Here is a 144179-nt window from a genome sequence, read left to right as displayed (position 1 = left end):
GGTCTCACACTGTTCAAGGCTATCCTCTGATCACATTCCATTACCTCTCGTATTCATTATCCTTGTTGTCATCACAGTGTCTGTTGGATTTTATGTTCTAATAAGGCAGTCTTGATGTGATAACAGATGGTGTTTCATTTCGCCAGGCCCCCACAGCACAAACGCCATGAGTTGTGTGTGTTTGATTTGATTAGAGATTTGATTTAACACATACATGCTACATTACTGCAACAGCACCCCCATTTCTCATCTGCAGGAGAAAATGAAACTGTGATGAAATGTAATATAGTCCACCTCAGGCGAAACTAGAGGGACTGGGAATTGCAGCACAATAAATTGAATGGATATTACTGCACTCAGCCAGCCCTCTGTGTGTGTGTGTGTGTGTGTGTGTGTGTGTGTGTGTGTGTGTGTGTGTGTGTGTGTGTGTGTGTGTGTGTGTGTGTGTGTGTGTGTGTGTGTGTGTGTGTTACATATGCTACACAACCATGAGTGTGTGGATGTGCAAACAAACACACACTCAGTACTCTGGTGAACACACAAAGAGATATTCATGCACGCACACCATTGTTTGTCTGTCATGGACAAATGTACATGTGGTTGAATAACCTTCCCCTGCTTCCATGAAATTCACTTAAATTCACCATCAGATCCATTTTACATCCTCCTAATGGACGTCAATAACCAGCTCTGAACTTCAAAGCTAATGAAGTAGATGCTCTCTCTGCCAATGAACGCATTCTAAAAAGCATGACAATTTTAGAACAGAGGATAAGATATATTGTTCATTATCAAGGCCATGTAAAATAAATGGCTTTTCTCCAGTCAAGGTTGACAGAGAGATAATGTTGAAGGAGGACATTGTGGAGAAGAACAGACAGTATTATACCATAACGGCAGTTCTAACTAGCTTTAGGAGGGAGCAGGTTTTGACAGAATGTAATAAGCATGGCAACAGTGATGCCTGGACGGGGATGGGGAAGGACAGCTTCTCTTCGTCAGAGTGAGAGTTAAAGGAAGAAGACAGGGATAAGGTCTTTCCTACACAGATCTGACAGAGCTGAAGGTTGGTTAGGTTACTGTAGTAGCTGGAAAGGAAGATATTTCGGTCCTGATTAAACTTTGGAAACAAATGATGATTTTTGAAAAAAATTGAAAATATCAACAATTTTGTCTTCTTTAAACTACTGTGGTTACAAAACTATCCTTTGAAGATATTAAGTAAGAGATGAATAATTGGATGAAAACAACCAATGGGTGAAATGTGTTTGGTCCTTCAGGGATATTTCCCCCTGTTGAGAGTCAAAGGTCATGGCAGTAGCTCTTGTAATTGCTTATATTCTCATCTCATGAATATGAATATCTCAAAAGGTAGAGTCTGTTATGTGTGTTCTGAATATGAACATCTCTGAAGATAGAGTTCACTCTCTGTTGAGTTGTCTGAACAGATGGCAGAACACCTATGCTGCATCAGTCTATTGCTCTTTTGTGCTCTCAAATATTCATAGCACCACAATGCTTGCACAATCCCTGCTGCCTTCTACAGAGAAAACATGTCCTTTACCATCAGGTTAATTGTTAACTTCCACCAAGACCCACATTTTAAAAACCAAGAAATGCTTCTGGCCATGCTTCTACCTTACAGTTTAGGAAAGAAAGGCAGAGCAGGAATCTAATGATTTAGAATGTAATGATAAAGGGAAAAGATATCGACTAGCTACAGTTGAGTGGTTGGTTGATTCATGTATTGGTCAGTGGACTGGTCAGAGTGAATCACCATTCATTTTCTGACCCATGTTTTCCCTATTCAGTTAAGTCCAGTGTGATGATCTAACCACTGCTATTTTGTGCCTGGGAGGTACAGAGCTCTTGTCATCCCTTCACCTTTGCCCTTGTCAAGATGCTTGTGCACAATCCACCATGGGAAGTGGCATTACCAGGCGTCCCAAACACCTGGTGATTAGACAGACACACACAGTGGTGTGGGGAACTTGGCCTTAATGTATTTGCCAAATTGAGTTTGCGTCAAGTGCTTCTATTGTGTAAGGTTGGAGGAAGATGGTGGAAGGAGAAAAAAAACACTGAGACCCAATTGAAGTAAATGGATACATCTCAATTACTGTGTTCTTCATGAAAGTGGAAGTGAGTCGCAGAGGGATTATTAAAGTGGATAGGAGGATCAATGTCTGGCTGTCCTCTGCTGGACGCACTCAGAACAGAACAGAAAACCCAAACGCACCATGAACATTATACAGTAGCTGTGTATGCTGGTATCATTATAAGCCTCTATGAGCTAAAGCTGAGTGCAATTAATGACATTAGTAATCATTACAAACACAGCTGCAGCTCTCTTAATGGAAAAATATCATAAAGATTTTGTAATTTACTGTCTTTCTGCACCACACAAAAGCATCAGCACTGCCTTGTTTAGCTGCCGCTTGTCACCATGACAACACCATTTGACAGAACCTTGTCAAACAAGTGTTCAATACCTCTCTGTTGAAGAGTCTCAAGCTTTGATCAATGCAACACAAGGTCAATAGATGTTTCAAATGAGACCAAGAGACAATGTTTAGACTATAAAAATCTCAGAGAAATCTATGGCCACAAACAATAGTGTCTGACCAGAGGTTGTGGCTACTCTTTCCTCTTCCTCCACCTCTTTCCCTTGTGTTAGGTCTTCATTAGATCTCTGATAATGAGCTTGCTGGAGATGCTTTTAACTGTGCTCATTTGCATTTAACAAAAGATCAAGTCTAAAGAGCTGAAACCTGTGTGTCCAATAACCTTGATGCAGAGCCACAATGGATCTTCCACAATGTATACTTTGTCACATGAAGAAGAACATCTAAACATATCCCTATGATGACTATAGGCATTTCATCCTAGAACCCATATTTTATTACATATCATAATCAGTGAAATCATTTGATTATTGATCTGTTTTATGAATGTGCATTAGAGGAGAATTCAATTAACTGGCTGCCCAATCAATCACCTTTCCAGCAGTTAACTTTAAAGGAATTTTCAATCACAGGCTAATGCCATTCGGTGGCTTGATGAGGCAATGTCTAAGAGGCAATGTAGATCAATACAGCACAACCAGATCTAACCCCAGTATGATGTGTCAGTGAGTTAACCATCCCCCAGACACACAGACACACTCATGCATGCACACAAACACACACTAACAAGCGTACAATGCTGCACGCAGCTTGATTCTTTGATTGTTCCGTACGTTTCTAATTTACACCATAATTTCACATCAACTATTGGTTGAGAATGATTTAGATTCTCTCAACCAGTGAATCCCATCTGTGTGGTATTAGAACTACGTTGTGAGTCCTAAATGTCACCCTATTCTCTACATAGTGTACTACCTTTGACCAGAGTCTTATGGGACCTGGGTTCAAATACTATTTTAAATATTTCAAATATTGTAAGCCTTTGCTCTTTCCTGCCTATAGTGTCAGGTGGGTGGGGTTTATGCTTTTGGGACTTTTTTGTGGTTCCATCGCAACAGGCAAACTCAATCAAGCACAGCTAAAGTATTTGAAATTAATTCAAATAGTATTTGAACCCAGGTCTGGACAGAGGGTGAGGAGGGGAGTTCGAGGGTGTTGTCACCATAAAAACGCCTAAGTAGGGCCTGGGAAAAGCAAATCAAGGCCCTAAATCTGAGGAGAGAGTGGACACACCTCTGAACATTGAACACTCAGATGGCTAGGTCTAGGGGCCATCTGTGGTCTCATCGATGTGAGACAAATAACATCAAATAACATCATAGCACAGGGTGAGGTGGACAACATCATAGCACAGGGTGAGGTGGACAACATCATAGCACAGGGTGAGGTGGACAACCTATGCAGCACACCTGTGTCCGCCATCGGACATGTCACACTACAAGTAGCCAGTGAAGTTAGCTAACAATGTGACACATGAAAACATCTGTTCTGAAAAACAAAGTTGTTGAATAAATGCACACCTTACTTGGTTATTATTGTTATCTACTTCAATTACAGCAACAGCTTTCCTCCGTGTTTATAGTAAGTAAAATGGAAAATATGAAAACATCTGTCACTACTCTTCTCAATAAAAAAAAACAAGGCTTTAAATGTTTCGTCTAAACACTCAGGTGGTTTTGTATTCGGTAAACTCTCATTGTAGTCAGTTAGCATTGTTATGTGCTTTCATATTCTTTCATTTCACCCTGCAGCATGCAGACAATAGAGACAAAATGTTGGGTTTTGATAGCTGTGTGTAGCTCAAGAGGTCAGCCAAACGCTGATATAATTGCAGAAATATCAAAAGCGATTTCCGTTTGAATACAAAACGAACAAAAAGCCAATCAGCCTTTCACAGAGGGCTCTGTGATTGTGGGGTAGAGTTGGACACCTGAAATACATTTGGATGGAGAGGCTGGCCAAATGGTTGATTTCTTAACAGTCATATGGACAGGGAAAAGTAGCTACAGACATCCAGGTGTCATCCTCATCACTTTTGAATGGGGGATTGATGATAGAAAACATCTCTTAACTGATTGAAACAGGACTTAGTTTGGAGCAGATCCATTAAATACAATGTTTTGTGGAACAAATGCCAAGAAGTGTTTGAAACTATAGTAGAAACAATACATTACTGCCTGTTACAGGAGCCTCATCTGGATGGATCATACTGTTACGACTCTCTCCTTGTTCGGGCGCTGTTTGGCGGTCGACGTCACCGGTCTTCTAGCCATCGCAGATCCATTTTTCATTTTCCATTTGTTTTGTCTTGTTTTCCCACACACCTGGTTTTCATTCCCTCATTACGTGTTGTGTATTTAACCCTCTGTTCCACCATGTCTTTGTGTGGAATTATTTGTTGTAAGTGCTTGTGCACATTGTTGTCTGGTGCGCGACGGGTATTATTCTGGATGCCGGTGGTTTTGTATATTAAACTGCTCCGGTTATTACCCAGTTCTGTTCTCCTGCGTCTGACTTCTCTGCCACCAGTTACGCACCCCTTACAGAATTCCGCAACGACTCTATGGAGTCAGCAGAAGCAGGTACCCCTGGTATGGGGGTCGAGGGGCACATCCAGGAACACACAGTGATGCTCCACCATCTCGGCGCCGCCATGAACCGCGTCATCCAAGCTATGGACCACTGGGAGAGAAGGGGAATTCCTCTGGCACTTCCACCAGCACAACAGGGGCCTCCACCACTCGCTCCCCCTGCACCCGGTTCCAGTGGGATTCGCCTCGCCCTCCCCGGGAGTACGATGGGATGGCTGCTCGCTGTCAGTTGGAATTATACATGGCCACCGTCCACCCGGCTCCTGTGGGCCGTGAAAGGGTGTCCACCCTCGTCTCATGCCTCTCGGGGAAAGCCCTGGAGTGGGCCAACGCCGTGTGGGTGGAAGGAGATGCGGTGCTGGACCACTTTGAGGAGTTCACCGTCGTTTCTGGGCAGTCTTCGACCACCCGCCCGAGGGAAGAGCGGTGGGTGAACGTCTTTTTCACCTGCGGCAGGGGACGAGGAGCGCACAGGAGTTCGCTTTGGACTTTCGGACCCTACAGGGCCCTGATCAACCACTATTGTTGCAGTTTGTGCAAGGACGTCCGTCGAGAGTTGGCCTGCAGGGACACCACCCTCACCTTCGACCAGCTGGTGGACCTGTCCATTTGGCTGGATAACCTGCTGGCTACCCGCGGACGTCCAGAGCGGGGTCTGTCAGTTCCATCCCCCAGCACCACCTCTCCGATGCCCATGGATTTGAAAGGTGCTGAGCTCAGGGAGACCGGAGGAGGTTCCGTCTCGTGCACCATCTGTGGCCGCAGAGGTCACAGTGCCGGTCGATGCCGGGTTGGTTCCTCTGGGGGTCTAGGCAGCAGGCAGGGCACTCTGGCATCACCCCAGGTGAGAAGGCACCATTCTCACCCTGAGCCCTCTGTTGCACACATGTTTTTGTTTGTTACTTTTCCTGAGTTTTCCCCGCATTCCCAGCATAAGGCGCTCGTCGATTCAGGCGCGGCTGGGAATTTTATAGACAGAAAATGTGCACATAGTTTAGGGATCCGAATCGTTCCTGTGGCTATGCCCTTCCCAGTTCACGCTTTAGACAGTCAACCATTAGGGTCAGGGTTAATTAGGGAGGCCACTGCTCCTCTGGGCATGGTGACGCAGGGGGGTCACACGGAGACCCCCCTGCGTCTCTTTCTCATTAACTCTCCTGCGTTTCCCGTGGTGCTAGGCCAACCCTGGTTAGCTTGTCATGACCCCACTGTTTCATGGCAACGGAGGGCTCTCACGGGGTGGTGGATTTTCTGACTGATCTTCCACTCTCACAGGGTAACACCACGATCCTGGTCATTGTGGATCGTTTCTCTAAGTCCTGTTGTCTCCTCCCTCTGCCCAGTCTCCATACGGCTCTACAGACTGCGGAGGCCTTGTTTACACACGTCTTCCGGCACTACGGGGTGCCTGAGGATATAGTGTCTGATCGGGGTTCCCAGTTCACGTCTAGGGTCTGGAAGGCGTTCATGGAACGTCTGGGGGTCTCGATCAGCCTTACTTCAGGGTTTCACCCCGAGAGTAATGGGCAGGTGGAGAGAGTGAACCAGGATGTGGGTAGGTTTCTGCGATCCTATTGCCAGGACCAGCCGGGGGAGTGGGCGGCGTTCGTGCCCTGGGCCGAGATGGCACAGATCTCACTCCGCCACTCCACTAACCTCTCTCCCTTCCAGTGCGTACTGGGGTACCAGCCGGTTCTGGCGCCTTGGCATCAGAGTCAGACCGAGGTTCCTGCGGTGGACGACTGGTTCAGGCGTGCGAAGGAGACATGGGAAGCCGTCCGTGTCCACCTTCAGCAGGCTGTGACGCGCCAAAAGGAGAACGCAGATCGCCACCACAGTGAGACCCCGGTGTTCGGGCGGCGATCGGCGGTCGATGTCACCGACATTCTAACCATTGCTGATACACTTTTCATTTTCCATTGGTTTTGTCTTGTCTTCCATCACACCTGGTTCCAATTCCATCAATTACATGTTGTGTATTTAACCCTCTGTTCCCCCCATGTCCTTGTCCGTAATTGTTTGTTGTAGTGCTTGTGCACGGTATGCTGGCATTTACGGTATGCTGGCATTTTCTGGTTTTGTTTGACCCATTTATTGTATTATTCTGTTGACGGTGGTTTATGTTTATTAAACACAACCGTTGTAAATCAGTTTCCGCTCTCCTGCGCCTGACTTCTCTGCCGCCAGTAGCATCGCATTACAAAACTGCTCCAGTTATTACCCAGTTCTTCTCTCCTGCGTCTGACTTCTCTGCCACCAGTTACGCACCCCTTACACACACTGAGTACGTGTGAGCATGCTCACAAGACTAGTTCCAGAACTCACAGGGGTTTGACGTGACGGGCGGATTACAATAATAAAAAAAGGAAAATCTACGAACAAAGGCTTTTCAATGAACCCCTTTCATATGTTTTCCATAGAATTTTGGTGAATATTCTGTCAGCGTGCTTTTGAAGGGTGTGCTGAAGGTGCAGTTCAGAGAAAACGGTCATTTACGCCACAGTCTTTGTTGTTGTCTTCATTGTGCATTGCTGACCCCAGGCTTCTCTAAAGAAAAACCTCCCACACCTCCGATTACTGGCTCATTAGGTCTGATACTAGCTGTGAGCAGGGGAGGTGCAGGGGTGGGCAGGGAGGCTGTCGTACGTCTCTTTAGCATTCACTCCCACGCCACACTTTAACCATTGAGACATTGTTAAGCAGTCTAAACCTGGGCACTGTTTAACCCCTCGTTTCTCACACTCTCACACTTCATATCAGGTCAGAGGGCATCTTCAGGAGTTTGTTTAGACGTTATCCCTCTACCTCTGACTTACTCTTTACGTCTTTTAACTATATTTTCCATAATAACGCTAAGTAAAATAAGCTGCTGACTATCAAGATTATGATTGTTTCTGTTGTTGTTAAGGATAGCTCTGAGGGTGAAACAGCAATATGATTCAGCACATTGCAGAATATAAACTACCATAACATGTACCTAACTTACTATAGGAAGACTATAGAAACCTTTTGGGGTTGTGAAACTGCGTTGTATTTTAAATTGTATCTGTATTCATTGAATATACTTCAAGGCTACTGCATTTTGAGAGGTTATAGTGAATACTGCTAGAAGTTCCTATGCAGCTACTGTATAGAGAGAAGAACATCATTCACTGTGCTTGTTAAACAACAATAGTATGCACGGTATTAATTACTACATGTTGTATAACAGATGTTGAATATAAAAGAGCATTTTTGATAGTTTCTCTCCCCCAGGCATTCAGCTGAGATGGAAATAAAAAAGAGAACAGTGAAAATGCAGCAGGCACATCAATGACCTTCCATTTCCATGGCTACGTGCCGTTGGTATATTATTATACAACTACTGTGCCACTCTGTTTAATTTTTAATATACTCAAAATAAAGTTCTCATTCATTCAGCTCTACAGCTCCTGTGTTGAGTTAATCATTTCACTGTTGTTGTTTGAATAACTCTAAGGGTGAGCCACAGTGGAGGAGAGTAAAATACTACTCTCTATTTGTATCGCTCTCTCTCTTTCTATTTCTCCTTCTCTTTCTCTCTTTCTCTCTCTCCTTCTCTCCCTTTCTCTTTCTCTCTCTCTCCCAGTTTCTTTCTCTCTCTCTCTCTCGCCACTTTCCCTCTCTCTCACACTCTCTTTCTCTCTCTCTCTCTCTCTCCTTCCATGTGATCCATCAGAATTCTTATTTGGAAGACATTATACGTTACTACAGTGCAATTCTCTGCAATGTTAGACAGACTGTGTGAAAGTTGTTCCTGTATCTGCTGAAATAAGCTGTACTGGCATCTGGAGTTGGGAACATTCTGGGTGAGCTGTAATAGATTTGCAATGGATTTGTGTATCAGGAAGGGAAGGACAACATGGGAATAACAGCAAGCATTATAGCGATTTGTAGATTAGATTGTGTAACAATAACAAACAGGAATCTTATAAAAGCATGGAGTTGTATTAATGTAGTATATGCACGATTACAAATCACTGTTCTATCCTACAGTCTTTTATTTTAGACTCAGTATAGTAGGTAATCAGTGTATTGTTGGATGTGCATGCTCATTTAATTAAGAGCTGCTGGAGGGTTAATCAAATGGAAATACAAAAACACAGATTTTTACACTGTTCAATATCATATATTATGCACACTGATGTCTATTGATCTGGTTGTTGTCAGATGATTGGGTGGGGGTAGTATGGCTGTGCTCCTCAGTGAAGGGCTGGTCTGAGGGATTGTTGTCTGAGTATGGTCCTCTGTTGTCTTCAGCTTCAGCTTCAATTCCACACATACACACGCACGTGCATGTGCACACTCACGCACAGGCATTGAGAGATTGCTGTTTGAGTATGATCCTCTGTCGTCTTCAGCTTCAGCTTTACTCAGGAGAACAATCTGTACTTCACAGGCACAGGGAGATTTTGTTTTTTCAGACAGTTGAATGAATGAATAATGTTGTGTTGGCTACAAGTGTTTTTTGCACTGCACTGTAATGTTGTCAGACCTATACCCTGTATGCTGTATATAAGTTTTTTGAGCATTGTCCCTCACTCTGATTTGTCTATCATAGCTAACAACTACCTTGAACAAAAACACTGTAAACGTCAATCAGTTGACCATGCTACCATAGCAGTACAATAATTTCTTCACAAGCATAACTATGAGTTCTTTAACATTACAATACTGACATCAATGCAGGGAGGAAATACTGGAGCATTGCCAGTCATCCAGTGGTAACACTAGACCATGTTAGCAGACATTACAGAAATCAAATGGCCTTCTCGTCCATTGTGATTGCTGAACTGATCTTGACAGCCAGTCGTGAGCTCTGCATTCACCGTACCGCCCACTAAATCTATCAAATAAAGCCGAAATATTTGAGGTGTTGATCTGAACGAGCAGGCACCCTGAATTTAATCTAATCCTCACTTTCTATTTAAAAAGAAGCAAAATAGCCCTGCCTCAGAGCTCTCTCTCTCTCTCTCGCTCTCTTCTCTTTTTCCATGGTGGTTATTTGTCGTGTGATTAGCGGTAAATACTATAGGCCTGGTCATTCACTTCTCACACCTGTCAATCTTCAGTGGGCTATAACATAGCACTACAGTCTATGGGCTATAACATAGCACTGCAGTCTATGGGCTATAACATAGCACTACAGTCTATGGGCTATAACAGCACTACAGTCTATGGGCTATAACATAGCACTACAGTCTATGGGCTATAACATAGCACTACAGTCTATGGGCTATAACATAGCACTACAGTCTATGGGCTATAACATAGCACTACAGTCTATGGGCTATAACATAGCACTGCAGTCTATGGGCTATAACATAGCACTACAGTCTATGGGCTATAACATAGCACTACAGTCTATGGGCTATAACATAGCACTACAGTCTATGGGCTATAACATAGCACTGCAGTCTATGGGCTATAACATAGCACTGCAGTCTATGGGCTATAACATAGCACTACAGTCTATGGGCTATAACATAGCACTACAGTCTATTCTATGGGCTATAACATAGCACTGCAGTCTATGGGCTATAACATAGCACTACAGTCTATGGGCTATAACATAGCACTACAGTCTATGGGCTATAACATAGCACTACAGTCTATGGGCTATAACATAGCACTGCAGTCTATGGGCTATAACATAGCACTACAGTCTATGGGCTATAACATAGCACTGCAGTCTGTGGGCTATAACATAGCACTGCAGTCTGTGGGCTATAATGCAGGTCATACTGCAGTCTGTGTGGCTATAATGCCGGTCATACAGCTCCGCAGCCCGTCTGGTGTTCAACCTTCCCAAGTTCTTTCACGTCACCCCGCTCCTCCGCTCTCTCCACTGGCTTCCTGTTGAAGCTCGCATCCGCTACAAGACCATGGTGCTTGCCTACGGAGCTGTGAGGGGAACGGCACCTCCATACCTTCAGGCTCTGATCAGGCCCTACACCCAGACAAGGGCACTGCGTTCATCCACCTCTGGCCTGCTGGCCTCCCTACCTCTGAGGAAGCACAGTTCCCGCTCAGCCCAGTCAAAACTGTTCGCTGCTCTGACACCCCAATGGTGGAACAAGCTCCCTCACGACGCCAGGACAGCGGAGTCAATCACCACCTTCCGGAGACACCTGAAACCCCACCTCTTTAAGGAATACCTGGGATAGGATAAAGTAATCCTTCTAACCCCCCCCCCTCCCCCCAAAAAGATATAGATGCACTATTGTAAAGTGGTTGTTCCACTGGATATCATAAGGTGAATGCACCAATTTGTAAGTCGCTCTGGATAAGAGCGTCTGCTAAATGACTTAAATGTAAATGTAAATGTAAATGGTAAAAAAAAACTAGCCAAACGTGAATTAAAGAGAGAAATAACACTGTGGTGAATGTCGGTCAGAGGGGGATGGGGGGGGGGGGGGGGGGGTCGAAGGGATGTCTGAATGTGTCTCAGTCCAAACCGTGCTGCAACAGAGGGGGACTCGTCAAGGCAGCAGCAGGCCCTCAGACAATGGAGCCCATCGCACACTGATGCAGTTTGACATGTGAATGACATGCTGAATGGTTGCCATGAGAACAAATGTGTTTGGATTTATGCATTAATATTCTGTGGTGATTTCTTTCTCTCATTTGTTTTCGTTCTTTATAGCTGGGGAGATTTGACTAATAATGTGGTGATTCTAAGCATTGTCCCTGAACAGAGAGCTGCATAGCGGGGAGGCTCTTCTTTCTCTCTACTAGATCTACTAGACATTATATTATAGCCCCAGCTTAATGCTAATGCATCAGAGAGTATTAGAGCACAGACAGTCAGCGCCATGGTCCATAGATTAAATGCAGAGCATGTGAACAGAGAAACAGTGCATTAGGTTCTGCAGGAGGGGGCCTTCCACTGCTAATGATCCAATGACACAGTCTAGTCCACTACTTTGTCAGGCCTCATCCCCCCATAGACCACCACATACTGGTATTAAAACCTCTCTGGGCTAGGCGGGACGAATTCGTCCCACCTACGTAACAGCCAGTTGAATCCTGTGGCGCGATTTTCAAAACCTTTGAAATGCTATTACTTCAATTTCTCAAACATATGACTATTTTACAGCTATTTAAAGACAAGACTCTCGTTAATCTAACCACACTGTCCGATTTCAAAAAGGCTTTACAACGAAAGCAAAACATTAGATTATGTCAGCAGAGTACCAAGCCAGAAATAATCAGACACCCATTTTTCAAGCTAGCATATAATGTCACAAAAACCCAGAAGACAGCTAAATGCAGCACTAACCTTTGATGATCTTCATCAGATGACACACCTAGGACATTATGTTATACAATACATGCATGTTTTGTTCAATCAAGTTCATATTTATATCAAAAAACTGCTTTTTACATTAGCATGTGACGTTCAGAACTAGCATACCCCCCGCAAACTTCCGGCGAATTCACTAACAATTTACTAAATTACTCACGATAAACGTTCACAAAAAGCATAACAATTATTTTAAGAATTATAGATACAGAACTCCTCTATGCACTCGATATGTCCGATTTTAAAATAGCTTTTTGGTGAAAGCACATTTTGCAATATTCTAAGTACATAGCCCAGGCATCACGGGCTAGCTATTTAGACACCCGGCAAGTTTAGCACTCACCAATATCAGATTTACTATTATAAAAGTTTGATTACCTTTTGTTGTCTTCATCAGAATGCACTCCCAGGACTGCTACTTCAATAACAAATGTTGGTTTGGTCCAAAATAATCCATCGTTATATCCGAATAGCGGCGTTTTGTTCGTGCGTCCCAGACACTATCTGAAATGGTAAATCAGGGTCGCGCGCATGGCGCAATTCGTGACATTTTTTGTTTTTAATATTCCATTACCGTACTTCGAAGCATGTCAACCGCTGTTTAAAATCCATTTTTATGCCCTTTTTCTCGTAAAAAAGCGATAATATTCCGACCGGGAATGTCCATTTAGCTAAACAGAGGAAAGTAAACAAAGCTTTCGGTCGACGCGGGCACGAGCCTGAGTCTCACAGTACTGTAACCAGCCACTACCCAAACGCGCTACTTTTTTTCAGCCAGAGCCTGCAAAGCCACGATTCAGCTTTTTACCGCCTTCTGAGACCCTATGGCAGCCGTAGGAAGTGTCACGGGACAGCTAAGATCCTCACTCTTCAATAAACAGAGACAAGAAGAACGACACCTTGTCAGACAGGCCACTTCCTGCATGAAACCTTCTCAGTTTTTTGCCTGCCAAATGAGTTCTGTTATACTCACAGACACCATTCAAACAGTTTTACAAACTTTAGGGTGTTTTCTATCCATATGTAATAAGTATATGCATATTCTAGTTACTGGGTAGGAGTGGTAACCAGATTAAATCGGTACGTTTTTCATCCGGCGGTGTAAATACTGCCCCCTAGCCCTAACAGGTTAAGTGTTCAGCCACCACTGAGGAAACAGGCAAATATGTGTGTTTTGTTTGCATTCACAAGCATTACTGTGTATGGGTGTAGCATAGCGTATACCAGTGGTTCCCAACATTTTTATTTTTTTATTTAACCTTTATTTAACTAGGCAAGTCAGTTAAGAACAAATTCTTATTCACAATGATGGCCTGATTCAATGATGGCCAAAACAAATATAAAATGGTGACAGGGGACACCCTTGTTTAACTCCTCTTGACAATTCAAAACTCTCTGAGAAGTAGCCACTATTTACTATTTTACACCTGGGGTTGATATAAATTACTTTTACCTGTTTTATAAGAGAATCACCAAAATTGAAAAAATCCACAAAAAATACCAGGCATGGCTTCTTAGATGTTTCATGTTGTTATATTATTTCTAGTAGTTGTCATACATTATCTCCAATGTATCGTCCATATAAAAAACCCTTTTTAATTCTGAGTGCTATGCATTTCGCTAGTATTTTTGCATTACAACATTGAAATGTAAGAGGCCTCCAGTTTTTTTAGATAGACTGGATATTTATATTTGCCATCTGGGTCTTGTTTTAATATAGTGAAATCAGACATTCCTACTGAGTACCTTCCAGGCTACCATTTCTATAGGAGTAGTTAAAACAAGCTAACAATGGAGCTTTGAGTATATCAAAAAAGGCTTGATATACCTCTACCTCTATTCAGTGTCTTTATCATTGGGTCAGTACCACTTTTGTTTGTTTTCAGATACAATAATTTCCTCCTCCAGGTTAGATGGACGTCATATTGCATTTGTGTCTCCCCTTTTTGTAGGCCGATTATGTGGATCAGACAATATAGTTTTTATTGGTCTATTTGTCAGTGTTAGCAGAGTCGGCTACCCTGTAATTTTTGTAGTAGGCCTATTTAAAAAAAATTGTGCGTGCACTTAGGTGTCCCTTACCGGTAAGAAATGTAATCTACTTTCACCCCTGGTTAAGCTGTAATCATGATATGCTCCAGTATAACCTGGTATCAGAGGATAGATAGGGATATATAGGATAGAGAGGTAGGATAACTCCCAGATGTAGTATGTCTTTTTAGCCTTTGAATCCTGATCATTTCTTGTTTCTGGTTGAAAGTCCATGTCACGTCCTGACCATGGTAAGATGTTATTTTCTATGGTAGACTGGTCATGGCGTGACACGGGGTGTTTTTCTATGTTTTGTATTTCTATGTTCAGGTTCTAGTTTTCTATTTCTATGTTGGGTTTGTTTAGGATGATCTCCAATTAGAGGCAGCTGGTCCTCATTGTCTCTAATTGGAGATCATACTTAAGTAGGGTTTTTTTCCACCTGGGTTTGTGGGATCTTGTTTTTGTACAGCTTAGTATAGCCTGCACTACGTGATGTTCGTTTTTCCGTGGTTTGTTTGTTTTGCTTTAGTGTTCTGAGTAAGAATAAATATTTATCATGAGCACTCAACACGCTGCACCTTGGTCTACTCATTACGACGATCGTCACAGTCCAGTACATACAGTATAGTTACTACATTGAGAGCTGATCTTCACACCATTATAGAGTTATTTGGTATTCAGAGAGGCAGTGATAGGCTACGCTGACTGTGAGTGTGTGCTACTGTTAACTGGTCCTCGGGGCAGATTAGGTGCTGGGTCGTCCTCCACCAAACCCTGCTGATGAGAAGGGAGAATCGGCACTATTTACAACAATACCACTGTCACACTCACTGATACATAATGAAATTGTGTGTGGCAAAATACCCCTGTAATGGATGTGATGGTGACATCTTAGACATGTATCATCATTTATCAGTCTTTGATAATAGAAGGGGATCTTACAACCAATGATTAAACCACCCAGAAGATCATTATGTCATGTAAGGTATAGAGACATTGTGTGTGTGGACAGGACTGATATATGAAATGTCAATCTTGTGGAGAGCACACCCTAACAAGCCAATACTGGTAAAGGATACATGACAATATATTCCATATCTCTCCAGTGAGGGGAATGCCCTGGGAATATTTTATTTCACTAACCGAAGATCTACATTTAAATTACACCAGAGAAGCAAGAAATCTCTACCAGTATCATAAGGTGAATGCACCAATTTGTACGTCGCTCTGGATAAGAGCGTCTGCTAAATGACGAAAAATGTAAATGTAAATGCAGTATGATGACAGATATAAGATACTGTATACATACTGTACACATGACCAGCACAATATGTATGTCCAGTATGTCCAGTATGTCCAGAATTTTCCCTTTACTTCATTGGCTAATTAACCTTAGAGACAGGCCAGCTCTGTTTGAAAAATGAATCAATGGATCATTACAATGCGTGGCGATGAAATCCAAGCAAATTAAATTTTTCATAGGTCAATTAGGTCCGTTGGTTCTTGTTGTACAAATGTAGCTTCTTTACTGGAAACCTGGCTGCCTCTCTTAGAGTAATATCAATATCAGTGGTCATAGATCATTTATAACGTGATACACTACAGCTGTGTGTTGGGTTTACACATATAGACTCACAAACAGAGAGAGAGAGAGAGAGAGAGAGAGGTAGAGAGAGAGAGCAAGAGAGAGAGAGATAGAGACAGAGAGAGAGAGAGAGAGAGAGAGAGAGAGAGAGAGGAGAGAGAGAGAGAGAGAGAGAGAAAGAAAGAGAGAGAGAGAGATGGGAAGGGGAGAGAGTGAGAGAGATGGGGGAGAGAGAGAGAGATGGGGTAAGGGGAGAGAGACAGAGAGAGAGAGAGAGAGAGAGAGAGAGAGAGATGGGGGAAGGGGAGAGAGAGAGAGAGAGAGAGAGAGAGGGAGAGAGAGAGAGAGAAAGAAAACGAGAGAGAGATGGGGGGGAAGGGGAGAGAACACACCATTGAATGTCCCAAGCCATTAGAACAAGGGATATTTCTGGTTGACTGAGCAGTTCATTCTCGACATGTCACATTGAATTTCTTCCATTATAAAACACTGCTGCCTTCTCCACTCTAAAGGCAGATTGCCTGCTCCTGTTTCACCCAGTAAAATATTGCCTCTCCCTCAAACAATCTTTTTTATCCTAGTTATGAGGAAATTCAGAACATTCATAATGTTCATAATGTAGACTGATTATTTGAAATAGTCTCACATTATTTTATTAGATGGATAAATATTGAAAACCCTAATGTTATCATGCCATCCTTATGAAATACATGTATACCATCCTTATGTAAAATTATCAATTGTAAGCCTTACATTTGTTCACATTTTAAAAGAAATAAGCAATCCAAATCCATTTACAGTAAAGCCAGTCTGCGTACTGTCATTTTATGACATGGTTTCTGGTGTTGTACATCACACGCCTGTCCATTTTCTCTGTTATTGATGTGTTATTGTACATTAAAAAGAGAATCCATCTGTTACTGTCACCATGTATGGGGCTTTAGTGCTAAAGTCTGTTTTTCACTGAACCTGCCCCATGACACATGGAGTAAAGAGTAGGATTGAGTCTCTTCTATCTGTCGACCAGTGGTATCATATCCTCTCATCCTCAGCAACATCTTGTGGTTAGCTGTTAGCTCCACCACTTCACAGCATCTCTCTTTTAGGAGCCAGGATTTATTCTGTGACTCAGACAGTTCTGACAGCCCTGCAATACAGATTGATGTTGCCCAGATCGAACCGAGAAGGAAAGAATGCCAATTATGTCCGCCTCAGAGAAACATGTGTCTGTGTGTGACGAAACAAAGCCCTCCTCACTACATTGTTATCATTCTCAATAACCCAAACAGTGTTTGGGAGTAAATTGACTGTCTGTAGACATCTTTCCCTCTATCGTCTTCTCCTCCTTTCTGTGTCTTCCACCTCTATTCTATAATGAATCTTTCTTTCTGTTGCTTTGGGTAACATGGAGTCTTTCTCTCTACAAGAAATTGAATCACAGATAAAAAAAAAACTCATAGTTGTTGGACACGAGTTTGAATACTATTGATACACACGCAAGACATAGTTTAACGAGTATTGGGTTTATATACAGTAAACAAACATGTATGCTTAAACCTGACCACAAAATGCTTGAATGGTCATCTTTATCTACAATAAGCCAATACATAAACTAAGACAAACAAGAGAAGTTGTTAGTTCTGGATAAGTACAAGCCCTTTCTCTGTGGGTATCTGACAGCATACTGTAGGGGGATTTATCATACATTATGTTCTAAACAGAGAATGATCTAAAAGCTATTATTATTCCAAAACCCTCATTCCATCACTTAAGAGCACATTTTGGATATTGTCCAAGTTGTAGTCTGAATATGCTCATCTCTGTTAGTCGTCATTAGAATAACAAAGGTCACATGACATAGATCTCCATGATATGGACACTATTCAAATGACTAGTCAGAAGCCTATAGCTGATTATTGAAAATATAATAAACCCTAAACATCAAATCCTGTACTTGTCCAAATAACACACTAACACACAATGGGAGGGGTGACTCTGAATGTATCTGACTGAGCCTCTGATCTCTCTGTGCTAATGGAAATGACAGTTGAGAGAGACAGACAGAGACAGTAGCAGTAGGATCCTGGCTAAGATCCAGATCCATCTACCCCTCTGTTTGCATCCCAAATAGCACCCTACCCGCTATATGATGCACTACTTTTGACCAGAGCCCTAAGGGTCCTGGTCAGAAGTAGTGCACTAAATAGAGAATAGGGTGCCATTTGGGACGCAACCTCTGTTTCTCCCCTGTCTAAACATGGCTGCCCTCCCTCTCTCCTGACTGAGCCAGTTCTCACAGAGCTTAATATGACACTCCACTGGTGTCATGGCAACCCTAACGCTAAATCAAATATCTATATTGGGAATCAGATTAGATTGGTTGTCATAGAAAAACAATACCAATTTGTTCTGACTTGTTAGTTATATTACCATACAAGTTACAACCTAATCTGTTTGTGCCATCAACAGTGTAGCTACTATTTACCTCAGCAGGTTGCTTCTGTTTAGGAGTGATGCACATAGAAATAGAATTACAGATGTAGGATCTTAATTTGATCACCCTGTTGCAGAATAACTTTCCTGCCATTTCAAACTTGATTATCCCTTATAAGGAATGTATCAACCCCTACAAAGATGTCCTTTAATTATAATCCACATAATAAATAACATTTCCAGTTGCTCCAGGATTATTTTGCTGCTGTAGCAAACTGGCTCAAATTAGTATCCTACATCTGTACATAATTTGAATAGAATGACATTAGTCAAATAGAATGACATTAGTCAAATAGATTGACATGAGTCCAGAGGACAGGATTCTATTCCATCAGTAGGAATGACAGGAAGTTGAGTTAAATGATAGCATACCCGATTAGGATTGAAATTAACTACTTGCTACAAATCAAATACGTGTCACTCAAACACGGACAAGTCTGGACTCATTTATGACCATAGAGATGAGGCTTACTTCTCTGGCAGACTCATCGATATCAGCAAATGACACAGTAATATTCAACGGAATATGAAGTCACATTTAGTTTTACACTCGTGTTGACATTTAATTCGAAAGACTACGGGCCAAGAGGCCAACTCGATTCTCAGGCTACTGTTTAATGTGTTTGAATGGCTATCGTAAAGACATGCCATGATATCATTGAGATAATGGGCAGAAAAGTGAATCCAGAATGTGTTTGTAGTTTAATGTATTATGTTGTAAGAAATGTAGTTCAAAGCCAACAGGAAAACAAATCAAGATCAGCCATTTATACACCAAGTAGGAAATGCTATTCTATTGCTCTTCTATCTATTGAAACAGTAAAATGTAAGGGTCCCTTTCCAAGACCAGTGTCCATACCACATCACATATAATTTCCATGTGATCATATTGTATTTCATCAATGCTTAGGGACCAACACTACAGTAATAGTCAAGGCCATGGTAGAAGCACAAAATAAATACACCATTCAACAGCTATCTCTACTGGACACCTATGGGTAAGATAAAGTCTTCATGTCTTGTTTTAAATGAGCTTCAGATTAAGCCAGCCTAGTGCCGCTAGACTCCTGTGAGCTTTTCTATCCAACGGGCTATATGTAATATTCAACGCTCAAGGCAGAACAGCTAACAGCAAACAGCCCTCAAGCTGTGCAATAGTGAGGGGTGAGCAGTGCTCAACTGCGGCGTTGCATAAATATTGATGAGATTCCTAGCTATAAACCTATGATATAAACATCAGAATATGACCAGTAACAGCCATTAGAGAGTGGTCACACTGAATCAAACGGAATAACCTGTCTTTGATGCCAGTTGTCAGCATTATCACTGCCATTAGTGGACACATATGAGCAGAAAATGATTTTCTAAATAGACTCTGACTCTGGCACTCTGGCCTTAGATTCATTCTTTTGCAGCACCTTTCATGTGTGCAATGGAGATGAGAGGGTTTAGCAGCCTGTGACCCTGGCAACTCTACACTCTTAGAAAAAAAAGTGTTATTCGGCTGTCCCCATAGGGTAACCCTTTTTGATTCAAGGTAGAACTCTTTTGGGCTACATGTGCCCTGCACAATACACACAAATATACACATTATACACAAAATATACATATACAGTACCAGTCAAAAGTTTGGACACACCTACTCATACAAGGGTTTTTCTTTATTTTTATTATTTTCTACATTGTAGAATGACAGTGAAGATAACAACATTATGAAATAACACATATGGAATCATGTAGTAACCAAAAAGTGTTAAACATAACATAATATATTTTATATTTGAGATTCAAGTAGCCACTGTTGGCATTCTCTCAACCAGCTTCATGAGTTAGTCACCTGGAATGCATTTCAATTAACAGGTGTGCCTTGTTAAAAATTAATTTGTGGAATTTATTTTCTTCTTAAAAATGTGCTTGAGCTTGAGTTGTGTTGTGACAAGGTAGGGGTGGTATACAGAAGATATCCCATATTATGGCAAGAACAGCTCAAATAAGCAAAGAGAAACGACAGTCCATCCTTACTTAAAGACATGAAGGTCAGTCAATAAGGAAAATGTCAAGTGCAGTTGCAAAAACCATCAAGTACTATGATTAAACTGGCTCTCATGAGGACCGCCACAGGAAAGGAAGACCCAGAGTTACCTCTGCTAAACAGGATAAGTTCATTAGAGTTACCAGCCTCAGAAAGACCAAATACATTTTTCACAGAGTTCAAGTAACAGACACATCTCAACATCAACTGTTCAGATGAGACTATGTGAATCAGGCCTTCATGTTCGATTGCTGCAAAGAAACCACTACTTAAGGACACCAATAAGAAGAAGAGACTTGCTTGGGCCAAGAAACACGAGCAATGGACATTAGACGGGTGGACATCTGTCCTTTGGTCTGATGAGTCTAAATGAGTCTACATTTTAGATTTTTGGTTCCAACTGCCGTGTCTTTGTGAGATGCAGAGTAGGTGAATGGATGATCTCTGCATGTGTGGTTCCCCCCATGAAGCATGGAGGAGGAGGTGTGATGGTGTGAGAGTGCTTTGCTGGTGACACTGTCAGTGATTTATTTAGAATTCAAGACATACTTAACCATCATGGCTACCACAGCATTCTGCAGCAATACGCCATCCCATCTGGTTTGCGTTTAGTGGGACTATCATTTGTTTTTCAATAGGACAATGACCCAACACACCTTCAGGCTGTGTAAGGACTATTTGACCCAGAAGGAGAGTGATGGAGTGCTGCATCAGGTGACCTGGCCTCCACAATCACCCGACCTCAACCCAATTGAGATGGTTTGGGATGAGTTGGACAGCAGAGTGAAGGAAAAGCAGCCAATAAGTGCTCAGCATACGTGGGAACTCCTTCAAAACTGTTGGAAAAGCATTCCAGGTGAAACTGGTTGAGAGATTGCAAAGAATGTGCAAAGCTGTCATCAAGGCAAAGGGTGGCTACTTTGAAGAATCTAAAATCTAAAATATATTTTGATTTGTTTAACACTTTTTTGGTTACTACATGATTCCATATGTGTTATTTCATAGTTTTGATGTCTTCACTATTAGAAAATAGTAAAAATAAAGAAAAACCCCTGAATGAGTAGGTGTGTCCAAACGTTTGACTGATACTGTATATATAAACATATGTACACATTAAAATGCAAAAACACAGTAATGGGAAGTAAAACGTCACAAATCACAGAGAAAATCAGTTACATTCCTCCACAAATAAGTCCCCAATCAATACTCTAAACTGCCCGAACTGCGCCAGAACATTAAGATTGAATGTATTTTTGAATTTTGTTCCAGCAATACGATGCATTAAAACTAAAAGCAGATTTACCTAGCTCGGTGGAGACCCTTGGAACCTCAAGAGTTAAGCAATCCTGTGAACGGGTTAGGAAACTCAGGTGTCTATACTTCAACAGGAAAGTTATATAACATGGAAATTTATGAAGTAGGTCCTAGGGCTGTGGTGGTCATGAGCCTGTGATTGTCAAGCAAATAACTGCCAGTCTCACCGTAATTTACCATATTTAACATAATCACATTTAACATCTCTTGGCATTCCACGCATAGCCTACAAGCCACTGATGCAGACCTTAGGAACATATACATTTAAAAAAGTATAATAAATCCATTTAATATAGTCTACACCATCACAATAAATCCATTATTTATTTTAGAAAGGTCTAAAGAAACATGATATGAAGAAAATGTAGTCTATTTCAGAATAGAATACTCTGACTTGTCCTTATGTCAGGCCCTGATCTGGCTATGCCATGTGGTTGTCGGCTACACTAATTCATTTAGCAGACAAGATTTGCTTAGAATTCCGTGGTATTATTTTATATTTTTTACAGTATGAAGAATATAATTGAACACAGCTGAATAAAAAAGAAAGTTTATTTTCTCCAAACGATTTGAGGGAGTGTGCACAAAGAAACTGGTCCTCCTACAGTATATGCCTAATTTAGAGTTATTTATGCAACTTTAGTTTTGATACAAACGTTTGGCTACATGTTTCGATTTTTAATAGATTCTAAGGCTGCATGATGCGACTCTAATGATGATTCGAAAAAAGTTGCATGAAAGACATGAGCTCTGCTTGTTTTTTGCGCAGGCTGAACACACTTCATCAGTCCCTCATTCACAATTTGACAAGCACTTGGTAATGCCTCGAATTTCACAGCGGCATCCCCCTTGTGTGGCCGTAATGCCCTTTAAACAAATCCATGCCTTTTGTGGCCAGTGGCCATTTTGCCCTTGGGCTGAATGTAATAATTATTATAATTCCCTTCTCCTGGCTGCGTGCTTCAAAGCACCTCCCACTCACATGGCTCTCTCAGATATCTAAATTCGTATTAGCCAATGCCCGTCACGTGATCGGGTCCTTCTCACAGGCTACAAGTGAAGACAGACACATCAGGGACGCAACTGCGTGCGTCCTTATTTAATTTCCGAGGCGCATATTGAAGATGTTGGAAGAACTGTCCACATTTACTTTTCGTCAGCCAACAAGATGAGTAGACCTAACGAACAGCAAAAGCACTAGCCTATGTCAATCTACTACCCCATGGTAAAAACTTTGACCTATTCTATTGGTTATTATCTTTGTTAAACTTGAAACTCACGCACCGCCAAAGTATGCCAGTTAGGCTCTAAACCAGTTATACAGTGGATTATTTGGCCACTTGTGTTGTGATACAAACCTTATCAAATAGGCTTATGGGCTAGGCTACATGAGGTGTGCGACTATGATTTGAAAAAGTCAGGTGAAAAAGGCATGCGCTGTTTGCACACAAGCTGGGCATCATTCACAAGTGATCCCATCATACTATTCTTGATTTAATCTTGTCTTTACATACACTAAATAATATATGTGTGAAATTTGTTTTGATTTAGAATAGACCATTATCATGCACCTGTCTCAAAACAGGGACAGGGGAAAAAAATACATGTAATCTATGCACTTAAATAGCGAATTGAGGACGCTTTTCCCGTGTTTCGTTTTCAAGCCAGCCAGGGAGGCCATACTCCTGCTGTAAAGAGAAGAAACGTGCATAATATTATGAAAGTTGAGAAATAAATATAGTAGGCCTAACCTATAGAAAACTGATGAGATCCTCCTCTTTTTATTAGATGCTATCTCACGCAATTTCATAGCCTATACCCTCAGGGGTACGTACACACAATGCCTTCGGGGGTACACCAAATAAAGACGTTTTTAAAATGTATTTTACATTTTTATTTCTTCACATTTTCAAACAGTACATTTATATTTTCCAACGTGGCTATACATTTTGGGCTATACACGAGTAGCCTCGTTTCACTGCCAAAAATAAAATTAAACCACCTAGTGTTCAGCTAAATAACAACAATTCATTAATTAATAATTAACATCCAATCACATTAACCGTTACTCTCTCGCGGGAAACCTTCACTCTTGCGCAGACATTTAGAAACGAAACATGACAATTTCAAAAATAAACTACTGGAGTATTTTGAGCGAGAATAAAGATGACCTTCGAGAAGTAAGAAGGGAATAAAAGCAACAAATACCATTAATAAGAAGGGGCTAGTATCGTCTGAGCTACCGAGTGGCTAGGACAGGCAAGCCTCATACTATTGTGGAGGACTTAATTCTTCCTGCTGCCGCGGATACGGGTGGGACAATGCTGGGGGAAAGGCCCCAAAAAACTATACAGACAATGACTTCATCAAACAACACTGTTTCACGACGCATCAGTGACATGGCAGGAGATGTTTTGAAACAATTACTGCTTCGCATACAAGCCAGTGAATTATATGCATTACAGCTGGATGAGTCAACATACATGGCGGGCCTGGCACAGGTCCTGGTATACGCATGTCTGTTACGTTTATGGGGGGTCAATTAAGGAAGACAGCCTCTTCTGCAAACCACTGGAAACCAGAACAACATGAGAGGATATTTTTTAAGTACTGAATAGCTTTGTGACATCAAATGGACTTTGGTGGTCAAGATGTGTTGGTATCTGTACTGATGGCGCAAAATCCATGACAGGGAGACATAGTGGAATGGTAACGTGCTTGCAAGAAGTTGCTCCCGATACCACTTGGGTACACTGCAGCATCCACGAGAGGCACTTGCTTGAAAGACATTTGGGACACTACAATGAAAATGGTTAACTTTGTTAAACCAAGGCCCCGGAACTCTCGTGTATTTACTGCATTATGCAATGATATGGGCAGCGACCATGTAACGCTTTTACAACATACGCTGGTTATAAAGAGGCAAAGTATTGACACGTTTTTTTGAATTGAGAGACGAGCTTAAAGTTTTCTTTATTGACCATCATTTTCACTTGACTGACGATTTGCATGATGACGAGTTTCTCACATGACTGGCCTATCTAGGTGAGGTTTTTTCTCGCCTGAATGATCTGAACCTAGGATTACAGGGACTCTCCGCAACTATATTCAATATGCAGGACAAAAGTGAGGCTATGATTAAGAAGCTGGAGCTCTTTTCTGTCTGCATTAACAAGGACAACACACAGGTCTTTCCATCATTGAATGATTTTTTGTGTGCATATGAACTCAAGCTTATTGTCACGACTTCTGCCGAAGTCGGATCCTCTCCTTGTTCGGGCGGTGTTCGGCGGTCGAAGTCACCGGTTTTCTAGCATTCGCCAATCCATTTTTTATTTTCCATTTGTTTTGTCTTGTTTTCCCACACACCTGGTTTTCATTCCCTCATTACGTGTTGTGCATTTAACCCTCTGTTCCCCCCATGTCTTTGTGCGGAATTGTTTGTTGTAAGTGCTTGTGCACATGGTTGTCTGGTGAGCAACGGGTTTTGTACCCATACATTGTTATTCTGGATGCCAGTGGTTTTGTATATTAAACTGCTCCGGTTATTACCCAGTTCTGCTCTCCTGCATCTGACTTCTCTGCCACCAGTTACGCACCCCTTACAGAATTCCGCACCGAACCTATGGAGTCAGCAGGAGCACGTGTCCCTGGTATGGGGTCGAGGAGCGCGTCCAGGAACACACAGTGATGCTCCACCATCTCGGCACCGCCATGGACTGCGTCGTCCAAGCTATGGACAACTGGGAGAGACGGGGAGTTCCTCCGGCACCTCAACCAGCACAACAGGGGCCTCCACTACTCACTCCTCTGCACCCGGTTCCAGTGGGATTCGCCTCGCCCTCCCCGCCTCGCTGCTAGGGTTTCCTGCTTCAGTTGGAATTATACCTGGCCACCGTCCACCCGGCTCCTTCGGGTCATGAAAAGGTGGCCGCCCTCGTCTCATGCCTCTCGGGGAAAGCCCTGGAGTTGCTGGACAAATTTGAGGAGTTCACCGTCGTTTCTGGGCAGTCTTCGACCACCCGCCCGAGGGTAGAGCGGCGGGTGAACGTCTCTTCCACCTGCGGCAGGGGACGAGGAGCGCACAGGAGTTTGCTTTGGACTTTCGGACCCTGGCCGCCAGAGCGGGATGGAACAACAGGGCCCTGATTGACCACTATCATTGCAGTTTGCGTGAGGACGTCCGTCGAGAGTTGGCCTGCAGGGACACCACCCTCACCTTCGACCAGCTGGTGGACCAGTCCATTCGGCTGGATAACCTGCTGGCTACCCGCGGACGTCCAGAGCGGGGTCTGTCGGTTCCATCCCCCAGCACCACCGCTCCGATGCCCATGGAGTTGGGAGGTGCTGCGCTCAGGGAGACCGGAGGAGGTTCCAGCTCGTGCACCATCTGTGGCCGCAGAGGTCACACTGCCGGTCGGTGCCGGGTTGGTTCCTCTGGGGGTCGAGGCAGCAGGCAGGGCACTCTGGCGTCACCCCAGGTGAGAAGGCACCGTTCTCACCCAGAGCCCTCTGTTGCACACATGTTTTTGTTTGTTACTTTTCCTGAGTTTTCCCCACATTCCCAGCATAAGGCGCTCGTCGATTCAGGCGCGGCTGGGAATATTATAGACAGATCATTTGCACATAGTTTAGGGATCCGAATCGTTCCTGTGGCTATGCCCTTCCCAGTTCACGCTTTAGACAGTCGACCATTACGGTCAGGGTTAATTAGGGAGGCCACCGCTCCTCTGGGCATGGTGACGCGGGGGGGTCACACGGAGACTCCCTTGCGTCTCTTTCTCATTAACTCTCCTGCGTTTCCCGTGGTGCTAGGCCAACCCTGGTTAGCTTGTCATGACCCCACTGTTTCATGGCAAAGAAGGGCTCTCGCGGGGGTCGCGAGAGTGCTCGGGAGGTGTTTAGGGGTTTCCGTAGGTGCTACTACGGTGGAAAGTCCAGACCAGGTCTCCACCGTGCGCATTCCCCCCGAATATACTGATTTGGCTCTCGCCTTCTCCAAAAAGAAGGCGACTCAATTACCACCCCATCGACGGGGGGATTGTGCGATAAATCTCCTGGTAGACGCTGTACTTCCCAGGAGTTTTGTGTATCCCCTGTCACAGGCAGAGACGGCGGCTATGGAAACATGTCTCCGAATCCCTGCATCAGGGGTACATTCGGTCCTCCACTTCATCCGCCTCCTTGAGTTTCTTTTTTGTGAAGAAGGAGGGAGGTCTGCGCCCGTGTATTGACTACCGAGGCCTAAATCAGATCACGGTGAGATACAGTTACCCGCTACCTCTTATCGCCACGGCGATTGAGTCAATGCACGGGGCGTTCTTCTTCACCAAACTAGATCTCAGGAGTGCTTACAACCTGGTGTGTATCCGGGAGGGAGACGAGTGGAAGACGGCCTTCAGTACGACCTCAAGGCATTATGAATACCTCGTCATGCGTACGGGTTGATGAATGCTCCGTAAGTCTTCCAAGCCTTTGTAGACGAGATTTTCAGGGACCTTCACGGGCAGGGTGTAGTGGTGTATATTGATGACATTCTGATATACTCCGCTGCACGCGCCGAGCATGTGTCCCTGGTGCGCAAGGTGCTTGGTCGACTGTTTGAGCATGACCTGTACGCCAAGGCTGAGAAATGCCTGTTCTTCCAACAGTCCGTCTCCTTCCTAAGGTACCGCATTTCCACCTTAGGGGTGGAGATGGAGAGTGACCGCATCTCAGCCGTGCGTAATTGGCCGACTCCCACGGTAAAGGAGGTGCAGCGGTTTCTAGGGTTTGCCAATTACTACCGGAGGTTTATCCGGGGTTTTGGTCAGGTAGCGGCTCCCATTACCTCACTGCTGAATGGGGGACCGGTACGTTTGCAGTGGTCGGCTGAGGCAGACAGGGCTTTTGGTCACCTGAGGGCTCTGTTTACCTCAGCTCCCGTGCTGGCCCATCCGGATCCCTCTTTGGCATTCATAGTGGAGGTGGACGCGTCCGAGACTGGGATAGGAGCCTTGCTCTCTCAGCACTCGGGTACGCCACCGAAGCTCCGCCCCGTGCCTTCTTCTTGAGGAAGCTCAGCCCGGCGGAGCGAAACTATGACCTGGGGGTTCGGGAGCTGTTGGCTGTCGTCAAGGCTTTGAAGTTGTGGAGACATTGGCTTGAGGGGGCTAAACACCCTTTTCTCATCTAGACTGACCGCCGCAATCTGGAGTACATCCGGGTGGCTCAGAGACTGAACCCTCGCCAGGCAAAGTGGGCCATGTTATTCATCCGTTTTGTTTTCACCCTTTCTTATAGACCAGGTTCTCAGAATGTGAAGGCAGACGCACTGTCCCGGCTGTATGACACAGAGGAGCGGCCCATGGATCCCACCCCCATACTTCCGGCCTCCTGCCTGGTGGCGCCGGTAGTGTGGGAGCTGGACGCGGACATTGGGCAGGCGCTGCGTGCAGAGCCCACTCCACTCCAGTGTCCCACTGGGCGTGTGTACGTTCCATCTGCTGTCCGTGACCGGCTGATCAATTGGGCCCACACGTCACCCTCCTCTGGTCATCCAGGTATTGGTCGGACGGTGCACTGTCTGAGTGGGAAGTACTGGTGGCCCACTTTGGCTAAGGACGTGAGGATTTATGTTTCCTCCTGCTCGGTCTGCACTCAGTGTAAGGCTCCTAGGCACCTGCCCAGAGGTAAGTTACACCCCTGACCCGTTCCACAACGGCCTTGGTCGCACCTGCCGGTGGACTTCCTTACCGATCAAATCAAAATCAAATCAAATCAAATGTATTTATATAGCCCTTCGTACATCAGCTGATATCTCAAAGTGCTGTACAGAAACCCAGCCTAAAACCCCAAACAGCAAGCAATGCATGTGAAAGAAGCACGGTGGCTAGGAAAAACTCCCTAGGAAAAACTCCCTAGAAAGGCCAAAAACCTAGGAAGAAACCTAGAGAGGAACCAGGCTATGAGGGGTGGCCAGTCCTCTTCTGGCTGTGCAGGGTGGATATTATAACAGAACATGGTCAAGATGTTAAAATGTTCATAAATGACCAGCATGGTCAAATAATAATAATCATAGTAGTTGTCGAGGGTGCAACAAGCACGTCCGGTGAACAGGTCAGGGTTCCATAGCCGCAGGCAGAACAGCTGAAACTGGAGCAGCAGCACGGCCAGGTGGACTGGGGACAGCAAGGAGTCATCATACCAGGTAGTCCTAAGGCATGGTCCTAGGGCTCAGGTCCTCCGAGAGAAAGACAGAAAGAGAGAAAGAGAGAATTAGAGAGAGCATATTTAAATTCACACAGGACACCGGATAAGACAAGAGAAATACTCCAGACCCTAGCCCCCCGACACATAAACTACTGCAGCATAAATACTGGAGGCTGAGACAGGAGGGATCAGAAGACACTGTGGCCCCATCCGATGATACCCCCGGACAGGGCCAAACAGGCAGGATATAACCCCACCCACTTTGCCAAAGCACAGCCCCCACACCACTACATTTTAGTCATTTAGCAGACACTCTTATCCAGAGTGACTTACAGTAGTGAACGCATACATTTCATACAATTTCATACATTTTTTCCTGTGCTGGCCCCCCGTGGGAATCGAACCCACAACCCTGGCGTTGCAAACACCATGCTCTACCAACTGAGCTACAGGGAAGGCAGAGGGACACCGCCCATGTTCACCTTCAGCGTGCCGTGCTGCGCCAGAAAGCCGGCGCAGACCGTCACCGCAGTGAGGCCCCGGTGTTCGCAACGGGGGACCGGGTCTGGCTCTCGACCCGAAACCTGCCCCTTCACCTGCCCTTCTGGAAGCTGGGTCTGTGGTTTGTGGGGCCATTTAAAGTCCTGAGGAGACTGGACGAGGTGAGTTACAGGTTACAGCTTCCCCCTGATTACCGTATTAACCCCTCGTTCCATGTGTCTCTCCTCAGGCCGGTGGTGGCTGGCCCACTCCAGGAGTCTGAGGTACGGGAGGTTCCTCTTCCCCCTCTGGACATCGAGGGGGCCCCGGCGTACTCCGTTCGCTCCATACTAGATTCGAGGTGTTGGGCGAGGGGCCTTCAGTACCTCGCGGACTGGGAGGGGTATGGTCCGGAGGAGAGATGCTGGGTTCCGGTGGAGGATGTGTTGGACCCTTCAATGCTGCGGGAGTTCCACCGTCTCCGTCCGGATTGCCCTGCACCTCGCCCTCCAGGTCATCCTCGAGACCGTTGTTGGTGCGCTGCTGGAGCCGCGCGTCAAGGGGGGTTACTATCACGACTTCTACCGAAGTCGGTTCCTCTCCTTGTTCGGGTGGTGTTCGGCGGTCGACGTAACCGGTCTTCTAGCCATCGCCGATCCATTTATCATTTCCCATTTGTTTTGCCTTGTTTTCCCACACACCTGGTTTTCATTCCCTCATTACGTGTTGTGTATTTAACCCTCTGTTCCCCCCATGTCTTTGTGCGGAATAGGTTTGTTGTAAGTGCTTGTGCACATGGTTGTCTGGTGTGCAACGGGTTTTGTACCCATATGTTGTTATTCTGGATGCCGGTGGTTTTGTATATTAAACTGCTCCGGTTATTACCCAGTTCTGCTCTCCTGAGTCTGACTTCTCTGCCACCAGTTACTCACTCCTTACACTTATGGACAATGTCAAATGCGAAGCACCTTTGTGAGCTGGGTGCGCAATTACGCAGGTCCTTTCCCGAAACGGAAGACACAAACAACTGGATTCATTATCCCTTTCATGCCCTGCCTCCAGTCCACTTACCGATATCTGAACAAGAGAGCCTCATCAAAATTGCAACAAGCGGTTCTGTGAAATTTGAATTTAATCAGAAGCCACTGCCAGATTTCTAGATAGGGCTGTGCTCAGAGTTTCTTGCCTTGGCAAATCATGCTGTTAAAACACTGATTCCCTTTGCAACCACGTACCTATGTGAGAGTGGATTCTCGGCCCTCACTAGCATGAAAACAAAATACAGGCACAGACTGTGTGTGGAAAATGATTTAAGACTGAGACTCTCTCCAATACAACCCAACATTTCAGAGTTATGTGGATCCTTTCAAGCACAACCTTCTCATTAACCTGTGGTGAGTTATGCACAATTTTTGATGAACAAATAAGGTTTTATATGTAAGATGGCTAAATAAAGAGCCAAATTATTGATTATTATTATATTATTATTTGTGCCCTGGTCCTATAAGAGCTCTTTGTCACTTCCCACGAGCCGGGTTGTGACAAAAACTCACACTCATTCTTATGTTTAATAAATGTAGCGTATAGTGTGTGTGTGGCAGGCTTACAATGATGGCAAAAAACAAACATTTTTGAGAGTGCGCTGACCCTGGTGCTAGAGGGGGTACACAGCTGGAGGTTGAATGTTTGAAGGGGTACAGGACTATAAAAAGTTTGGGAACCACTGGATTAGAGGGACAATAGAGTGCTGAGTCCAGGCAGTTAGCAAGTTTGGTGGGCTACTAATGGCTGACTCATGACCGCCGGTGTGGCGGTAATACGGTCACCGTAACAGCCCTAGCAGGGTCTTGTCATTCTTTTAGCACTGTTCTGGATGACTGTGTGATAACGCTCTCATTAGCTGTTGTGAGAAAGACCTTTAAACAGGTCAACATTCACAAAGCCGCGGGGCCAGATGGATTACCAGGACGTGTACTCGAAGCATGCGCGGACCAACTGGCAAGTGTCTTCACTGACATTTTCAACCTCTCCCTGACTGAGTCTGTAATACCTACATGTTTCAAGCAGACCACCATAGTCCCTGTGCCCAAGGAAGCGAAGGTAACCTGCCTAAATTATTACCGCCCCATAGCACTCACGTCGGTAGCCATGAAGTGCGTTGAAAGGCTGGTCATGGTTCACATTAACAGCATCCTTCCGGATACCCTTCACCCACTCCAATTCACATACCGCCCCAACAGATCCACAGATGACGCAATCTCAATCACACCCCACACAGCCCTTTCTCACCTGGACAAAAGGAACACCTATGTGAGAATGATGTTCATTGACTACAGCGCAGCGTTCAACACCATAGTGCCCACTAAGCTAAGGACCCTGGGACTAAACACCTCCCTCTGCAACTGGATCCTGGACTTCCTGACGGGCCACCCCCAGGTGGTAAGGGTAGGCAACAACACATCTGCCATGCTGATCCTCAACACTGGGGCCCCTCAGGGGTGTGTACTTAGTGCTCCCTGTTTATACACGACTGAGTGGCCAAACACGACTCCAACACCCACAACAGTGGTAGGCCTGATCACCGACAATGATGAGACAGCCTATAGGGAGGAGGTCAAAGAACTGGCAGTGTGGTGCCAGGACAACAACCTCTCCCTCAATGTGAGCAAGACAAAGGAGCTGATTGTGGACTACAGGAAAAGGCTGACCGAACAGGCTCCATTAACATCAACGGGGCTGTAGTGGAGCGGGTCGAGAGTTTCAGGTGTCCACATCACCAACGATCTATCATGTTCCAAACACACCAAGACAGTCGTGAAGAGGGCACGACAAAACCTTTCCCCCGTCAGGAGACTGAAAATATTTGGAATGGGTCCCCAGATCCTCATAAAGTTCTACAGCTGCACCATCGAGAGCATCCTGACCGGTTGCATCACTGCCTGGTATGGCAACTGCTCAGTATCTGAGGGTAGTGCGTACGGCCCAGTACATCACTGGGGCCAAGCTTCCTGCAATCCAGGACCTATATAATATGCTGTGTCAGAGGAAAGCCCATGAAATTCTCAGAGACTCCAGTCACCTAAGTCATAGACTGTTTTCTCTGCTACCGCACGGCAAGCGGTACCGGAGCGCCAAGTCTAGGACCAAAAGGCTTCTTAAAAGCTTCTACCCCCAAGCCATAAGACTGCTGAACAATTAATCAAATGGCCACCGGACCCCCATTTGTTTTGTACACTGCTGCTACTCGCTGTTTATTATCTATGCATAGTCACTTCACCCCTACCTACATGTACAAATTACCTCTAACCTGTATCCATGCACATTGACTCGGTACCGGTACCCTCTGTATAGAGCCTCGTTATTGTTATGTTATTATGTTACTTTTTATTATTTTTTACTTTAGTTTATTTGGTAAATATGTTCTTAACTCTTCTTGAACTGCACTGTTGGTTAAGGGCTTGTAAGTAAGCATTTCATGGGAAGGTCTACACTTGTCGTATTCGGCGCATGTGATAAATAATCTTTGATTTGATTTGTACAAACTGAACAGGAACATGTTGCCATGAAAGTCACTAGCAGAATTCATTGCTTACCATTATGGCAGAAAGAATGCGTTCACATGACATACTTGAATTTCAGACAACAATAGGATCAATGTAGATGGGTATTTATGCAGGAGGGTGACAGCAAGCCTGTAAACATGCTAATTTGCTTAGTTAAAGATGAGATGAAGAGAAACCATTCTCATTCAGAGCACTGATGGGGAACAGACTACACAAAGACGTGACAAAGCAAATTGTGGCAGAATAATTTATTTAATTTACCAAAATGGCAACCCCAAACTATCCATCAAAAGAGGATGTGGGTAGAAATGTCATTATGCTGTAGCATTTGGAAAATAAGCTCTTTGGGAGATAGCTATTTGTTATTTTACCTCAAGACAATCTTTAGATTCTTGTATCTGTCAATACTGTGGGTAGATCAGATTGTATACAAAGTGCAGGCATTACCCTTGTAGAAAAAATACCATGTAAAAAAGTCAGATAATAGGATTCTTTAACTTTAGTATCACGCTGACATTAATATGAAGCCCTTGTGGAGCGTTCTCACAATTATATGTTTTACACACAAATTTCTGAAAACCTTGTGAAATATGAAATTATTATAAAAACACTGAAGCATATAATGTAATTACTTCCCCGAGTTTTTACAGAATGTCAATCAGCATCATATCTCTGCATCATTTAATGGGATATTGAAATATCCTCTTCCAGCATGATGCACTGGAGGCTGCTCTACTAATTAGTATGAATGACGAGCGCTAAGATCACTAATGCTGCTGAGGACAGGTTTTAATTGAGAATAATATAATGAAGTATCCTGTTGATTTGTCAGAGTTCTCTAGATTACTTTTCATTGGTCTACTTGGAGGTTATGAGAGGGGTAGCTAGTGTTATTTAGGTCCTGTATACAGTAATAACTGTATAATAACATAGTATTAACAGTAACAGTGGTTACTGTGTAACATGTTACTTATTAACAATATTTTTGTCTTTGTTTTAAAGGGCAGGGGAATTCAATTTGTAGAGGTTCCAATTACAATCTTCTTAATGTACTGTATGTGTGACTCGAATAGGGGATGGCTTACTTTGAATGATTAAACTGTCTCTGAATATAAATACAATGCTGGCCACTTAGGAGGGAACTCAAGTCATGCATATTAATTAGGGTGCTAGTATGCACTGTATTTTGGGATGGGGTGGGGCTGAGTGGAATGGAGATTCAGCACCTAAGTATAGAACATCATTCAATGACAATTGAATAGGTTTCTGGTAGACATCATCATTGAAAAGCTACACATTCTGGAGACAGATTCATCTCCCATTTCATGTTCATGTTTGAGCATTTAAACAACAGTCAATGAAAATAACTGTTTCAGTAACAATATTCCCTAGAAACTGTGCTTTGAGGCGTTAATGGTATTACCAATGTTCAAATGCAAATGTAGGCTCAGCATTGAAAGAAATGTTACACAAACATGCCCTGTAACATTACCACATAGGCCTATCACCTTAGAGGAAGGGGATGGTTCAGTTTGGCTTTAATCTTCAATCTTCTCATCATTCCAGAGTAGTGTAATGTAATAGAGGCAATGGTCCCCAAGAGCATGGCATGAAACGCAAACACAGCACAGCACATCTAAATCTATCTCCTGCAGGATGAACGATGCTGGATGCTAGATACACTCAGGCTAAATGACACCCTATTCCCTATATTGTGCACTATTTTTGACCAGGGCCCATAGGGCTCTGGTCAAAAGTAGTGCACTATATAGAGGATGAGGTGCCATATGGGATGTCGTGTACCAGTCAGAACCAAGTCCTCCAGGTTGCATTTAAAACAGACAATCAGCTCAGGAGACGTTCAGGTTGGACTGGAAATATACCAGCCGTATGATAGGCAATGTGATCATGTCAGACTGCATCACGACCAATCTGATTTAAAAAAACACTGTAGTTTTTTTAGAACACCCAATTACCTGCAAAGCATATGATCTGATTGGTCAAATGACCGTAAATCATGGCACAGTATCTTCTTCTGTGGTGGAGGTATTCAAAAGGAGCTAGGGATTAGAAAGATGCTTAATGACTCTCCACAGCTCAGGAGGCTGTCTCTTTCTCTCTGTGGGGTTTGGGTCTGAATTATCCACTTCATGTTTACTCCTCAGTGGCTAGCTGCAGGCCACTATTTATCTCCTAGGAGTGTGTGTCAGGGAGGTGTATATGTGTGTGTGAACTGACTGAGTGATCACCAACAGTGCATTGTAATAGAAAACTGTAATTTATATGTTAATTTGGGGTATTATTAACAGTAAAATACAGTGAAACGTTTAACTGCAGCATTCTGTAAAGAATTGCTGTATTTCAAATGGTACTGTAATTCAAAGAAAGCTATGATCCCTAATTGATGTCACTTGTTAAATCCACTTCAAGCAGTGTAGATGAAGGGGAGGAGACAGGTTAAATAATATTTTTTAAGCCTTAAGAAAATTGAAACATGTATTTGTGTATGGGTGCCATTCCGAGGGTGACAAAAGATGTATGTGCCTTTGAAAGGGGTATGGTAAGTGCTAGTTTGTATCAAGAACTGCAACGCTGTTGGTCCACCACCCAAAGGACATCCAGCCAACTTGAAACAACTGTGGGAAGCATTGGAGTCAGCATTGGCCAGCATCCCTGTGGAACACTTTTGACACCTTGTAGAGTCCATATTATGAGGAAATCAGTCAATTGAAATAAATAAATTAGGCCCTAATTTTTAATCGATGAAATGCAATTGTGTTCGTTGTCAGTAGCTTATGCCTGCCCATACCATAACCCCCACCATGGGGAACTCTGTTCACAAACTTGACATCAGCAAACCGCTTGCCCACACAACGCCATACACGTGGTCTGCGGTTGTGAGGCTGGTTGGACATACTGCCAAATTCTCTATAATGACGTTGGAGACGGTTTATGGTAGACAAATGAACATTTAATTATCTGAAAACAGCTCTGGTGGACATTCCTTCATTCAGCATGCCAATTGCACGCTCCTTCAAAATTTGAGACATCTGTGGCATTTTGTGTGACAAACCTGCACATTTTAGAGTGGCCTTTATTGTCCCAGCACAAGGGGCACCTATGTAATGATCATGCTGTTTAATCAGCTTCTTGATATGCCACATCTTTCAGGTGGATGGATTAGCTTGGCAAATGAGAAATGCTCACTAACAGGGATGTAAACAAATTTGTGCACAACATTTTAGAGAAATAAGCTTTTTGTGCTTACGGTTAATTTCTGGGATTTTGTATTTCAGCTCAGGAAACATGGGACCAACACTTTACATGTTGCATTTCTATTTTTGTTCAGTATTCAAAGAGAAATCAAATTGATGAACGCTATGGTGCACATGCACAAAACAACTATTGGTTGGATAGATAGATAGAGGATTAATTAACCAATGGCCCGACAGAAGAAACACAAAGCACAGGAAGCTTCCAGACTTCCCATGTCAAGGTGAGGTTGTAGCCTTGGAAATAGTGTTACAGTAGGTTGTGGATTTAATAGAATAGTATGGAGATAATACATTTGTACATTGTCCTTGTGTACATGGTGCCCTTCAGTAAGGATAAAAGCTTCCGCAATGAAAGCTACATTTTGTTTTGCTGTACATGTACAGTATTATGTTATATGTTTTGATAAAATCATCTAGTCTCGTCTTAGCAAATGTAGCTTGATAATAAATGTTCTGCACATCACATTTGGTCAGGTGTTAGGGTTGCATATTTTATGTCAAACGCATGTCAGTAATTCACGTAAGTTCTCCACTTTCCTCGAATAGATTGACATTCTAACACGTATGCTGATGCAGCTGTATCCATCATGCACAATATGTTCTCAATGGGTGAATGAGATGGTAATCATAACAGATCTGGGTATGACATGTACCTGAGCTGTTTTTAATATGAGATGGGAAAAAGATGGGAAATAATGAGCATTTGATTTCACTGATGTAACACCGGATGAAAAACAAGCACGAGAATTCAGTTACAAATATCCAACAGCGGTTATTTGTTCAGGTTACCGCACAATGGAATCCCATACTTAATATGAGGAGGATCATAAATAAAGATTATTAGGTTAATTAATTATTTTGCATTTATTACTCTTTTGTACCTCCACATAATTACTCAGCACTGATTTAATTGAATTTGAACGAGAGCCAGCGGAAGATAATTTGTTTTCGGGTTACCAAATGGTTCTAATGTTGCCTGAGAGAGCTGGAGAGGGAGAAAATGACAAATGGTTGCATCCCAATTGGCACACTATTCCCATCCCTGATCAAAAGTAGAACACTATAACGGGAATAGGGTGCCATTTGGGACATATCCATGGTAGCAAGGCATAATTCATCAGGCTGGGACACTGACACCCAACCAACAATACGGAAATTAATTCAGCTCCGCAGCTGCATGGGCGAACAACATTAAACACAGAAATAAATAACAACACCAACCCAAAGACCTGCCGGAGCCAGAGCACAGCCATGCCGTGCTTTATTCAAAACCAAAACATATCTAATAACCATGAGCTATTGAATTAGAAATGTAGTGTGGCAGGCGGTGGCACTCTTATCTGATAAATTATGTGGGAGATTGTGTGGGTTTTTATTTGTGTGCGTGTGTGTGTGAGTGAGTGATAGTGAAAGAGATGTGATTGAGTGTATATTTGTGGGTGTATCTGTATGTGTGGGTGTATCTGTATGTGTACATAACACCACAGCTAGCTAGCCAACTTTACCAATTAGTAGTACTGTAGAAACTATATACATTACAACGGAACGATTTGACTAGTGTAATGTTAGCTAGCTACATAGTTGTCTTTGTATCAAGATAAAGGCGTAGTACAGAGTAACTATCGAGGTTAGCTAGCCAGTTACATTCTCTAACATAGTCTACAACGCGCCCACTGCTAGCTAGCTAACCCCACCAGCTAGCTGTATCATTTTTAGTCAATAAGATTTTTGCAACGTAAGCTTAACTTTCTGAACATTCGAGATGTGTAGTCCACTTGTGTAGCTAGCAGGACTGACTTTGTGTTAGCTAGCCAACGTTTAATAACATCTGCGCTATGAACTAGACACGGACACGAATGATCCATTGGTAGCTTGTTGTTACCAAGTATTGGTGCTAACCGTGTGTTATAGGATGCTCGCATGCTAGTTAGCTAGTTAGCTACGGCGTCATAGGACACGGTGCACTAGGTGGGTTTTCACAGAAGAATACTGTACCAAGTTATCTAGCGGAATAAACTAAGTTTGAGCCTATTCCTGAAACATTGAACCACTGTAGTTTACATACATTTGAATTTCTAGTGGTAGCTAGAAAAGTTATATTTTAGCGTTTCAGTGAATTATTAGTGAGGGAGGCCCTGCTGTCTCGCTACCCCAGTTGTTTAGTTAATTTTCATGCCAGTCTCCCTTGCATTAGCGTAGCCTCTCCTGTAGCCTATCAACTATGTGTCGGTCTATCCCTGTTCTCTCATCTCTGCACAGGCCATACAAATGCTTCACATCGCGTGGCCGCTGCCACTCTAACCTGGTGGTCCCAGCGCGCACGACCCACGTGGAGTTCCAGGTCTCAGGCAGCCTCTGGAACTGCCGGTCTGCGGCCAACAAGGCAGAGTTCATCTCAGCCTATGCTACCCTCCAGTCCCTCGACTTCTTGGCGCTGACGGAAACATGGATTACCACAGAAAACACTGCTACTCCTACTGCTCTCTCCTCGTCTGACCACGTGTTCTCGCACACCCCGAGAGCATCTGGTCAGCGGGGTGGTGGCACTGGAATCCACATCTCTCCCAAGTGGACATTCTCTCTTTCTCCCCTGACCAATCTGTCTATCTCCTCCTTTGAATTCCATGCTGTCACAGTCACTAGCCCATTCAAGCTTAACATCCTTACCATTTATCGCCCTCCAGGTTCCCTTGGAGAGTTCATCAATGAGCTTGACGCCTTGATAAGTTCCTTCCCTGAAGATGGCTCACCCCTCACAGTTCTGGGTGACTTTAACCTCCCTACGTCTACCTTTGACTCATTTCTCTCTGCCTCCTTCTTTCCACTCCTCTCCTCTTTTGACCTCACCCTCTCACCGTCCCCCCTACTCACAAGGCAGGCAATACGCTTGACCTCATCTTCACTAGATGCTGTTCTTCTACTAATCTCACTGCAACTCCCCTCCAAGTCTCCGATCACTACCTTGTATACTTTTCCCTCTTGCTCTCCTCCAACACTACTCACTCGGCCCCTACTCAGATGGTATCGTGCCGTCGCAACCTTCGCTCTCTCTCTCCTGCTACTCTCTCCTCTTCCATCCTATCATCTCTTCCCTCTGCTCAATCCTTCTCCAACCAATCTCCTGATTCTGCCTCCTCAACCCTCCTCTCCTCCCTTTCTGCATCCTTTGACTCTCTATGTCCCCTAACCTCCCGACCGGCTCGGTCCTCCCCTCCTGCTCCATGGCTTGACGACTCATTGCGAGCTCACAGAACAGGGCTCTGGGCAGCCAAGCGGAAATGGAGGAAAACTAGCCTCCCTGCAGACCTGGCATCTTTTCACTCCCTCCTCTTTACATTTTCCTCCTCTGTTTCTGCTGTTAAAGTCACTTTCTACCACTCTAACTTCCAAGCATCTGCCTCTAACCCTTGGAAGCTCTTTGCCACCTTCTCCTCCCTCCTGAATCCTCCTCCCCCTCCCCCCTCCTGAATCCTCCTCCCCCTCCCCCCTCCTCCTCCCTCTCTGCAGATGACTTCGTCAACCATTTTGAAAAGAAGGTTGACGACATCCGATCCTCGTTTGTTAAGTCAAACGACACCGCTGGTCCTGCTCACATTGCCCTACCCTATGCTTTGACCTCTTTCTCCCCTCTCTCTCCAGATGAAATCTTGCGTCTTGTGACGGCCGGTCGCCCAACAACCTGCCCGCTTGACCCTATCCCCTCCTCTCTTCTCCAGACCATTTCCGGAGACCTTCTCCCTTACCTCACCTCGCTCATCAATTCATCCTTGACCGCTGGCTACGTCCCTTCCGTCGTCAAGAGAGCGAGAGTTGCACCGCTTCTCAAAAAACCTACACTCGAGCCCTCCGATGTCAACAACTACAGACCAGTATCCCTTCTTTCTTTTCTCTCCAAAACTCTTGAACGTGCCGTCCTTGGCCAGCTCTCCTGCTATCTCTCTCAGAATGACCTTCTTGATCCAAATCAGTCAGGTTTCAAGGCTGGTCATTCAACTGAGACTGCTCTTCTCTGTGTCACGGAGGCTCTCCGCACTGCTAAAGCTAACTCTCTCTCCTCTGCTCTCATCCTTCTAGACCTATCTGCTGCCTTTGATACTGTGAACCACCAGATCCTCCTCTCCACCCTCTCCGAGTTGGGTATCTCCGGCGCGGCTCACTCTTGGATTGCGTCCTAACTGACAGGTTGCTCCTACCAGGTGGCGTGGCGAGAATCCGTCTCCGCACCACGTGCTCTCACCACTGGTGTCCCCCAGGGCTCAGTTCTAGGCCCTCTCCTATTCTCGCTATACACCAAGTCACTTGGCTCTGTCATATCCTCACATGGTCTCTCCTATCATTGCTACGCAGACGACACACAATTAATCTTCTCCTTTCCCCCTTCTGATAACCAGGTGGCGAATCGCATCTCTGCATGTCTGGCAGACATATCAGTGGGGATGACGGATCACCCCCTCAAGCTGAACCTCGGCAAGACGGAGCTGCTCTTCCTCCCGGGGAAGGACTGCCCTTTCCATGATCTCGCCATCATGGTGGACAACTCCATTGTGTCCTCCTCCCAGAGTGCTAAGAGCCTTGGCGTGACCCTGGACAACACCCTGTCGTTCTCCGCTAACATCAAGGCGGTGACCCGATCCTGTAGGTTCATGCTATACAACATTCGCAGAGTACGACCCTGCCTTACACAGGAAGCGGCGCAGGTCCTAATCCAGGCACCTGTCATCTCCCGTCTGGATTACTGCAACTCCCTGTTGGCGGGGCTCCCTGCCTGTGCCATTAAACCCCTACAACTCATCCAGAACGCCGCAGCCCGTCTGGTGTTCAACCTTCCCAAGTTCTCTCACGTCACCCCGCTCCTCCGCACACTCCACTGGCTTCCAATTGAAGCTCGCATCTGCTACAAGACCATGGTGCTTGCCTACGGAGCTGTGAGGGGAACGGCACCTCCATACCTTCAGGCTCTGATCAGGCCCTACACCCAAACAAGGGCACTGCGTTCATCCACCTCTGGCCTGCTGGCCCCCCTGCCTCTGCGGAAGCACAGTTCCCACTCAGCCCAGTCAAAACTGGTCGTGCTTTTTTACACGTTTGCAGTTTAATCATCCAGGAACATAACATAAAAACATCCATCTTGAGTCAACATATCCATAATTGCAAAGTATATTTTCTTGACGAAGTTACATGGATTTTTTACATTTTGTTAACCATCTCAAAGCAAGTGCTGGATCGTTGGACAGCACTCAAAACAATGATTATCTTCTAGCATGGGCATACAATGATGTACTGTATTTATTTGATTCAATAACACATGCTAAACACCTCCCACTTTCAGAATATCTTATACAATGAAAACATACACCAAACCTTCATCCACTTGGGACCACAAAGGAACCTTAGATCTGAGATGTTCAATAACGCAAGCTCTCCATTTCTCTAACACGTATGGCAGCACTCCATGTTTAGGAATATGTGTAGGTATGCAAGAAGAAGAATACTTTGTCAGTAGATGTTTATGTGTGTGAGTGAGTGAGTGAGTGAGTGAGTGAGTGAGTGAGTGAGTGAGTGAGTGAGTGAGTGAGTGAGTGAGTGAGTGAGTGAGTGAGTGAGTGAGTGAGTGACAGAAAGGTAATAGAAAGCCCTTTGTCCGGGGTCTCTTTGTGGTTGCTAATAAGTGATGCCCCTCATTTTCATCTCTCCACTGGTCAGTATGTATGCAGCAGGCCTACTATCCTGAAGAGATAGATGTGCAGGCAGGTGGTTGAAGTATCTAATAGGCCATGTCTCTATATTGGGCCATATATGTTTGACTCGGCCTGACAAGAAATCAGGTTATCATTACATACATAAGAGGCTGAGCACACATAAAGTACATCTCCTCCAATCCCTGTAATGGGAGATTCTGACTGTTAGTTCAATCTTTTCAGAAGAGAAAATAAACAAGCAGGGCTACACATCACTGAGACGTGATGATTATTGTAAATAGACTGTTTGTATTCATTCTAGTGTCCCATGTGGTCATATTAGGGAGGGGGCCAACAAGCTGCTTCAGGCTATAACTATCCCTAAGATTGGATTGGCTTTCAAAACTCATGTTTGTTTGTTTTGAAGAGATTTTCATTAAGAAAAATGTGTGATTTAGTAAAGCACATAGAAGCAATTATAGTAATAAGGTTCATTACCATCTTATTACCAGTTTATTACAAAAATAAACAAATTGTTTGTATCCCACTCAATTTGCAATTCAAGCAACTGCTGTAAAAAGATTTGTAAATTGCTGATTAAGTATTTTGATATCAAATATGTCAATCAAAGTATCCCCAGAGACTGAAAGCAGTGTAAAATGTAACTGTCCAGTGTTTTCATTAGGGCAAACGTTGGCTAAATGGGAGTGGCGTGCTGTGTTCAGGGAGTAGCCCGATTTGTTCACACATTGTTCATCAACAGAGCCAAAGACTGAACCAAGCATCTATCTAGTGTTGTACAGCAAATCTACTAATTCCACATTATTGGTTGACCGGACAAATGTATCAGATTTTGTCCCAAAACCCCACTCTCCACTGGTGGAACAATATAGCAGAATTCCAGGGAATACAATATCCTCATTGCTTTGTGCTACCTTCTCCAACTACTGTGCAAACTTGAGGAAAAACAACTTCTGAAAAAAACGAGAGGGTGGGGGGGAAACGAGCCGGACTTCTTATTATACACCTATTATAACGTTAGCTCTGTTTTCAATCTTGTTTCGCAAGCTGAACAGGAGAAGGACGGTTGTGCAGTCTGTCCCTGCCGGTCGCGTGGCTTCTTTGTGTACAGCAGCTGCTTCTAAATGCATGGGCAAACACCACGGCTTGGCGCAGATATCATAAACCTTGAGGACGAGCTTGGACATCGCTCAATCGTTATTTGGGTTTGAAAACTATGAACAGTTTCTTCAACGAGAAGAAGAGGAATAACAAAACTTCGCATTTTATCCCTTACCTCTTCTATCCCGCTTTCTATTTCTTTGATTTACGGTCCCGATAAAGCTTGCGCGTCTCGCCGCCTTTCTCTCACTCTGCGCGTGGATTGTAAAAAGGTAGAAACAAATTGAGCTCTGTTCACAGTACAGCTGCGCTGTTGCCTGGTACATCATGGATGTTCGGTTTTATCCGACTGCCGGAGGAAATCCTATTCCAGGAGACCCACCAAACCTGGATTTTCCCCACTGTTTGGGCTACTACAACTATAATAAGGTGAGCATTTATGTTCTACATTGTTTTGCGTACTTCTATCTTGTTTCTGCACACTGCATTCAAACCCCATTCTTCCTTAGTCCAGACCGACTGATATAATGGCAAATGGTGTTGTACACGATTGGGAATGTTTTCTTTGAGAATTAATTAGGCTACTTCATCATCTAATCCTATTCTGCATTGGCATTACAATGTTTTTATAAAATAGACAGAATAACACAATAAGACAAGAGGTCGTTTTACCAGTGCATTACACACTTTTATCAATTAGGCAAGTTACCATCTTCCTTTGGTGCTGGAGTTCTGCATGCCATAATGTTTACGCGTTGAAATGCTTTCTCATATAGCACATCTCTCTGTTGGACGAAGTTTTGGTATCCTGTCTCTTGCAGAGTAAGCTATGCATGCCAGGTGGCAGTGACACTGCTGCTTTACAATGAGTGATCAACTTGATTACATGTGTGACAGAGCCTTTAAAAAGTGACTTGATTCATAATCATTTAATCATGTAATGGGCAGTGTTTATAATTCCACCTGAAGCTTGTAGTCTATATCACCAATCAACATGCAGTTCATATGTTTTAGATTCACTGAAGGCACATGATAAAGTGATGTCACTACCTATAGAGCTGGTTATATTTGAGGCCAATTCATGAATTGTGAAAGATATGAATTATCCTTGAAGTGAGCAGGTTGTTTATATTGATATCTGATGTCTGATTCAACTGCTGTTGTTTCAGATCGTGATCGCTTCTTTTGCTCACAGATAATATGTCCCTGTTTACTGATGTGTTGCAGTGTTTTGAAAAAAATGTCATACTGTACCTAGTAGGGTTATCCTATGTGAGATATCCTTACACAAACAGTCCCAGACTGACAGGTGGTTTGGTACACAACCAGCAGCAGATATTTGGTATTTTTGTATCACAAGCACAAAGGAGTATTTGTTTTGAAAAGGATAATAGCTGTATTTGACAACATCTTCAGGATGTGGAAGCATGGTAAGCTGCCAAAAGAGAGAGACAGTCCATATCAAATGAGTTTCCAGACTTTTTCCCAGAACATCCTCTAAAACTGTTCTGAGAACCAATAGAAAACATACTGTAATCCTGTTCTGAGAACATTCTGAGACCAGAGCAGTGTTTGCGTCTGCTCTGCCAAATAGCCCAGGCTTGTTAAAGCTCCTAAGTGCAACCACATTTGTTTGACTGTCCTATAATAGACACAAAAGTGTGGTTTTGACACAAAAGTGTGGTTTTGTGTCTGCTTGAAAACTCCACGGGCCGAAGTTTAAGAAAGGAAATAGTCTTTCTGTCAGGAATAGGCCAAAATGCAATTGTAGTCTGAGAGGGAGAGGAAATGAAGCACTCCCTCTGCAACATGTCTCATCACAAACCACATATCACATGCCAATTCAGAAGCCCCTGCATGCTGAGTGGAAGGGAGATTTGCATGTGTTTGCATAATGCAAGACACACCATCCCCAAACTGATTCGACCAAACTCATTGAGAGGAAACATTAGTCATCCAGATGATGTGTCAGGTTTTCAAGTTGTATAGACTCAAATGAACTTGGGTTGATAACATAGTTATTTATTATAGCTTTCATGTCAAGTTCCCACTCCAAGAAGCTTTAACAGTGTCTTGGTCAATGTCAATGGGTACTCAATGTGATGTATAAACAGTAACACCCTCAAAATATTGTCTGAGGAAATAATTCAGTTTTAATCACAATGGGGCCCAGAGGCACTTTCAAACATCACAGATTCTTTTAAATCTACAGAAACATCCACATGAGTGGCACACACTTAATTAGGTACTACAGTCATCATGATTCATGACTAATGAATCCAGCCGTGATTTGGCAATGAGATGAAGGGAATATGTTAATATCATGTACTTTACAAGGGAACATGAACTGCTAGTAATCTAGTAGAATTGAACCTCGGACCCTTGATGATAAATGTAATTAAGAGCTGAATTAAAGCACACTTCATCTATGCTACCTATTATTCTATACCTTTTTAATATTTAATGGTGCGGATTGTGTTCAGGTGTATGACAGGGCAGTCTCAGCAGGGTGACGTTGGTAAAGTGCTTTGATTTAAGCTGGGACACAAAGCAACTATGTTTAGGGGTATATACCCACAGGGACTCTTTTTAGCCACTGATTGGTTGGTAGTTGGTACTTCAGAAATTGTGTGCAGTCTTACATTACATTCAATTTATCTGGGACAATGACTTAGCTTTTACTGGCTCTTTGGTTTATACTGAGCACATGTGGTCTTAGTCAGTGAAATTTACAAGAAGCCCGGCTTCACTTCTGAAACCTTATGAAAACATGCCTAGATTATTTTTGGTCATCAGGGTGTATTTTCTCTCCTTTTCTATCACAAAAGTTGAATCTTTTATATGTCCCCCTTGGTTTAAATGTGGGACAGTTTGTGGTCTACATAACTGGGAAAACTCTTCAGATTGGACACTACTAAAGGCTATGAGCTTTTTTGGTATTTTCTCAACTGTACTGGTTTACATTTAGCATGTCTCAAAGTCAGGTTTGATTTGACCGTTTGATTGACTGAAATGCCTTTGTTCATGAGCGTCCCCCCCCCCCCCCCCCCCCCCACCTCCCCTGTTACTGGCACATTTATAGTCCTGTGCTATACTCCCCTGAAGTTTAATAATGTTTTAGATGTAATATACATTCATTTCATTAGCTGCACTGGTAGAGGTAATTAGTTGGTTGTTACCAGATGTAACTGAGGAATGGGTTGCACCTGCAGCACTGCCACTACTACAGAGCTTTAGTTTGTGAAACTATTACTAATACTGCCAGTAAGTCATTATAAATTGTGGATGGCTATGTTCAGATCCAAAGATGATGTAATACGCATTAGCATTGTGTTAACTGTGATTGATAGAATTTTTCCGCTGTCTGTAGCCATACTTTTCTGTTGGTTTAAAAGGTGTCATTACGGAAGAGTGGGTGATTGTCTTCCAAGAATCCTTTCAATGACAACCGCTGTAAACAGGAAGTGTGTTTCACTGAGCAGGGTTGATAGTAACAGCTGATTGGCTCTGATGACTAATAGCCTCTGTGACTGTACCAAATGGATATGTTTCCTCTTATCCAAGGAAACGCTTATCAATTGATTATATTTCAACTTTGAGTTGTATCAACCACTCATCTGTCATACGTAATAGACTACATACACTGTAAGAACAACAAATGGTAAGTTATTCACAGCATAACACATGAGGATGGAAGGCTGCAGCTGCAGTCGGCATACTCTAGGACTTTATTGTGCCTTTAAATGAGTCATGTAGGTGAAACAAAAGCCTGATTGAGGATGAGTTGGATCCTATTGTCCCTTGCATATGTATAGGAAACAAAGCAAAAAGGACATAAATAGACTCAGAGATGCTACATTTACAGTCCCTTCACACCAGAAAACCCTTGGGGCAATATCTCCCCATTGTCCCCTACAGCCAGATTGGCTAGCCTCCCGTGGTCTTTGTTGTCCCGTCTGTGGAGTGGTAGTGAAGGGGTTAAGACGCTCTTCAAACACACAGTGGGCCGTGTGCATCTTGTCAGTGTACACAGCTGGTGCCATTTCACCACACACATTGTAAACATATCCAAACACTACTAGGACTCTAAATCGCTGGTACCCCGAGAAGCTGCTTACTTTTCTGTTTTCTGAAGTTAATGGATGTAACCGAAGTTATATGTTTAAAGGTTTAAATGTTGAGGAAGTGAAAAGCTGATGTGTTTCCTGGGCATTTTAATTGCAGCTTGTCAGAAGCCTAGTTCAACAGATTTATTAAAGACCCAGTTTTCCATTTGAGATTGGGGAAATTTATTTTTAGCTCGCTCACTTGAAGTACAGTACTTGGTACCCCTGAGCTAATGGATGCTCTGTCCGAAAGTGAGTTACTCTGCATTAATTAAACTGATGTGTGTATGTATATTAGAGGTGGCCTTGTGGTGGAAACATTAGTAGATCATACTCTCTGTTTTCTATGGCTGTGCCGTAGATGATCTAAGCTATTACATGCATCATTCCTTGAAATGTGTGTACACACACACACACACACACACACACACCCACACACACACACACACACACACCACCACACACACACACACACCCCCCCGAGTGTTGGCTGAGTGCAGTAATATCCATTCAAGTGTCCTCCTGTTTGTGTTTGTATCTCTCTGCGGTGTGCACTTTTGAATTTTACACTGACGTAAATCAACACTTAAGAGGCCTCGTCTATATGTCCATTGAACCTGTGTGCAACATTGGGACCGATTGACTGTCTTTACAAGGTGGATTTGGAGAGAGAGGCTGTGGTTGGTGTTGAATATGTAAATCTCATGCTGACACAGTCCATTACCCTGATCTGCTCTCGTGAAGACCATCTTTAATCCAACCACCACCCAGTGCTCATGAATCCATTCCATTCCATCTCCTCCTCTCACATCACCATCATCAGCCAGCAGGCTGCATGTAGATAGAGTTCACACAGTATTGCTACATTTGGATATCCACACTAGCATACTACTTAGAATGAAACGATGTAATGGGCATGCACAGCAAGCAGTACCGATGCACCAAGTCTGGAACTAACAGGGCCCTGAACAGCTTCTACCCCCAAGCCATAAGACTGATAAATAGTTAGTTAAATAGTTAACCAATAGCTACCCGGACTATTTGCATTGACCCTTTTTGCACCAACTCTTCTGACTCATCACATACACTGCTGCTACTGTTAATTATCTAACCTGTTGCCTAGTCACTTTATAGCTACCGATATGTACAAATCTAACTCAATTACCTCGTACCCCTGCACATCGACTCAGTACTGGTACTTCCTGTATATAGCCATGTTATTATCTCGTACCCCTGCACATCGACTCAGTACTGGTACTTCCTGTATATAGCCATGTTATTACCTCGTACCCCTGCACATCGACTCAGTACTGGTACTTCCTGTATATAGCCATGTTATTACCTCGTACCCCTGCACATCAACTCAGTACTGGTACTTCCTGTATATAGCCAAGTTACTCATTTTGTATCTACTTTTCTATTATCTCTCTATTTTCTTTCTCTCTGCATTGTTGAGAAGGGCCCATAAGTAAGCATTTCACTTGTTGTTTACCAAGCATGTGACAAATAAAATGTGATTTGATTTCGGAATGTCCACACTAGCCTACTACATAGAACACATGCCCGATACATTGCATCCTTTTAAGTAGTATGCTAGTATAGACATGGGAACAGAGACTGTCTCAGAAGGTTTTGTTTTCTCTCTGGACAAGCCAACAGCCGTGTCACTGTTACAGCTCCACAGCACTCAGATATAATAGACGGGTAGTAGCTCAGAGCTGAGGTGTCATGCTCGGTGTAGGGTTACGGTCATTTATCATGACACATCTGCAAGTGAATGAGAGAGAAAGGCCTCATTTAACCAGTATTGCTTAAACTGTCAAAGTTCTGAATAATTTAACAAAGGTACTGTACCCTGGAAACTTGAGCTGTAGCATGTCCCCTGTCTAAGGGTCCTAGATGGACCTTCTTTAGGCTTCAAAACCACAGCCAAGCATTTGCCTGGCTACTCATCCACATCGCTCTGGCCAACTGATGTTTCTTCTCCACATTGAGTCTGGAATTGCCTCTATCTCTAACGATTTCTAGAATGTAAACACATTCTGTCCGTTCTGATTGGTCCCAGAAACCAATGGATTGGTCCAGAGCCGGCCTACATGATGACATCATTAACTTTGGTACTCTGATTGTTTAGACTTGTTAGAGAAGTTCCAATCGCTAATTAATTTGTTCTGTACAACTCCCCTCATTTTGAAGTCACACAAACTACAGTTTCAGACTGAATGTATGGAGCAATTGATAGAGCAGAGGAATTACATTCAGGGTGAGTCGTTAGGCAAGCCTAACATGTCTCTTTATATCACACCAGGGTCTACTAACTCACCATGAGATCTTTTTTCACCACGATAAACCATTTCAATCTGTCTTTGTCTCACTACATCTCTGACAGCATCAACCTCACTGACTTATTAAAGATAGAATCGGTTCACCCCAGCGCCATTGTTATTGTTTTTGTTTTGTCGACTAAACGGAGGTGAGCAGCATCCAAATGGAAATGAGCAGCATGGTACAACAAATTGCAGTACATCAGTGGAGGCTGCTGAGGGGAGGACGGCTCATAGTAATATCTGGAATGGAGCAAATGGAATGGCATCAAACACATGGAAACCATGTGTTTGATGTATTTGATACCATTCCACTGATGCCGCTCCAGCCATTACCACTAGCACATCCTCCCCAATTAAGGTGCCAGCAAACTCCTGTGTAGTACATATTCTGCTGTTCTATCGAAGCGTGCAGTGGTGTTCGAGGCAAAACAACTATGTTTGTTGTTTGCTGTAACTTCTTCAGTGTTATAATATCCCAAACGGACATGACAGCTTCACCATTAAGGATTCCATCTTTAAAGAGAGAGAATAAATGATTATGTGCCACAGAAACTGCTTTTACTGTGAATTAAGCAGTGGGACCAGTCAATCAGTTCTGGCTGGGTGATTCAATAAACTGTGTCCTATAAATGATTAGCATTGCAGTTAAGACACTTACATTTATTTTTAAAGCACTGTTGCAGTGAGGCAGCCATCACATTTTTCACATACCTAATTTCTAATGCCCTGTAATGGGCTGACGGGGGACTGTATCAAAAACATTTAACTGATCTCCCCTGGATTTAACCTTTAATCCAACACAGATTTAATTAGTAGATAGATTAGAAATGTGACGTTTTACAAAATCAAATATGCATGACCCCCTTCACTCAACACGTGAATAGGAGGTCCTGTCAAGAAAACGAGACTTAAAAGTTCAATTGTTAGAATTTTTGCCTGTGCTATTTTTCAGACCATCCCTTACTGTTCAGAAAGGAAGTATTTTCCTTCTCATCAAGGTATTTCTGACTGTTATTATGACGTTCATTTGCAGGGCAATGCATTGTCGTGACTGTGAAATGTCACCTCATTAGTGAGCTATGTGCTGTAGGGACTGAGAGTGAGATATTAAGTACAAGGCAAAGGAGATTTATGTGAATCCAAAATGCCACCTAATTCCGTTTGCACTACTTTTGACCAGGGCCCTGGTAAAACGATGTGCACTATATAGGGAATAGGGTGCAATATCACACGCAGCCATACTGCTATCCTTTGTTCAGCTGCCCGTAGCACCACCACGACCATGCAACATTCCCATAATGCTCAGTGTGTGTCACCACCAGGTCGTCCTTTAGGGAGAAGACAATGGCAGCAGGTGGGCAAATATCCATTAGACCTGCTGAACAAATAACACAGAAAATGGAGTAATACAACAGCTATTTGAATGTTTAAATGGAAGACTGAAATGAACCACAGTAACAACGTACTGTTTTTCAATAGGTGATTTAATGTAACTTGGACCTATGCCTTGGTTACTGTAATACAGTAGTAACCAAATAATCTGTGTCACGTTTAGAACACATTGACTTTAACGGCTATGTTTATCTTCTTTTCCAAACTGTTTTCTTACATTTTCCCAACCAGTGCAGAGGTCCCCAAGCCAACAGCTGGAGTCAGTGTTATGGAAATAGGGGAGCCATGTTGGCCTCAGAAGGTCATAGTCATTGATCGTAGATTGCCCCTCCCCCAACGTTATATATGTGGTAACAGGGTAAATGTTAAAATCTCACTCTGCTAATCCAATTTTACTGCAGCGTTAATACTGTAGTATTTAAAGTCATCTTCACCTAATAAATAAACTTTAATAGTTTCCTCAAAGCTAATATAAATTGGAAAAGCGCCATCACACTCTGCCAGATTTTAATTGGATCTTTTATAGACGTGCATTAGAATGATAAGAATATTCTATTGCAGAAAAGTCCTTTGTTTTTCCTGGAAATGTAATTTGCCATAATTTATGTTAGAATTAAATGGTATCAGAGATCTACAGTACATAGACACTGCTGACATGGCCTTGTCTGTCTCTCTGCTCTGTGTAGGCCTAGCTCTGAGAGTTTTGGAAGAACTGTTCTTGGGAGAATGTCTCTGTTTCTTGTTGTTTATTTATGGGTTTAAATTGTTGATTGTGTCCATTGTTCTTTAACTGGATAGTAATGCCTATTCATATATTGATCATTTATCCTCTCTGTCAGAAAGCATTAATCTCATATATGGATACTTAGTATTAATTTATTTGTGTACAAGTACACAATTCTAGTTACAACTCCTGCCTGTAGTACATAGCTCCAAGGACACACGTTTCCAAAGCAATCAGTTCACAGTGATGCCTGGAATGTTTTTCTGAATAAAAGTGCTTGACTGTACAACCCAAAACTATTCATCATTATGCCAACATATGAAATAAGACACATGGTGAGTGAGCCCCAATATCAAAACAGGGAAAGAGAAAAAGCGAGAGAGAAAAACAGATATTTTACTAAAACATCAAACTCTCTCTAACATATTCAATAACCATTAAGTTGTTGTCAGATTGTATCAGCCTATGGGGTGCACCATTACTCTCAATAAAATAACACGTCTGGCAACCACACAAATCCCTTTCACATATCCGCTCTGAACCCATCTTTTGAGATGTAACATACTCCCCCCTGACTAGCATTTCCCTATCTGTTCTCAATGTACCACACATTTACTGTAAATCACTATTTAGTTGGAGTGCAGATTTATGAGTTCACTTTTATATACTGGAGAAAAGATAAAGACATGTAGCGTTTTGTAGAAAGCACTAGCCTATGGATAGATTTTTTTATCCACCAAGGAACATATGGTTTCTCTCATGCTCTGGCTCGGCTCTAATATTTATTTCATATGCATATTAAAACTGGAAAGTGGTCTCTTTTTAGATGGTTTCCAAAAATTGTACAGTGATTGCTTCATTGCTGATGTGATTTTTATTGGCCTCAGAAGTACTGTCCTAAACAAAAAGCGTGCATCCCCTTTCCCCTGCCATAATTCAATGTTGCATTTAGGATGTACCAATAAAGGCCCAATAAGGGGACACTTTGCTGCTGGCCTCCATCTGGATCTCTGAAAGCAGTATTGATGTGGAGGGAGAAGACTGAAAAGTCATCCTCTAGTTGGTTAAGTTCTCTTTTGTTTCTTGGCAACCATTCTTGTGGGGGTTAGAGGTCGCTGGTTGCAACCTCTGATTGTTTGCAAACTGATGAGTTGATGAGAGGGTTCCACAATGTATTTCTCTTATGAAGACTCCCCTAGTACATTTGGGAAAGGAGCTGATATTTTAGGCTTTTTGTTGGAGCTCATCTCTTCAACACTTCCTCACAGGTGGCTATGGTTTGGGATGGCAGTGGTAGGAACCAGACCAAGGAGAAAGAGGCCTCAGCATTGAGGAGTCCTTTAGTTTCCTCCTGAGACTACATGCTATTGACAAGTCTTTCATACTCCATTCCTTTCTAGGAAAACGATCTAGTTTCTCTGACAATGGGCAATAACCCTGAACCTTCCTCTCTCCTCTTCGGAAGCTCTTACTCACGTGTCTTTCCAGACACATGCAGATCCTGGAAAAGGAGCTTGCTCTCTTATTATTCTCTCTCTTTTTCTCTCTTTCTATAATGAGACACAGGTACTTTTTATAAATGATAAATGAGAAGTAGAAGCAGAATGATAACATTGTATCAGAGACATTACAGGCAGTTGATTAAAGCGTTAGTTGGGGAGTTAGCCAAGGTTAACAATCCATAATGAAACACTGTGAAAATAATGATACGCTGCATGGTTTTATGAAGGCTTGTGGCTGCTCAGCAGAGCTGCGTTGACCTTCAGCAGTTACACAAGCTAATCGTGGTGAACCTTTCGCACCCCTGTAGTTTCCAGCAGACTCAATTAGCTTGTAATATGCGTCTTCTAGGAGAGCAGCCTAGACCTTACAGAGTTTTGGCTTTGGGATTGGGATTGTTCTAGTGACAGTGAGATTACGGGCTATTCTAAGATAGCTCTGTTAGGTAGTATCATAAGTTGTTTGTCTGATGTACAGTGGCTTGCGAAAGTATTCACCCCCTTGGCATTTTTCCTATTTTGTTGTCTTACTACTTGGAATTAAAATAGATTTGGGGGGGGTTTGTTTCATTTGATTTACACAACATGCCTACCACTTTGAAGATGAAAAATGTTTTTTATTGTGAAACAAATAAGAAATAAGACAAAAAAAACAGAAAACTGGAGCGTGCATAACTGTCTCTATCATCTTGGCACATCTAGCCACTGGGATTTTTGCCCGTTCTTCAAGGCAAAACTGCTCCAGCTCCTTCAAGTTGGATGGGTTCCGCTGGTGTACAGCAATCTTTAAATCACACCACAGATTGTCAATTGGATTGAGGTCTGGGCTTTGACTAGGCCATTTCAAGACATTTAAATGTTTTCCCTTAATCTTGCATCTCGACGTTCCGCTAGCGGAACGCCTCGCCAAATATCCAATGGAAGAACGTGGCGCGAAATACAAATACCTCAAAAATGCAATAATTTAAATTTTTCAACCATACGACTATTTTACACCATTTGAAAGTTAAGATTCTCGTTAATCCAACCACATTGTCCGATTTCAAAAATGCTTTACAGCGAAAGCAAAACATAAGATTATGTTAGGAGAGTACACAGCCAAAAATAATCACACAGCCATTTTCAAAGCAAGCATATATGTCACAAAAACCCAAAACACAGCTAAATGCAGCACTAACCTTTGATGATCTTCATCAGATGACACTCCTAGGACATTATGTTATACAATACATGCATGTTTTGCTCAATCAATTTCATATTTATATCAAAAAACAGCTTTTTACATTAGCATGTGATGTTCAGAACTAGCATTCCCACCCAAAACTTCCGGTGAATTTACTAAATTACTCATCATAAACATTGACAAAATACATAACAATTATTTTAAGAATTATAGATACAGAACTCCTTTATGCAATCGCTATGTCAGATTTTAAAATAGCTTTTCGGCGAAAGCACATTTTGCAATATTCTGAGTACATAGCTCAGCCATCACAGGCAAGCTATTCAGAGACCCGCCAACTTCGGGGCTCACTAAACTCAGAATTACTATTAGAAAAATTGGATTACCTTTGCTGTTCTTCGTCAGAATGCACTCCCAGGACTGCTACTTCCACAACAAATGTTGTTTTTTTCCAAATAATCCATAGTTATGTCCAAATACCCCCGTTTTGTTCATGTGTTCAGGTCACTATCCAAAGGGTAACGCGCGAGCGCATTTCCAGACAAAAAAAATCAAAATGTTCCATTACCGTACTTAGAAGCCTGTCAAACGTTGTTTAAAATCAATTTTTATGCTATTTTTCTCGTAAAATAGCGATAATATTCCAACCGGACAATGCTGTATTCATTCAAAGAGGAAAAGAAAAAATGGCGTGATCTCGTGAACGCGCATCTCCAATCTCTTTGTCACCAGGCAGTCCACTGACAAACTGAGCTGCTATTATCTGCCCAGAGACAGGAGACGCCTCAATCCGGTTTCTGAAGGCTTTAGAGAGCCAATGGAAGCCTTAGAAAGTGTCACGTAACAGCTCAGATACTGTAGTTTCAATAGAGAAGCAACAGAAGGACTACAAATTTGCAGACAGGCCACTTCCTGCTTGGAATCTTCTCAGGTTTTTGCCTGCCATATGAGTTCTGTTATACTCACAGACACCATTCAAACAGTTTTAGAAACTTTAGAGTGTTTTCTATCCAAATCTACTAATAATATGCATATTCTCATTTCCGGGCAAGAGTAGTAACCAGTTTAAATCGGGTATGTTTTTTTCATCCGGCTGTGAAAATACTGCCCCCTCTCCCAAACAGGTTAAACCACTCAAGTGTTGCTTTAGCAGTATGCTTAGGGTCATTGTCCTGCTGGAAGGTGAACTTCCGTCCCAGTCTCAAATCTCTGGAAGACTGAAACAGGTTTTCCTCAAGAATTTCCCTGTATTTAGCGCCATCCATCATTCCATCAATTCTGACCAGTTTCCCAGTCCCTGACGATGAAAAACAGCCCCACAGCATGATGCTGCCAACACCATGCTTCACTGTAGGGATTGGGTTCTCGGGGTGATGAGAGGTGTTGGGTTTGCGCCAGACATAGCGTTTTCCTTGATGGCCAAAAAGCTCAATTTTAGTCTCCTCTGACCAGAGTACCTTCTTCCATATGTTTCTGATGTTTTTTTATAACCCAGCTCTGATCTGTACTTCTCCACAACTTTGTCCCTGACCTGTTTGGAGAGCTACTTGGTCTTCATGGTGCCGCTTGCTTGGTGGTGCCCTTTGCTTAGTGGTGTTGCAGACTCTGGGGCATTTCAGAACAGGTTTATTTATACTGAGATCATGTGACAGATCATGTGACACTTAGATTGCACACAGGTGGACTTTATTTAACTAATTATGTGACTTCTGAAGGTAATTGTGTCACGACTTCCGCCGAAGTCGGCCCCTCTCCTTGTTCGGGCGGCGTTCGGCGGGCGTTCGGCGGTCGACGTCACCGGCTTACTAGTCACCACTGATCTATGTTTCCCTGTTTATTTTGTTTTGTCTTAATTATACACACCTGTTTATGATTCCCTGATTATGTTCATTATTTAACCCTCTGGCTTCCCTGTTTGTTTTGTCCGTGAATGTTCATGTTTTGTCGTTGTTGGAGGTGTTTCTCCCAACCCTGTTATTTTGCTGTGGGAGAAGTTTTATTGTGGTTTTTGAATAAACACGTTTTGTTTGCACTCATCCCTGTGTCCTGCGCCTGACTCCACTACTTCTCCAAACGAAAGCGTTACAAATTGGTTGCACCAGATCTTATTTAGGGGCTTCATAGCAAAGGGGGTGAATACATATGCACCCACCACTTTTCCGTTTTGTATAATAAAATATAAAAAATTTAAACAAGTTATTTTTTTTCATTTCACTTCAGCGATTTGGACTATTTTGTGTATATCCATTACATGAAATCCAAATAAAAATCCATTTAAATTACAGGTTGTAATGCAACAAAATAGGAAAATCGCAAAGGGGGATGAATACTTTTGCAAGGCACTGTACACCAATACTTAGGGGTTTACCCTTGATACACCACACTTCCTTTTACATGGGTGTGGCTGGCTTGAATGACAACAGTCATTTAAAGGAGTCAAGTATTTCATTGTTGTCATGGTTTGTTTTCAGTGAAGTCTATTAGAGCGCCATTGATTCTCCTGGAGAGAGCCAGAGATTAGTCACTGTCCAATGTCAGATCCTTTGTGTATGTTGAAAGCAGTTGTCTGGTGTTACAAAGGTCTCAACTTGTGATGTTGTTGAAACAGCAGCATATCTGTATGCTTTCTATATTAGCTTGGATCATGTTCCTACTGCTTTATCCAGACCATTTGCTACTCAACAGGCCATGGTGCTAGCGGCCTAGCACCATTAGCTTTGATCACTGACTAATAAAGCGTTCTACTATCTAGGGATCCTGTTGCCACAAAACATTGAGGATGTCACGTGATGTCATATTTTGATTGGCCTGTAAGGCTAAGACGTTTGTTCCTATTGGCTAATGACAACATTAGCCTGTTGCTGACATCATAGATTACACCTACTTCTCCTCCACAAACTATCCTCCAGATGCTAATAAGATATTTAAGCAATACTTAGCCTATATAGCGATTAACTATTGCTTGAAAAGATAATACATTTTCTCGGCCCAAATGTGTGAAATCACAGAAAAAAAGCATTGTTTACTGAGGCATGTTCCAAGCGAAGCTTCGTTCATGTTTACCACCATCTGTGAGTGGTGAGTATTGTAATAAACTGTGGATAAAAGGGAATTAAGATGGTTGTTAATGAGGCGATATGCTGAAGTTAGATGGAGGAGCGTGAGTTACGTCTATCTTTATGTAATTACCTCAGTGATTGTCCACTGCTTTGACTCTTATCAGACATAAACTTGAAGCACATTCATCTGTGTAATTGTGCTCGCCATTATTACTGCAATTACTGTAAGTTATTACTCATATTGTTCTCTGTTGGACTGGTAGTTTGCTAGTTGCCAAATATGGACTCTAGGGTTGGGCAGTATCCAGACTTTCATACCTTCATACCATTTCTGTAACCCCCAAAAACATGTATTCCATTTTTTTGTTTTGTTTTGACACACAAAACAATTTAGGCAACAGGGATCGTCATCCGGGGGGAATTGAATGTCTCTGCTGTAACCAAGACGCTTGATCTTGACATCTAGTGACTAACCAAATGCATATCTGGAGCCATGAGCTGGATATAATTTATTTGACACATCTTAGATTTCTTATAGTTATACTGAATTTATAGTTATAAGCAGAGGTGTAGCATGCACCCCCACAGCCACCACGAGGCAGGGGTGCCCCCACATTTCCACAATAACAGCACTTACAGTTGACCGGGGAAGCTCTAGCAGGGCAGAAATTTTACGACATAATTTTTTGGAAAGGTGGCATCCTATGATAGTGCCACGTTGACAGTCACTTAGCTCTTCAGTAATCCCATTCTACTGCCAATGGTTGTCAATGGAGATTACATGGATGTGTGCTCGATTTTATACACCTGTCAGCAACAGGTGTGGCTGAAATAGCCGAATACACTAGTTTGAAGGGGTGTCCACATACTTTTGTATACATACAGTGCATTCGGAAAGTATTCAGACTTTTTTTTGTTACGTTACAGCCTTATTCTAAAATGTATTAAATTTGAAAAAATCCTCAGCAATCTACACACAATACTCCATAATGACAAAGCGAAAACAGATTTTGATTTTTTTATGCAGATTTATAAAATATATAAAACAGAAAAACCTTATTTTCATAAGTATTCAAACCCTTTGCTATGAGACTCGAAACTAAGCTCAGTTGCATCCTGTTTCCATTGATCATCCTTGAGATGTTTCTACAACTTGATTGGAGTCCACCTGTGGGAAATTGAATTGATTGGACATGATTTGGAAAGGCACACAGCTGTCTATATAAGGTCCCCCAGTTGACAGTGCACGTCAGAGCAAAAACCAAGTCATGAGGTCGAAGGAATTGTCCGTAGAGCTCCAAGACAGGATTGTGTCGAGGCACAGATCTGGGGAAGGGTACCAAAACAATTCTGCAGCATTGAAGGTCCCCAAGAACACAGTGGCCTCCATCATTCGTAAATGGGAGAAGTTTGGAACCACTAAGACTCCTTCTAGAGCTGGCCACCTGGCCAAACTGAGCAATCAGGGGAGACGGGCATTGGTCAGGGAGGTGACCAAGAACCTGATGGTCACTCTGACAGAGCATTCCAGAAGGAAAACCATCTCTGCAGCACTCGACCAATCAGGCCTTTATCGTAGAATGGCCAGATGGAAGCCACTCCTCAGTAAAAGGCACATGACAGCCCGCTTGGAGTTTGCCAAAAGGCACCTAAAGACTCACAGACCATAAGAAACAAAATTCTCTGGTCTGATGAAACCAAAATTGAACTCTTTGACCTGAATGCCAAGTGTCAGGTCTGGAGGAAACCTGGAACCATCCCTACGGTGAAGCATGGTGGTGGCAGCATCATGTTGTGGGGTTGTTTTTCAGCAGAAGGGACTGGGATACCAGTCAGGATCGAGGCAAAGATGAACGGAGCAAAGTACAGAGAGATCCTTAATGAAAACCTGCTCCACAGTGCTCAGGACCTCAGACTGGGTGAAGTTTCACCTTCCAACAGGACAACAACCCTAAGCACACTGCCAAAACAATGCAAGAGTGGCTTCAGGACAAGTCTCTGAATGTACTTGAGTGGCAAAACCAGAACCCGATCAAACATCTCTGGAGACCTGAAAATAGCTGTGCAGCAACACTCCCCATCCAACCTGACAGTGCTTGAGAGGATCTGCAGAGAAGAATGGGAGAAACTCCCCAAATACAGGTGTGCCAAGCTTGTAGCGTCATAACCAAGAATACTTATGTAAATGTGATATTAAAAAAATGTCTAGAGCGTTTGGCCAGTAACTGAAAGGTTACTGGATCAAATCCCCAAGCTGACAATGTTGAAGTCTGTCATTCTGCCCCTGAACAAGGCAGTTGACCCACTGTTCCCCAGTAGGCTGTCATGGTAAATAAGAATTTGTTCTTAACTGAATTGTCTAGTTAAAGGTTAAAAAAATGCAGGATGTGTAATGTTTTCATAACATTAACACATTTTCCACCAGTGTCCACCACATACCAGGCCTGTTTATTCAATTCCAGGATCTCTTTCATTTTATGAACTAGCCTAATGTGCAGGGGGTTTCAGATCACGTTTGCGGATCAAAGCACAAATTCCCTTTCTATGTTCTTCTCCAGCATGTCTAACTACAAACAAGCCCTCATATTTTCCGGTTGCAGTTTTATTTTGTTTACTCAAAACAGATGAAGAGGTCCGTGACACTCCAGCATGAGAGTGGGCTGTGCTAATATCTCTCCAGGCTAAACGGAGGTCTGATAGAGCCATGATATTGAGGCTAAATCACGAGTGTGTGCACTCACATTAGCAGGCTACAGTTGGACAGCCACAAGGTTGAGTACTAATTAGTGTTTTTAAAAGCCAATCAGTTCTGCACGATGGCTGCTTACTGCCGTCCAAAAGTGTCATTTTATTTAATCTGGGTATCAACGTTTATCCAGCAATGGAGTGTCATTGCAAATACAGGCAGATTGTTTTTGGTTTAATTGTGAGAAGGCGGAGACTGGGAAACGATAGGACAGAGAGAGAGAGCCTTATGTTCAGACTGGCTGTTGTGGTGTATTGTGGGTATTGACACTTTCAGAGAGAATATATTTTTAACATGAGCTAATTAACAAATAAGAGTAAATGCTCCATCCGCATATTCATCACCAGGCAGGGTCATCTCTCTCACAACACAACAGGCAAGCCTTAAGCAGGAAAAACAAAGTAGTACATAAATCAAAGAGGTTTTCTTTGGCAAGGCGGAACCCCCTGGGACCTACCTTGGTGCTTCATTAGACTCCAGAAGGATCATGTTTTAAGTGGAGGTGAGCGAGTTCTGAATAACAATGACAAATCATGCCTCAGAGCATTGGGTGTTTAGGGAACATAAAAGCAACATATCCCTTTTCCTAAAAGTGAATAAAATATGATTTGAGGGAAAGGATATTCACTGCACTACATCATATACGTACAGTAGTTAACGTAATGGCTACTATTGCTGTTTCTGGCAGAGTTTCACAAATTGAGGTTGAGCATATTCCTTTCATAATTACCCATATGGGATTACAATGAATATATGCTCTTTATTAGACTTCAGTGTGATGGCTTCACATGTTTGACTAATTTAAATTGTTGTCCTTTTTAGCATCTCGTCATATTTGACCACATAATTCTATTCACTTAACTCACCCCACATACAGTACTTATGTGAGGAAACACTCATGATAATATATGATCAGTATCATGTTTATCTTTTAATTATAAAAACATGATGTTTCTCTGTAGAAAGTGATACTAACATAACAGAGAATATGCAGCACTGTATGTAAAGCTTGTAAGATAAAATACATCCAGAGTTTGTTACACAGGCTGTCAAACCAACATACTGTAGCTACTGTGTGCTGACATAGAGACTTTTAGAGCCCAGTCAGGCAGGCCTCTTACTCTTTACAAAAGAGTAATACATTAAATAGAAAACCTTGTGTAGCCGAGTTATAATAAGAAAGCCTTTTCCAGAGTATAAATCTGCTCAATTACAGACAGACAGGAGAGATATGCTGGAGCAACCCTCCCATGGCTATTCAGTCACACTGAATATCAACACATGGCAGATTTGAATAAAGAGATCGGGATTATTATTGCTTCCCAGTGTGATGGTAGCCTCGTTTTCCAATCCAGGCCTTTATTTGGATTTTGGGGTCAGCATGATAGCAGTAATGCTCCCGATTTAATAAAAACTGTGAAATACAAGGACCTAACAGTCAATACTGTTGTAGAGCTGATTTGTAGCTTCCCTGTAGCTTCCCTGTAGCTCAGTTGGTAGATTAGTAGCTTCCCTGTAGCTCAGTTGGTAGAGCATGGTGTTTGCAATGCCAGGGTTGTGGGTTCGTTTCCCACGGGGGGCCAGCACAGAAAAAAAAAAGAAGAAAAAAAAAAATGTATGAAATTGTATGAAATGTATGCATTCACTACTGTAAGTGGCTCTGGATAAGAACGTCTGCTAAATGACTAAAACGTAAAATGTCGATCTCTTCAGTTTATATGAATGAAGAGATTAATTATCACTGTGTCCATTGAATCTGCCTCTCTCTCTCCCTCTCTCCAAAAGAAAGTGGTGTTTTCTCTCCACCTGTCCAGCACAACTGTTTAAAAGCCTCTCACTCTCTGTGTCTTTAAAGAAGGACTTCTGTGAAGGATAGTGAGTGGGACAGTGTAGAGTAGATGAGATGTGGGCTGCTACAGTATGAAGGAGCTGCAGCTGCTCCCAGTAGACTCTATACTACAGAGATGTGGAGAAACAGTTCAAACACAAGCTTAATGAAGACGAATGGAGAGGTATGTTGGTACACACATACACACACACACAGTGGGGAAAGTGCTTGGGTTCGTTGTAGAACGTATGGTGGAACCTGGCCTTTACTGAACTGTCTCGTTTATTTTGGTGCAGAAACTCAGCGTGGTTCCCATTTACCCCTAACATAGAGGTCAAGGCTCAAATACAGCATATGTCACTGTCTGACCCCTTTATCATCTTCCTGGACTGTTAGAAATTGGATAAAACTGCTTTGAGAGAGCCGTGGTCAAAGGAGGAAGTCAATGGCTTATTTTGCTTTAGACACTTAGCAGACCTTCCTGCCTCAGAGGTGGAGTAGTGTACAAAATCAAATGTGCAGTGTTATTTTTAAGTGTGGAAAAACTGATACTTTTTCCCGTAGTTGTTTAATACAAACTGTACACTACCTAATCTCTGTAGTCACCTTAATTGATACCCAGCATTAAACTGTCTATTAAAGCACCTCTACATTGCAATAAGTAGATCCTCATGTTCTAGAACACACTAACAAATCTAATTGAACCATGATCTTAATGTAATGTACAGTGAGGGAAAAAAGTATTTGATCCCCTGCTGATTTTGTACGTTTGCCCACTGACAAAGAAATGATCAGTCTATAATTTTAATGGTAGGTTTATTTGAACAGTGAGAGACAGAATAACAACAACAAAAAATCCAGAAAAATGCATGTCAAAAATGTTATAAAATGATTTGGATTTTAATGAGGGAAATAAGTATTTGACCCCTCTGCAAAACATGACTTAGTACTTGGTGGCAAAACCCTTGTTGGCAATCACAGAGGTCAGACATTTCTTGTAGTTGGCCACCAGGTTTGCACACATCTCAGGAGGGATTTTGTCCCACTCCTGTTTGCAGATCTTTTCCAAGTCGTTAAGGTTTCAAGGCTGATGTTTGGCAACTCGAACATTCAGCTCTCTCCACAGATTTTCTATGGGATTAAGGTCTGGAGACTGGCTAGGCCACTCCAGGACCTTAATGTGCTTCTTCTTGAGCCTTCTTTGTTGCCTTGGCCGTGTGTTTTGGGTCATTGTCATGCTGGAATACCCATCCACGACCCATTTTCAATGCCCAGGCTGAGGGAAGGAGGTTCTCACCCAAGATTTGACGGTACATGGCCCCGTCCATCGTCCCTTTGATGCGGTGAAGTTGTCCTGTCCCCTTAGCAGAAAAACACCCCCAAAGCATAATGTTTCCACCTCCATGCTTGACGGTGGGGATGGTTTTCTTGGGGTCATAGGCAGCATTCCTCCTCCTCCAAACACGGCGAGTTGAGTTGATGCCAAAGAGCTCCATTTTGGTCTCATCTGACCACAACACTTTCACCCAGTTGTCCTCTGAATCATTCAGATGTTCATTGGCAAACTTCAGACGGGCATGTATATGTGCTTTCTTGAGCAGGGGGACCTTGCGGGCGCTGCAGGATTTCAGTCCTTCCCGGCGTAGTGTGTTACCAATTGTTTTCTTGGTGACTATGGTCCCAGCTGCCTTGAGATCATTGACAAGATCCTCCCGTGTAGTTCTGGGCTGATTCCTCACCGTTCTCATGATCATTGCAACTCCACAAGGTGAGATCTTGCATGGAGCTCCAGGCCGAGGGAGATCGACAGTTCTTTTGTATTTCTTCCATTTGCAAATAATCGCACCAACTGTTGTCACCTTCTCACCAAGCTGCTTGGCGATGGTCTTGTAGCCCATTCCAGCCTTATGTAGGTCTACAATCTTGTCCCTGACATCCTTGGAGAGCTCTTTGGTCTTGGCCATGGTGGAGAGTTTGGAATCTGATTGATTGATTGCTTCTGTGGACAGGTGTCAAGCTGTATACAGGTAACAAACTGAGATTAGGAGCACTCCCTTTAAGAGTGTGCTCCTAATCTCAGCTCGTTACCTGTATAAAAGACACCTGGGAGCCAGAAATCTTTCTGATTGAGAGGGGGTCAAATACTTATTTCCCTCATTAAAATGCAAATCAATTTATAACATTTTTGACATGCGTTTTTCTGGATTTTTTGTTGTTATTCTGTCTCTCACTGTTCAAATAAACCTACCATTAAAATTATAGACTGATCATTTCTTTGTCAGTGGGCAAACATACAAAATCAGCAGGGGATCAAATACTTTTTTCCCTCACTGTATTTCACTTCATCTATTATACTCAGTTGAAAGGGGTTGGATAGACTAATGACATTACCATGACTCTCCTACTCTCCATTCCAGACCAAGATGTTGGTTTATGGTTGTAATGTACTGTATGCGCACATGACTGACTTTATGAGTTATACCATTGGCTCATACATAAGTCGTAAAGGCAAACGCTTAGCCTCATATTATCCCAAGGAAAATCCACACTTTTAAGTGTCATGGCTGTATTTGATAGGTCACATGCTTTTTACGTGTCAGCCTCACCAAGGATATTTTTGAGAGAGAGAAAATCACACAGACCCACAAAGAATTTGAAAACAAATCAAACATTGATAAACTCCCATATCTGTGCAATCATGGCAGCAAGGTTTATGGCCCGTTGCCATGAGAAAAGGGAAACTAGAGGAGCACATCAACATTGCAAATACCACCAATATTTATCTGTTTATTTATCTTCCCCTACTATTTGTACTTCAACTATTTGCACATTACTAAAACACTGTAAATAGCTGATAATATAACACTTGAAAAGTATTTATCTTTTTTAAATCTTTTTGAGTGCATTATTTACTGTTAAATTCTAATCGTTTTTTGTTCATGATTTGTGTATTCTCACCTTTGTTTATTGTTTATTTCACTTGCTTTTACAATGTAAACATATGTTTCCCATGCCAATAAAGCCCCTTTGAATTTAATTGAGAGAGAGAGAGAGAGAGACGGAGAGACAGAGACAGAGAGAGAGGTATATTTCCTCCTTCACCTTTTTCAATGCTTTGCTAGCTAAACTCAGCTTCTCTTTTTTTCTTCCCTGTAAAAAAGAAATCCTCTAAAACATAGTGGGGTTCCATTAACTCTGTGGACTGTCATTTCCAGGTTCACTTTGATCTCGCTGTTCTTTCCAACATTGAGGAACGGAATAATTTTACATTGTTTTACATTTTACATTGCGGATTTCTTCTTAAGCTCTCTAAATGTCACTGGCTGCTGTGATGTGAAATAAATAGCGAAGATTAAGTCTTTGTAATTATTCAACAGTAGGTATCATAATCTTACACTTCCTTTGAAAAGTGAAATGTTAAAATGGCACTTCAGGTGTAAATAGAGTGAAACGCATGAACAGAGCATTTAGTCTTGATGGCTCCTGTCACATAACGAAAACAATATCTGAAACTCAACAGTTTCAGATCGTTTTTTTATTTTTTATTTTATTTTGTTTTCGGAGGCCCTGTTGCCAAGAATTGTCAGTCAAATTGCTGAATGGAGGGTAGTATGCTGGAAAATACATACTTGAAATAGCTAATTGTCTGTAATATGCAGGTCTAAACAGCTGTTTTTTGTCCACAGTTGTCTTTTGCAGCTGTCCTTTCATTGTGGAATAAAACAATTCATAACATGCTAGGCAGTGCATTAACATTGACTCTTGTGCCATATTGGGTGTGTATGTGATCTTACACACCATCCCCCAATGATTGTGTAGGAAAACGATACTGTAACAACTAACAACGACCGGTAAAAATGGCAGGTATATGTCGCTCGACAACCCAAAGGAAAACATCCTTATCGATAGCATTTCCATAATTTCAGCTAATTTGCTCCAGTCATTGCGTTAATCTGCGCCGACCTGTTGATTGCCAGTTTTCCAGACACATTTCTGTAGCTGAACACAAACAGTATTTGCAGCAGGACCTCTCTCTGTTCTGTCAGTAGTGCCAAGCAACACAGCCACAAATTGGAACGTGGTAGAGCTCTGGGAAGGCAGCCAAGATTGAAATTAGACAATAACCTTTGCTCCTCTATACTGGCTCTCTCCTCCAGCTGCAGGCAGATCCATTTGTTTAATACAGTCAGCCCTGTAGTGTATAATAGACTGATATATGAGTCACCGCTCAGCAGTTTGTGTTTCTCAGATTTATAGAGATTGAACAACTGGTCGGTTTATACTTAGACTTATACTTATCGAGAAAAATACATGGAAAGGAAGGATGCATGCAGCCAGCACAGCACAGGGTAGATCGATACAGTACACCCACGCACGTTTACAGCTGTATTTTTTAAATACATGCATGGAGAAAGACAGGTATTTACCTAATCCATTACTAGCCTAAAGAGTTTTGATTTAGGAGTAAGAAGAAAAGCATGAAAGCTTAACAGGTAATACTACAGATCCTACTGATTGTACACAATGAATTTGCTGGTGGAATAATTTGTTGGTACATCAGATCTATTTACATAAGCATTGGATGGTAGAATACTTTCATACTGTCATTTTTAATCCAGGAAGCTTTTCTGCCTGAGTCAAATTATAACGGTAGCCTGGTTTATAAATGTTGTTTCAACCTCCTGAGTTAAATATCATTTTTATGCAATTACTCTAAAAAAATTAGAGGATTAGTTTACAGTGAGTCCCTCAAACAGTGACTGGTACCTGCGTTTTGCAGTGTGTACAGAGGCAAAACCGTTCTAATGAGTGTGTTAACCAGTAATAGTGTCCAGGGAATAGAGGAATGTGTCTGTTCTGCCAGCGCAATAGGAGAAGACTCCATTCTCCCTAGCTCTCAATAGGGATGGATCCAGGTCACTGAGCCCATACCCACCTGTCATATCTAGTACAGCAACACCACCATCAGCACTAATACCACTGAAACAAACCCATCTACTGTGGTGAAAATCTTTCCTGTATGGCGATTAAACAATGCATTATCTCAGATAATGACACCTAAAACCACAGTAGCCGTAGACCTGAGAGCTAAGAGTGCAGTAAAAGTATCCCTGGTTTAAATGATAGCATCTTGGAGCTGGAGTTACTTCAAAGCTGTCCCAAAGTAAACAGCATGTAGACATTCAAGGTTTAGAGGCGAATGCAAGACAACACCACCACCAAGCTGATTTGGACTACTCTCATGTGATTTCCTTAAAGGTCCAATGCAGCTGTTCTTATCTCAATATCAAATCATTTCTGGGCAACAATTAATTACCTTACTGTGATTGTTTTAAATTAAAATGGTCAAAAAGAAACAAAAATACCTTCTTAGCAAAGAGCAATTTCTCAAGCAAGAATTTTGCTAGGGCTGTCTGGGAGTGGTCTGAGTGGGGAGGGGAAAACTGAAAACTAGTTGGTTTGGAACTTTCTTTCTTATTGGTCTATTAAGTAATGTACATCCTGGTGATGTCACTAGGCAGGCCAAAACTCCATCCAGCAAAACAAGCTGATATTTCAGGCGGTCTTTTCAAACAGCTCTTAACACTAAAAGGGCATTGTCATCATTTTCACAATTTTGCAGTATTATTCCAACCTCATAGTGTGGAAATACTGTATGTATTTAAAACACAGGTAAATCAAATGTTTGACTGCACTGGGCCTTTAAAGACTTGTATGTCTGTGTCTGTGCTGCTAACAGTAGGCATTGTGGGAAAGCTTCCCCATGTTTCTGAGGCCTTATACTCTTCTCCTCAGCCCTAAGTCCCTTTGTGGCAGCGGGCCAATGGCATTGCACCCCGCTAGATCAAATGAAACCCCTCATTCAGCTACTGCTTTATTTTAGGATTTGCTCTCGGAGTGTGGACCAGACCAGACTCAGTGGCAAGGGGAGAAGAGGGGAGCGTGGTTCATGTACATAATATGTAGACAAGCTGGATTGGACCCAGGCTAAGGACACAAGTCCATGTACATTTACATTTACGTCATTTAGCAGACGCTCTTATCCAGAGCGACTTACAAATTGGTGCATTCACCTTATGATATCCAGTGGAAGAACCACTTTACTATAGTACATCTATATCTTTTTGGGGGGAGGGTAGGGGGGGGTTAGAAGGATTACTTAATCCTATCCCAGGTATTCCTTAAAGAGGTGGGGTTTCAGGTGTCTCCGGAAGGTGGTGATTGACTCCGCTGTCCTGGCGTCGTGAGGAAGCTTGTTCCACCATTGGGGTGCCAGAGCAGCGAACAGTTTTGACTGGGCTGAGCGGGAGCTGTGCTTCCGCAGAGGTAGGGAGGCGAGCATGCCAGAGGTTAATGAACGCAGTGCCCTTCTTTGGGTGTAGGGACTGATCAGAGCCTGAAGGTACGGAGGTGCCGTTCCCCTCACAGCTCCGTAGGCAAGCACCATGGTCTTGTAGCAGATGCGAGCTTCAACTGGAAGCCAGTGGAGTGTGCGGAGGAGCGGGGTGACGTGAGAGAACTTGGTAAGGTTGAACACCAGACGGGCTGCGGCGTTCTGGATGAGTTGTAGAGGTTTGATGGCACAGGCAGGGAGCCCCGCCAACAGCGAGTTGCAGTAATCCAGACGGGAGATGACAAGTGCCTGGATTAGGACCTGCGCCGGATCCTGTGTGAGGCAGGGTCGTACTCTGCGAATGTTGTAGAGCATGAACCTACAGGATCGGGTCACCGCCTTGATGTTAGCGGAGAACGACAGAGTGTTGTCCAGGGTCACGCCAAGGCTCTTAGCACTCTGGGAGGAGGACACAATGGAGTTGTCAACCGTGATGGCGAGGTCATGGAACGGGCAGTCCTTCCCCGGGAGGAAGAGCAGCTCCGTCTTGCCAAGGTTCAGCTTGAGGTGGTGATCCGTCATCCACACTGATATGTCTGCCAGACATGCAGAGATGCGATTCACCACCTGGTTATCAGAAGGGGGAAAGGAGAAGATTAATTGTGTGTCGTCTGCATAGCAATGATAGGAGAGACCATGTGAGGATATGACAGAGCCAAGTGACTTGGTGTATAGCAAAAATAGGAGAGGGCCTAGAACTGAGCCCTGGGGGACACCAGTGGTGAGAGCACGTGGTGCGGAGACGGATTCTCGCCATGCCACCTGGTAGGAGCGACCTGTCAGGTAGGACGCAATCCAAGAGTGAGCCGCGCCGGAGATGCCCAACTCGGAGAGGGTGGAGAGGAGGATCTGATGGTTCACAGTATCAAAGGCAGCCGATAGGTCTAGAAGGATGAGAGCAGAGGAGAGAGAGTTAGCTTTAGCAGTGCGGAGAGCCTCCATGACACAGAGAAGAGCCATCTCAGTTGAATGACCAGTCTTGAAACCTGACTGATTTGGATCAAGAAGGTCATTCTGAGAGAGATAGCAAGAGAGCTGGCCAAGGACGGCACGCTCAAGAGTTTTGGAGAGGAAAGAAAGAAGGGATACTGGTCTGTAGTTGTTGACATCGGAGGGATTGAGTGTAGGTTTTTTGAGAAGGGGTGCAACTCTCGCTCTCTTGAAGATGGAAGGGACGTAGCCAGCGGTCAAGGATGAGTTGATGAGCGAGGTGAGGTAAGGGAGAAGGTCTCCGGAAATGGTCTGGAGAAGAGAGGAGGGGATAGGGTCAAGTAGGCAGGTTGTTGGGCGGCCGGCCATCACAAGTCGGCCGGCCGCAGATGCTTTTGGACATTATTGGTATCAACTTGGGCTGTGGCGGTCATGAAACTTTGTCAGCCGGTGATTGTCAATCAACTAATGTCGGTCTCATGGTAATTGACCGTTAATTAACATAAACACATTTAGCATCTCCTGGCTTCCACACATAGTCTACAAGCCACTGATGCTGACCTTAAGAACATATTCATTTTAAAAAGTCTAATAAATCCATGTAATATAGCCTACACCATCACAATAAATCAATTATTTATTTTAGACAGGTCTAAAGAAACATGATATGAAGAAAATGCAGTCTATTTCAGAAGAACAGAATAGCATACTCTGAGTTGTCCTTATGTTAGGTCCTGATCTGGCTATGCCAAATTGCTGTGGGCTACACTAGTTCATTTAGCAGACAAGATTTGCTGAGAATTCTGTGCAATTATTTTGTAGTTTGAATAATACAATTGAACATAGCTGAATAAAATAGAAAGGATATTTTCTCCAAACAATTTGAGGGAGTGCGCACATGTGGCTATTCTGTGTTGAGTGGTTAACAAAGAAATAGGTACTCCTATATGCTTAATTTAGAGTTATTAATGTAACTTTAGTTGTTCTACAAATGTTGGGCTATATGTTTAGATTTTTAATACATTGTAAGGCTGCATGATGCGACTTTAATGATCATTTGAAAAAGTTGCTTGAAAGGCATGATCACTGCTTAGTTTTTTATGTGCAGGCTGTACACACTACATCAGTCACTCATTCACAATTTGACAAGCACTTGATAATGCCTAGAATTTCATGGCGGCATCCACTTTGTGTGGCCATAATGCACCCTAAAAGAAATCCATGCCTTTTGCAGCCAGTGGCTGTTGTGCCCTTCTCGCTGAGTGCTGCACGCTCCATCACGCGATTGGGTCTTTCTCACAGGCTACAAGTAAAGACAGACACATCGGGGATGCAACTGCGTGCATCCTTATCCAATTCTGAGGTGCATATTGAAGATATTGGAAGAACTGTCCACATTTACCTTTCGTCAGCCAACAAGATGAGTAGACCTAATGAACAGAAAAAGCAACATCCTATGTCAATCTACTATCCCCCATATTACAAAGGTCGACCTATTCTAGTCTGTGCAAGAAATAAATATTCCAAACATAGTCCGGGACAGTTGTGGGCTGCGATAGATCCCAAATGAATACAACCACTAGCATCAAAAAAACATTTTTACACAATGTGGCTGACACAACAGATCAGAACATTTACAGTAGCTTAAAAAGTTGATAAACTATTAGGCTATTTCCTCACATTATAAGCGTAGCAAGGCTATAAGCACGAATGTTCGATTAGTGGAAAACATAATTATCAACAGTGACCGCAAATGCAATGATGCATGTAATGCTTTTATTATAAAGGCGCATTTTTATGGTGAAAGTTATCCTCCCCAAACTTGATCTCACGCGCTGCTTATGTATGCCAGTTAGGCTCTACACCCCTTGTAAAGCAGAATAATGTGCTTAATTTTAAGAAGTTATTTGGACACTTTAGTTGTGATACAAACCTTATTAAATCATATAGGCCTATAGGCTAGGCTGCATGAGTTGTGCGACAATGATTCGAAATAGTCGCAAAAAAAGGCATTGTTTCTTATGCTGGGCATCATTCACAAGTGATAATATATAATTCACAAGTGATAGGATAATATTGTCACCCATCAGACCTTTCTTGATTTAATCTTGTCTTTACATATGTAACGATGTGCGCTGAGAGTCGGGAAGCAAGTTCAGGGAGTGAGTGTTTTAATAAAATAAACGGAACATAATACAAAACAAGAAACACTAACAGCACACAGACATGAAACTGAAACAGAAACAATGATACCTGGAGAAGGAAACAAAGGGTGTGACATATATAGGGAAGGTAATCAGGGAAGTGATGGAGTCCAGGTGAGTCTGACGACACGCAGGTGCGCGTAACGATGGTGACAGGTGTGCGCCATAATGAGCAGTCTGGTGACCTAGAGGCCGGAGAGGGAGCACACGTGACAACATATACTAAATAATACATATGTGTGAAATTTGTTTTGATTTAAAATGTACCATAATCATGCACCTATATCGAAACAGGGGCAGCAGGAAAAAATGTAGGACTCTTTTCCCGTGGTTTATTTTCATGCCAGCCAGGTAGGCTATACTCCTGCTGTAAATATAAGCGATGTACTTAATATTAGGAAAGTTGAAAAATAATATAGTAGGCCTTGCCTATAGAAAGCTGATCTTCCTCTTTTCAGTAGAGGCCATCACTCTATTTTCTCGCGCAATTGCATAGCCTATTGAAATGTTGCACAACATGAGCTCATGGGCTCTCATGAAGTGTTTGATTAGATTTTTGAACCATTTACATTGATGTCAGAGTGATTAGAGGGACAATAGAGTGCTGAGTACCAGGCAGTTAGCAAGTTTGGTAGACTACTAATGACCATCAGCAGCATCAGAGCTTGGAGAAGCCTAATTACCATGACTAAATGGTCTCATGACCGCTGGTGTGGCAGTCACCACAACAGCCCTAGTATCGACTACAGTGTTGAGGCTTTGGTGTGCATCTATCACAGATCCAGTGAATTTCTGACATACTTTGTGAATTTGTTTTGACTGTAATGGAAGTAGCTTTGTGTCATCATAATTCCAAATGTACTTGATTGATACTGCCTATGTCATGTCCTGACCTGTAAAAAGGGGTTGTTTGTCATTGTAGTTTGGTCAGGGCGTGGCAGGGGGTGTTTGTTTTGTGTGTTTTGGTGTTTTTGGTTTAGGTTCTATGTTTTCTATTTCTATGTTTAAATCTAGTTTTCTATTTCTATGTTGGGTTTTTGGTAGGACCTCCAATTAGATGCAGCTGGTTGTCGTCTCTAATTAGAGGCCATATTTAGTTGAGGTTTGTTTCACTTGTGTTTTGTGGGTGGTTATTTCCTGTATAGTCTGTGCACCTTATGGGACTGTTTCGTCGTTTGTTTCTTTTGTTTAAGTGTTATTTCTAATAAATTAAGAAGATGAGCACTTTACCCGCTGTGCCTTGGTCCAATCCTTACGACGCCCTTGACAGCCTATTTATCCACATATTCCATATTTCTGAAACAGATCAAGCATTGTTTGAGTTGTAGGGAACATTTTTGCACAACAGGGAATATGTGACACAGGAGTAATAACAAGAAAAATGTAGCCTTTAGCACTGGCCGTCATATGGAACCAAACCACAACTCTCCTCGGCCCAGTGTTTGTTATGTTTGCTCTGCAGAGAACATGACAAAAGATGTCTGCGTCACTAACCTCAGACTTTTACTTACAGTCTCTCTCTCTCTCTCTCCTCTCAACACTACCAAAACAAGCTGGCCCAGAGAAGAAACTTGAAAGCAAAGCACATTATAAAATCATTCAATCTCATTTCCTTTATTTTCTTAATTGACCACTTCAGTTCGTTTCCAAGTGTAGCCCATGTTTCTTAAGCCAGCAACAAGGAAGCAGTAATGTTCTTAGTTATGCCATGTACTGTAACATAGTATCTGGGAGGCTCTACTTAGGTTTAACTCCCGTCCCAAATAGTCACATCTATATTAGGTGCTCTCACATTTCAGAGATAGCACCCTTGGGACTGTATCTTTCATATACATTAACGTGAGCTTACACAAAATCTTTATGCTCATGAAGTCGCTCTGAGGGGACCTGCACCTGAGACCTGAAACTCAGTTTTATTAATACACTCAACTCCACTGAGGCTGCTTCCCAAATGGGACCCTATTCCCTACATAGTGCACTACTTTTGACCAGGGCCCATAGGGCTACCATAGGGCTCTGGTCAAAACTACTGCTATATAGATAATAGAGTAATATTTGGGACGCAAGACATCAAACACAGGTAGAGTATAAGTGAACAGTGAACAGGTGGTCTTTTATAGCCATGTTGATTTCCCAGCATGGGGTTAAACAATTCCATCGGGTCTGGTCCAGATTTATTAAAGCAAACAGGGCAGACTGACGACACAATGGGCATGTCCCAAATAGCAACCTATTTCCTAAATAGTGCACTACTTTTGACCAGAGACCCATGGAATAGTGTTCCATTTGGGATGCAACCAATGCAGGGCCAGAGAAGAAGAGAGTGGACAGGCTGTTAAAGAGAGAGACAATCAGACACAAACTGAATAAAACTGTCATCTGTTAGATCCAGACTTCTGATAACACCAAGCCTTTGTCTCTCAGACCTGTTGATAACACCAAGCCTTTCTCTCTCAGACCTGTTCTTCTGCTCCATTCTAATCTAGTAAGGGGTGAGAGAGAGGCTTGAATGGTATACCGTATATACTGTACCGTATAACGAGGTATTTGGAAATAGCCATGGGATCGTTTTTCAATACCATTGAAACTAGTTATTTGAAGTTTTTTTTTTATACATTTTAATATTTGTATCTACTTTTTAAGTAAATATCTACAGTCAATTTGTGCAATACGTTAGGAGATTAAGAAAATCACATTCTTTATTTCACCTGTCACATATTTTTCAGTATAGTTCCCAGTCATGTGGTGATTGTTTACAAGCACACAACTACGAGAGACTGGAGCCTTGTGAGTCACTCACTGTTGTCCAGCATGCGCCAGGTGATCTAGTTACAGCATGGAATTCACAACTAAATCTTTGCCAGCAAGATATCTAATAACTATTAAGTTAACTGTCTAAAATGTTCTAATTGCTCTGCAGTTGTGCTTTTGATTTGCTAATTTAGTAGCTAGTTAACTATCTAGCTAAGTGGTTAGCTTATTCCAAAATCAAGCTAAGATTGGTAACAGCAGAGAATCCCTTGCTGGAGCCTTGTTGTCTATTATTTGTTTTGTGCGTGCAACAAACTGTGTAGCATTTCTTTTGTATAACTTTATGAGCTGGGATGTCTGTCCTGTAAATAATTTAGGTCAGAGACTGTATAAAATGTTCACAATAAGCTTGTTAGCATTTAGTTAGCATTCTCTATGGGATGTTACATGTACTTGTTAGCATTTCTAACCTTTGTATTACAGAGGCTCAGTGGGATTTTGTTCACTGCCGGTATTACTGAATATTCCGGGGTGGCACATGGTCGGTATGAAGGTAAGAAAATCTGGATACCGCCCAAGACTAGTGCGAGAGAGAGAAAGTAAGAGCGGGAGAGAGAGAGAGTGTAAGGGACAGAGAGAGAGGTAGAGAGAATAAGAGAGAGAGGGAAAGATGGGAGACAGACAGAGAGAAATTCACTTTAATGTTACTTCTTGTGTAGTCCTGGACCAACAGTCAGTTAGTTCCGATGGGAGGGAACAGTTTGTGCTGTGCTGTGGGAGTAATGATTTGAGCTTTAAACTGAATTACCGATCGATTCATCCTGCAGATCAGAACACAGCTTGCAAGCTGACTGTGTGGACACGCTGTGCACTAGAGTCGCTTTACAGATTGACTGCCAAGCACATAGTGAGGAATATATATATATATATATATATATATATATATATATATATATATATATATATATATATATATCTATATGTGTCAGCTTGGCACTGCATGTATGGGGGCATGCTGGGGGTGAATAGCCCCTGTAATCACAGGAGGGTCCAGCTACAGACTGTTAATGCTGAATTGGGTGGTAAATGAGCATGTATTTGGTGAGGAGGACCCAGGGAATCAGAGATTGGTGTTTACCCAAGCTGCAACTGGCCTGGTGGAGGTTGGGCAGAAAGGAAAGTATTCCGTTTGTATTGCTAGTCTTGGTCTCCTCCCCTTCTGCTAAATGAAAGGGCCAAAGCTACAGTGGCTGTCATCTTAATGGAAATATTAAAATAAAAAAACAGAGCAAATTACTTGTGTTTATACTCTGGACTGAACTGGAGGCATAATGTAGTTGCAAGTTGACTGGTATTTTATCCTTCTTACAGAGAGATGACTGGACTGGAGAACACATTAGCATAAGCATTGTGTCCCGGAGAACACAGGCTATGCTGTGATTACTGAGCTCATAGTTGAACTGTAAAATTGCTTGTCAGCAGCTGATATGTTTCTGGCAAATGTCTGCTCTTGATTGAATTAGTTTTTGGTGTTTCTGTGAGGAGGAGGGAGGAGGAACATGGCCAAGATGCTTACCTGCTGTCAAGCAGGTACTGATACTGATGGCTTTGGATTGTATTGTGTAACCTAAATAGCCTATTTTCTGCTCATTCTGTGTCTCGTCCATCACAGAGTAGACATTGTTTTTTTTCTTCTCATTCTTCTCTGGATATTTGTGACATGGCCAATCAGTTATTGTGAGGTAATTTAATTTTGATTTATTCATGAGAGTCAACTTTGGAATTGAATGGTCTAAAGTGCAGATGAAACAGGAAGATTCAAGACCCTTTGTATTCAATTTAGTATGTAATTTTACACTCCAAGACTTAAGCGGAAAGAATTACTTGATTTATTCTTATAAAATTACGTTTTCGATGACTTTGCTCTTTGTTCATGCTCTTGTGAATCTGGACTGTATGGTGACCAAACCAGCACAACAGTCCAAGCTGACAATACTAAACTGTTATCTTATTTTATCTCCACATTTATGAGCAAAATCATATGACAGTTGGCCAACAGAGGCTCTCAAGGCATAATTGTGGGTCTAACTTGTCCTTCCCATGTTTACTGATATGATCCATTTGGTTCCTACCTCATACTGGGGGTTAGATGGGGTCATACTGGTGTAATATTGTGTTTGCCCTGGGGATGAAATAATAGTGTTTGGTATAATAGCTGCCAACAGCTTATTTCCAATCTGACATATTTTCATACAAATATTATTGAGCTATGGTTAGAAGATATTGAAATGACACTGGTATCAGTCATACAATGGCTTTACGAGGGTTATCAAATGTACCTGCTTGTGGAGAATATCAGTTTGTAAATATATATGCATACAGGAAAATGTGAAGTAAAAGATCCTAATACAAGTTACTGGGTGGAAAGCCTTGCCAAATAAAAACAAAGCGATGAACTACTATGGTATTTACAGTACATGGAGAAAGCAAATGCATCTCTGCAAATGAAGATGTAAAGAGCCACCATCTCCCCTCCTCCTCTTCCAGCTCTCACAAAAGCTCAGCATAGCACTATAATGTGAGCGAAGACTGCCAATGGAAAAATATTGGGTATTCTTTCCCTCCTCAAAACACAGAGAGAAATATTAACTCATCTCTTCATCTGATTCACTGTGAGGAAAGCTTAATGCTTTTCTGTCTCTCACTGTGAGTGTTTTCCCAGACAGTACAGCCTTTACAGTCTTTTCACGGCAGGATCAGGATCATGTAAGCTCTTTAATTCTCTCTTCTCTGAAACATTTATTGAAGAAAGAAATTTGCTGCTGGTGCAGATAGAGAAGAAGTGGCTGGGAGTGAAAACACTAGGTAGATGGCCAGTCAGTCAGTGTGTTTGCTCTGTCGTTTAGCCGTTTCTGTCTCTCTCACACTGTCGAGGCTCATGTTACACAGAGCTCGTTTGGCCATGGATCCACTCTGTTAATAAAAGCCTTCTATCCCAAGGCTATTTTAAAGCTCTACTCTACTGCTGCTTGTTCCCCTCTGCCAGATAGAGCCTTTAGGAGATAGAGAGAGATTGGGAGAGGGAAAGGGAGACATCACTTGTTTTTCCAAACATGCTGAGCTTGGAGCTTGGATGTGCAGGGCTGTCTAATGCTTAGTAACAGGTTTGCCTGGTCTGTTGCTGCTGTGCTCTTATGTTCCTACAGATTTTTCACCCCCAGTTCCCTGGTACCTGTAAGAACACCCCATGATAACATTTCTGTAACATTTACTCTGTCATGTTCGGGTGATAATACCCCAGACAATCTTAGTTCAACCAACGGCAGATTTCACTGCTGTCAAAAAGCTTCCCGTGTAACATAGCATGGTTTGGTTTTGTCCTAACGAGGACTGTAGCATGCAGAGTTTGCTCATCCATCCTGCTCATCTCATCATTTTAATTACAGAGCGCTCATTGTCTGCTCTGACCCATTTTAGTGCAGGCTCTGCCGTCAGCTGCACAGTCCTTCCAATCACACTTAATTTAATCTGGCATTTGACTCAGGGCCGGCCGTGAAACATGAACATTAAACGCCGGCGTTCCACCAAGATTAATTGGGAGCAACAATATAATAATAACAAGATCCGCTCATGTTGCTACTTGCTGTCCACTGAGGATGTGGCCAAGCGACTGCCACGGTAGGGTAGAGCTCTTAATGGTCAAGATTGATACTGGTGGCTGGGGACCATTTCCAATGGTGTTGGTGAGAGACTAGGATGTGTCCCAAATGGCACCCTGTTCCTTTTATAGTGCACTGCTCTTGACCAGGGCCCATAGGGTTTTGATCAAAAGTAGTGCACTACATAGGGCATAGGGTGCCATTTGGGATACAGTATAGTTCTCAGAGGAGAGAACTGGGCCCTGGAACTGGAAGCACAATAAAACACACCTCATGGAAACGGGGCAGTCTTCCTAAAGAGTTTCACAATACTTTCCTTATTGCAGTGTTTTCTCTGAAGCTAATTTACTGGATCTCAGGCCAACATCAATTGTTGTTGTTTGTTTTCCTATTGTCTCACCTTAGAGCATGGTGTTTGTATTTACATGGATTTGTTTTCTGATATGTACATACAGTATTATTGAGGTATAAATTCACCATGTGTTGGGAGCACACATCACAGAGGCGGTAGTTTACAGATATAGGATCTTAATGTGACCTGTATTGTCGCAGCAAAATAATCCTGTGCAACAGGATTTTAATGTTTAGTCCATAATGTTGCTTGACCAGTGGTTAGGCTATTAGCTGGTCAAAATGAAGCTACATGAAAAGTGGAATACTGTCAATATGTTAGTGAAGGTTTTCAGTGAATTTATGTAGATCACGAAGCTCATCTGCCTTTTCTGCGGCACAGAAAAATATTCAGCAACAAAAGAGTGATCAAATTAAGATCCTACATCTGTATATTGCAGGTAGTAATTGCATTGGGAAACGGTTGGATGTTGATGACATTAGTTATTAACTAAACACTGACAACCAACCCACTCAAATCTGCCTGCATGCTCTGGGAAGACATAGCCTACCTCCGCATCAGTTCTTTCCATTAGAAATCCCACAATAACAACAAAATGATGTATTCACCTCCTTAGATCCTTATGTTCCCTCTCCATTTTCCAGAATGTTCAGAGAGTTCTCTTGGTTCCAGAGCTATTGTTTGTTCACCCCCTAACGTTTCACTCACCAGTAAAAACCCAGGGGGGTTAGGAAGAGGTAGCACTGCACAAAACCCTCCTATCTCTCCCCACATCAACACAATGTTGTCTGTGTTTCAATAGAGAGGGATATCTCTGAGACTTCAATTTGTAATCTAAAAGAAGAAGGGGACAGTGTAACACTTCACAGATAAGCCCAGGCTGCGTTGAGGTTAATTACTAGCCGAGTGCGGCTCAGAATGCCAGACGTGTGTGTGTGTGTGTGTGTGTGTGTGTGTGTGTGTGTGTGTGTGTGTGTGTGTGTGTGTGTGTGTGTGTGTGTGTGTGTGTGTGTGTGTGTGTGTGTGTGTGTGTGTGTTCCTCAGAATGCCTGATGTACCCTGGCCATGTCAGGTTGGAAAGTACAGAAGGGGGAAGGGAGGACCACTCCTTGTTGACAGATGTTTCACAGTTGAGGTTATCTGCAACTCTCTGTGGCGTGTGTGTGTGTGTTTGAGTGCTCAGCTCAGATGCAGTTCAGTGGGACAGCTCCAGGTAAAGAGGTCTACAAACGGGTTGTGTTGAATGTATCAAACTACCTGCTTTGCCAACTGCTAGTGGGGCTTGTGGCTTCCCTTCCCATTGGTGCATTACGCTGTTAACATTGCTGCTGATTCTACACACTCTCTCTCCAAGGCATAGGCTAATTAATGGATACCATTCACAGTTGATTAGCCGCAGTTCTTTTGGTAATTACATTCGCATACTAACCACTCACAAGAAAACAAGGGGAGAAAAAAACAAAGGAGTGGAAAATAAATTAATGCACTTCTCATCTCGCTCTGATCTTAATTTGTTTCCACTATTGTTTGGCTTCCGCTAAAGATAAGAAACCATTTTTTCTCTCCCTCTATATTTGAGTTGTTCCACATTCATAATGTTTCACTAGAATGACTTTGAAATAAATACACAAAATTAGATTATTCCAGTGCTTTGTGCAAATGGGGAAAGTGTCTCAGAGGGAGGACTCATGAAGACACAAACCTCTTCCCCTCTTCCTCCCTGCCCGGTGTACGTAGGCTGGGGTTTGTGGGGTTTGTGCTGCTGCTGTAGCTTGGTCACAGAGAGGTGCATTGTGCTCTAGGGCCCAGCTGCTAGTGCATAATTCTTCATTCTGTCTCCCATTGTTCCTACCTGTCAGCATGCTTGTGTCTCAGAAGAAAGGAAGTGGCTGCCATTTTGCTAAGAGGGCTGTGTGTGTGGGTTTAGGGGGCTCGTCATGAACGCAAAACACGGCACTGTTGCTATTTCTTAACTAAACTAAAGGACACATTTTTTAATAGCTCATCTAGCTACACTTATCCCCTCCATTCATGCTTGCCTTTCCTCAATCCAAAAAACCACAACTGCTCCATGTCCTATTGGTACTCTCCCACCATCTTGTTTTTGTTCCTTGGCAGCATCCTCCTCCCTTGGGTTACTTGAAGTTAATAACCTGCCAGAACATCTTGATACTTTGCTTTGTGATGCAAACCCATGCTTAATTACCATCCCATAAGGCATGAATAGCCGGCCCAGATTTTCATTACCTTGCAGTGAATTGGCTACAACCTCTCGAAAGACATCTTTCTACTACGTGACAATAGAGCAATGTGGCAGAAATTACTCACCCAAGCAGAAACAACTAGGACTAAACTCAACACGTAAACGTGAAAAACGTAAACGCAAGTGACACTAATTGAATGGATCTGTGAAAGGAAATATCTATGTGACACTGATTTGACATAATCTTGGTACGAGGCCAGAGGTATAATGATGATCTGTTCTCTTCTCTTGCAGTTTGCCAACAACAACAACTACATGAACATGGCAGATGTCGCTGGTGGTGGTGATGTAAGTATCCCTTCTCCACTTTCCTCAACTATCCCTTCTCCACGTTCTGATCTCTTCTCCACATTCTGATCCCTTCTCCACATTCTGATCCCTTCTCCACATTCTGATCCCTTCTCCACATTCTGATCCCTTCTCCACATTCTGATCCCTTATCCACATTCTGATCCCTTCTCCACATTCTGATCCCTTCTCCACGTTCTGATCCCTTCTCCACGTTCTGATCCCTTCTCCACATTCTGATCCCTTCTCCACATTCTGATCCCTTCTCCACGTTCTGATCCCTTCTCCACATTCTGATCCCTTCTCCACATTCTGATCCCTTCTCCACATTCTGATCCCTTCTCCACGTTCTGATCTCTTCTCCACGTTCTGATCCCTTCTCCACGTTCTGATCCACGTTCAGATCCCTTCTCCACGTTCAGATCCCTTCTCCACATTCTGATCCCTTCTCCACATTCTGATCCCTTCTCCACGTTCTGATCATGTCAAGGCCAATAATGGAGATGTAGGGAAGTCAATGAATCAGATGAAGATGTCAAAGATAACTACTATTTTTTCCAGCAGTGGACTGGCATACAAGCTCGAGTAAGGCTTTGCTGTATTGCTGTTAAATTGCTTCATACTGAAGCAAGACCCTGCGTAGATAATTAGTAAGATTAGTCAAATTCAATATAGAGCCCTCTCTTCTGAAAGCCTTGTGATGTCTCTAGGTGAGCCAAGGTGAGGTGTCAGAAAGTTAGGGATGTAAACACCTGTTTTCCCTCGTGTTCCAAGACATGATCAAGGAGCCTGAGGAGAAACACATGCCATCACTAACAAGACCACTCTCTGTCTTGCCTGGCAGTTCCAATGCCTTGAATGTCATGTGGCATGACTTTAGAAGTGTCTGAATGATCTGTGTATGTTACGGTAAGGACACATAGAGTAGGTTTGGGACTACTTCTGCTAAGCTGCCGAACTCACATTTCATGTCCCTCTGTGCGTTGGTGACTGAGGATTCAACAGTGTGCTAAATATACCAGTGTAGTCGACCTCCACCCTTTCTCCTGCCCTGTCATTAGGGATAAGTGCACCAAAAATACCCATCATCCATTCACAGTAGTTCAAAACAGGGCAATCTCATACTGTTTAGTGTACCATGGTGCTGTCTAAAGAGAGACTGATCTAGCCTGCTCTCAACCATGTACCAAGCAACCACAGTATTGCCATAGAGAAGAAGAAAACAGATTCCTTTGTAATGTTACACATCACATCTCTCTCCATGGTTGAGAAAGCTATAGTTTCTTAACTCATTACCTCAATGGTGATGCTACTCAGTCAAGCAGTTACAGTACAGCAGGGACTGCACAGACTGACCCAACTACAAAGCCTTAATAGAGTCATATAGGGAGATGTTCCATTTGCCAACACATTTTCTCAAACTAGGTGCATCCATCCTCCATGTCCAGGGGCTGCTGAGGCCAAAGAAATATAATTACTAGAACCGGCATCCTCATGCAACTCAATGTGCCATGGTCAAAGGGGCTTTTTTTTAACCCAATCTAGTAACTCTACTTCTATGGCTGAGGCCCTCTGTGGTGAGGCGAGTCGAGGCCACGCCATCACAAGCTGTTCAGAGAGCATTCAGCCCAAGCTGTGAAAGCCCAGTGTGGCTGGACTGGCTGGGTGGGGGCTGGTGGGCGGGTGGTAGGGGGAGGGAAGGAGAGTTAATAGAATAGCCAAGCAGCTCATTTGCATTTTATCAAAAGGAACAACTGTTTCCAGTGTTACGGCGCAGATGGCATTGTACTTCAGCCCACTTTTTGTGTGTGTGTGTGCGTGCGTATGTGCATGTAAAGAGAGAAAGATTAAAACAATTCTGAGTGTAACCACAGGCAGAGCACAGATTATTTATGTTTTCTAATGAAAAAAGGATTGGAGTGTGTGAAGTATTGTTTCTTGTAACCTGAACTGAGGAAAAATGTAAGTGACTTTCCACTTTGAGTTGTGTAATTTCACACTAAAATGAGATTTCTCTCTACTGTAACACCGTATTAATCAAGTTAATGTGACAGGCCTTGGCTCTGGGTGCACTGGAAGGGAAGGCTTCTGTACCAGCACCAGCCAAAATGGATCTGGCTCCATGATGAATGAGTGACTTTGACAGCAGCTAAATATATACAACTGCGTTCTGCATAGACAATTGAGGCTAACGGTAATTGTAAAAAAATAACTAACATCCAGTTCTCTTGCAACTCTTGTATAATACGGAACACTGGGTCATCTCTACACAAACACTACTGGCTATTTACTCACTGGTATACTCAAACTCAGAGAACATCTTTAAATAAGCCAACATGCTTATTCAAATAGATAAAACAATATTAGATACTTAGATGACTAGTGTATCAAAATCAACCAAAACGTCATACGCAACAGATAAAATAACATTGAATATGTAGATGGCTGGTGTATCAAAATCAACCAAAACATCATATGCAAAAGATAAAATAACATTGGATATGTAGATGGCTGGTGTGTTATTACCTTCTGCACTTACAGAATGAGATAAGATGACCTTGGTGTGCTCCTGTTAAAACACCCATCCTAACAGGGAGGAATGACTGCTCTCCTTAGAGAGTATGATACTGTACACCGGGATTCAATTCCACTCAACGGTGGGTATCACTTCTCCCTTCCAATCAAATTAGACAGGAGTAATGATCTATGTAGAAATGTATTTGAGATGGTTACAAATTTGAAATGTTGATTGCGGGCCCACCGTGATGTTATCATTTGAGTAGCTTTATGCTCCGCTGCCTCGCTAGATATTGGAAACTGGAGTCTCAATCCTGGCTCTATTGATCCCAGGGCCTATTATATTCAGTAATTGCATGGCTCTGCCTTTAACAAGTCTTGGTTATTGCATCAGTGAATTGGATTACAGAAGTTTATTGAAAGGCTGGAGATATTGCCTCAAAAGCTTTTTCTTGCTGCTGTCTTCGATATTGGGAGTGAGAACACCATACATGTTCTAGATAGAAGGAATATGAGATAGTGGAGTCCTTGATGGTTCACAGAAACACATCAGATCAGAAGCATCTCATGCTTTTCCTGAACATTTCCATAATCCTTGCCTGTTAGCTCCAATAGTCAACACTTTTGCAGTGAGCCAATGTGTTTGTCATAAATCTAATGGCCTTTTCACCATGCACGTAATGCTTCCTGTGTATTAACAACACACTATATCATACAGCACTGGGGCTCTGTGGCTGCTTGGGAGATTCCCTATACATCTGCCCAGACATGCTGGATTGATCTGGTCTGGCCTCAGCTCCCTCTTACAAGCCCTGCTCTGCCCCCTATGCAATCGGACCCTCCGCCTGCCCATGGAACGACCCGTCACACTTGCAGGCACACATAACACACACACACACACACACACACACACACACACACACACACACACACACACACACACACACACACACACACACACACACACACACACACACACACACCCACACACACACACACACACAGTGACCGACATGGACACACACACAAACATGAAGCCAGCATCTGGTTTGCTTGGCACTTGGCTGTGCTGAGCTTTCATAACAATTTAAATGGATAACCAGGCTGCTGATGTGAAGGAAGTGGATTGTGCATCTCTTAATCTGAGATCAGAGCCCTTCTAAGCTGCTCCTGGTGCAGAATTAGCCAGGCTTTATGTGAAGTGACACCAGGCAGTAATGCTGCAACGCTGTAACAGTGTGTTACTCTCTGGGCTCCACCAGCCACCCATCCAGCCAGGCAGGCAGGCAGGCAGGCAGGCAGGCAGGCAGGCAGGCAGGCAGGCAGGCAGGCAGGCAGGCAGGCAGGCAGGCAGGCAGGCAGGCAGGCAGGCAGGCAGGCAGGCAGACAGACAAGCACTCCTAGTCTGGCACCTCTCCCCTGAGTAAGAGAGGCCTGCCCTGCACTGACAGCTGACACACTCCCTCTGTACCCCAGACGAGCCTTAGCTAACTTCATGTCTCAATTTTCAGCTCCCAACTCGTGCGGATGTTAATTTGGATCATCATTATGGACGGGAGATGAGGAACACAACCAGAGTCTTTGATAGCAATCTCACTTCCTCTCTCCCTCCCTTCCTTCCCTCCCTCCCTCCATTACACTATTTATCAGAAACTAGGAAAAGAACATTCCTCTATTCCTGCCTTCCAGGGGCAGATCTGTTTATCTTGAAGGTCACAGTCACATTTGCTCTGTTTTACTATAAAAATGGAACTCACCTTTGCTAACCTTCATCTAAGGGAAGGCTGTCTCAAACCTCATCCTGCTTGCCTCTATAATTCAGGCCACAATGCATCAGCCTACAACATCCCTATCCAGCTCTGTTCACTGTCCTGGTTTAGCTTCTTCCACACAGATCTTGGCAAGTTGTACCCGTATGAAAAGGTCAGAGAGTAATACAAATTAATGTAATGGCGATGTCCTTTTGTCCTCCCCTAAAGTATCCTTCTGAGGCCTGTGAAACCAGCCAAACAAACAGAGAGGCCCTTTTTACTGCACATCATTCTTCTCTAAATGACAGATTCAGATTGGTAATGAAGCCTGTGATGATGATGTTCTCTCCTGATCACTGCCATGTGGCCCTGGCTGTAGCTTTACACCATTGAGTCATGACAGTTCCCTTTTTACACTATTTATGTTTTAAACACTTTGTGTTTTCATTGTTAGGCACGGAGACAAAACATATTAGGCGGCAGGTAGCCTAGTGGTTAGAGCATTGGACTAGTAACCAAGTGGTTGCAAGATCAAATCCCCGAGCTGACAAGGTAAAAATCTGCTGTTCTGCCCCTGAACAAGGCACTTAGCCTAGGAACAGTGGGTTATCATTGAAAATAAGAATTGTTTCTTAACTGACTTGCCTAGTTAAAACCTATTGAGGACCCCTTCGAGATACAATCCCGCTAACGGGATTGGTTGGACAACAACCAGTGAGATAGCACGGCGTGATATTCAAAACAAAATAATCTCAAAATTAAAATTCAAGTATTATACTGCATTTTAAAGATACTCTACTCGTTAATCCAATCACATTGTCCGATTTCAAAAAGGCTTTACGGTGAAAGCAAAACATTAGATTATTTTAGCATAGCACCTCAGCAAAAAAAAAAAACGATAGCCATCACAAAAACAGATATACAGCTAAAATTAAGCACTAACCTTTGACAATCTTCATCAGATGACACTCCTAGGACATCATGTTAGACAATACATGCATTTTTTGTTTGATCAAGTTTATATTTATATCCAAAAACCCAATTTTTACATTGGCGTGTGACGTTCAGAAAAGGTTTCTCCCCATAACTACCGGTGAATAGGCACATTTAATTTACAGAAGAACTCATAAACGTTGATAAAATTTATAACAATTATTTAAAGAATTAGAGATAATCTACTCCTTTATGCAACCACTTTGTCAGATTTCAAAATAACGTTACGGAAAAAGCACATTGGTCAATATTCTGAGTACAGAACTTAGCCTTCAATGCTAAGCTATACAGTTAGCCTACAACCACGGCGTCGACAAATCTCTAACAATATGTTTGAAATATTTACTTACCTTTGCTGATCTTCGGTGGAATGCACTCGGATGGGCACCCACTTCCACAAGAAATGTTCATTTGTTCTGCAAAGTCCATCATTTATGTCCCAATACGTCCGTTTTGTTGACCCATCCAGAACACTTTACAATGCCATGTGGCGTGGACGCAAATCCATAGACGAAATGTTCAAAGAACCATTAACGTTTGTAGAAACACGTCAAACGATGTTTACAATCAATCCTTTAGGGTATTTTTTAACGTAAAATTGCGATAATTTTACAACCGGGCAATAGGTATTCATCCCAGAATAAAAATTAAAAAACGACAAAGTCACGTGCACACGCATCATAAGACACCTCTCCTCAGACTGGCCAATGATTGACTGAGCCATAATTATCTGCCCGGTAACAGCTGACGGTTGAAACCAGTTCCTAAAGATTGTTGACAGCCAATGGAAGAGTTAGGAGGTGCAACGTAAATCCTATGTCACTGTAGTTTTTCAAGGGATTCAAAACAAAAACTACATTTCTAATTTCTCCCACTTCCTGATTCAATTTTTCTCAGGTTTTTTGCCTGCCATATGAGTTCTGTTATACTCACAGACACCATTCAAACAGTTTTAGAAACTGCAGAGTGCCTTCTATCCAAATCTACTAATAATATGCATATTCTATTTTCTGGGCCAGAGTAGTAACCTGTTTCAATTGGGTACGTTTTTCATCCAGCCGTGAAAATACTGCCCCCTAGCCCCAACAGGATATATTATTAAATACATTTAAAAAATGTTCCAGTGCTTTTTCGGTGGCGTTAACATTAAATAAGATGGCAGTAGTAGAGTAGAGCACAGTGCATGGTTGTTTAAAGCCTTTTGTAATTTATCCTGCTCTCCTCTACACTCTTAGAAAAAATATATACAGTTGAAGTCGGAAGTTTACATACACCTTAGCCAAATACATTTAATCTCAGTTTTTCACAATTCCTAGTAAAAATGTAATCCTAGTATAAATTCCCTGCCTTAGGTCAGTTAGGATCACCACTTTATTTTAAGAATGTGAAATGTCAATAATAGTAGAGAGAATGATTTATTTCAGCTTTTATTTCTTTCATCACATTCCCACTGGGTCAGAAGTTTACATACACTCAATGAGTATTTGGTAGCATTGCCTTTAAATTGTTTAACTTGGGTCAAACATTTCGGGTAGCCTTCCACAAGCTTCCCACAATAAGTTGGGTGAATTTTGGCCCCTTCCTCCTGACAGAGCTGGTGTAACTGAGTCACACACGCTTTTTCAGTTCTGCCCACACATTTTCTATAGGATTGAGGTCAGGGCTTTGTGATGGCCACTCCAATAGCTTGACTTTGTTGTCCTTAAGCCATTTTGCCACAACTTTGGAAGTATGCTTGGTGTCATTGTCCATTTGGAAGACCCATTTGTGACCAAGCTTTAACTTCCTGACTGATGTCTTGAGATGTTGCTTCAACATATCCACATAATTGTCCTTCTCATGATGCCATTTATTTTGTGAAGTGCACCAGTCCCTCCTGCAGCAAAGCATCCCCCCCAACATGATGCTGCCACCCCCGTGCTTCATGGTTGGGATGGTGTTCTTCAGCTTGCAAGCCTCCCCCTTTTTCCTCCAAACATAACGATGGTCATTATGACCAAACAGTTCTATTTTTGTTTCATCAGGCCAGAGGACATTTCTCAAAAAGTACGATCTTTGTCCCCATGTGCAGTTGCAAACCGCAGTCTGGCTTTTTTATTGCGGTTTTGGAGCAGTGGCTTCTTCCTTGCTGAGCGGCCTTTCAGGTTATGTCAATATAGGACTCGTTTTACTGTGGATGTGGGATACTTTAGTACCTGTTTCTTCCAGCATCTTCACAAGGTCCTTTGCTGTTGTTCTAGGATTGATTTGCACTTTTCGCACCAAAGTGCATTCATCTCTAGGAGATGTCTCCTTCCCGAGCAGTATGACGGCTGCGTTGTCCCATGGTGTTTATACTTGCATATTATTGTTTGTACAGATGAACGTGGTACCTTCAGGCTTTTGGAAATTGCTCCCAAGGATGAACCAGACTTGTGGAGGTCTACAATTCTTTTTCTGAGGTCTTGGCTTATTTCTTTTGATTTTCCTATGATGTCAAGCAAAGAGGGACTGAGTTTGAGGGTAGGCCTTGAAATACATCCACAGCTACATCTCCAATTGACTCAAATTATGTCAATTAGCCTATCAGAAGCTTCTAAAGCCATGACATCATTTTCCTAACCGACTTGCCAAAACTATAGTTTGTTAACAAGAAATTTGGGGAGTGGTTGAAAAACAAGTTTTAATGACTCCAACCTAAGTGTACGTAAACTTCCGACTTCAACTGTATCTAGAACCTTAAACGGTTCTTTGCCTGTCCCCATAGGAGAACCCATTTTGGTTCCAGGTAAAAGCCTTTTGGGTTCTATGTAGGACCTTTTCCACAGAGGGTTCTACAAGGAACCCAAAAGGGTTCTATGTGGAACCAAAAAGGGTTCTCCTATGGGGAAAGCCAAATAACCCTTTTGGAACCCTTTTTCCTAAGACAGTATAAAACCGTCCTCATGCTTCCCAACTTAAACGGTTCATACATATATTATGATGACATTTTGTGAAAATTTTGTTTGTTTCGGCCTTCGGCGAGAGTTTTTTCAGCTGTTCATTTTTTATTGAGGCAAGCCAAATCTATCCCCCTTCGTCTGTAATTGGTCAACAGTAGGGATTGTTCAATGAAGTGTTTGTTGTCATTCAACGATAGATGACTCATTTTCATGCACATTTTTTCACTTGAGAAATACTAAACCAAACATCCTAGTTAGGTTTAAAGTGTTGCGGCTAAGATCTCCTTGGTAAAAACATAAAAATTAATGACAGATTTCTTTTTGTTATCTTCGATTAATCTGAAATCAAATCAAAATGCATTTGTCACGTGCACCGAAAACAACAGGTGTAGACCTTACAGTGAAACGCTTACTTAGAGGCTCTAACCAATAGTGCAAAAAAGGTATTAGGTGAAATAAAAACTACAGTAAAAAAGACAGTAACGAGGCTATAAAAGTAGCGAGGCTAGATACAGACACCGGTTAGACAGGCTGATTGAGGTAGTATGTACATGTAGATATGGTTAAAGTGACTATGCATATATGATGAACAGAGAGTAGCAGTAGCGTAAAAAGGAGATTATTTGGAGGAATTCTATACTGGTTAGGGCATCTCAAGATGGACTAAGTAGTACTATTGGCATTTTTTTCAAATTATTCAAGCAAAGGTCGATGAGCACACTAGTTTGGTTCACATAGTCGAGTTCTGCTAGGCACCCGCCGAACCGAAGCATGAAGCCAGAGTCCAGAGCTATGATGAAATTTCTTTTTAAAATGTTTTACCTTTATTTAACTAGGCAAGTCAGTTAAGAACAAATTCTTATTTTCAATGACAGCCTAGGAACAGTGGGTTAAGGTTAACTGCCTTGTTCAGGAGCAGAACAACAGATTTTTATCTTGTCAGCTCGGGGATTTGATCTTGCAACCTTATGGTTACTAGTCTGACGCTCTAACCACTAGGTTACCTGCCGCCCCATGCAGTGGCTCCTTCAGAAAGGAGGACTGATTGAACAGCTGTGAAACAAGCATCAGAAAGTTTAAAAGTGGTCTGAAAATAGGGGAACAGGAAAATACAACTCTATTAGCTGTCTCTGTCTTTGGAATTCATCAGTGCTTGTCAAGACAGCTGCCCTGAGTAGGCAATGAATTCGTTTCAAGTGTCTGTGTGCCAAAGTAAGCAACAGAAACATTACTACTCTCTAATCAAGGACTAAGCTGGCATATTCGCTCTGCTGCCACTGCCTTAGGTTTTTTCATTGCCTGTAAGAGAGAGATCGAAAGAGAGAGAGAAATAGAGAGAGAAATAGAGAGAGGGAGAGAGGCTGATGGACTTCTGTTCTGCCTCCCTTCTATGCTTGTCCTGGTAAAAAGTGTATTAACACTGATATCAACACACTGACCTAAAGCTAACAGAAATACTTTTTTCAACTCGACTTCAGACCTTTGATATTGAGGAAAGAGTATCTTGACTGCCATGCTAGTAGTGGCTGTATCCAAATGTGGTGCGTCCTATATGCATGTAATACAGATGTGGTCATTGTGGGTCGCAATGTGAATACGTTGGCCTTTTACAGAGTGGGTTAAGGAATGTGCCAATGAAGATAAGACCAGCAGTAGGTGAACAGAGCAGTTGGTACCATCTCCAAGAATCCAAATAAGCTAATTAAGTGTGACCAAAAGCTTTAATTCTGCAGGCAGAGGGATTAGACTGTTTGATGAGCAGATTTAAGGGTTCAACCAAGGGGAACAATGAGAAACCCTTCTGGCCAAGCGTAATATTTCTCAGAACATTTTCTTTAAACCCATGTCTCTGTGACGTGTATTTTCTCTGCACTTCAGACCCAACAGCTTCCATCCCTGAGATTAAAGGGCTTTTATCATGTATCCTCTCCTCTCCCATGATTTCTTAACTTTTTTGCAGTTGCTTTTTTTCCCCTCTTCCCTCCTTACTTTGCTCAGAGTGGACTTTAATGGGTTTTAAGAAATGTTACATCTCTGTATGGTTATAGACAAGTGTTAGTATGACTCCACCGAACTTCTCCTCCTTTAAACAATAAATCCCTGAAAGGAAGGCTTCATGCAGGTTTGAGAGATAAGAATGATTCCAACTCGGATCGAAACGTTGTCTGTTTTGTGCATCTGATTAAATCCCCATGGGAGCATAGCAGAGTTGCGGATATTCCTTTTTTCCTTTGATTATAATTAATGGACATTTTTGTAGGGGTTGACACATTTTTCATAAGGAAAAATCTACTCTGAAATTTTAAAGTGGAAATTACAAACTTCGGAATCCTTTTTAAACCTCAAATACACTACACATTTAACATTTCCTGCGTTGCAGGAGAGTTCTCCTGCAACAGGGTGATCAAATTAAGATCCTACATCTGTAACATGATCATTGGGATCATACCAGAGTTGTGGACATTTCTTTTTTCTTTGATACATTCTTCTGGCCTGCACCTGATAAATTGGATGTGCATATTTGTCTATTTTTTCCATTAATGTTAATCCACATAATAATTCACATGTCCTGTTGCTGCAGGATTATTTTCCTGCTTTAGCAAACTGGCTCAAATTAAGATCCTACATCTGCAGATAGTTTTAGCTAAATGTCACTATATCTAGGCCTGTAACGACAGTACACATACACTGATCATAAATTAATCCATTGATGTGGGTGTGTGCTTTTCCTTCCTTTTTCTCGCTCAGCCAACTTTCACTACTAGTTTCCTTTACAGTACACATGATCTGTATTGATTCGCAAACATGAATCCAATGATATGACCGTGTTCTTCCCTCTCCCTATCTGCTCTCTAGACATTCCACACCCCCAGCCTGGGAGACGAGGAGTTTGAGATCCCTCCCATCACCCCTCCTCCAGAGACAGAGTCTGGCCTGGGCCTATCGGATGTGGACTCCCCTTTCCCGGGGCACCCGCTCCAGCACAGGGGACCCTTCACCCCCCAGTTCCCCCCTCAGAGCCTGGAGCTGCCCTCCATCACCATCTCACGCAACCTCATGGACCAGGAGGGGCTCTCCAGTATCAACGGCCTGCCATTGGTGAGTACTAGACCAACACTTAGGTTAGAGGGATTTAATAGATACTATGGTCACATGCATAGGCATCAAGTACAGTGTGCTATTAGGACATGCACCTCTTCAATAATTATAGGGTTAGGGTGGGTATAAGGTGTCAATTTGACATATTTGTTCATGCACAGAGAAAATAGAGTACCAAGCACCAACACTTGGGTACAGGATCAAGGTGCTGTCATATAAACAGGTCAGGAGAGCCCATGTGACCATTACAGTATGATCTGAGTACCAGGAGAATACCCTTACCCTTTATTAGGCCATAGAGTAACCTTCACTGCACTCAGTGCACACCTCCAGTTGTTACTGCATCTGGCACAGCATCTGGCCCGTTTATAAAGCTGGAGGATGGAATAGTATCACAATGCTAGCTAATGGTCGCAGTATGTAAATACTGAATTATGTTTGGGTTTATAAAGGAAAACAAAGCCTGCCAAAAGAACCCTCTGTAATAGGAAAAGATATTAATGGATCATGGGCATGATGGCACAATTATTTTATTTTTTCCCCCACAGGGAGTGGTGAAAGTGTGTCCCCAAAAAGTGCCACTGTTTCATGGGTCCGTATACAGTATTATGGATGTTGGTTCCAGAAACTCTGTTCTGTAGATGCTGATGCATCATTCTGTTCTGTCCTGTCCCCTCCACTGTCACATGATGTGTTTCCATGCCTTTATCTACATGTTGTTATGTTCAGAGCCCGAATGCACTCAGTCAACTGACAGACAGAGCTTTGTTTGAGTTCAGAATCCCAGGTTTTGTATTTGGTTAAATAACACGATGCTACTAGAATTAACCTTTCAGTGTGAGTACTTAGAAAGGGAGTCAATGAATGGATCTCCAGCTTAGCCTTCCTGTCCATTGATGTGGATGAGAGAATGTGGAATGGTTCCGGAACCCGGTAATCACTTTCTTTATGTTGATAGAGTTCTATGTTATAGATTCAAAACATTTTGATAGAAAAAGCATTCTTAAATGCCATTGAGGATGAAATGCATTGAGGAGGTAACATGGAAATGTCACTCGCTGACACTATTACAGTAATATGGGATGATTATAGGAAGAAAATATGGAGGCAAAAAGCATTATAAGCAGAGAGATGATGATATTGATGCTGTGTTTTTTGGGGGCTGAACTGCAAAAAAATCATTACATTGAACAAAAATATCATGAAAGTTTTAGCCATATTATCCATGTAAAAATGTATTTCAGACCCCCCACTTTTAAACCAGACACATATGGTGAATCGCATATGATATTACAGAATATGTATTTACGTTCCGATATGGGCAGGCACTATAACATTTCATTGCCTTTTTTCCTCCCTTCCATGCTGCTGGCATGTAAAATAATTGCAGCTTTTAAAATATCTGTGCTGCATAACCGAGCCCCGGAAGGCTTTTGCCTAAAGAATTTTCATTTCATGGTCAGTTAAGCTTTTTTACATCTGGAGAAGAAACGGAACCTTGACACAATTACGGTCCTGACTGTTCTCACGACTTGGTGGAGGATTAGATTTGATTCTCCAACATTATTCCTCTTTAACACCATTTGCATGGCTCATGTCTCTGATTGTAAGGAGAGACTATTAAAACTACAGGGAAAGAATGTGAGGTTTCTGCTCCTTTGCCTCGTGGCATTGTCACTGGGAGACTGTTGCACACTGCTCTGCTCCTTTATCACTCAGCAAACATTGTGCCACAGACAGAAAGGCAGAAAGGCTTACCGACCGTGAACTCCATTATGTTCTGGATATGGGATTGATCCCCAAAAGTCCTGAACACAGAGACAATGCAGGGAAATTACATTGATCTATGCCATTGTCTTTGGTTTGAGATTTGAAAGGGGTTGAGGGAAGTAACTATTTTAATTAACTATATAGTATTTATAAAAGTGTTATTACGTTTTAGGTTCATTTTGTCAGTGGAATGACATTGGGGGACAACATTATGTACACTACACTGCTATGTATCTCTTATTTGAAACGTCTGCAAGGACATATTAATAAACCATGCAAATAAACCATAGTAAATACGTTTCCCAACCAGCCACAGTTTTCATATTCCCCAAATAGTTTTCTCTGTTCTCTTAGCTCTGTGGCAGTGGGTAATTCGTAACTGTAATAGCCTCTCGCTACACCACCATGACAGAAAAAACACTATGGGTGTACAATGTACCTGTACCATTTTTAAATCCCCCTCCATGTAGTTGCTCTGCCAAGTGTTCCACTAATTCCTTTCCTCTAATGCTCCATGTATGTCTTGCAAATTGGCCACAGATGCTATGGTATTACAAAGAGAAATACATGTCTGTGGGCTGGCAGAAAGCAAGTCATTATTTATTTAATCTGCTCTCCTAACAAGCTTCTGACTGTCATTTGTGTCTTGCAGCATGTGTCCTCCTGATTTGTCATTTGGTCTCTGTCAATAGTGCCAAATACTATTGGAGGTGGAACTGCCAGTATCTATTTATTTAGGGCTCCCTTCATTCTCTCTCTCTCTCTCTCTCTCTCTCTCTCTCTCTCTCTCTCTCTCTCTCTCTCTCTCTCTCTCTCTCTCTCTCTCTCTCTCTCTCTCTCTCTCTCTCTCTCTCTCTCTCTCTCTCTCTCTCTCTCTCTCTCTCTCTCTCTCTCTCTCTCTCTCTCTCCGATGCACTGCACAGGCCCCTGGGTGCTATTTCTGAAAATATCTCTGTCTTCTCTACAGTATCCTTGCACAGAATTAGACTTTTCCCATGTTTCCTCCCTTGTAAAAAAAGTATGAGTGAATATGGCTGTCTATAAAAAGGTCCCTTCCATGTGTCACATCTTCTTAATTGGGTTAGAAATAGCCCAAATATCCCGCTTGAATAGAAATTAATATGGAGTAAAATGTATCTTTCTAGGTTTGTTTCCCAAAATTTATGCAGAGATGCATGTTTATTGTATTTACATGAATACATACTGACTATTTGCCAAAGTCTAGTCAGTAGGAATCTAATCTGCATCATTTGCGCTACATTCACCCTAATGACTTATTACACACAAACATTTAGCCAGCTAGACTAGTACATTCATCCACAGTTGTTTTGCTCTATAGCCAACACCCAGCAATGCCATGCACTTGGGTCTGACCTGGGGATTTGTAGCTGACTGTATGTACAGTACGTTAATTACACCCTGATAGTGTACAGATAGTCTATGAATGTAATCCCCTAGATTCTGACCCGTCACAAACCACTGTGTCTTGAATAAAATGGAAAATATGACCAGTGTTGCAGAAACTTTTTTTTTTTTTACACTCTCTTATCTTCCTTCCAAGCTGAGTAGCACTGACATCAGTTGTACATCAATTTCAGAGAGTGGATTTTTTTGTCATTTTTTTCTTCGTCCTGTTTCTTTTCTCTTTTTACTTTCAGCCAGACAGATGTTGTGACATATTGGGTCAGTCAGAAATGAAAGATATTCATGCAGGCATGCAATACTTGTAATGAAGTCTCAACCTGACCTTCTGTATGATTGATTCTGTAATTTAGTTTTCTTAGGCAGCCAGCACTTGAAATGAAATGATATCATGTTGAACAAGTTTTAAATACCCACAGTGCACCGGGAGAGATGGGGAAGGAAGGGTTTTGGGGGAGGGCATTAATTATGGGGGAGCGGGGGAAGGGGAAGGGGATGTGTAGCCCTTCAAGGTCAGGTAAAATGGGGGTGTGGAAGGGAAGAATTTGTTTTTGGGCTGGGGGGTTGGATGGAGAGGGGTTAGTCAGTGGATGGACTGTGACTGTGTATATGCACAGCAGTATAATGTGAGGTTTGTTAAAGCCAGAGACAGGGGAGAGAGGAGTTGAAAAACAATTTATCTTCATGCTATTATAGCCTTTACCAGCATTCTAAATTCCATTTTTCTCATTTGGCTTAAGCACCAAGGTTCTGCGGCCAGGTAGCCAAAAAGGGAGGAGTAAGAAAATAAGATGTACCCGTTTAAAAGCACATGCAGTAAAGGACTATGTGCAGAGGACTGATAAACTATCTTTAATAGGACTGACCTTTCATGCTGGCGAAAGTTACTGGGGGACTCATCCTCATAATTACCATATAGATGATTTTACCCCTCTTCTGCAATGGAACATTTCCAAGAGCCTCTGTCAATGATTGAATGGAAATTTAACTTGTTAACATTCTTTTCAGCCTGTTATGGCTCACACAGTGCCACTGGTAATAAATTCCCCACCTCCCCAAATTCTGATTCCAATATCTTCAAGAACAGACCCAAGGCTCTTTTCATTGACATCACTGCTATTGAGATTTTATCTCTGGTACTTCTGAATGAGTGATATTGTATTTTCAGTCCAGCTGCTGTGTTTATTAGCCAGTGTGTTGTGGAAGGGTCTCGGCTATTGTTGGTTTTTTTATTGCATCTTATACATAGTTGTTGGGATGCTTTGGTGCAGGGGAGAGGATAGGATGTGTAGTCAAAGCCAACAACCTTCTATCAAACAAGCCAATATGCTTGTGACAGCTTGACAGGTACACATGACTTGCTGTGTATCATTTTGCTGCTGGCTCCTTGAGTTTGAGGTTTTTTAAAAGGCATAGATGTTGAGAGTCTCCATCTCAATATTTCCATCACAAAGCCTTTTTGATTGGAGAGTAGATTGCATAGACTCTAGGTTTACTTGTGTTTGATACACATGGCCATGTATACAAACACACAAGCTGGATGGAGCCTGATAGAGAAGAGAAGAGAAGGGGTTGGCTTGTTTTTTTTAATTTTACCTTTATTTAACTAGGCAAGTCAGTTAAGAACACATTCTTATTTACAATGACAGCCTAAGAACAGTGGGTTAACTGCCTTGTTCAGGGGGAGAATGACAGATTTTTACCTTGTCAGCTAGGGGATTCGATCTAGCAACCTTTCGGTTACAGGTCCAACGCTCTAACCACTAGGCTACCTGCTGCCCCACTTGTCACATCTGGCCACTGTGCATTCGAGATAAGGACTTATTTACAGATTTATGATGACTATCAAGCTATCTTCTTAGATGTCTGTTGTGACTGCAGATAATATCTGCATCCAAAGGCACCCTATTCCCAACATTGTGCACTATGGGCCCTGGTTAAAAGTAGTGCACTATATAAAGAATAGGGTGCCATTTGGGACGCATCCAATATTCTAATTAAAATGCAAATGAGAGGACAGAAGGACATAAATTAACAGACTTGTTGCAGATTCACACATTACATTCACAACCACTGTAGCTGGAAATGATGTATTTCCTTTTTCAGGGACTAGTATTATCCAGGGGTGTTTTGATAGCATGGTTAACATAGATGTGTTAACATTAGGCCTAAGCTAGGGTATGTTCGCCTACTCTATAATCACTAACTCCTCTTCGGAGGACAAAAGTAACTTTGTTTGTACAGCTTTTTTGTTACATACAGCATATATGTTACACACATTTTACATACATGCTACTTCTTTTTACACTGTAGTTGCATAGCAAATATATATTTATTTTTTTCATATAGATTACATTAATCACTCACTCTTTTAGGTAAATAGTTGTGAGCTGTAAAGAGCCGTAGATGTATTTATAGTCACCAGTCAAGTTTATAATATTATACCACTATAGTCTGTATAGCAATCTGGGTTATGTGATATTATTGTAACACTAGTGTAAGCTATTTCACCACAAACCCATTTACAAAAAGGCCAGCAATCACTAAAGCCAGCAAACACAAGATACATTTTGAAAGGCAAACGATCTTTGAATAGGGCAGGGCCATAGTTGTTATGAAGAAATCTCAACATTTGACACAAATGGCATGATGTGTCATTGCTCTAAGTGATATTGCATCATTGTAATATTGTGTTGAAATGTTGTTACACAGATGGTCATGGCTAAAGAGCTCAGTGTGTTTCATCTGTGATGCTCTCAATGAGCAGAGAGTCATTCTGAGAGCACTCACTTACTGTAGCTCACTACTGGAGGTGACAATGAGACTTACACATCAAGTGGAACATTTTAAAACTGAAGATATGTAAATCAACATTACATTGCTATCCCATTGCTCGAGTTTATTTCTCCATTTATTCAAAGAGTGAATTGAATGGTTGGCATGTTTTATTTCACTATTTATTCAAAGAGCGAATTGAATGGTTTGCATGTTTGCATCATTAAATTGTATTCTATTCCGTCTCTGGTGGAGTATTTCTATGTAAATATTGAATACATTTCTGCCTTGTAGACTGTTTTATGATAGGTAGTAGACATGGCACATGAGAAAGATGGGAGACAAATGGATTGTAAATTCAATGTTTCTGTTCTTAGAAGGTGTTTGAATATTGTTTTGAAGACAGGGTTCGTAAGGTTCTCTCAATAAAACAAGGTGTGTGGATATATGATGTGTTGATGTTGGGAGAGATGGAGTTCGTGCTGCTGCTGAATACCAGATGGATGTTACCCAGGGAGAACACACAAACACACACCACACACATAAACACACAAACACCTCCCAAACAAATCACATTTTTGTTGTGTTTGGTTATTTTTCTCTATTCCCTGTTAGCTCCGCTGCATCCCTAATCATTCTCCCTTCTGAGAGAATGGCAAGCCATGTAATTCCATCCTCAGTGCAATCAATGCAAACATCTACCTCTCCCTTTACACAAAGAGCTTTTGAAAACCATAATGTTTTATCTAGAAGATATATTAGAAAATATGAAGATGGTAATGATGGTATCATATACCCAGCATTGTATAAAGAGGAAGAAAAATGCCCATGACACACCAATCATATCCCTTCAGACAGTTGAATTATAGAGTTGATTAGATATAAATATTTTTTCACTCTTTGGCAGTTAAAGTATGATCTATGAAACCTGCCAGCAGATAGCATTTAATCTCTAAACATACTGGAGGAGGTATCATTTGGGCCCCCATCTGCCAGCCAGGGAAAATGTATTATCTTCAAAATGTCAGACTTCACAGAAATGTATAGCATTTTTATTTGTTGCATGGGCATTAAATCCAAAATGTTTTCGAGGTAGTCATTGTGCATACAAATCGTGACTTGCACAATCTTTCTTTTTTTGTCCTGGCATTTGAGGTTATGTAGCCTAACTATCTCAAGGTTACTAACTCAGTCCATTATACACCAGGGTCTGGGCAGTCAAAGCTTTGCCACAGATGTCCATACAATAGAGTGTTGTGAACCATATCAATTGAGCTGTGAAGCCACCTATTAATGGTAGATCAAACTGGCGACTCAGGTTTCAAGATAATTCATCATAGTTGATAATGGGAGAAGCTAAAGACCCAGGGCCATGTGTTATGTTATGTGATGCATTGTGGCCATGTGACAGTCTGGAAGAATGTGATGACTAGATTTTTGTACTGTTATGCTCTGGTCCAATATATGTTTGTGCTGTATAGCCAACTCCTATTTGGTTGTCATGCCAAACAAATAGCTATATATCACAAACATGTCTGGGACCAGGCTGCAGATACAGTACAGTTTCTTACAAGATGCTGTCATATTTACTGACTTTTCCCTCTCTTTCTCCTCTGATTCAGAACATGCAGGGCCACCTCCGCCAGTACCCCCCTAACCCCGCCATGGTCATGAGATCCATCATCAGCATGAACAACCCCAATGGTATGATGTCCCGGAACCAGCTGACCACCATCAACCAGTCCCAGCTCAGTGCCCAGCTGGGCCTGAACATGACAGGACCCAAAATCCCCCATACTTCGCCCTCACCACCAGCCAGCAAGTCGGCCACGCCCTCACCCTCCAGCTCTATCAATGAGGACGACCAAGACCAGGACAATAGGGTGAGTGAGGAAAATTCTATGAAAGGGCCTTAAATAAAAACACATTTTAAAGAAGGCTGCACTAAGACTGTGCTCACTTTAGTGTGAAATAGACCTGATTGAATAGCACAGTGACTGCTTGATATTCATATACATTTGTTGAGGGTGGTTGTGTTAGTAAAGTGTCACATGCACATTCCTCTGGCACTACAAGTCACCATTGAATTACATTCATCTGTCTAAACCAGATCATTCTTCTTGTAACAGGTAATGGCAGGAGAGAAGCGCCCAGCACCAGATGCTGGGAAGAAGCCCAAGACCCCCAAGAAGAAGAAGAAGAAGGACCCCAATGAGCCCCAGAAGCCAGTTTCAGCCTACGCCCTGTTCTTCAGAGACACACAGGCCGCCATTAAGGGTCAAAACCCCAACGCCACCTTCGGAGAGGTTTCCAAGATAGTGGCCTCCATGTGGGATGGCTTGGGAGAGGAACAGAAGCAGGTAATCCATCATTATCTGTCAGAGCAATCCTACACTAGGACGTTTACACCACTGGGTCTGCATTCACAAAGACTGTGTTTGCACAGGCAGCCAATTCTGATCTTTTTTTCGGATCAATTCTGATCTTCAGCTGTGAAAAAGATCTGATGTGAAAAGATCTGTGATTGATCAAAAGACCAATTAGTGGAAGAAAAAATACATCTGAATTGGGATGCCTGTGTAAACACAGCCATAGCATCTCAGACTAGGAGTGCTGAAATAGAATCAGTTTAGCCTTTTAGATCATACTGAATACGATTATATATGAACAGGACAGGGGAGACTTACCAGATCCTGAATGAGCACTTCTACTCTGAGATGCTTTGTGAATACGGGCCCTTGACTTTTATATCTGATTGAGAAGCAAATGCATGATGATCAGTAATTAGCAGTAATTGCTCTAAAGGGATGCATAAAGTCAGATTGTATAATTTCTCCCACCCGCTCTTTTCCCAATCAATATGTCGAGAGCTACAGAAATAAATCAATTAATATAGACATCAAAAGTAGAAGGCTTTTTAGTCAGTTATATTGTGCTGCCTATGCCTGCAGTTATATGTTGTATCTCTTTACAGCGTGATCCTTTGTTTGTCACCTGTCATTCACACCTGTCCGTCTTGTCATAACAGGGCTATAAAAGCAAAACAGAGGCTGCTAAAAAGGAATATTTAAAAGCCCTCGCTGCCTACCGCGCCAGCCTGGTTTCAAAGGTGAGACACTGCTTTCACTTTTCACCCAACAGAAGTGTGAACTGCTGGGAAGAAGCTTAAGACCCCTATTTTTTATTTCTGACTTGTTATATTTTTGATTTGACTTGATTATTATTGCTATTGATGTTTGTACTGCATTGTTGAGGAGCGCTGCATTTCACTGTACCGTTTATAACAGCAGTATCCTGTGCATGTGACAAATAAACATTGATTTGATTTGAATTTCATTGTGACAAGTAGTAAACTTAGATATTCAAATGTTCCTGCACGAGCTGCATCCACATCCTGAATCTTTTCAAGATTGCAATCTTAGAAAGTATGACAATTTAAAGCTAGACGTTGTTACCTCAGGCTATTGTCAAAATAAACATATTTATTTAGTGAGTAAGTCTAGTGTCCATTCCTAGTCTTTATCTAACTTGCTGTTGTTTCACTTCCAGGCTGCCCAGGAATCGGCAGAAGCTCAGACCATCCGTTCAGTCCAGCAGACCTTGGCCTCCACCAGCCTGTCCCCAGGTCTGATGCTGCCTTCGCCACTCTCCCAGCACCCGTCCATGTCCTCCATGTCCTCCATGGCCCAGGCTCTCCAGAACGGCATGCCACGGGCCATCGCCCCCAAGCCGCTGCAGATGAGGCTGGGGGGCAACCAGATCGTGACCTCGGTGACGGTGCAGCACCAGAACATGCCCAACGGTGTGCCATCCCAGCTGCTGAACCAGATGGGTGGAGGTGGTGGAGGAGGGGCCATGGTGGCCGGAGCCCAGCCCACGGCCGTGTCCCAGATGAGCCCGCCCATGCAGGGTGGCGTGGGGGGGCACATGCAGCAGCTGCAGCAGCAGCAGACACAGCAGCAGCAGATGCAGCAACACCTGCAGCACCACCAGATGCAGCAGCAGCAGATGCACCACCAGCAGATCCAGCAGCAGATGCAGCATCAGCATTTCCAGCACCACCTCCAGCAGCAGCTGCAGCAACACAACATACAGCAACAGCAACAGCAGCAGCAGCAGCAGCAGAGGCATGACATGCAGCAACAGCAACTGCAACTCCACCAGATGCAGATGCAGCAGCTCCACCAGCAGCAGATGCAGCAGCATCTCCAACAACAGCAGCAACAGCACCAGTCCCAGTGTTCCCCACCACAACACTCACCCAGCACGCCTCAATCAGTGGGGGGCTCCGCCTCCATGGGCAGTCCCCAACCCGCCCCCCAGCAGCCACACCCCTCCCAGATCCAGGCCCACGCCCAGGTTCTGTCCCAGGTCTCCATCTACTGAGCCAAATTAATGGAAGATATCTATCTTATCTCAAAGAAGAGGAATAGAAATAAAAGCATCATTTCCACGTTGCTTTTCTAAGTTGCACTTAAGAAGTGTGTAAGAATTAGAATGTTTTACAAAGAACTTGTCCATTGTTATAGACGGATATGAATACCTATGTAGACATGTAAAGGGGCAGATACCTTAGCTGGATTTTGTCTATAAAATAGGCTGCCCTATGAGGAAAAGTCGGTAGGCAAATGCCCATTGATTGTTTATTGTTTGTTTGTTTGTCTTTCTCCGCTCAATAGTCAATTCAAAACTGACTTTGGGCACATTTGTGAAAGGACTGGTGTACCTGACTCACACAGGGGAAGGAATGCCCTGTTTTTATTTAACGATAAAGCTTTATTTATGAGGTCAAAGTTGTCAGTTCAGCCCAACTACTGGACACAATGAATGGATTTCAACAGGCATTTTTTGCAGCTCTAACCTCTCCCAGAGAAGAACACCTGAACTGAATGACTTACAGGTACAATACTGGAGACCAGTACCCACACATTACACTTGTTTCCACACTGGCCAGTATATTATGAGACTTTCTACCTTTTTCCCATTTTTCTCTTGCCCTACATTCCTGCAGATGTAACTGTTTAACAAATTGTCTAAAGAAAACTCTTCATTAAACCATCATGCATTTCAGGCCAATGTGATATCAGAGTGCATTCATCCTATGGCATGAAGGCAAGAGACAATATCTTAAGGAAAAAGGGAACTGAAAAATGTCTTTGGGATGGGGGATTGTGGGGGTTGCTGGATGGAGGAATGGACAGACAGAGACATAAACTGCCATACGATAATTTATGTCATCATATGTCATCAAACTGTAAATGTAACCTGCTGTAAGTGTTTTGTAGAGTTGGGGACCTCCTCTTTCCACTAAAATACCCATTTGTTCAAAACGTGTGTGTAAAACTGGCACTCCAAAAAATCCTCCTTTTATGTATTTGTTTTTACCTCAGATGTTTAACAATTAAATTATGTTTTTATTTGGTGTGATAAAGGGGATATTTTATGCTAATGAAAAATTCCACGATCAAGGTTGATGGTTTCATGATTGATTTATGTATTTTTACACTACGTACTCCTTGATACTGTAAAACTTATCAAAAGTAAACAGAAGAAGTAGCAGAGACACTTTGTTGCACTGTCAGAGCCAATTGAAAAGGAAAAGGGGGTATTTTCTTGCCAGATGAAGTGATATATCCATGATGAAAAGAGAAGCGTTGTACATTTTTCATATCACCTGTTGTAAAGTTTTAATATGTGAGGCTGTAATTAAAACATTGGTAAAAATGACCTGTATGATTACTATATCACGTAGTGCATTTCTGCTCTTTTATACTTTTTTATGAGTTATAATAGCAGCAATTCATTTGTTTGTATTTTGCTTACAGATAAAAATCCAACTGCTTTTTTAAAACTGTCCATAGAATAAATGCATTTTAGTATGAATATTCTACTTGTTTTTGAGCTCTTAATAGGACATTTAATTTAACGTTTAAGTTTAAATGAAAATACAACCAGAGACATTCCATCTATTATATGATACTAGCCATCATTTTGTATGACGTCTCCTTATTGTTAGCTATTGAAAAATTTGAAGAGAAAAACAATATTTATGTATAGAATTATTTCAAGATAATAAAAAAAGAGATTTCTATGCTTTATATGGAGTAAATAAGACGTATAATATAATAATAATAATAATAATAATAATAATAACGATGCAGGGATATAAAACCTACTTCTCATGTTGCCATTATTATAGTGTGTATATGTTTCTCTGTGATTTCAACATGGAGTACCAACCATTGTAACTGTGTCAAACAAACAGTGTTGAGACTGGGAAGAGTCAGCATGTCTCAATAACAGTCCTCATTCTCACTGACAAATGTTTCTTCACCAGGAACTAACCGTTTCGTACCACCACGTATTAACTACTTCATTTCTAAGATAGCCTATCATCAGGGGGCTCTGAGCTTACATCAACATGGTGAGTGAGTGGGGGAGGGAAGGCTGGCAAACAATAATTATCATATATCCACAATGAGCAGCAAAGCCATTAGACTACGTAGGGGGGAGGGACGTTTATCATAAACCAATTGTGAAATAAATCTGGACCTGGACAAAAATGGTGAAATAAAACTCATGCATATTTTATACCGCCGATTGATATAATTTTCAAAATGTGGCTTTGTATTCAATTAGTTAGTTTGAAAAGGCATTTGTAATTTGGGTTTTGAGGGCTGGCTGCTGTAGTGTGTAGTGATTGGCTCTTCATCTCTGTGTGGAGCAACGATGCCCATTTCTCCACCCGGCTTGATTAATTGCAGCATCTGTCCTGTCAGAAGGCAGTAGTGAAGAGGTCTGCAGAAAAACTGCAAATAAGCTCTGGCAACAGTCTAAAAGCGCTTATGATGAAATGAAAATTAAAAACAGCAAGTGCTGTTCATGACCTGAATCTCAAAAGGAGAGGGTGGGTGGAGGTCAGAGAGATCATGTTGTAGAGTGGGGTGTCCATGGCGACCAAACACATGCTTAAAAACACACAGTAATGAGGCGGTGGGAGATGGCTGAAATTATTCTGAACAGATTCACGGTGGAGCTCCCATTAATAATGCATGGAGCTCCTTGTTATTCCATAACCCCACAGCACTGCGGTCACTGTGTGGACAAATATCTCACAGCCAGGGATGGGAGTTTAGGGACTGTTCAATAAAAATATTACAGATTTATTTTCAAAACATTGTTAGTAGCCTACATCCTCAACATACATTTAAAATTATTACTGTTGAGTAAGTCTTCTTTGGGAGACTGACTGGATTAGATTGAAGATCTAGCTGAATATATTTCACTTGCTTTCAGTGGACTTCCATTGAGGTTTTCTGCAGGCATTTGCACTACATCATAACCAGTGTATTTATCTACATTTGCAGAAGTAGGCTAGTGCAATATTTATAATAAATAATCCCTCCTCACAATTTGGCAGTTTTGATATCAACATGACATAATAAGTAATATGTTAGGATATATCAGGAATGGGCAACTTTTGAAGGCCCTCGGATAAATTTCCACAACAAAAAAACCTCAGTCGGGGTCTCAACTTACAAGTTAGAATAGTAGAATACTGTCACGTTGGCATAAAGAGATTGGGGAGACAGACGCAGGAATGGGTAATAGGTTTTTTTATTGTACTAAAATTACGGAGTGCCCTGTAAAGGCACAGGGAACGAAGACCAAACAAACACTATAAAAAAACACAGGGTTGAAACCCAAACAAAAGAGAGAGGAGTACATCGAATAAATAACACACGCGCCCAATGATTAACACACGGGACGAGACCCGTAATTATCTGCGCAATCCATAATGGCACGAAAGCCAAAACACACAGCACTGGTACTCACACGCACCAACGGACATAGTAATAATAATCGACAGGACAATGGTAAACCAAGGACACACTTACACAATTACTAATCACTGGGAATAGGGACCAGGTGTGCGTACTGAAAGTTCCGGAGGGATCTGTGACAAATACACAAGGTGCAATTTAGAAATTTGTTTGTGCATCAGCAGTTTTTCTCTTGCTATGTCAGTCCCTGATAGTTACTCAATTAGCCCATGTCAGCAATTTTTTTTCCGATTGGTAAATTAGTCTAGCGACCAGCTATCTAAACTTACTAATCATGGTTAAATTACCAGCCGGGGGCCCCCATTGATTTTGTTAGTCGGTCTCACTCAGATATCATATCAAAAACTGCTAACATTTCTCTCCATCCTATGGAAAAATGTGTAGAATGTTTGGAAATTAGCTGTAAAACAGCACCTTTTCCTCTCCGACCCATTGAAAAAATGAGTAGAATTGCATGAAATTAGTTATACAATTGTAAATTCTCTCCACCCTATGGCAAAATGTGTAGAATTGCAGCAAACTTGCTTTAAAACTACAAAATGATCTCTATGCCCCCATGTCAAAATGTGCAAAAATGAACTCTAAAACTTTAAAAATGTCTCTGTTCTCTCAGGAGGAGGGGCTGCTAAAAGGTTTTGCTCGCAACTGCGGCCCTTCATGATGCGTTCAGATTTTTTGTGGCCCCTACCACATGAAAGTTGCCCATCCCTGGGCTATATGATTCATGCATAACCTGAGCCAGTTGCCTTCATCCTTATTCGGGTCTTATGTCTCATATGCTTGGCTTTGTGTTAGAGGAAGCCTGAGGAGCCAGATGTGGAACCTGTATGATCCCTATATTTTAATGATTTATTTGGGTCCTGTCTTTTCCTGTTCAATGCACAGATACAATGTCGCCATAACAATAGCCCTGCTGCTTCTGACTCCTAGTCCACCAAACACCCAGACAGATGTAGGCTTGGACCATACCCCACACCCAAGCTACAGCCAATATCTGTGTCTGGACTTGGACTCTAACTCCGGTATGCAGAGTTGCTGACCTGCCACTTTGCCCATCAAAACTATGTCTAATATAAAAAGCACGCAGCCTTTGGGTGTGTCCGAAATTGCACCCTATTCCCTTTATACAGATGTAGGATCTTAATTTGATCATGCTTTTGCAAGAGAACCTTCCTGCAATAGAGGAAATGTAAAACTTGTAGTGTATTTGAGGTTTAAAAAGACTTCTGAAGTTTATAAATTCACCTTGATTTCAGATTTGATTTTCCCTTACAAATAATGTATTAAACCCCCCAAAAATGTCAGTTAATTATAATCCACATAATAATTCACAACGCGACAGGATTATTTTCCAGCTATAGCAAACTGGCTCAAATTAAGATCCTACATCTGTAGTGCATTACTTTTGACCAGAGCCCTATGTGAACCCTGTTCAAAAATAGTACACTATATAGTCCCAGTCGGTATTAAATAGAACGTTGCGGCCCTGCCCGCCTGTGAGGAAAACAACCCGTGGTTACCCAATTGGCTAACAGCAAAAACTGACCTTTTTCAAATGCAATTTTCTTTTTGTCTGCTTGTTTTAGTCAATTACAAAACTACATTTAAGAAAAATACATGTCTAAAGATTACTTTTCAGCATTGCCTGCTCCCAAGCATTCTCACTCCTTAGAAAAACGTAATATTGTAGGGCTTCCCTCACGCCCCATTTCGTGACGCCGCTAATGTTAGCCACGCTAGCCAAGAACAACAACACAAACAAACGGACTATAAAGCTACAAGTAGTGAGTGGAGTTACAAACAGACTATACTGAATGAGATAAATGTCTTACCTGTGATTAAATGTTTTCCTTACTTGGACACCGAGTCCCCACAATTTCCCAGTCTTCCACATCGAAAACCTGAAACCACAGGGCTCTTCTCGGGGGATTTTTTACCTGGTTACATTGACCAGCACAGCAGCTTTTCAGCATTTCTTGTTATTTCTGTATAACAAAAAATCTACGCCGAAGTTGGCTCTTTTACAATGGGGGTCAATGGGAAAGAACGTTTGTTTTCCCCAATTTGTGAGCGAGGTCGAAGGGAATATCGACTCGGGGTATAAAGAATAGGCTGCCATTTCAAATTCTGCCTTTAACTCCTAACACCTGGTCCTGGAGAGATGACAGTTGACCACCCAAGTCCAATGGCAAAGCCTTGTTTAGGGAAACTGTTAAGCTCACATGTTTAAAGTCCACTGGTGATCTTTGTTTGGAGAACTATTGACCCCATGGTTCAATGATGAACTTTGTTTAGGGGGGCTCGCTGGCTCTTCAGGCTTTGGCAAAATGAATTCTTGACTCCCCTGACCAATGGTAACCTTTGTTTAGGGAACTTTTGATCCAGCAGACCATGGATGGACATAGTTGAGATGATAAGCAACCTCTCAGGATGAAAATACTAATTTAGTGTCTGTGGGAAGCTTGTGATAACCCCATACAACCCCTGTAAAACGTTCACTGATACGTATCCATAATGTTAGTGTGTGGCATTTGTATTTTATTGTCGCTATAATGAATTTAGACCTACTAAAAAGAGTATAATGCCTTGGGTTAGGGTCCTTTGCTCTGTTTTTTGTAAAACAAAAGAAACCACAGCATTAGTTTGCCGTGTTGATAGTATAACCAACACATTGAAACCTAGCACACACACATACACACACAGGACACACACTTGCACACACACATTCTCAATCCTTGGTGACAGTGATTCAGTCTTTAGGCTTATCCCCTCTTTTGTTGAATTCAGTGAATGTAAGGCTGAACTGGCCACTCTACTGACCTTAGTTGGTCTGAGATTCATGCTATGTCACACTATATCACAGGCCTGCTATTTGCGTTAGTTTACCACACAAATATAAAATACCATATTTAGAGGGGTACCCAGCTCCAGACGTGTTTTATAGGTTTGTAATCAGACATTTATGTAGGCTAACAAACATCCTTACTAACCCAGTGTATAGGCTACCTCCTGAAATAGAACCAAATACAAACTGGAAATCCACTCTGACAGTATGCACAGAGTATACAAAACATTAGGAATACCTGCTCTTTCCATGACATAGACTGACCAGGTGAATCCATTTGACAGCTATGATCCCTTATTGATGTCACCTGTTAAATCCACTTCAAATCAGTGTAGATGATGAGGAGGATACAAGTTCAAGAAGGATTTCTAAGCCTTGAGACAATTGATACATGGATTGGGTATGTGTGCCATTCAGAGGGTGAATGGGCAAGACAAAATATTTAAGTGCCTTTGAACGGGGTATGGTAGTAGGTGCCAGGCACACTGGTTTGAGTGTGTCAAAAACTGCAACTCTGCTGGGATTTTCACAGGCAACAGTTTCCCATGTGTATCAAGAATGGTCTACCACCCAAAGGACATCCAGCGAACTTGACACAACTGTGGGAAGCATTAGAGCTAACATGGGTCACATCCATGCTGACGAATTGAGGCTGTTCTGAGGGCAAAAGGGGGTGCAACTCAATGTTAGGAAGGTGTCCCTAATGTTTTATACACTCAGGCCTAATGAAACTATTCTAAGACACAGTCACTACACATCACTTCAGTTTGTTTTAGTTCTCATGTCTCTTTAAATCCAACCATCATGTGAAAGCAGAAGCTCTGAAGGAAACTTTAGGGTGAACACAAACAAGAATGAGAACACATTCCTCAAGTACAAGGCAAGGGAACATTCCAGAATCGTTACTGTCAACTTCTGCAAAGGTCATCGAACAAACATCTAAAGTCAAATATAAGTTGGACAAAAATGCCATCAAGCCTGTCTATAGTCCAGCCATGCTGTGAAATGAATATACATTGAGACCACCCACTGGGCACAGGCGTCAGTTCTAGGTCTAGTTTTGTCAACTAATGTGAATTCAACATGAAATCAACCAAACATATCAAACTTGTCATTGGATTTAGGTGAAAAGTTGGATGAAAAAAAGACTAAATTCCCTTACGTTGATGACTTTTTGCAAATCCAATCAGTTTTCCACGTTGAGTCAACGTCATCACATTGCATTTTTGTTGCTGGAATGACTTGGAAACTATGCTGATTCTTCTAGTGGGCAACTACACTGAGCATTCTGCAGCTTGACTGGCTACGCATCCACATCACTCTGGCCAAACGTCACGCCCTCTGGATTTGTTTCATCCCCGATGACTTCTCAAATGCAAACACATTCAAACCGATCTGATTGGTCCCAGAAACCGATGGGTTGGACCAGAGCCGGTCTACACGAATCATGAATCACAATTTTTACGTCTGCACAAACGATTTCTAGGATGGTAGGTTGAGACTGATGTATGGAGCAATCGATAGAGCAGTGGAATTAAATTCAGGATGAGTTGTCAGGCAAGCATTCTGACGTTCTAATGTATTTTGTAGTATTTATTTTGTGTTGAGTTGTAGCTACGAGTGACTAGTCATTTATGTCAGTGATTTGAGAACTCTGGCTACAGTATATTGTGACAGACCATCATAGCCCAGAGGTGTTCTGCAGAGTTGCCCATTCTCTGACATTGCTTTTTATTGCAACTTACTTAGCCTGTTTATAAACTATTACCGAGCTCACATGTTTCTATGGCAACAAAACCAGACCAAAGTGATAGCTTACATGTGCGTGCTGTGTCATATCCAATTAAGTCAGACTGACTATATACCACCATTATGTGTTCCTCTGCTCTGGAGGAAAATCAATAAATCTGGACGGTGCCCAACAAGAATCCCCCTTCTTGTTTCTTTTCTTATCCACTTTGAACTAGCAAGGAAACCGGGAGGCTAAGATAGATCAAGCCACTAGGATGTCACTGATGCTACAAGAGGCAGGTGCTCTGTAGACACCATTCAAAACTTGGCCTATTCAGTCCAAACTCCTCTAACGCTCCATTCATGCATAGCAAAACACCATCTGCTGCTGTTTTGCCTGGAGCAATCACAGCTGACCAAAAAAACCATGATACCAGCTGTTGCCAAACAAAAGCCAAACAAAGGGGGCAGGAAAAGGTTAGACACAAGTTCGACCGCGCTGAAGATTACTCAGTGGAGAGAGGAAGAGAGCAAGAGAGGAGATAGATGGAACATTTTTGTTGGCTCCCTCAAATCATCAGAGTAAAAAGGGTCTATTCAGAAACAGTGAGTGTAAAGGGTTAAACATTAGATATTTAATCCCTTAGTCTAGAAGAGCCTTAAAGCATCAGTGGGTCAGGAAATAATAAAGACGGAGACTGTGGATGAGGATGGTTTCACTGTTCACACAGTCACCCTCAGTTCTATGTGTGCTCTGGGGACAAAAGAAAATGGGCTAGGGGGGAAACATCACGGTATATTATTACTGTCCTGGTGCCTGTTGTAGCATGGAGAGGCTGGTAGGTGAGCATGTAAAACACAGGTGTTAAATGAGACTGAATTAAACAGGCAGAGGGCCAGAGGGGAATCACATGATAGAGAAGGAAGAATTATTCTAGTGAATATACTAGAAATGTGTAATAGTTGACAAACCTGAGAACTAATCATAAGACCATATCAACAGACTAATTCACATCCGAAATCAACAAATAGAAGGAAAATCGAATGATCCACTGAAGAAAAACTGGTATTTTCAGTGAATATAGAAATGTATAATAGTTAACATACCTTGTCACCAGACCATATCAACATATCTTTACACTCAAACTAAACAAACAGATTAGGTAAACAAATATAAATACAATCAGAGAGAGCTGGGTCACAACCTAAATGAGTGCATCACGTTGCTTCCTTCCTTTTAAGGGGCTCTATTTGTCCCCATCGGTGTGATGCTCATTGCTCTGTATTGTAGAGTGATTGGCACCAGTTCCTGGACCCAGTGAGACTGATCCTGCTCTATTGTATGGCTGGTTGACCTGGGGGAGGAGCAGCCAGGAGATGTGGAAGACTGAACAGCTTGCGTGCCTTCAGACTTCAGCTGTCCATGCAGTCACTTGTGCACTGACACTCTGGTCAAAAGTAGTGCACTATATAGGGAATAGGGTTCCATTTCAGACACAACCTGACAGGGTTGGGCTCAATTCAGAATTTTGGAATTGACTCCCATTCAACTTATTAGTTGAAATTTGATTTGGCCACACCCCACAGGATGTAGAATACAAATTTGAGTTTGAGTGACAGGAAGTAGAATTTATTTCAGTGCAATTCAAAGAAATCCCACTCAGTCACAGAACATGAGAGTTTCATTGATTCTGACAGGTCACACTTCCAGATACTTTTGTCTGGAAACAATATACTCTTTCAACATTAGTGCTTAGAATAGCCAATTATATTTCCACCAACCATTTCATTTGTTTGGCTTTTTTTGAAGGCCTCAGGGTCAACTTGAGGGTTAAACTAATGCATTCTGGGAAATGTATTTTCCCCATATTGAACCAAATTTAAGTGATTTATGAAATTAAAAATAACTTAGAATATTCACATACAGTTTTCGTTTTCTTTGATCATTCATTTTTTACATTTTATTCTGAAAATCAAATATTCAAACAATATTTTATATGCATGTATATAACAACATGTTAGATGTTTTATGTATATTTATGTATATACATATGTATATTTGTACAGGCTACACCTAATATAGAATAGAAGAGGCATTTGGATTTCATTGAATTTCAATTAATTCAATCCTATTTCCTTTAATCCAAATTAAATTTGCAATTCTGTATCATGTTTACTACTTCAATTCAAATTCAATTCAAAGATTTAATTTGGATTTGAGGCATTCTCAATTCAATTCTTAATTGTGCCAAACCCTGCAACCTGTAAGCTATAAAAACACTATTAGAGCCACACAGACCTGTTGTCAGAATAGGGCAACCATCTACAAAAGTAACAACATGTCACAAATACATGCAGTGCAGTGGGCACTAACAATATACTACCACCAGTACACAGAGAGGGAAAGGGGAAAGGGATACCTAGTCAGTTGCACAACTGAATGCATTCAACCAAAATGTGTCTTCCGTATTTAACCCAACCCTTGAGAATCAGTGAGGTGCGGGGGGCTGCCTTAATCGACGTCCATGTCATCAGCGCCCGGGGAACAGTTGTTGTTGGGGATTAACTGCCTTGCTAAAAGGGCAGAATGGCAGATTTTTCCACCTTGCTGGGTTAGGGATTCAAAACAGCAACCTTTTGGTTACTGGCCCAACGCTATTAACTGCAAGGCTAGCTGCATAAAAGGTGTGTGTGTGTGTGTGTGTGTGTGTGTGTGTGTGTGTGTGTGTGTGTGTGTGTGTGTGTGTGTGTGTGTGTGTGTGTGTGTGTGTGTGTGTGTGTGTGTGTTGGGATACTGAACGTTTGATTTATGTTGACAGTGAATGAATGGTGCAATTTCCTTTCCATCTGAGGCTGTAAGAGAGGTGTCTATTGGTGGAACTTACATTTACAAACAGACATTGATGATAATGCAATTTGACTAACAAATGCAATTTGACTAACAAATGTATGCAGGTGTTGTTTTTGCACCAGATTGTCAGTTTGTTATTTATACTGTCTCTTCCAATAGATTTATGTTGTTCAATAGATTGAACTTGGAAATACTTTTCCCGGAAAAAGGAGTTTGTGGTAAAAAAATAACATTGAAATTAAGACTCTTACATAATTAGATCAACTTTCTCCTTATTCATTTCTATATCTACTGTAGCTTAGTTAAATGACACTATGTCTGTATGCCTGGAGTGAGAGGGGAGAAGGAGGAGAGAGGGGCAGGCTCCAGTCTGTTACCATTAGCCTAATAGAGGTGATTTGGCTGCTGTACTGATTCCAGTGCCTGCAGTTTTATCAGTTTAAAGCACAGGCAGCGTTCATTATTTCTTTGCCGGGAGGGTCAGCCTCTCTTCAGCAGAACAAGTGTGGGTTGTGTTTCTGTCAAAAAGGGGGTTTAGTGCTTGACCCGCAGAGCCATTCAGCTCTCAGAGTGATCCATTGTTTGTGTCCTCTCTTTGTTTGCACTGTACAGAAGAGAGAGAGAGGGAGGGAAGGGGCCAGTGCAGGGGGAGGGAACAGGGGGGAAAAGCAGGGGTCTTCAGTGCAGTGTCAGAGGTTTGCACTCTTCTTCCCTACTCTACACACACAGATCCAAGCCTACAGTAGGCCTACACAGTTCATCTAAGTCCATGCTCTGTGAATGTCAACCTGAATGTCAGCCTACATCAGGAGGAGGTGAAAGCCCTGGTAGAGTGATGTCAGGAAATTAACTTCTCCATCAATGTCGACAAAATGAAGGAGCTGATCATGGACAACAGGAGACAGCAGAGAGAGCACGCCCCCATCCACATTGACAGGGCAGCAGTGGAGAGGATCAAAAGATTCAAGTTCCTCAGTGTGCACATCACTGAGGACCTGAAATGCTCCCTTCACACCGACACTGTGGTGAAGGCGTAACAGCGCCTCTTCAACTACAGGAGCCTGAAGAAATTTGTCTTGGCCCCTAAGACCCTCAAGAACTTCTACAGATGCACCATTGAGAGCATTTTGTCGGGCTATATCACCGCCTGATACGGCAACTGCACCGCCCGCAACTGCAGGGCTCTCCAGAGGGTTGTGCAGTCAGCCCAACGCATCACCGGGGGCACACTGTCTGCCTTACAGGAAATCTACAGCACCCATTGTCACAGGAAGGCCAAGAAGATCATCAGGATCTTAGCCACCCGAGCCATGGCCGGTTCACCCCACTAACGTCTAGAACAGGGCTGCCCAACCCTCTTCCTGGAGATCTACCGTCCTGTGGGTTTTCAGTCCAACCCTAATTTAACACACCTGATTCTACTAATTAGCTGCTCAACAAGACCTTAGCTAGCTGAATCAGATATGCTAAACTAGGGTTGGACTGAAAACCTACAAGACTGTAGATCTCCAGGAAGAGGGTTGGGCAGCCCTGATCTAGAAGGTAGAGACAGTACAGGTGCATCAAAGCTGGGACAGAGAGACTAAACAGCTTCTATCTCCAGGCCATCAGACTGTTAAACAATCATCACTAGCCGGCCTCCGCCCAGAACCCTTCACTAAAACCTTAGACACTGTCACTAGCCGGCTACCACCCGGTACTCAACCCTGCACTGTAGAGACTTCTGCCCTATGTATAGTCATTCAACACTGCAGTGACGGTCTGTGATGCTTAAGATGAGGGAAGACGCAAACATTTTTTATGAGCATTGCCTTCTTTCTATTACAGCATATTGTATTACTGTCATTCTATTCCATTCACCCAGATCAATATAACATTGATAGGTTTTGGCTACTACATGATACTCAAATTAAAATGAAATTAAAACGTAGGTGCAAAGGTCGAGAGAAAAATATGATTAATCAATGTGACAGACAGTGACACATTCAATACCGCCTTGCACACTCTTGCCTGCATCTAGCTGATCTAGGGTGAAATCATTAGTCCAACAGTTGCGAACAAGAGTTTCTATTGGACAAATTGAGGTATGTTTATCCCCGTTTCATTCAGTTTGCTTCCGTTTAAGATTTTTTTTGAACAGATTCGGTGGAATGAATACACCCCTGATCACACACAAACACAGTTCACTTTCTGTCACGTCTACTCCCGCTCCTCCCCTCCTGCATTCGACGTCGCCAGTTTACTAACCACCGGTGCAGGGAACCATCATTACGCGCACCTGGCTTTCATCATTACGCGCACCTGCGCTTCATCATTAAGCACACCTGGACTCCATTACCTCACTCATTACCTCCACTTTACACTTTCATAGCAGCCACATACAAACAGCATAATCATTTTGCTTGTTGTATAATTCCTTCTCGCATCTACACGTTCTCCTCCTCTCACCTTTTCCATTCGCTTGTGGACTTTAATGCACAACACATCAGCTGTCTGAAACTAGGAAGAAAAAAAAAACATTTCCAAGCCAAACCTTCATATCATAACCTCTAACCGCTACACACTGCCTACATCGTTGTCACCATATTAGCTAACGCCATCGTCAACATAGCTACTAGAACTAACGAATTAGTAAACACACTACAATCATGCAGTACAGTTTACAGTCAGCAAGCAGTTTAACAGTTACACCAGAAGGCCACAGTGGCAATAAATTAATAACACCAAAAGCTTACCTTGACTTGGAAGAGTTCCAGTGTTGGATAGCCATAGCCAGCTAGCTAACATAGCATCCCTCTCTGTTTGAGCCGGGTGTTTGCGTATGTAAACTAGCTAACTGCATATAGCTATGTTGAAGTGAAAAACACACTGAAATCTCTCTCTCTTGCTTCTCCTTAGTTTTTAAAGAAATTCATTTGAAAACTGTTCAACTATTGTCTTTCTCTGTCTTTGACTCAACTACTCACCACATTGTATGCACTGCAGTGCTAGCTAGCTGTAGCTTATGCTTTCAGTACTAGATTCATTCTCTGATCCTTTGATTGGGTGGACAACGTGTCAGTTCATGCTGCAAGAGCTCTGATAGGTTGAAGGATGTCCTGTGGAAGTTGTCATACCTACTGTGTAGGTCTATGAAAGGGGTGAGAACTATAAGCCTCCTATGTTTTGTACTGAAGTCAATGTACGTAGAGAAGGAAGGAAACTAGCTGTCCTCCGGCTCCACCCTGCTGCTACCCTACTGAGTGCTGTTGAGGCTACTGTAGACCTTCATTGCAAAACAGTGTGTTTTAATCAATTATTGGTGACGTGAATATATTTATTATAGTTTTATCTAAAAAGGATAACATTTTTTGTTTCACAATTTTTCCTTCATGAAATTCACTAGGATGGTCCTCCCCTTCCTCCTCCGAGGAGCCCCAATAGAACACTGGTAACTTTAATAATGTTTACATACAGTTTTACCCACTTTATTTGTACAGTATATACTGTATTCTAGTCATGGCTCTTCCAATATAACTACTGGTGTACACACCTTTTCTGTTGACATACTGTCCATACCGTCTATACACACCATTCACATAGTGTACATATACATACAGTGCCAGTCAGAAGTTTGGACCAAGAGTGTGCAAAGATGTCATCAAGGCAAAGGGTGGCTACTTTGAAGAATTTCAAATATAAAATATATTTTGAATTATTTAACACTTGTTTGGTTACTACATGATTCAATATGTGTTATTTCATAGTTTTGATGTCATCACTAATATTCTACAATGTAGAAAATAGTACAAATAGTACAAAACGAGAAAAACCCTTGAATGACTGGTACTGTACACATATTTATATTCCGGACTCTGGTCCGGAAGCTACATTCCTGCAATTCTATCCATTTTGCCATGGGGTTTTGTACTTCGTATTTAAATAAATACTGTATTCTCGACATAGCACATTGTAATATTTATTCTACTGTACATTGCATTTTACAGTAGCTACACTGTTTATACACACTGCATATGTATTTATGTGTTGGATTCTTAACACCCCTTGACTTTTTACAGCTTGAATTTAAAATGGATGAAATTGAGATTTGTTGTCACTGGCAAGATCCCAAGATCCCATAATGTCATAGAAGAATTTTGTTTTTGGACATTCTTACAAATTAATAAAAAATGAAAGCTGAAATGTCTTGAATCAATAAGTATTCAACCCATTTGTTATGGCAAGCATAAATCCACAAGTAAAAATGTGCTTAACAAGTCACATAATAAGTTGCATGAACTCACTCTGTGTGTAATAATAGTGTTTAACATGATTTTTGAATGACTACCCAATGACTTCCCAATCTCTGTATCCCACACATACAATTATCTGTAAGGTCCCTCAGTCAAGCAGTTACTTTCAAACACAGATTCAACCACAAAGACCAGGGAGGTTTTACAAGGCCTCACAAAAAAGGGTACCTATTGGTAGATGGGTAAAAATTAAACAAAAAGAAGACGTTGAATATTCCTTTGAGCTTGGTGAAGTTATTAATTACACTTTGGATGGTGTAGCAATACACTCAGTCACTACAAAGATACAGGCGTCTTTCCCAAATCAGTTGCAGGAGAGGAAGAAAACAGCTCAGGGATTTCACCATGAGGCCAATGGGGACTTTAAAACAGTTAAAGAGTTTAATGGCTGTGATAGGAGAAAACTGAGGATGGATCCACAACATTGTAGTTACTCCACAATACTTACCTAATTGACAGAGTGAAAATAAGGAAGCCTATACAGAAAACATACATCCTGTTTGCAATAAGGTACTAAAGTAAAACTGCAAAAAAATGTGGCAAAGAAAACAACTTTATGTCCTGAATACAAACTGTTATGTTTGGGGCAAATCTCACAGAGCACATCACTGAGTACCACTCTTCATATTTTCAAGCATGGTTGTGGCTGCATCATGTTATGGGTATGCTTGTCATTGACAAGGGAGTTTTTTATGATAAAAAGAAAAGGAATAGAGCTAAGCACAGGCAAAATCCTCAAGCAAAACCTGGTTCAGTCTGCTTTCCAACAGACACTGAGAGACAAATTTACCTTTCAGCAGGACAATTAACACAAGGTCCAATATACACTGGAGTTGCTTACCAAGATGCCATTGAATGTTTCTGAGTAGTCTAGTTACAGTTTTGACTTAAATTGTCTTAAAATCTATGGCAAGACTTGAAAATAGCTGTCTAGCTATGATCAACAACCAACTTGACAGAGCTTGAAGATTTTTTTTCAGGTGTGCAAAGCTCTTAGGGACTTAGCTGTAATCACTGCCAAAGGTGATTCTAACATGTATTGACTCAGGGGGTTGAATACTTATCTAATGAAGATATATTAGTGTTTTATTTAAAAAAAAAATCTTCCACTTTGACATTTACAGAGTATTTTCTGTAGATCATTGACAAATAAATTACAATTAAATCCATTTCAAATTTACTTTGTAACACATCAACATGTGGAAAAAGTCAAGGGGTGTGAATACTTCTGATGGCACTGTATGCTAATGCTGTACATATCATTCTTAGTATATCTTGTCTAATTTCCTCCAGTGTATATACAGAAGGTATAGATTGCATTTGGATTACTGTTATAGTGCTCTTTGTGTTGAGGGTTTTGGATTTGTTTTAGTGAAACTCACCAATTCTGGTCTTTATTTTGACAGTTCATTGCAAAAGTCATATATTTCGGTCTTTTACTATTAAATCTAGCTCTTTTTGCCCCTAGAGGTTCAACTACTATTGAAATCGTGATGTAGAGGCATTTCATCTCAAGGGATGTGCTGGGTGGTACCACCTCAAGAATGACTATAAAAGCAGGTGACAGGGCGCCTTATTTGACAATGGTCTTGGTAAGTGGAGTGTGCCAATACAGTAAGCATGATGCTTCCTTGACTAGACAACTGACGGTACACAAAATTCAAAAGGCAGTAAGGCATATTTCCGCATTTGACAAAATTAAGCATACCTAATTTCAAAATAGGCCATCATCACTGTCAATTGTAAATTATAATTCTTCACATTTTACAGGTGAAATTGCAACAGCATGCCAATTATCTGATTGATCTCAATACGTTTCATGGGAATAGCCTATGCATTTTGATCTTCTTGAATTACTGTTTTATGAGCGAATTAGAGCAGATGGTGTTATCAAACTATTACATAATCAAAGCATACAGTATATCCTGCCAAGTGGCTCTGTTGAGTTTTGGCCCATTTGTTTTACTATTCAGCTTCAGCTAACCATCCTAACATGTAATTAGAAACGAGGAGGGTTTTTTGGTGTAACACTAATGTTATAGGCCTACTATGCTATAATAATTTTTTTTTTTTAATGTAAAATAGTAATGAATTGTTATTTGAGCTTGCAAGACATTGATTCAGCTTTGATCTAACTTTACTAAAGGGCACCATTGTGAGAAGTGATAATCTCCTATTTGTAATAATATTAATAATTGATGAGTAGGACAGATCTTGATAAGTCTTATTTAAATGATTGGAGCGCCCTTCCTGGTTCTAGAAGGACAGAGCTAAATAAACGTTGATTTGATTAGCTTAAACATGTCACGATCGTCTAAAGGAGTAGACCAAGGCGCAGCGTACTTAGAGTTCCACATGTTTAATAAATATGAAACTCACCAAAACATTACAGATGAAAACGAAGCGTGACGTTCTGGGCTGCTCACAGGCAGCTACACAAACACAAGATCCCACAAATCACAGGTGGGAAAAGGCTGCCTAAGTATGATTCCTAATCAGAGACAACGATAGACAGCTGCCTCTGATTAGGAACCATACTCGGCCCAAAACAAAGAAATACAAAAACATAGAAAAAGGAACATAGAACGCCCACCCCAGTCACACCCTGGCCTAACCAAAATAGAGAACAAAACCCTCTCTATGGCCAGGGCGTGACAGTACCCCCCCAAAGGTGCGGACTCCGGCCGCAAAACCTGACTCTAAAGGGGAGGGTCCGGGTGGGCCTTCCTTACGGCGGCGGCTCTGGTGCGGGACGTGGACCCCACTCCACCTTCGGCTTGGCCCACTTAGGTGGCGCCTCTGGCGTGGGGACCCTCGCCGGCGGCTCCGGACAGGCGGGCAACTCCGGACAGGCGGGCGACTCCGGACAGGTGGGCGACTCCGGCGGCTCCGGACAGGTGGGCAGCTCCGGACAGGCGGGCGACTCTGGCAGCTCCGGACAGGCGGGCGACTCTGGCAGCTCCGGACAGGCGGGCGACTCTGGCAGCTCCGGACAGGCGGGCGACTCTGGCAGCTCCGGACAGGCCTGGCTCTGGGCGCAGGCACAGGACTCACCAGGCTGGGGAGACATGCAGGAGGCCTGGCTCTGGGAGCAGGCACAGGATAGACCGGGTCCTGGAGACGCACTGGAGGTCTGGAGCGCATGGCCTGCACAACCCGTCCTGGCTCGATGCCCACTCTAGCATGGCCCTTGCGGGGGGCTGGCCTATAGCGCACCGGGCTATGAGCGCGCACTAGAGACACTGTGCGCTTCACAGCATAACATGGTGCCTGATCAGTACCACGCTGCTTCCGGTAAGCACGGGGAGCTGGCTCAGGTCTCCAACCTGACTCTGCCACACTCCCCGTGTGCCCCCCCCCCCCCAAAAAATAACATTTTTGGGGCTGCCTCCGCTCTTCTGAGTGCCTCTACCTGTTCCCATGGGAGGCGATCCCTTCCGACCAGGATCTCTTCCCAAGTGTAGGATCCCTTGCCGTCCAGGATGTCCTCCCATGTCCAGTCCTTTCTCTCCCTGGCCCAGGATCCTTGCTCCTCCTGGGCACGCTGCTTGGTCCTTCTTTGGTGGGATCTTCTGTCACGATCATCTAAAGGAGTAGACCAAGGCGCAGCGTACTTAGAGTTCCACATGTTTAATAAATATGAAACTCACCAAAACAATACAGATGAAAACGAAGCGTGACGTTCTGGGCTGCTCACAGGTAGCTACACAAACACAAGATCCCACAAAGCACAGGTGGGAAAAGGCTGCCTAAGTATGATTCCTAATCAGAGACAACGATAGACAGCTGCCTCTGATTAGGAACCATACTCGGCCCAAAACAAAGAAATACAAAAACATAGAAAAAGGAACATAGAACGCCCACCCCAGTCACACCCTGGCCTAACCAAAATAGAGAACAAAACCCTCTCTATGGCCAGGGAGTGACAAAACACATGGTTACAATATACCCTATTACAGAATAAAAGAAAACAGAGGTGAACTATCAATTCATAGAATTTATTTGGATAGATTTATTCATCAAATCAATTGACCAAGTAGTGAACATAAATCATTAATTTAAAAACAGCCATAAAATCAAGCTTTTGTACTAGTGTATTCATGCATATCAATAAACCAGTGGCCGTATTTTAACATGTAAATCTTGCTGGGGCAAACTTAAAAACATTTTTAGATGCATGCCAGCAAAGCCACAACACAACACTAAACAATACATTACAGTGTCCACAAACTGTTAGGGCCTACATAAAGCTGTCCCAACAGCAGAGATTTCTTTTCCGCACCATGGAGTGAATCCTTACCACTGCTACACCTGGCTATCAGCAGAGCCTTGTCTGGCAGCTAAACAGTTACTTCAGCCTCATTTACTGCCTTTTAAAAAACATAGCTGATATGGCTGACTTGCTTAAACAAATGTGGTTTCTAATGACATTTGAGATGTACAAACTATGGCATAAGAGAACAAAGAGCTGATAAGTGGCAATTCATAATTTCGATTAAGACATTAATGAGCGAGCAAGGACAGATGTAGTCAATATAACTATTTGTTCAGCACTTTTGAAATGTTTGAGTTTGAGTTTATTTTATTTTTACAGGGACAGTGCACATTAATCAACGTTTCAGTAAAAGTGCCGGTTTTAGCCAGCTGGCTAATTTTCAACCGCAGTCCCTGGGCAGGTTATTAAAAACAATTACAATATAGACAATCATTGAGCAGTGAGCACACGCAGAGCAAAATAGGACAAGCAAGACATAGCATACAGACAGAGCAACATAGAACAAAAAGCAACAAGACAAAATCCATAAAAGCAACAAAGTGTTTCCACACCTCACAAGCTACAGACAACAGACAACATGGAAAGCGGCAATAGACAGCTAGGGATTATGTTCACAAATCTGATTGACCTTTAGCCATGTCTTCATGCACTTTGTGAAAGTGTGATATGTGGTGCAGTTATGTGTGTCTGATGGCAGTGTATTCCAGACATGGGAGGCTCTCACAGAGAAAGCGGATTTACTAAAGGTGCTTTTCCTTAAGGGAACTATACAGTCACCTCTCATGGCAGACCTTGTGGATCTGCTGCCATATGTTTGGGTTTTCTGTTTAACAAAAATACTGAGCGGAGTAGGGAGCCAGGCCATTTAGGATCTTGAATACAAGACATGCATCGGTGTATTCCACAAGATTTTCCAAACTAAGGAGCTCATGCTTTCTGAGGATGTAACAGTGATGATGGCTATTGTGCTTCCAATCAATCACTTTGAGAACCTGTTTGTAGACAGACTGAATAGGTTTTAATGTTGTACAGCAAGCTTGGGCCCAACTAGTCAAGCAGTATGTTAAGTGGGGGAGTATCATAGATTTGAAGTACAGTTTTGTTACCTCTGTAGTCAAACATTTTCATATAAATTGGATATTAGCTAGGTTGAATTTGGTTATTTGAATAACCTTTTTCACATGCTTTTTAAAAGAGAGGTTAGAATCAAATATGATGCCATGGTACTTAAAATCAGATACCACCTGGAGCTTCTCCCTGACACATAGAAATCTGGCTCAGTAGCATCTGTTGCCCTCTTTGTGAAGAACATGCAAACAGTTTTTTTCACATTGAGATGCAAACACGAGTCACTGAGCCACTTTGTAACCTGGACCATTACAGTAGTGAGTTCTTGTGCAGCTTGTTGTTTGCTCTTTGCATGCACATATATCACTGTATCATCTGCATACATTTGAACTTCAGACCCAGTACAGACAGAGGGCAGATCATTAATGTACAGCGACATTATATACAGCGACAGAACTCAGAACATGGTCCATTCTTAGAGTATTCTCCCTGTACACCATGTCAGAACCATAGAATAAATAATGGGGGCATATAAGCAGACAATGAAAGCAGACAATATTCGATGATTACATTTCTCTAAACAGGCTATAGGCTACATGTGCACAATCAAGTCAGAACAGTGGGCTAAGTTAGGAAGGGGAAAGGGACCACATTTTTAGGGTGAGGCTCATGGGCTACTAACAGCTTACTACACAACATACACTTAGTATTACATTCTTAGCTACAGTACACACATCTCCCTGGCATGTTACATCATTTATGCAGCGGCATTCAATACTTTTTGTACTCATCTTCTTGTGCTGTGCTCACTTGAACAGAAGGTGGTACGGCGGTCGTAATTTGGGCAAATGTTGTCATCAAACTTTGTTATCAAAGTCTGTCATTCTCTGGATTTACAGTGCTTTCAATGCAACTGGGAAATTTGAAAAAAACAAGGTCGAATCATGGAGTCAGCGATCTTCAAGTTGGAACAAGAAAGAGGCCCAAGTTTCCGATTTGGAATTCCAAGTTGAATGACCGTTAAAAATGTATTTTCCCAGACGGAGCTAATTTTTTTCAGAGTTCCCAGTTGTCTTGAACTCACTGAAGTCTGAGATTTTCCAGTTCCGAGTTTCCAGTTGTTTTGAACACGGCAGAAGTCATGCTGGATTGACAGCATGGCCAATGTATTCAACCTTTTCTGGCCCATCTTGTTGAATGTTTATCCTTTTAAGCTTAGAAAGAGACCCTTAAACTCAGACTTGGACCACACACCCACTCCACTGAATAGCAGGATAGTGATAGCTTTGCAAAGCTTGTAGTTTGCCACTAATTCCTTCCAAACTACTCATTGCTGAATTTGCGATTTCCAACTTGTTGTGTAATGTTTATGTCCAATGGCCGATGAGCACCGATACATTTTATCTATAATTTCTCTTCATAATTTCTCTTCATATGACAAGGTTGGAAAGGATTTGCCAGTAGATTGTCGACTTGATTCATGATGATGACTGCTAGATACGATTTTGAAGTATGATGTTGACATGATCAGTCCAATCAAATCTACAGTAGATATAACGTGAGTTGACGTAGTTTTATCTTTGGCCAATGCCCTTGAGCCAAAGATGGATGGGCACTTTTAATGGGCACTTTTAATGTACAGTGCATTCAGAAGGTATTCAGACCCCTTGACTTTTCCATATTTTGTTACAGCATTATTCAAACATTTATGAAATAGTTTTTTCCCCACATCAATCTACACACAATACCCCATAATGACAAAGTAAAAACATGTTTTTAGAAATCTTTGCTAATTTATTTATAAAAAACTGGAAATATCACATTTAGGTAAGTATTCAGACCCTTTACTCAGTACTTTGTTGAAGCACCTTTGGCAGCGATTACAGCCTTGAGTCTTCTTGGGTAAGACGCTACAAGCTTGGCACACCTGTATTTGTAGAGTTTCTCTCATTCTTCTCTGCAGATCCTCTCAAGTTCTTTCAGGTTGGATGGGGAGCGTCGCTGCACAGCTATTTTCAGGTCTGTGCAGAGATGTTCGGCTGGGTTCAAGTCCGGTCTCTGGCCGGGCCACTCAAGGACATTGAGAGACTTGTCCCGAAGCCACTCTGGCGGCTGCAGTCTGAGGTTCTGAGCGTTCTGGAGCAGGTTTTCATCAAGGATCTCTCTGTACTTTGCTCCGTTCATCTTTGACTCGATCCTGACTAGTCTCCCAGTCCCTGCCACTGACAAACGTCCCCACAGCACGATGCTGCCACCACCATGCTTCATGTTAGATATGGTGCCAGGTTTCCTCCAGATGTGACGGTTGGCATTCAGGACTAAGAGTTCAATCTTGGTTTCATCAGACCAATGAATCTTGTTTCTTATGGTCCGAAAGTCTTTAGGTGCCTTTTTTTTCAAACTCCAAGCGGGCTGTCATGTGCTTTTTACTGAGGACTGGCTTCCGTCTGGCCCCTCTACCATAAAGGCCTGATTGGTGGAATGCTGCAGAGATGGTTGTCCTTATGGAAGATTCTCCAATCTCCACAGGGGAACTCTGGAGCTCTGTCAGAGTGACCATCAGGTTCTTGGTCACTTCGCTGACCGAGGCCCTTCTCTCCTGATTGCTCAGTTTGGCCGGGCGGCCAGCTCTAGGAAAAGACTTGGTGGTTCCAAACTTCTTCCATTAAGCAATGATTGAGGCCTCTATGTTCTTGGGGACCTTCAATGCTGCAGATCATTTTTGGTACCCTTCCCCAGATCTGTGCCTCAACACAATCCTGGCTCACAGCTCTACGGACAATTCCTTCATCTTTATGGCTTGGTTTTTGCTCTGACATGCACTGTCAACTGTGGGACTTTATATAGACAGGTGTGTGCCTTTCCAAATCATGTCCAATCAATTGAATTTACTACAGGTGGATTCCAATCAAGTTGTAGAAACGTCTCAAGGATGATCAACAGAAACAGGATGCACCTGAGCTCAATTTCGAGTGTCAGAGCAAAGCGTCTGAATACTATTGTAAGTAAGATATTTCTGTTTTTATTTTTAATACATTTGCAAAAATGTCAAAAAATCTGTTTTCACTTTGTCGTTATGAGGTATTGCGTGTAGATAGATGATAGAAATGTATAATTTTATCAATTTTAGAATAGGGCTGTAACATAATAAAGTGTCGAAAAGGCCTATGAAATAACAGGTTATAAAGCAAACAACCCAATAATTACAACACAAATGTGATCACATGTTTTTCAGGGTTCCACTGTGCAAGAGGGGGTCTGTGGAGTTTTATGAACAATAAGGCAGACAGTGCATTTTGAAATGGAAAAAAGGGAGGCCTTCGAGCTTCCACAGCACTACACACTTGTTCTCGACATAAATGTTGTAGCTTTAACCAGTGGCATATTTTTCCGTGAGCATTTGTAGGTTATATCATTTCGCGGGTCAATGTGAGACTCGCACCATCTCTTGAAGTCAATATCACCGGTGTGATGTTCTGATGCGGGAAGAATCAGGAGACAGACATTTTCGGATTTGGTAAGGAACAGGAGACAGACGTACAATTCCCGTCAGTGCACCAGGTAGGTGGCTTTGGAAATGTACTATGAAGAAAAATGTTGGGAACGTCTTAAAGATATGGCGCAAAGAAGTTCATATTGGTGTAGCCTACAAGTTCCCAATAGGCCCAATAACTATAACCTTATGGATTAGAGTTGGCAAGCTTGCCATATTTGGATATGGACGAGTAGGCTAATTGCACATTTTGCCCTCACATTGCTACCAATGTGTCAGTTGCTTAAGCCACTAACTAGGTTCAGGAATCAATATGGCTACAGTCCATGGCCAATTCCTCCCATACTGCACAGTGGGTTCAGGGTTCATCTGAACATGTCTATGTTCTTTGTTTCCACTCCCTCAATACCAATGTAGCCTAATTGGAGAAGCTGGACAGTGTGGATTGAGAAGTGGAGGCTTGGTGATTTGGGTGACAGCCAGGATTCATGCAAACATAGGCAGCCAAGGCATGCTACTGACTGGAACCAGTTTAATCAGTGGGTGCAGTCAATTTGTCTTGAGCTTTGATGTGATGGTGGGGTCTGGGTGGGAGAAGGTAGGTCTACAGCACTAATTCTATGTTCATCATCTGCGGCAGTATCATCTATCAATGTCAGGTTGGATGACCCCTACCCCAACCAAGCCTACCCTCAAAAGCTGTTCACATACATAAGGGGTACTTTTTTCGCTATGTTCTTAATATCAGAATTTCACTCCATTTTAACAATGCAAATGATAATGCAATGCCACATTTGATTAATGGAATAGTACAAGCACTGCTATTCCCCATCCCACTCATCCACGCATATGGTTTATTCAATTATTTACTGTATTTGGGATGATTTGAGTTACTGTAAGAGCTGTAAGGCTTTGCCATAGTCAGTGATGTAGTGGTAAAAAAAAGTAAGTCAGTAATATTTTCTGCAAAGGGTGGGTAAACTTTAATCCAAGATGGTGTAGCAGTCAGACATCTTTGTCCTGTCGTGTCCCTTGTATATCTTTTTACATCTTTTTCTTATCATATCTTTTACAAATATTTTCCTAAACCTCAACTTCAAAATACTCTCCTGCAACCCGTCTCACCCAATGTGGAGTGTATCTGTTTTTTTTTCTAAAGTATTTCTATTTACTTCGGATCTGGAATCCCTCAACTGAAGCTAGCCAGCTAACTACCTACCAGCTATCAATCAGCAAACCATTGCTAGCGGTCATCAGCTAACCTTTAGCTCGGAAAGCTTTCGCCAGTTCGAACAACGTGACTCAAACCAGAACATATATATTTTTTCTCCATATTCCCGGATTCCCACCACAAACTCTGAATATTTTCATCTGGATCTTCGCAACTAGCTTACCGCAATCCCGGGTGACTACTCCTGGCTAGCATTTCCATCCCGGAGCAAGCACCAATTAGCCTGAAGCTAGCCCGGCCAGGGCTCCTGTGCTACCACCGAAGCCCACTCCTGGGCAACAATATCTGGACTCCTTCTACTGCCGGTACGGGGCATGGAACCCCGCCGATCCTCTACGACTGGAATACCGACATAATCTGCCTGAGGATTCCAACAGGCCCCTCAGGCGCGACATCTGCTGAAGGCCCATTCTGCTAACCGCGACCTGCCAGCTACCTAGAGCCACTTGGAACCCTACTAATTCCACGACTGGTCTACCACCATCGTATCGACGCCACCGCACGAAGAGGCAAAAACGGACTTACCCCCATCGCGACGTCCCCCAAAGGCTAACTGCTAGCTTGCTTGCCCCGGTCTGCTAACTGCTAGCTTGCCTGCCCCGGTCTGCTAACTGCTAGCCCCGGTCTGCTAACTGCTTGCTTACTAACCCGGTCTGCAAACTGCTAGCTTGCCAGCCCCGGTCTGCTAACTGCTAAGTTGTTTAGCCCCGGCCTACTCACTGTTAGCTTGTTAGCAACGGCCTGCTAACTGTCTGAATCACCGTGTCCCCAGTCAGCCCAACCTCTCACTGGACCCATATGTTCACTTGGCTACGCATGCCTCTCTCTAATATCAATATGCCTTGTCCATTACTGTCCTGGTTAGTGATTACTGTCTTATTTCACTGTAGAGCCTCTAGCCCTGCTCAATATGCCTTAACCAACCATGTTGTTCCACCTCCTACATATGCAATGACATCACCTGGTTTTAACGTCTGGAGAGACTATATCTCTCCCATCATTACTCAATGCCTAGGTTTACCTCCAATGTACTCACATCCTACCTTACCTTTGTCTGTACACTATGCCTTGAATCTATGCTATCGTGCCCAGAAACCTGCTCCTTTTACTCTCTGTTCCGAACGTGCTAGACGGCCAGTTTGTATAGCCTTTAGCCGTACCCTTATCCTACTTCTCCTCTGTTCCTCTGGTGATGTAGAGGTTAACCCAGGTCCTGCAGTGCCTAGCTCCACTCTCACTCCTCAGGTGCTCTCATTTGTTGACTTCTGTAACCGTAAAAGCCTTGGTTTCATGCATATTAATATTAGAAGCCTACTCCCTAAGTTTGTTTAACTCACTGCTTTAGTACACTCTGCCAACCCGGATGTCTAGGCCGTGTCTGAATCCTGGCTTAGGAAAACCACCAAAAACCCTGAAATCTCCATCGCTAACTATAACATTTTCTGCCAAGATAGAACTGCCAAAGGGGGCGGTGTTGCAATCTACTGCAAAGATAGCCTGCAGAGTTCTGTATTACTATCCAAGTCTGTACCCAACAATTCGAGCTTCTACTTCTAAAAATTCACCTTTCCCAGAAACAAGTCTCTCACTGTTGCCGCTTGCTATAGACCTCCATCTGCCCCCAGCTGTGCCCTCGATACCATATGTGAATTGATTGCCCCCCATCTATCTTCTGAGCTCGTGCTACTAGGGGACCGAAACTGGGACATGCTTAACACCCTGGCCATCCTACAATCTAAGCTTGATGCCCTCAATCTCACACAAATTATCAATGAACCTACAAGGTACAACCCCAAATCCGTAAACATGGGCACCCTCATAGATGTCATCCTAACTAACTCGCCCTCCAAATACACCTCTGCTGTTTTCAATCAAGATCTCAGCGATCACTGCCTCATTTCCTGCATCCGTATGGGTCTATGACCAAATGACCACCCCTCATCACTGTCAAACGCTCCCTAAAACACTTCTGCGAGCAGGCCTTTCTAATCGCCCTTGCCGGGGTATCCTGGAATGACATTGACCTCATCCCGTCAGTAGATGATGCCTGGCTATTCTTTAAAAGTGCCATCCTCACCATCTTAATTAAGCATGCCCCATTCAAAAAATGTAGTACTAGGAATAGATATAGTCCTTGGTTCACTCCAGACCTGTCTGCCCTTGACCAGCACAAAAACATCCTGTGGCGTTCTGCATTAGCATCGAATAGCCCACATGATATGCAACTTTTCAGGGAAGTTAGGAACAAATATACACAGGCAGTTAGGAAAGCTAAGGCTAGCTTTTTCAAACAGAAATTTGCATCCTGTAGTACTAACTCAAAAAAGTTCTGGGACACTGTAAAGTCCATGGAGAATAAGAGCACCTCCTCCCAGCTGCCCACTGCTCTGAGGCTAGGAAACACTGTTACCACCGATAAAACCACTATAATTGATAATTTCAATAAGCATTTCTCTACGGCTGGCCATGCTTTCCACATGGCTACCCCTACCCCGGTCAACTGCCCGGCACCATCCACAGCAACCCGCCAAAGCCCCCACCATTTCTCCTTCACCCAAATCCAGATAGCTAATGTTCTGAAAGAACTGCAAAATCTGGACCCCTACAAATCAGCCGGGCTAGACAATCTGGATCCACTCTTTCTAAAATGATCTGCCTAAATTGTTGCAACCCCTATTACTAGCCTGTTCAACCTCTCTTTTGTATCGTCTGAGATTCCCAAAGATTGGAAAGCTGCCGCGGTCATCCCCCTCTTCAAAGGGGGTGACACTCTAGACCCAAACTGCTACAGACTTATATCTATCCTACCCTGTCTTTCTAAGGTCTTCGAAAGCCAAGTTAACAAACAGATTACCGACCATTTCGAATCCTACCGTACCTTCTCCGCTATGCAATCTGGTTTTCCGAGCTGGTCATGGGTGCACCTCAGCCACGCTCAAGGTCCTAAACGACATCATAACCGCCATCGATAAGAGACATTACTGTGCAGCCGTATTCATCGACCTGGCCAAGGCTGTCGACAATGTCAATCACCACATTCTTATTGGCAGACTTGGTTTCTCAAATGATTGCCTCGCCTGGTTTACCAACTACTTCTCTGACAGAGTTCAGTGTGTCAAATCGGAGGGCCTGTTGTCCGGCCCTCTGGCAGTCTCTATGGGGGTGCCACAGGGTTCAATTCTCGGGCCGACTCTCTTCTCTGTATACATCAATGATATTGCTCTTGCTGCTGGTGATTCTCTGATCCACCTCTAAGCAGACGACACTATTCTGTATACTTCTGGCCCCTCTTTGGACACTTTGTTAACTAACCTCCAGACGAGCTTCAATGCCATACAACTCTCCTTCCGTGGCCTCCAACTGCTCTTAAACACAAGTAAAACCAAATGCATGCTATTCAATCGATCGCTGCCCTCACCTGCTCGCCCGTCCAGCATCACTACTCTGGACGGCTCTGACTTAGAATACGTGGACAACTACAAATACCTAGGTGTCTGGTTAGACCGTAAACTCTCCTTCCAGACTCACATTAAGCATCTCCAATCCAAAATTAAATCTAGAATCGGCTTCCTATACCGCAACAAAGCATCCTTCACTCATGCTGCCGAACATACCCTCGTAAAGTTGACCATCCTACCGATCCTCGACTTCGGTGATGTCATCTATAAAATAGCCTCCAACACTCTACTCAACAAATTGGATGCAGTCTATCACAGTGCCATCCGTTTTGTCACCAAAGCCCCATACACTACCCACCACTGCAACCTGTACACTCTCGTTGGTTGGCCCTCGCTTCATACTCATCTCCAAACCCACTGGCTATCTACAAGTCTCTGCTAGGTAAAGCCCCACCTTATCTCAGCTCACTGGTCACCATAGCAGCACCCTCTCCAGCAGGTATATCTCACTGGTCACCCCCAAAGCCAATTCCTCCTTTGGTCATCTTTCCTTCCAGAGCAGCTCACAGATCACTGCACCTGTACATAGCCCATCTATCTATCTATCTATCTATCTATCTATCTATCTATCTATCTATCTATCTATCTATCTATCTATCTATCTATCTATCTATCTATCTATCTATCTATCTATCTATCTATCTATCTATCTATCTATCTATCTATCTATCTATCTATCTATCTATCTATCTATCTATCTATCTATCTATCTATCTCATACTGTATTTATTTATCTTGCTCCTTTGCACCCCAGTATCCCTACTTGCACATTCATCTTCTGCACATTTACCATTCCAGTGTTTAATTGCTAAATTGTAATTACTTTGCCACCATGGCCTATTTACATTTGAGTCATTTAGCAGATGCTCTTATCCAGAGCGACTTACAGTAGTGAATGGATACATTTCATACATTTTTTTCCCCCGTACTGGTCCCCATGGGAATTAAACCCACAACCCTGGCGTTGCAAGCACCATGCTCTATCAACTGAGCCACACGGGACTGCTTTCCTTGTTTCCCTTATCTTACCTAATGTGCACTCTATGTATATAGACTTTTTGTTTTCTTTTGTTCTACTGTATTATTGACTATGTTTTGTTTATTCCATGTGTAACTCTGTGTTGTTATGTGTTGAATTGCTATGCTTTATCTTGGCCAGGTTGCAGTTACAAATGAGAACTTGTTCTCAACTATTCTACCTGGTTAAATAAAGGTGAAATAAAAAAATTCATAAAAAAACTGTCAAGCAAAAGAAAATAAGTGGGGAGGACCATCCTACTCAGTGAATTTCATAAAAATGTAAACAGTGAAACATTAAACGTTTTAGATAAAACTAGTCTAAATATATTCACATCACCAAATAACTGATTAAAGTATCAGTTATTTGTATCCTCAACAGTACTCCGTAGGGTAGCACCATAGTGTAGCCAGAGGACAACTATTTTCCTTCCCCCTTTTGGTACATTGACTTAAATACAAAATCTAGGAGGATCATGGTTCTAGCCCCCTTCCATAGACGTACATAGTAATTATAACAACATCTGGAGGACATCCTCCAACTTATCAGAGTTCTTGAAGCATGAACTGACATGTTTTCCATCCAATCAAAGGATCAGAGAATTAATCTATACTGAATCTATACTGTTGGTCTCATGTTTTGTCACACAACACAACGCCACGGATATCTCAAGTTTTTAAGCAGCATGCAATTGGCATGGTGACTGCAGGAATATCCACCAGACCCGTTGCCAGATAATTTAATGTTAATTTTTCTACCATAAGCTGCCTCCAACATAGTTTTATAGAATTTGGCAGTGCGTCCAACTGGCCTCACAACCACCAACCCCGTGTAATCATGCCAGCCCAGGACCTCCACATCTGGCTTCTACACCTGCGGGATCATCTGAGACCAGCCACCCAGACAGCTGATGAAACTGAGAAGTATTTCCATCTGTGATAAAGCCCTTTTGTGGTGAAAACTCATTCTGATTGCCTGGGCATGGTGGGTGGGCCTATGCCCTCCCAGGCCCATCATGGCTGCGCCCCTGCCCAGTCATGTGAAAGCCATAGATTAGGGCCTAATTAATTTAGCTAGGACTGCAGTGCATAAAATGTGGTGAGTAGTTGACTCAAAGAGAAAGACAATAGTTGTATTTTTCCACATTCACTTTCACTTACTTAGCTAGCTAATGCAGTTAGTTTAGCCTACTCAACAACCTGACTCAAACAGAGAGGAAAGCTGTTTATGTTAGTTTGCAGGCTAAGGCAATCTAACACTCCAACTCTTCCAAGTCAAGGTAAGCTTTCGGTTGTATTAATTTATTGCCACCAGGGCCCACCGGTGTAACTGCTAAACTGCTTGCTGATTGTACACATGGATTGGATTGTGGGTTTATTAACGCATTAGTTCTAGTAGCTATGTTGACTATGGCGTTAGTTAATATGGTGACAATGATGTAGGCTCTGTGTAGCGGTTAGCAGTTATGATATGAAGGTTTGACTTGGAGAGGTTTTTTCACCTGGTCACAGACAGCTGTTGTGTTGTGCACTGAAGTCCACAAGCGAAGGGAAAATATGAGAGGAGGAGAATGCATAGATGTGATGATGATGTTGTATAGCTGCTATGAAAGCGAACTGTGTCTGCACGGGTGATCAGGGGTGTATTCATTCCGCCGATTCTGTTGCAAAACATTTCTTAAAGCGAAATGTGGATGGCCCTAACTGAATGTGTTCAATAGAAACTCTTGTTTTGCAACTGTTTGGACTAATGATTACATCCTAGATCAGCTAGATGCAGGCAAGAGTGTGCAAGGTGGTAAAGAATGTGTCACTGTCTGTCACCAATCACTCCAATTTGTCTCTCAACCTGTGTTATAAACTTTAATTTGCAGGCTATGTTGGGGGGACCGCGTGCTGGGTATAAGGCAAATTAGTGTATCATGTAGTAGCCTAAATTCAGCAATGTTATGTTGACCTGGTTGAATGGAATATGAATGACAGTCATCCAATATGCTGTAATAGAAATAAGGCCATGATGATCATTAAAAAAATTGTGCTCCTTAATCTTAAACAGCACCGACCGCCACTGGATTATTCACTACCCTGTATCAGATTAAATTGCACGCTGTCATCATGTGAATTATTTAGATAAAACAACAATAATTTTTTATTAACCAAAACAATAAACCTAGAGGCCTCATGTTACAGTTAGTGTCAGACATTACCCTAAAAATGCATCAAATGCATTCAAACAAAACAAGTCAGAGTGGCGAGACCTGCTTTCTGAAAAGATTAAGGGTGATGCAGCTAATTCAGCGGGTGTACGTCAAACATGAGCGCTGGCTATGACCTTTTCTGTGGCTATGAGAACAGGCCACCTCACAAGACAAACTGTATTAAAAATAAATGGAGGAGCTTTGTGGAAAGGTCAGGACACGTGTTTCTGAGATGTCTGGTATAAGTCTGTCTATAAGTCTATATACCGTAAAACTTCAATTAAACGGCAAGTCTCAAATAGCCGCCTATCCCTTTTAATTCCCCGGCAATGTCACACATTTCAGCAAATAAATGCCTGTTTCAAATAAACGCCTTGTCTAAATGAATTGTTTATGAGTTTACCATGAATTACCATAAATTGTTTACAATGTTTAATGTTTGACTTGTTACGTTAAAGATGCACTCCACAGAAATCGCTCCGCCATTTCCTGGTTGGTAAAATTCTAATAGTAATTTCAGTTTGTGACAAAACAAGCTAGTATAATGTAGAGAATCATTGTACCATCTAAACCGCTATGAAATAGCTTTTCCATAACCAAAAAATAAAAGTATTTTCAACTGTTTGAAGCTGGGGTACAAAACCGAAAGGAAAAGATGCAAAAAGGAAACTTGAAAACGGGAGGCATAGAAATAGTGCACATAGAACAGAGCTACCGCTTCTTAGAATTGCTTTCAATGAGAATGACAGAGCTGTAACTCACATTTCTATGTGAATTTGGTCGCGTCTCCCAAAAAGTTACATATTTTAGCTTTAAGCTTTACAATACATTTTTTATATTTTCGGATGATGTGGACATGATGGGCAAAAAATGAAATTTCGGTCCCATGAATTGAATGGGATTTGTGCCACAAATGCTAAAACCTTTATATATAACGTGTATAAGTCAGTCTATATACTGTAAAACTCCAATTAAACGCCATGTCTCAAATAGACGCCTGGCACTTATAATAGCCGGGCAGTGACACACATTTCAGCATATAAACGCCTGTTTCAAATAAATGGCGGGTCTAAATTAATTGTTTATGAGGTTACCATGAATTACCATGAATTGTTTACAAGGTTTAATGATTGATTTGTTACATTAAAGCTGCAGCATGTAACTTTTTGGGCGATCCGACCAAATTCACATAGAAATGTGAGTTATAGATCTGTCATTCTCATTGAAAGCAAGTCCAAGAAGCGGTAAATCTGTTCTATGTGTGGTATTTCTTTGCTTCCCATTCTTAAGTTTTGTTTTGCGTCTTTTACTTTCGGTTTTGTACACCAGCTTCAAACGGCTGAAAATACAATATTTTTGGTTATAAAAATATATTTCCCAGGGGTTTAGATGGTACAATGATTCTCTACACTAAACATTACTTGTTTTGTCACATAAACTGAAATTAGGCACACTTTTAGAATTTAAGCAAACTGGAAATGGCAAAGCATTTCTGCATATTGCACCTTTAAAGAATTCAGTATTGGCTTGTAAGACTAGTAAGAAACTGCTAGCCATTGGCTGCTAACAGCTGAGAACTGCTAGCTAACTGGCAAGCACAAGACAGTCAACAGCTTTGGGAGATCAGACATGTAGAAATCGGCCGATAACCTTCCAGTGGTGAAAGTAAGAACTGCCAAAAATACACAGTCAAAGAGGAGAATAATTATTCTATAAAGGATTTTTTAAAACGTATACAGGCATACTAAGACAAAAGAAACGTGACACAGTGTGTAAATGATAACATATTAGTGCAGGAATTGAATATATTGATTAAAATGCTGTAAGTGAATGCTGGAATTAAACAATTAACAATGTAAATGAGCAAAAGCTATGTGCATTAAGGAATAGAAGCCTGGCTCAAATAAAAGCCTGTCTAGTAAGCACCTTTTGGTGATTTAAGCAAATAAACACCTGGGCTATTAATCTAAGTTTTATGGTAGGCCTAGTAAGTGGGTGGTTGGCCGCCTTAATGATACTGTATGGAGAAAGGGAAAACAAGGTGGTCAAAGACATTATAATGAGTCTTTGAGAAATAAATTGCTGTGGATGTGTAAAATGTTCTTTTAGAGGTTGAACTCTTTAATGTTTTATTCTGTTTAATTGACTTTGACTTTATGGAGTGCATAATTGCCATGTTTTGGTATTCAGTGCTGAAGTAATCTAACCCTAGATCATTCGTTTTTTTTACCATTTATAATCAAAAGAAGTATGACGATGGTAGCTTGTAGGCCTGATTGCTGGAATACCACATTTCGTCTTGCTTTCCTGCAGGCCTACCGGAGACTGTAGCTTGTTGCCACAGGCATCCACACACCATTGCAGGTGTGTGGATGCAGGCATTGCAGGCATCCACACACATCTCAGAACTGCAGCTACACTGTGATTAGGAGCTGCGCTCCATAACATCTCTCTTCCTAGTAACATTAGGACTATCTGACATATTTCTTGGGTGTGTTTAAGGGTCATTCGTTTGGGGAAGGTCGGAGATGGCCATTGTGGTTGGCCATTGTGGACGCTCCGTAGACTATAACAAAGCGTCCACCATAACAGCTGCAGTGTTGAAATGAATTGATCGTTTAAGCCCTGATGAATTTGGGTCTTTGTCACTTCTCTTTGGATCCCTTGATTTTCATTTCCTAGGCCGTATTGGTTTTGGATATCATTTTATGACTGAATTAAGATCCTGCTGTAGGCCTAGTTATGGTAACATAGTGCACAAATTAGTGTGGCTTGTAGTAACTTGAGTCAAGCAAGGTTTTGATTACGTAACTTGTTGAATAAGCAGATCCTTTTGTGTCTTTGTATTCATACAATAATCAAGATTGATTAGACAGCAATTGCCATCTGCTGTGCAAATGTTTTGAGTGATTTGAGTTTAAAATGCAGTAGCACACTCAATTTCAAAATGTGAATTTTATTCAAATTGTCACTTGTACAGGTAATGGGTCATTTCCTATGCTGATTTAAACAGTGGTGTATGCAGCTTAGCACTAGGCTACGTCACGGCTATAGCATATGTCCACCGGCGGTGTCAGTAGGCTTAATGGGCAGCAGACCTGGGCAGAAAATAGTTGTATATAAATGTTTTCAAATACTTGAGATAGTCTAATATAGTTTATGAGGAGTTTCAACTAAAAGCCAACTACAATATTTTCTTTGATATTCAAACACAGGTCTCAGAAAACCAAATAATAGTTTTAAGTATTTTGAATATGTCTCAGAAAACTAATTCATATTTGAACGTATCTGAATACATGTAAGGTATTTGAAAACAAAATATTTATTTGATGGCTGACAAATATTTTAAAGAAGAACCAAAAATGACAATAGTTAGTTGATTCATGAAAATATATGATCATTAGCACATGGTTTGGAGGGCTGTTAGAGATGAATCTTAATATATCCTATAGCTAGAATTACATTAAATACATGTGGGACATTGAATCACCTAAACATTAGAGTAGACCACTTTTGCAGCTTTAAAATGACTAACACATACACTACTGTTCAAAAGTTTGGTGTCACTTAGATATGTCCTTGTTTTTGAAAGAAAAGCATGGTTTGTGTCCTTTAAAATAACATCAAATTGATCCGAAATACAGTGTAGACATTGTTAGTGTTGTAAATGACCATTGTAGCTGGAAATGGCTGATTTTTTATGGAATATCTACATAGGTGTACAGAGGCCCATTATCAGCAACCATCACTCCTGGGCAGGGGCGAAAATCTGATATCAACTTTGGAGGGGACAATTACATGAAATTTTCTCAAGAGCAATTCCTGAGGGGGACACCAAAAGTAGTGCTGTAACACATAGCCTACGTTGTAATATGGTAAATGTATATTGAGGAACCAAAGAAATAAGGTGTTTGCCGTACTCCTAACTACCGGTACCCAAAACTACACAACTAATCACAACAGCAATATCATTGCCTTTAACAAATCTTAGTTCAGTCACCAGTTTAAGTTGAGAGTGGGGGGTATCCATGGCATTTTCCAATTATGTTCCTATTTTACAAGTTAAAAAAATTGAGAACCTTTCATAATGTTGCCAAACAAAGACTCAACAAACTTACCTGAGACTCCCTGTCTCTGCCAGTCTGTCCCTGCATATCTGTCCCCAACTCTGCTGTCTGTGTGCCATCTGTTGCCTGCTCTGCCTAATGACATCATTGTGAAACATTCCCATTAGCATTTCACTTCTTTCTTATGAACATTTTATCAACTAGTCTGAGATATTAGGCTACTAGGGTTCTTACTTTGCGTTTGTACTGAAAAATACTCTGATGTCCGTCTTTTTTCTGCCATTTTTCTACCTGGCTGGCTACACACACACACTATGTAGGTTATTTACAGTAGGAGATGGGCTTCTATCATCTTATCTTCTATCATTCTATATGGGCTTCGATCTAAAAGGTAGCTAGCAAATGTGAAACGGATTGCAGTGACAAGAGTTGACAGCTGTATCAGTTCACCATTTACACAACATATGCTGCAACCTTTTGTAATTTTAATCGTTTGTTTCATATTGGCTGGCTTCCAACAATAGCTGAATTTGCAAAGCTAGCGAGCACCAATTCAGTGAGGTTTGCTATAATCTTTGCTACCCGGGTTAAATAAAGGTGAAATAAAATAAATAAATAAAAGTTCCCTTGCAACAATTTAGCTTTTGCAACGAGACCATTAAATATACTTAAAACAATGGTAGAAGAGAGTGTAGTTCTGTTCAGTTTATCGCTAACCTTATCACAGGGACTTTGAAGCACTAACTTACATGCATGCTGATCTTGGAATAAATTGACGATAGCAAAGATTCCATATTTGACGACGCCACATAAATGGAATAGGTACTAGCTAGCTTAATAGTTAATATTTGCGTGCTAGCTCTGCAAATTCAGCTAGGGTGTGTGTGAACCCTGGCGCGATTGCCTGGATTAACCTCACCTCAGTTACGTGCATTGAGTGCCTTTCAGACAGTAGATACGAACCCTCTGTTACCTTGCCAACTAAGGAACTGGCAGTGGATCAAACCATTGTGAGGCAAAGGGCGTGGCGGTCGCAATCTTTTGAAACTTAAAAACGTGCTATCAAGTGTCTATAATCAGCACACTTGCTTTCATTGCGTATTATTAATATTATTTAAATTACATAGTTATGTTTACAGTGATATATTGGGGGGGGACAAATCATATTTTTCCCAGGATGGGGGGGGGTTGTGTCCCCCCCGTCCCCCCTGGGATTTCCGCCCCTGCTCCTGGGTTCCAATGGCACGTTGTGTTAGCTAATCCAAGTTTATCATTTTAAAAGGCTAAATGATCATTAGAAAACCCTTTTGCAATTATGTTAGCACAGCTGAAAACTGTTGTCCTAATTAAAGAAGCAATAAAACTGGCCTTTCTTAGACTAGTTGAGAATCTGAAGCATCAGCATTTGTGGGTTCGATTACAGGCTCAAAATGGCCAGAAACAAAGAACTTTCTTCTGAAACTCATCAGTCTATTCTTGTTCTGAGAAATGAATTGTATTCCATGCGAGAAATTGCCAAGAAACTGAAGATCTCGTACATCGCTGTGTACTACTTCATAGAACAGCGCAAACTGGCTCTAACCAGAATAGAAAGAGGAGTGGGAGCCCCCGGTGCACAACTGAACAAGAGGACAAGTACATTAGAGTGCCTAGTTTGAGAAACAGACGCCTCACAACTCCTCAACTGGCAGCTACATTAAATAGTACCCGCAAAACACCAGTCTCAACGTCAACAGTGAAGAGGCGACTCCGGGATGCTGACTTTCTAGGCAGAGTTCCTCTGTCCAGTGTCTGTGTTCTTTTGCCTAGCTTAATCTTTTCTTCTTATTTGCCAGTCTGAGATATGGCTTTTTCTTTGCAACTCTGCCTAGAAGTCCAACAAGGAAATCTCTAAGTGACCCCACACTTTTGAACGGTAGTGTATATTTTCATAATAACTGAGACATAAGGTAATGCAGTATCACTTGACATCAAGTTCCTATACATGTGTAGTAACTTTGTGATTATTATAATAGCAACATTGTTGTTACATAGGACTTTGGATATTGCTTTATAATTGCATATTAATGGAGTTATTACATAAGTGGAATATGGAACAGTCACTATTCCTCTTGTGTACAGTAGTTACAAAAACTCAGCTCATTGCTATGGAATTAAAATATAATTACCAAAGTATTATGTAACAACATGCTAATAAAATCTTTCTCCAAAGTTAATTTCAGTTTTATTACACAGGCACAAGAACAGTTTAATGTTAAGTGTTACGGAGAATGCTGAAAGTAACAAAATATGGCTATTAAGTGTCGAAAGGAAACAAAATAATCAGACTCCAGCCAAGGTAGGTGGAAAATCATGTTATTTTGTATTCGGGATAAACTACCCTTTTAGAGATGGTATAGTGTGTGTTTGAAACAAGACCACTTAGGCCTATCCTCAGATGGACAAATAGGTTCAAGTTGTTTTTGCTAAGCATCCAATTTGCTGTTTGCAAATGGATTTGAATTACTCTGCAGTATATACACTGAACAAAAATATAAACGCAACATGCAACCATTTCAAAGATTTACAGTCCATATTAGGAAATCAGTCAATTGAAAGAAATTCATTAGGCCATAATTTATGGATTTTTCACATGACTGGGAATACAGATATGCACCTGTTGGTCACAGATGCCTTAAAAAAACTTAAGGGCGTGGATTTAAAAAAACAGTCAGTATCTGGTGTGACCACCATTTGCCTCATGCTGTTGATTGTGGCCTGTGGAATGTTGTCATACTCCTCTTCAATGGCTGTGCGAAGTTGCTGGAACTGGAACATGCTGTCAATCCAGAGCATCCCAAACATGCTCAATCGTTGACATGCCTGGTGAGTAGGTAGGCCATGGATGAACTGGGACATTTTCAGCTTCCAGGAATTGTGTACAGACTGTTGCAACATGGGGCCGTGCATTGTCATGCTGAAACATGAGGTGACGGCGGTGGATAAATGGCACGACAGTGAGCCTCAGGATCTAGTCACGGTATCTTTGTGCATTCAAATTGCCATCAATGTTGACCGTAGCTTATGCCTGCCCATAACATAACCATGTATCCACCATGGGGCACTCTGTTCACAACAGCAAACCACTCACTCACACGACGCTTTACACGTGGTCTACGGTTGTGAGGCCAGTTGGACGTACTGCCAAGTTCTCTAAAACAATGCTGGAGGCGGCTTATGGTAGAGAAATTAACCTTAAATTATCTGGCAACAGCTCTGGTGTATTCCTGCAGTCAGCATCCCAATTGCACACTCCCTCAAAACTTGAGACATCTGTGATGTGTTGTGTGACAAAACTGCACATTTTAGGGTGTCCTTTTATTTTTCCCAGCACAAGGTGCACCTGTGTAATGATCATGCTGTTTAATCAGCTTCTTGATATGGCACACCTGTTAGGTGGATGGATTATCTTGGCAAAGGAGAAATGCTCACTAACAGGGATGTAAACTAACCTGTGCATATTTTTTGGTTTGAAATAAGCTTTTTGTGCATATTTAGAATTTCTGGGATCTTTTATTTCAGCTTATGAAACATGGTACCAACACTTTGTTGTGTTTATATTTTTGTAAATCATAAAATGTATTGTTTCTGTGGCAAGTTGAGTCACACAGTAGTTGATCATCACAACTTATTTATACGTATCTGTACATAATATAATTGGTTATTTGGTTTGACTTGATGATGTACAGTATACCTGAGGCATTTCAGGAGAATGGACATTTACAGAATGTTCAAATGGAAATGTATTGTGCTGATCAAATATGACTGTAGGATAGATTGGAATAGTATAGGAGATTGTGTGTGCTCTATTCATTCTATTTATCTTCAACATGCAGTTCCAGATACAGTCCTGCCGTTAGATGAAGTCAGCCAATCCAATAGTTTCAGAAAAGTACAGATCTCACTTCTGTATTGAAATATTTTTTTAAGTAGTTGATTTCTCAGGTCTGTATTCAAATAGGTTTGAAAGTAGTCACTTTCTGAAATCTGTATTCAAATAGTTGTAGTTATCAAATCAGGACGTTCACATTTTTTACGGTATGACAGCATTTGACTGTATTTTATGTTTTTGAGTAATACAAATGTTATATCCATAAATTAAGTGATTTCAATGGGGGATTCTCCATTCTGATTGTTTTATACTGTTCAATCCAACTTCAATCAAAAATAATTGTCAGCACTTTTCTTATCATTTCCACAATGTTTATTTATTTTTAATTCTTTTAATTTTTAAAAATTATTTCCACAATGTGTCACATTGGGCTGCATGATGGATATGGGCAAACAATCTAGGCCTACAGTAGGGTGTTAGGGAACAAAATTAAACTTAAATTCTGGTGTTATCCATGGTATAGATAAGCTTCTCAGGAACACAGAACACATTATTTCAGGAGGATAGGACTTACGATTGCCGAGTTATCTTATTTTCAAATGATCGGAAAAGGTCAAAAGGGTCGCGGACAGATCAGTGTTAATACCTAGTCAATAATGGCACCAAATGGCCTGTCTGGATTCTTAAATGCAGCACGTTTTGTCCAAGATCTCAAATAGGGTGGTCATATTGTTATGATATTTTCAGGGCTGATGTGGAACACAGAGATTATTCAAATAAAAGTTACTTTTATTAAATTGAAATGGTATATGTAAATGAGGCAGTAAGGATTACAAAATGGGGCGGCATGTAGCCTAGTGGTTAGAGCGTTGAACTTGTAACCGAAAGGTTGCAAGATTGAATCCACGAGCTGACAAGGTAATAATCTGTCGTTCTGCCCCTGAACAAGGCAGTTAACCCACTGTTCCTAGGCCGTCATTGAAAATAAGAATTTGTTCTTAACTGGCTTGCCTAGTTAAATAAAGGTAAAATAATAATAATTACAGTAATTTAAGCACAATCATAGTCATATTATGAACAAAATCTTATGCAAAACTGAGAGTTTGTAACAATTTGTGAATTTATGAAATTAGAATACATATTTTTATACTGCTTTATTTTAATTAGATACTTAATACATACATACATACATACATACATACATACATACATACATACATACATACATACATACACCCCCCGACATACATACATACACTTCTCAGCATCCCCACACTCTCACATAGCACCGTCACCAACACACATACACCATATCACACTTAGCCTAACACAGACACACACAGCCTAACAGAGACACACACTTCTCACTAAGTCTGAACTGTAACACAGAAGACTACTAGTAAAAAAAGATAGGTGTAGGCCTACCATAGAAGTAAGATGAGTTGGGTTACATTGTAATGTTATTTTTGGTGTTGATGAGATACTCTGGTGATGGGAGGATAAACTGCATCAAATAATTAGCTCAGGCACAGAAGTGACAGCATGATCTTCCTTCTAGCCAGCTGTGCAGAACGATAGATGGGACACAGTTTCAATTCACTGGTATTTAGTTATGTTTTAATCGATTGTAGGGCTACAGCCACTAAATTCTGGTAGTTTTTACTTGAAAGAATAAAACCATCAATCACAAAATTTGCAGCTGGCACAATATAGCCAATGCCGCACAGAGCTGCCTTTCGCCCGGCTCGTTGCCTCTGCGAATGGCGTCAGGCACTCCCACACAGCTACAGTAGCAAGCTAGCTCTCGTCATGGAAATGGGGGTGGCGAAACATGAAT

The 144179-nt window shown here is 42.1% G+C and overlaps 1 protein-coding gene across 1 annotated transcript; it reads left to right on the top strand.

The window, feature by feature from the left end:
* The first annotated feature begins 42745 nt into the window (after window positions 1–42745).
* Window positions 42746–103827, top strand: LOC106562393 (TOX high mobility group box family member 3). The gene is made up of 7 exons (XM_014127256.3): window positions 42746–43576; window positions 80799–80852; window positions 91891–92133; window positions 99723–99983; window positions 100230–100460; window positions 101129–101209; window positions 101650–103827. The coding sequence occupies exons 1-7, from the start codon at window positions 43475–43477 to the stop codon at window positions 102484–102486; spliced, it is 1809 nt and encodes a 602-aa protein (XP_013982731.2). The 5' UTR covers window positions 42746–43474; the 3' UTR covers window positions 102487–103827.
* The last annotated feature ends 40352 nt before the right edge of the window (window positions 103828–144179 follow it).

This window comes from Salmo salar, chromosome 11 (genome assembly GCF_965601325.2).
Source record: "Salmo salar chromosome 11, fSalSal1, whole genome shotgun sequence".
NCBI lineage: Eukaryota > Metazoa > Chordata > Actinopteri > Salmoniformes > Salmonidae > Salmo > Salmo salar.
Note: the sequence above shows the minus strand (reverse complement) of the source record. Positions and strands in the feature narration are given on the sequence as shown.

Coding starts and splice junctions, on each gene's coding strand:
- LOC106562393 (XM_014127256.3), top strand. CDS start 43,475: ATGGATGTTCGGTTTTATCCGACTGCCGGAGGAAATCCTATTCCAGGA. Junction 80,853..91,890: donor ATGTCGCTGGTGGTGGTGAT/GTAAGTATCCCT, acceptor TCTGCTCTCTAG/ACATTCCACACCCCCAGCCT. Junction 100,461..101,128: donor TGGGAGAGGAACAGAAGCAG/GTAATCCATCAT, acceptor TTGTCATAACAG/GGCTATAAAAGCAAAACAGA.